This window comes from Thermobia domestica, chromosome 4 (genome assembly GCF_964235325.1).
Source record: "Thermobia domestica chromosome 4, izTheDome1.hap1.1, whole genome shotgun sequence".
Classification (NCBI taxonomy): Eukaryota; Metazoa; Arthropoda; class Insecta; order Zygentoma; family Lepismatidae; genus Thermobia; species Thermobia domestica.
This window is the reverse complement of record NC_137457.1, coordinates 322,751,976-322,896,154: the sequence shown is the minus strand read 5'-3', so window position 1 is coordinate 322,896,154 and position 144,179 is coordinate 322,751,976. Positions and strand designations below refer to the sequence as shown.

Below are 144,179 nucleotides of genomic sequence, written 5' to 3'. Positions count from 1 at the left end.
AAATCGATCGATACCAAATTTAACTATTTCCGGTTAACCACTTCCGGTTACTGAGCCTAATTTAGTTTCCGGGGGTGGGGTATAATCCGCAACGAAACATATACAATCTATATATCAATCGATTCAGCTTGACGAAACAAATCGATCGATATCAAATTTAACTACTTCCGGTTAACCACTTCCGGTTTACTGAGCCTAATTTAGTTTCCGGGGGTGGGGTATAAACAGCAACGAAAGATATACAATCTATATATCAATCGATTCAGCTTGACAAAACAAATCGATCGATACCAAACCTAACTACTTCCGGTTTACTGAGCCTAATTTAGTTTCCGGGGGTGGGGTATAATCAGCAAAGAAACATATACAATCTATATATCAATCGATTCAGCTTGACAAAACAAATCGATCGATACCAAATTTAACTACTTCCGGTTAACCACTTCCGTTTTACTGAGCCTATTATACTTTCCGGGGTCGGGTTATGGAAATGTCACAATTCAAAAAAAATCTTTTAATAAAGTGGATACTTTCAAATATCTACCATAACACTACAAGATGTGCTAGGCATGTGACATTTAGGTGTCTCAGCTACTTTTTAGGTACGCGACAATTGGTAGATATGGTATTCATGTGTTAAATATGTACTTCAGCTAGCTAAAGTTTTAGGTGCTTGTTACACCTAACTGATATTTGCGAGTATGTACCACAAATGTAGCATTTATATACCTGGCTCAGTTTAGCACTGTGATAATAATTTGTTTTTATATCATCATTTGGGACATATATCTTTCATGTTCGAGGTACTTACTTTAGGTGCATACTTTTTCAGATACTTATGACATAATTGATATCTGCAGCGACACACGAATGACAGTCAGCTCTTTGCATTTACTCATGCTCAGAAAAAAGTAGCAACAAATGCATGAAATTTGGGAGATAAATGTAGAAGAAAGAAATGACATAACTGATGAATAAAAATTAAGATGAATATTTCATACCTATGTGAACAGTTAATTATTTGCGTAGTTAGGGATAAAGAATTGTATTTTTTAGATGCCAACTGTCGCCGATCATTTGAAAGTGAAAATGGAAGAACCATGAAATAAAGTAAACAGAAGCGCGTCTTTTTGTTATAAAATTACATGGCGAGCGGATTTTATCTGATCCCAAATTGTTATCGTCGAATATACAGGGTTACAACAGCACTCTGATTAGCCAAATTAAGAAGACCTCAACACGCAACATTTTCCCCATCGACTTTGTGGCCATGTCGGAAGAGAACGCGCCTAGTAATCAAATGGTTGTTGGTTCACGCCCACTCTGAGACACATTTTTTTACTTGGTTAAAGTGTTTTTTAGACTCACCTTAATGTAAACATATTACGCATATAGGCGATTTAACATGTTTTGGGTGAATAATTATGTGGTTCATTGATGCTTGGGGCATGAGGAACCTTCTTGGAACATACTAGGTAAGTTTCCCAGGCATGTGCTTAGGGGCGGACATAGACTGTGACTATCGCTTACCATCCATGTGGTTTCTCTCTCACAGGTACATAAGGCACATACTGGACACATTTCCATGTACCTGAGGGAACATGATAGGCAATGCTTGCTATATAATTGTGCTGTTAGTTTAGGATCAATATTAACAGACCAAAACGATATCTACGAAGAAATAAGATCTCAACTGAAAGCAGGGAATCTGTGTTATTATTCAGATCAGAATCTTTTATCTTCAAGAATTCTGTCGTAGATTTTGAAGCTTAACATCTACAAAACGATAATCATCCCTGTTGTACTGTATGGTTTTGAAACTGGTAGCTTACTCTGAGAGAAGAACACAGACAGAGTATTAGAGAATAAAATCCCTAGGTGAATATTCGCTCCCAAGAACGACAGGAATGGGAAATGGCGGAAATTTCATAACGAGGAACTGCATAACTTATATTGTTTACCAAACATTATTAAGGTTATGAAATCTAGGTAGCTCAAGTGGGCAGGTCATGTAGCCTGAATGGAAGAAAGTAGGAGTGGTTTGAAAGTTTTAACTGGAAATCCAATTGGAGAAAGACCAATAAGAAGATCCTAGGTGAAGATAGGAGGACAATATTAAGACGGATCTCGCAAAATTGGAGTATAAAGTAGAAACTGGATCCTGTTGCCTAAGGAGAGAATTGAATGGAGAGCTTTTGTGAATGCAGCATTCAACCTTCAGCCTCTATAGTCCATAGAGTTAGTTGGCAGGCCTTTTTGCTTAAGAACAAAACAAAAACATGAAAAACCATTTCATGAACAGAGAACATTAAGAATTTCGATGTTTTTATCTCGGTTATGTAGTTGCTTCTACGTGAAGTTAGCCCTTGCTTTCAAATTTCGCTTCGATACCAAAATCTTTTGTTATTGATTGTTTTAAAGAAAAAATAAAAATAAATTGTTTCGAAAAAATAAAGAGATATTAACAAAATAAAGTTGATTTGGAAGGATAACTTTACACTGGCCCTGTACTTTCAAATATCGATTCGCAATCGAAGCCAATCATTTGTGTTTCGTTTAATATTGATTGTTTTGAAGAAAAAAGTTTCAAAAAAAAAAAAAAAAAAAAAAACGTAAGGGTTACAAAATACAGTTGGGGGAGCAACTTCACACTGGCCCCTCTTACTTTCAAATTTTGATTCGAAAATGAAGTCAAGAGTTTGTTTTTCGTTTGTTATTGATTGTTTTGAAGTAAAAATCGTTTGTTTTGAAAAACGTACTGAGATATTTATCCAATAATCGAGGGAGTTCCGAGCCAACTTCACACTGGCCTCTCCAATACTTTCAAATTTTGCTTTAAAAGTAAAGCCAATCTTTTGTTTTCTGTTTCGTATTAATTAATTTCAAGAAAAAAATATAGCTTGTTTCGAAAATATATAGATTGTATATGTTTGGTTGCTCATTATACCCCACCCTCGGAAACTAAATTAGACTCAGTAAACCGGAAGTGGTTAACCGCAAGTAGTTAAGTTTGGTATCGATCGATTTGTTTTGTCAAGCTGAATCGATTGATATATAGATTGTATATGTTTCGTTGCTGATTATACCCCACCCCCGGAAACTAAATTAGGCTCAGTAAACCGGAAGTGGTTAACCGGAAGTAGTTAAGTTTGGTATCGATCGATTTGTTTTGTCAAGCTGAATCGATTGATATATAGATTGTATATGTTTCGTTGCTGATTATACCCCACCCCCGGAAACTAAATTAGGCTCAGTAAACCGGAAGTGGTTAACCGGAAGTAGTTAAGTTTGGTATCGATCGATTTGTTTTGTCAAGCTGAATCGATTGATATATAGATTGTATATCTTTCGTTGCTGTTTATACCCCACCCCCGGAAACTAAATTAGGCTCAGTAAACCGGAAGTGGTTAACCGGAAGTAGTTAAATTTGGTATCGATCGATTTGTTTTGTAAAGCTGAATCGATTGATATATAGATTATATATGTTTCGTTGCTGATTATACCCCACCCACGGAAACTAAATTAGGCTCAGTAAACCGGAAGTGGTTAACCGGAAGTAGTTAAGTTTGGTATCGATCGATTTGTTTTGTCAAGCTGAATCGATCGATATATAGATTGTATATCTTTCGTTGCTGTTTATACCCCACCCCCGGAAACTAAATTAGGCTCAGTAAACCGGAAGTAGTTAAATTTGATATCGATCGATTTGCTTCGTCAAGCTGAATCGATTGATATATAGATTGTATATGTTTCGTTGCTGATTATACCCCACCCCCGGAAACTAAATTAGGCTCAGTAAACCGGAAGTGGTTAACCGGAAGTAGTTAAATTTGGTATCGATCGATTTGTTTTGTCAAGCTGAATCGATTAATATATAGATTGTATATGTTTCGTTGCTGATTATACCCCACCCCCGGAAACTAAATTAGGCTCAGTAAACCGGAAGTAGTCAAATTTGATATCGATCGATTTGTTTCGTCAAGCTGAATCGATTGATTTATAGATTGTATATGTTTCGTTGCTGATTATACCCCACCCACGGAAACTAAATTAGGCTCAGTAAACCGGAAGTGGTTAACCGGAAGTAGTTAAGTTTGGTATCGATCGATTTGTTTTGTCAAGCTGAATCGATTGATATATAGATTGTATATCTTTCGTTGCTGTTTATACCCCACCCCCGGAAACTAAATTAGGCTCAGTAAACCGGAAGTAGTTAAATTTGATATCGATCGATTTGTTTCGTCAAGCTGAATCCATTGATATATAGATTGTATATGTTTCGTTGCTGATTATACCCCACCCCCGGAAACTAAATTAGGCTCAGTAAACCGGAAGTGCTTAACCGGAAGTAGTTAAGTTTGGTATCGATTGATTTGTTTTGTCAAGCTGAATCGATTGATATATATATTGTATATGTTTCGTTGCTGATTATACCCCACCGCCGGAAACTAAATTAGGCTCAGTAAACCGGATGTGGTTAACCGGAAATAGTTAAGTTTGGTATCGATCGATTTGTTTCGTCAAGCTGAATCGATTGATATATAGATTGTATATCTTTCGTTGCTGTTTATACCCCACCCCCAGAAACTAAATTAGGCTCAGTAAACCGGAAGTGGTTAACCGGAAGTAGTTAAGTTTGGTATCGATCGATTTGTTTTGTCAAGCTGAATCGATTGATATATAGATTGTATATGTTTCGTTGCTGATTATACCCCACCCCCGGAAACTAAATTAGGCTCAGTAAACCGGAAGTGGTTAACCGGAAGTAGTTAAGTTTGGTATCGATCGATTTGTTTCGTCAAGCTGAATCGATTGATATATAGATTGTATATCTTTCGTTGCTGTTTATACCCCACCCCCGGAAACTAAATTAGGCTCAGTAAACCGGAAGTGGTTAACCGGAAGTAATTAAATTTGATATCGATCGATTTGTTTCGTCAAGCTGAATCGATTGATATATAGATTGTATGTTCCGTTGCTGATTATACCCCACCCCCGGAAACTAAATTAGGCTCAGTAAACCGGAAGTGGTTAACCGGAAGTAGTTAAGTTTGGTATCGATCGATTTGTTTTGTCAAGCTAAATCGATTGATATATAGATTGTATATCTTTCGTTGCTGTTTATACCCCACCCCCGGAAACTAAATTAGGCTCAGTAAACCGGAAGTGGTTAACCGGAAGTAATTAAATTTGATATCGATCGATTTGTTTCGTCAAGCTGAATCGATTGATATGTAGATTGTATATGTTTCGTTGCTGATTATACCCCACCCCCGGAAACTAAATTAGTCTCAGTAAACCGGAAGTGGTTAACCGGAAGTAGTTAAATTTGGTATCGATCGATTTGTTTTGTCAAGCTGAATCGATTGATATATAGATTATATATGTTTCGTTGCTGATTATACCCCACCCCCGGAAACTAAATTAGGCTCAGTAAACCGGAAGTGGTTAACCGGAAGTAGTTAAATTTGGTATCGATCGATTTGTTTTGTCAAGCTGAATCGATTGATATATAGATTGTATATGTTTCGTTGCTGATTATACCCCACCCCCGGAAACTAAATTATTCCCCTTGCGTTTTCTTTGATCACCTGCAAGCACGAGAATGAAGCGTTTTAAGTAAACTAGTAACTATATGTTTTGTATATAAGTGTATTTAAATACTTAGTATTAACGTTGTAAGTACAGCTTAATATAGTGCCCTTACGCTGGGTTACACGAGTACATTTTAGTTTCCGAATTCTGGGAAAGTGGGTTAGAAGTGATGGTTACAGGTTAACTTTGTGGGTGCCACTAGGTGTATCTGTGAGCGGGTCCGGTATGCAATAAAGACGGTACTATTGCATGGTGGATCCGGGCGGGGTGTAGCTGGGGGACCTGCAAGGTGAACAATAGTGCAAGGCTATTAAGACGGTAATGTTCCTAACCACTGAAAGAAAAGCACTGTATTATCACTCGCCCACCCACTTATATTTTAACAATAAAGTAGCGGAATGCATCAGTGTGTTATAAACGAAATACCGCCACAAAATGGCTCCCGTTAACGGAACTAATGTAAACTTTAGTTACATATATTGTGTTTATGTGTGACTTCGTGTGGGTTAAATATTGAGTTGGTTTAGTATGCACTAACGGTATTTTTAGTATTAGTATTATTTTTCATAATTGTGTGTATTTAAATTGTCCACATGTCTGAGAGTGAAAACCTCAATTTACAAACATTGATTCAGGCCATAGGTGTCTCTGGCGGGGGGGATGAGGGGGTCGCGTCTCCCCCAATATTTTGAAGTACAAAATATTCAATATTTCATTCTAATTTAATTTATTTACTAACGACAGAATAAGAAATAAACTTTCTTCGATGTCCCCCCCCCCCCAAATTTTACATGCCAGAGATGCCAGTGCTTCAGGCAATTAAAGAATTGTCAGTGAATGTAGATCAAAAATTTGAAAAATCAAACGCAGAATTACATGATAGGTTAGATAGAATTGCAGAAGAAAATAAAGTCGGTTTCATTTCTATTAATAAGAAAGTTACGGAAGAGATAGAGAATTTACGTTCCGACTTTGAGGAAAAGTTGCAAATTGAGGTAGGTAAAGTAAAACGTTCTTGCGAAGAAAATTTTGCGAAATACACAGAACAAATGCAATCCGAAATCAATAAATGTAACGTAGAATTAGTCTGTTGTCGAAAAGTTAAACGTTACGGAACAACGAAACGAGGAATTTTCAAAATGTATAAACGCTTTTGATGTCTCTTTAATTGCGCTTAGTCAAAGACAAAATAAGTGTGAAATCAGAATAGGAACACTGAATGGTCAATTAGATTCTCTAGAAAGTCAGGTAGATCGTGTGCATAGTGAACTAGTTGAAAAGACGGATAAATGTGAAAATTGGATGTCAAAACTTCAGGAGATAGTTGAATCTAGTATTACTGCATGAGAAACTACGGTAATATCGCAGAAATCAGTGGAAGAAACGCAGGTTGACATTAGTAGCAGAGTTGATGCTATTGTTAACGATGTAGAACAAATAAAACAATCTCTTGTTGAAAGTCAGGTAAAAAACTTCCCACATTCTAATCACGTTTTTCCGAACGTTCGAGTTAAAAAAGAAAAAATAGACGATCACACCGACAAAGGTACGCGTAGAGGTACTTCAATGTATTCTGATTCTGGTAGTAGTACTCTTGAATCTAGTAGTTCTAATGCGAAGGTAAATCACGTTCTTTTCAAAACCGGCGGAAAAAAAAACAGAATTAGATAGGAAAGTTTCTGTGAATCGTAGATATTTAGAAGGATTTGAAAAGTTTTCAGGCCATGAGAACGAACTTAATGCGACTGCAGTTTTGAAAAAGTTCCAAGATTAGGCCTCAATTATGAATATTCCAATTCAAGCAAATACTTAGATATTATAAAGTTTTTACTTACGGGATCCGCGTACAATTGGTATATTAACAATTGTTCCTCTTTCGATACGTTCAAAAAGTTCAAGAAGAAATTTAAGGCTGAATTTGAGAACGAACAAGTGCAAGCAAGTAAGTTAATGGTGCTTCAAAATAAACCGTATGATCCGAAAACAGATGGAAGCGCATACAACTTTGTCTCTTATAGATGCAATAAAATACAGGAAATCAACCCTGATATTAGAGAACCACTTGCTATCAGTATGGTGCTGAATTTAATTCCTCCTTATTTCAGACGTCAACTCACTACTCTTACCACACTAAGACCGTGTTACAAGTTATTCAGAAATTGGAAGCCATTCCTAGATCTGATACTAGAAGGGGATCTAACTATAAGTTTGCCAAAATTAATCACGTGACATCCACTAATAGTAATTTCAATGAGAATCAAAAGAAACGTAAGAATAATGGAAACGGTAATAAATTTTCACGCGAAAATACTCAGCGAAATAAAAATAATAAGCGTAAACGCGGATTTAAGAAAAACAAACGCTATAATAATAATGATGATGAAGTGCATTCTGATGCGCATTCTTGCAGTTGCAGTCAGGAAATCCTACCTAGAGTGAATTCCCCAGTGGGGAATCAGTTTTATCAGCCCTCAAATGGGAACAATCAATACGAATGGTAATGTTAGAATGCATTCTCCTAATGGCCAAATGCCTGGAAATTCACCTGGTTTTCCAAATTTTGTAAATCAAGGAAATTTTAGGTCTCCAAGCCCTCCTTTCGTAAATTCTACTCCTTTTAATTCAAACGGACAAGTTCGCTTTCCGCACCCAAACTAAATTCTCCCTGTGTGGAGGGTGCTCATCACAGGAAATCATTATAAGTTCTGGTAATAACGTAAATGCACTCACTGATGGTTGTCATACTGTGTATGTTATATTAAAAGGAAACTTTTAAATGTACAATGGGACAGTGATGAAAGTTTATGCGAGGATGAAGGGGAAAGTAATAGAAATTGTAAACAAATTGTTTCGTCACAGGCTACTGCAGAAATAAAGGTAAAAATATTTAATGAAGAATTTTACGCTTTGTACGACTCTGGAGCATCTTCTATCCTGCTCAGCTTTAAATCGTGGAAATCTATTTCTGCCATTGTTTCTAATGCTCAATTAAAAACCTCTTCCCGTATTGTACTTGTTGATTATTCCGGTAAAAGAATGAAATCAGTAAAAGGTGAAATTATCCTCTGTTTAGAAATAGGGCCTTTGATGTATGAAGTAAGGTTTCTGGTTGTAAATGATTTAAATTGTTCTTGTTTGTTAGGCCGAGATTTTCTTACTTTAGCAAATGCAAAGATAGATTTTGCTGAGAAAATAGTTTTGTTAGGCCACGGCCAGAATGTCGTTAGGGTACCTATGAAAAACGGAATTGACAGAGTAAATTGTAATTCGTCTCCTTCTGGGAATAGTAGCCAAGTTAAAATTTTGACAAGGCAAAAGGGAGAAGATCAGGAGTTTGAGTCAGTAAACAATGTAAAGGTCACTAATTTTGATGATTCAGAAATTTCTTGTGAAAGTGAGTCTGAAGATGTTAGCCACCCTTTAGGAAGTAAATATCCCGTAATAAAGAATTTGCTTAAGCAAAAACAACATTGTATGACTTAATGGTTAAATGAAATTATTGCAAGAAATAAAATATATGAGCATTTACGTGAAAGATACCAAAATCCAGTTGTAAATAGTGAATCTTTGAAAGAATTAAATTTCGATTTAGTACAGGAATCAAAATTTTTGTATGAGTTGTATGGAAAACAGATTAGCGATATTGAAAATGAAATAAAAGAATTTCATGGTATGTACAAAATCAATTTTCTAAATCAAACCAATCCAAGAACTGTAGTAGAAAATAATAGTCCATAAACTGAACATTTTCCTTCTGTATGTGAAATTAAAGAAAAAGTAAATGAAATTGGTGATCTTGATAACCAACAAAAACAACAACTTTATAATTTGTTGATTAAACATAGATGTGTGTTCAGTGATGCGCCAGGTAAATGTAATCGTTTCGAATACAGTATCGAAGTTGACACTGACAAACCTATAGTTAAGAGACAATATCTCTTACCATTTAAATTTAAAGATAACAGAAAAACAAATAAAAGAATGGCTTGAAAACGGAGTTGTAGAAGAGTGTGTGTCTATTCACGCTCATCCGTTGTTATGTGTAGCAAAAAAGAATACATCAAAACTGCGTACTGTAGTCGATTTGACTTCCTTGAATAAGCATGTAAAACTTAAACAGTTAAAAGTAAACAAGATTGATGACCTATTATTAAAATCTCAAGGGTTCAATTTGTTAGTTGTCTTGATTTTGTTGGATCCTACTTGCAAGTCAGTTTGTCTGATGAATGTAGACCTTACACAGCCTTCTACTGGAACGGCAAAATGTATCAATTTACACGTGTTCCTTTTGGATACTTAAATGGGTCTGTAGCTTTTATGAGTTGTTTACAAACAGTGTTAGGTTCCGGATTGTATGATCAACTGGTCTGTTATGTCGATGACGTCTCAGTACCGACAATGTCTTTCGAAGAACAAATTTGTTTGTTAGATTAAATATTTACTAAAGTACATGAAGCAGGAATGACGTTGAATCTTAAAAATTGTTCATTTTGTAACACAAAATTTAATTTTTTGGGTTTTAATGTAAATTCTCAAGGCATAACAAAAGATCCATCATACGTACAATGTATAAATAATTTCTAACGACCTAGAAATTTGAAAGAATTACAACGAGTACTTGATTTGTTTCAATGGTGTTCCAAATTTGTTAGTAACTTTGCACATAAAGCTGAACCTTTGTTTGCTCTTTGAGAAAGAAAAAATGTGGAAATGGGATGATGAGTGTGAAATTAGTTTTCAACAATTGAAACATGATTTAGCTCAAGAAGTATTGTTAGTTCATCCACGTTTAGATCATGATTTTTGTATCATTACAGATTGTAGTTCAGTGGCTTTAGGGAATATTTTGTTTCAGGAAATTAATGGCGAACGTCATATTCTTGGGTTTCATAGTAGAACTTTAAAACAAGCTGAAAAAAATTACACAACGACTGGAAAAGAGGCTTTATCGATTGTTGTTGCTTTAAGAAAATGGGGTCAATTGTTGTATGGTAGAAGCATAAAAATTTACACTGATCACCATTCTTGTATACCTCCATAACATAAGAAATTGGAATTCAGGTTTAGCGAGATGGAGTATTGAAATTCAAGGATTCGAGGTAGAAATAATTTATATCAAGGCTAAAGATAATCAGGCGAGTGATGCTCTCTCACGGGTAATATTACAAACAAAAGTTGAACAACATGAAATTAATAAATTTGAGGTTTTGCCGTCATGTTTTGGAAATCTTACTGTCGAAGAATTGAGATTCAAACAACAAGAACATTCAGAGTATAAAAAAATAATCCAGTTTTCGCGTAATCCTAATGACCCGTATGTAAAAGTGAAAAATAGAAACATTGAATGTTTTTATAAGTTAAGTAATGATGTTTTGTTGATTAGAAATTATCATTTTCCAGACTCTTGGAAAATTTGTATACCTCCTTCCATGGTTTTCGAAATTGTTAAGTACTTTCATGAACAAGGTCATTTTTGTGCTGAAAAAACAATTGCATTTATTAAAGAAGTGTGTTATTGGAAGTCATTGAGAAGAGACGTTATTGATTTTATAAGCGACTGTATGGATTGTAAATTGACAAAAGCTGAAACGTCACCTCCGGCTAAACCTTTGCAGACTGTAGCAGTAAAAAACATACGAGATATGCTTTCTATTGATATTCTAGGGCCGTGTCCAGCTTCTCAGAATGGAAATAAGTTTGCTTTGTCAGTGTTAGATGTTTTTAGTAGATATTATGTAATGTTTCTTATGAGAAGTGCAACCGCAAGATGTGTTTTAAAATGTCTAGAACAATATTATTTTCCACTTTCGGGTGTTCCGTTGTCAGTCCTAGTAGATAATGAGAGTTGTTTTGTTTCTAGTAAATTCAAGGAAAAAATGAAAGAGTATGGGATTAAAATCCATTATGTTAGTCCGTATCATCCAAAGTGTTCTGTTGTGGAGAGAATCCATAGGGAAACTAATCGTTTGTTTAAATTGTTGTGCAATGGTAACCATGTAACATGGGAGAAGTATATTGCCCAAATTGTTATTTTACTAAACTATTCTGTGTGTAGCAGTTTAGGAGTAAGTCCAGCAAGTCTTCATCTCAATGTAAAACCGCAATATTCTGTATTTCGGCATTTTGGAATAGTTATAAATGATGAATATGATGAAAATGAACCTTTAAATTGGGTAAATAGACTTATAATGGCCGATTTTTGTAGAAAAGAAAACATTACAACAAGAAATGAAAAATATAATAAAACACAAGAAGGTAAATATGTTATAAAAAAAACGATTTGGTTTTTCTACTTCAAAGTCATCTTAGTTCAGCTGTGGATAAGAAAATAAGCAAGTTTTTTCATCTGTACAAGGGGCCTTTACTTCGTAAACAAAAGATTACAGATAAGGTGTTGGAACTGATGGAACTATTTACTGGTGAATCCTTAGGAACTCTTTCAATAGATCGTATGAAAGTTTGGAAACCCACTTCAAAAACTAAACAACTTTGGTTAGAACTTGCCAAAAAACATGTACATGAAAAAGAATTAGAGTCCATAACTCCAAATTGTTTAAATGTAGATTCGTGTGAACCTGAAACAACAATTCAAGTAAATTTTGATGATGTTGTGAAAGTAGATTTATCTGTATTTAACCGTAGCAAGAGTCGGAACGAAAACATCGAAAAGTTAGTGAAAAGATTGATAGAATGTGATAAATATTTGAAATATTTAACAGATGAGCCTAATTGTTCCAGTTATGCTTTGTCGTTTACACTAAACCATCTTGTAAATCCTAAACTTAGTAAGTTAGAATAAAAAAAAGTATATACACTTCGATATGTTTTTATATTGTTTTGGCGTAAGTAGGCGTCCGTGACCTACTGTGACTTCCGGACGGCCGAAGCCCTTTATTAAACAAGGAATAATATGCCAAGTGGCTTGCAAAGGCATGAGATGAGGTTCCCTCCCATTTTGGGTAATTTTATATTTGTTTAAAGCCCGGAGTAGGCTATTTTCGTATTGTACCCTTCTATATTCTTTTTAATATTAATTTTTTATTCTATCTTTTAAACCTCATCTCGGGGAGGGCAAACAGATAACAATAAGAATAATGTGGGTGGTATCTTCCAAATTTAGGAGGGCAGGCACGGTAAAAGTATAATGGTCTGACAAACCATCCACTGCTCGGTCCATTCCTGGTTAACGTCTAACCGGAATGCAATAAATGTAGAGCATTATAATTATTAGTGTTGTTGTAGTTGTAAGTATGATGATGCATTTAATATTTTGAAAATGTTTACTTGTCTTTTTATTGCAATTTGATTTATATGTGATATTTTTGTGTTGTATTAGTACCATGCTATCGATTTTTACGTTAATTAAATTTAATTATGAATATTTTGAAATATGATATTGTTTCATTGATAAAAGTTTCATTCAGTTACGAATTAGTGAAATATATACATGTAGTTATGCAAATTTTATTGTTTCAAATGGTGTATTGAAATAATTTCGTTTTATGAATATCATAGTAAAACATAATTCATTATGTAAAAAAAACCTAATTACAATCGAGTTAGATTTTATATAAGTAATTGTGTTATGAAATAGTGTTAAGTATCTTGTGATGCATTAATAATTATTTTAAGTGTTTGAGTTAGTGCATACTAAATAATAATACATAATGTTAAATAATATTAAATATTATTAAATAGAATTAAACAAAAGTAATAGTATATTAAATTTGTGATATCATGCTGTGTAGGAAATAATGTGAATGAAAGTTATTAGGGAACATAGATGTGTTTACCATTATACTCGTATGAAGAAAAAAAGACATTGACACTTTTTATGGCCCTCGTATGTTCCGAAATCCGTTCTAAAATGGCCCTTGCGTTTTTAATCGTATTTCCAAGTGAACTTTAAAAACTTGTATACGTCACCCGAAGTAAAAGACTCGGGATTAACCCTTTTAAAACCAATGAATAAATGATTTTTAAGAATTGTTTAACTATCTCGTACACTAGTGTTGTGAAGTGATAAGTGTTGCAGGGTTCTGTTTATTTCCCAGTTCCTTCAAAATAAACGTCTTGTCGAGCGTCTATATAACATTAAAGGATAACTCATTTATTCTTAGTTAAAAAAAGAAACTTTCTATAGTAAACCTCGTATAAAGGTAGTTCTGAGAAATTTCTCTTCGCAAAAGAGACAAAAGTGTATATGCATGTGTGCGTCTTTGCGACGCAGAAACTCCTTTCGCTTCTACAAATATGGTTATAAAATTTACTCCCTCTGCATTCCTAACCACAGTGCTTCATGGTTATTTTCAACTATTACGTTATCCATTGTGTGGTGTTGGTGATTGAAGCACCTTGTGAGGAGGGACTGGCAACAGTGCATTCATTCGAAAACTACAACAGGATGCAGAACGAAAACTTAGGAAACTAATCCGTGCCTTGAATTACGAAATTTATAAGTTTATTACCACTAATAACTTTAAATAATAAGACATCCGAAGTGAAAAGTTAAAGAAGAGAAAGTGTTTGGAACGATGTGATTTGGTGATAAGAAGATAGAAGGAACTTTCATACACAGATAAGTTTAAACACAAAGGGTTTTCCCTCTAAGAACATGTTTAATTAATCGCGAAACTCGGAAATTGAAAACTGGGTCTACAGCAAAGATATAATCGTACGATTAGAACATTAATAATCACACATGTGTTAACCATGTTCAGTTGAATTATATATACATAAATTTCCAGATATGCATGAAACCTTGCGTTTTCTTTGATCACCTGCAAGCACGAGAATGAAGCGTTTTAAGTAAACTAGTAACTATATGTTTTGTATATAAGTGTATTCAAATACTTATATTAACGTTGTAAGTACAGATTAATATAGTGCCCTTACGCTGGGTTACACGAGTACATTTTAGTTTCCGAATTCTGGGAAAGTGGGTTGGAAGTGATGGTTGTGACAGGTAAACTTTGTGGGTGCCACTAGGTGTATCTGTGCGCGGGTCCGGTATGCAATAAAGACGGTACTATTGCATGGTGGATCCGGGCGGGGTGTAGCTGGGGGACCCGCAAGGTGAACAATAGTGCAAGGCTATTAAGACGGCAATGTTCCTAACCACTGAAAGAAAAGCACTGTTTTATCACTCGCCCACCCACTTATATTTTAACAATAAAGTAGCGGAATGCATCAGTGTGTTATAAAGGAAATACCGCCACAGTACTTCCCGAACAATGTACGACACAAGTGTGACTGGTGAATTACCAGAAGCAGGATCCGTAAACGAAAATATGTTGGAGTGTAATTTAGTGAACTTCAGTTCTTCTGGAATGTGCTTCTTATTGCACTGCATCTTTCCAACTAGACTAAGATGATAGTCTGTGTACAAGTCTTTGGCAAGCTCTACAAATGTATAATACCTACCAGTTGTCACATTGCGTCCTGTATTTTAATAGAAGCAACAAGTCGTTTCACTATTTCTTTAGGGCCCCTTGACTGGGAGGTCGATTCTTCTAGTTTGGCGGCATAAATTTTCATATTGAGGACATAACGTTGTTCACAGTCTGCTAACATTCTTATCAATATCCCGTGCTTTTTGGGCTAATCTTTCATACACACCATGAACGGGCACCTTCCCCTGAAAGACGAAAGAATTTCGTCGACAACAGTGTTTTGGCCAGCTTTGTAGTGCTTGGTAAACGTTTCATTTGCAAGCTAGTATATTTCACGTAAAACAGCAAATTTGTTTCTAATCCTCCTTTCAACCCTTGTACTTTTATCGTCAAATATGAGAACCCTAAGAAGTGAAGTGAATCGATTTCGGCTGATGCTTGCTATATATGATGACCTACCATCTTCTTTTGACCATAAATCATGATAGTTCAACATGTTGTCTTATTTACACTCATCAAAATCAAAACTCTTATCAATGCTATCATTTCAGTTTCATTTGTTTCAGCAACATTTCTTTTTTGCGGCTCTTCATTAGTGATTTTACAACTAGTGACAAAATGTCTTTCTTGAAATAATTAGAAAATAACTGTGGTATACTGGTTACCTTTCCTGATGGTTGCAAGCCTGATGTTTCACGAATAATATTTTGTTGCGTTCTGCATGTAGGATGGGGAGCTTCTTTAGTATACACTTTAGTATACACATAGGGGAACTTTCCTCTTCATCGTCACTACAGCCATCACTATTATTCATTTCTTCGAAAGTGTTAGTAATAAATTTTCTTATTATCTGTTTATGTGTGTATTCGTGTCTACTGTTGTTCTCAGATGTTCGCTTTCTCGGGACCAAGGTGCGTTTGAGTATATCACCAGTTTAACCAGCTACAAATCTATGTGGCCACCACAGAAGAATAGCTCGCAACCGGGGATGCACTCACTCGCTCCATAGTCATGGGAGAAAGAATCGAGCTCAGAAGACCTGCCCTACAAATGTATTATCCTAATGAAGTTTGCGCAACGGAAAAAAAATAAATAAACTCGAAAATTTTGGAAAAGTAAATAAAAAAATCTCAGGATTCGTGACATTCACTGATGGGTTCCCCGTAACGTTTCACTCATATCATTCTCCCTTCGATGATTCATTTATCAAATTGATAGGAAGACGCACTATTTTGATCTCGACTAAATCATGTTTTACTATAAAACATTTCTACTCTACTGTATCTTTGTTATATGGAATAAAACATAATTGTCAACCAGAAGCTTTACTAGTTTCACCGAAGCTCTATACAAACTGTTTACATTTAGTTTAGAGGCACAACAATACATCGCATTACACTTTAAAGAACTATTCTTCCGTGCATGTCACAATTCGTGACCAGACATTTTTAAAATATTAGATGCGCACATACTCTCATAACTTTCAATTTATTTACATATTCCCAATATTTAATACTTTTATTAATAGTCACTTATTCTCGACTATATCAAGGAAAGTGCCTCTCATTGGCATTCATATCTTTCATTTTTTAAAAAAATCATAAATCTTATGTTTTAGCTGTTCAGAGCAGCTACTATTACTAGGCACTCTTTTCCCATATTTATTCATTCCCTGCCTACACATTCTATTACAAAAATACACATGAAATCACTGAATCCTTAACCTACACTAACCTAAGACACATTCACACAACACACTCACACCAACAAATTTGTTTATATAACGTAAAAACGCTTTGGTTGGCAGTCCAGGCCACATTTCTTTTAATGGGAATTTGTTACTTAGAAAAAAAATGTATATGAATGTTCGCACGGTGTAGAAAACCAATTGCCCCTATCGAAAACTTGTGACAAAACGACCCATCGTGCTTCTTTTATCAAAGTACTGCTTCGGTTTATTTTCTAATACTTTACGGATACGTTAAGGTTAAAAAAAACTTTAAAAGAAATATATTGAATATATGTTCTATACCGGAGAACGTCGTTCCTATCCTATTTGTCTAGCTTGGTTATAATGGACAGCCAAATGATGCATAGCCAAATAAAAAAAAATCACAATAATAAAGAATACTGCATATAACCTTACACAAAATTTAGGCTTTCTTTGAATAACAGGAATTTAGACGGTCACTCTAAATGAAAATTTTACACTCGCATGTCTATATTCCGTCAGTAGTTGCTCTACCTTTTATTCCCCCCCTTTATAGATAAGCCTAAGCCGTCACATATTGTCTCAGTAATTGTATAGATCCTACGGGAAAGGAATTTACGACGACATAGTTATATTATTATACTTCACTGAACACCATATTCCAACTGTATAACTTGGTGAATTTCGAGGTTAAAAAGAAAATATTTATAAATCCAGGCTACCAAGTTACTTCGATTGAAACCACTTCAGAAATAAAGTAAACATTACTTACAGTTCGGATGAGTTTATATGCAAGAAGAATCCAATGGTTGTCCTTACGAGTACCAGTTCCTGTTAACCATTCTTATTAGTTTTGTGATGAATTTCATGGTTCCAGAAGAAAAACAACTATCACTCACATCCTTTATAATATGCAGTTCAACCTGAACCAGTTAATATCTATTAACTATCACGGTTCTCAAAAAATCAGGATCCAATTATGTAGAAATCAGATTTCGTCCATAGTTCATACAGACAATTTACAACCTTGGGCTGCTTCGCTTCACTAATTCCCCTCGCTACTCGCTCCGTTCCGTTCAAACAAATAACACAAAAATATCGCAAATTTTGCAACTGAACTTTTTAGATCTTTTAGTAGGAAAATTCCGTTCTGGAGCGGCTTCCTTTACCACTTTATGCCGATAATATCTGACGGGCAGTAACTGAGGACTGCTCTCTTAAGGCTGACGCCATTACAGTACAACAACAATGTGTCGTAACAGTCTGAAGATTGAAGATGAGCTAATTATCAGAGAGTTCAAAGGAAAGCGACCAATTACAAATAATTCTGTAAATCTGTGCTACTGACGTCACACAAGACAAGATTGAAGATGATGCACCAAAACCGAGTGAATCTTGACGATTTTCTATCAAGATGGCTGAAAATCTAAAGAATTTTATGAAGAATAATTTTAGAATAAAATTTTTAAAGAAAATTGTGGGAGAGTTTTCAGAATGTTTGGAGATAGGAAAAGCGTTCTACAGATGAAAATAAAAGAAATAAGCAGAATATTATTAAAGAAATATAGGAAATTAAGATAGAAATAAACAAAACATAGACGTTAAATACGAAATAAAATCCTAAACCTATTTTAGTGCACTTCCTAACTTAATCCTACCTTCTAATATTACAAGAAAATTAAATGACAACATTACATCCTTACATATCCTATAATAATATATATTATTCTACATTATTATACAGGGCGTTCGAAAATTTTCAACATGATAACTCCATGTTGGGAGGTATCAAAATCTTGATCATAATTCGCATTGTCTACATAGCTGAAGTGATCTTCACTTTCACTTGGAATTTCAACGCCAGATACAGAGTCACTGTCATCTTTGTTAATTGGCAGTTCGCGCTCAATGTCACTATCGGAAACAAAATATGCCATATTTGCTTTCAGAAGAAAGCAAAAACGTGTGCTGTTGACTTCACTCACAGTTTCCATCGGAGGATCAGGATTCTCAACTGTTTGTCACCAATACGTGGTACTAGATCTAGTGCGGAGGCGTGGTTTCGAATCTGCGATTGGCACAACATCATTGGTGAATGATACTTTGTATCAGCTCTGCCAGCACCAACGCCTAGCGACAGAATTTTAATCTTAGCTTGATATAACTTCTTGTACATTATGGTGACACGCTGCACCAAGGGTGGGTACTTTATGTCCACCACGAAAACTTAATATATATATATATATATATATATATATATATATATATATATATATATATATATATATATATATATATATAGGTTAATTTTCAGAAATTGAAAACACTGAAAACAGAAAGTACAGTTTACATTATTGTTTTACAGAAACCTGAGTTATGGTGTGATACTAACGAAATATCCATAAAAATTGTCATTTTTGGAAAGAGTGGACATTTTTAACCCTCCTTGGTGCACGTAGGGTTAAGAAAATGTGCAATAGAGTTATCTGTTGTATCATATAATGTATTATTTATAGTATGTATAAGTAATTGTGTTATGTAATAGTGTTAAATATTTTGTAATGCATCAATAATTATTTTAAACGTTTTAGTTAGTGCATACTAAATAACGCTGCAAAATACTAAATAATATTAAATACTATTGAATAACATTAAATAGTAGTAAACAATACATTAATTTTATGATAATATCCCAGGTAGCACAGTCACGTCATTAACACGTCTTTTTCTGAGGTTCGAATTCAAAATGACGTCTTTTGAAAATTTGGAACGTCTTTATCTCGTACCAAAATGGCAACAAAAATGACGTGTCAAACATGACCTAAATTGTACGTGTTTATCACTTGCCAGAATGGCACAAAGAATCACGTGTCGAACATAACCAAAAATAGACGTCTTTTTTAGGTGCTGAAAGCGCGGACGTTCCCCGTACTGTAACTGCAGTTTGAGCAGTGCATGGTAGGAATCGTGAGCCGTAATTGCGTGGTGTTATGATGATTTTGTTTGAATATAAATAATGTGATGAAGAACTATTGCTGATAGTAATCCAATTATAATACCCCACCACATGTGGGTCACGGAAATGTGTCCAGTCGTTTCGAACGGGCACTTATGACAAGACAACAACCTCAAAATACGTGGATTTTTGTGAAGCTAGAGGCACCTGTGATGAAGGTCAGCTTTAAGACAAGTAATTGTAATTCCTATCTAGGTGTAATCTGTGTAAAATTCAGCAGATTGAGTATTGTAATTGTGAAGATTAGCTCCTCTCATACAGCGTTACCTATGGTTTCTTATTACAGTGTATTAAAATACCGTAGAAAGAACGAGGATGCCTCCATTAGGTTAACTTTAGCAGACGCCTCTACCAAATTAAATATTTTTTAGGTAGAATACTATAGAAAATATTAATAGTGAAGGTAGTAAAATGATAATGTATGTGTTTAAACTCAATAAACCGTATATGGGAGTGAGTATGCATGGGAAAGTATGTCATTCTTGGGTGCAGTTTTACTATACGAACAAACAGATTGTAAAATGAGCGAAAAAAATGGACAAGTCTTTAATTTGCCCATTTCATGTCGAGAACACAACCAAATAACCTCCGCGGGGCTTCTAACCCGTTCCTACTACTACTACTTATACAATTGATCCGCATAATAAAGCTGCAGCATTGTGGAATATTTGACAAGGCGAAAGACTGCTGGATACAAGCAAAGAACGAGATGACAGTAAGTTGAGATGAGTTGATTTTGAGTTTAACGTCCCTTCAGCAGCGAGGCTATATAAGACGTGAGCCTACTGATTAACGTGGAATCCGAACCACATCCGCTCCCGCCTAGTGATGGGTAAATTCCCAGGAAGATATTTTTCGGGAATGCTCCCTGGGAATATTCCTGGGAAGATTCCCAAAATGTGAATTTATAAGGGAATTTATGTTCAATCAGAAAGAAAATTCCATTCTATTACTATATTATGATTTCAAAGTTGAATTAATTTTTATATCACAGCATATGATTACTGTTGTCTACAGAGGATTCTTTAAAATGTAGGGCCTATATTCGGAACGGTACTATGTTACTTTAACACTTTATTATATTTAGAGAGTACGCATACATGGATATTTATTTACAGTATGTTCTATCAATTAAATATGTGTGAAAAAATTATATAGTAACAGTTTAAATTTATATGTAAGTGGATTTGCTCAACTTGACTCTATTACTGATATTATAAACACGTTATATTTGTAAATGTTATAAACCAATTAGATTGGGTAAATCCTAGAAGATACATGTCTTACCAATTTATCAACATTTGCGCATACATATTTATGTTCACAAAATTTGCAAGATACTTACTTATATTTTTGCACGTAACATTTCCATACACGACGTTTTATTCTATCTATTTCTCGAAATTCCATACGTTAATAGGGGCGCGGACAAAATCCAAGAGCACAAAATAGAAGCGGACAAAATCCAAGCTAAATTTTGGCAAGGCGGACAAAAATCCAAGCGGACAAAAGAAATCATACAACACTACAAAAAATCTTCTATATGCTATCTCATGAGAATGAAAATCCAATAAGACATGTAAGATTTTCCCAGTAAGAATGCAGATGGACATAAGCATCCATCCATGTGGAGTGCAATCCAAGGTATCAGGAAGGATCAAGTTTTGGCAGCCATAGTGATAGAGCAGGCAAAATTTGGCGAACCACCAAAGAAAAGGGTAAAAAAAGTAAACAGTTCATTTTAAAAGAAGAATTCAGAATTTGTGCACTAGACTAATTGGCAAACAACTAAGTGTAAGTGATTTTCTGAAAAGTGCATCACGTTGTATACATTTAGATTGAAGCGTACTTGGTATGTGATTGGCGTACATTAAGTTGTGAAACTATGTATTTTCATTTTATTTATATTATACCTGTAATAAGCATATAAAAGTCTTTTTTGCAGTGTTGTATGACTTTTCTTTAAATAATGTACTTTTTTGACTTGTGAGTGTATGACTTGTGTGCTTTTTTAAATAATGTAATAACGTATGTGAATTTAACAATGCAATATCTAGAAAATCGAAATATGAAAATATATATGTTATTAATTATTTCAACAAGTGTAACTGATGTAAATACTTTGAAGGTAATGAAGTAAATTTGTTTTTATCTAAATTATATTGGATTATCATTCTCAGGAGATAGCATATAGAAGCCTTTTTTGTAGTGTTGTATGATTTCTTTTTTAAAAATTTAATTCAAATGCACCTATCAGGATCAAAATATGAATATGGTAATGTTAGAATTCTGAGGGGTTTTTTGCCCGTTGCCTCTCACCGGAATAAATTGAGGAATTACAAATAAAACTTTAGAAAGCATGAATTTTGAAGAAAGAAACAAACGTACAATTTAATCAGGGTGTTCACAGGCACTACTCACATGTTACTGTTCCTTGGATTTTGTCCGCCTTGCCAGAATTTAGCTTGGATTTTGTCCTACACTTACGTTAATTCACATGTAAAAGAAGTCCGAGTACTTCCTCAGAAATTCGAGTCAGAGAGAGGAAACAGACCGACGTCTATTACTAATGGTGGTTCAGGGTTTATTAATAGTACTTCATCACTACTTCTACATAATTCTAAATTACTTTACAAAGTGGTTCCTTTTCATAATTTGGAAATTAGTACTTTGCTAATTTTGGCTGTTCTTCAGCATTGGGTGCCAGCATTTGCACCTACTTTTTTGCGATTTTCTATTCCGATGTGGTTGTTTTATGGTTTCATACGTTAAATTACGTTACCAACATTAAATTCAGACAGCGTTGCAGAGCGAGCGTTAGCGAATAAAGGCGAATTAGAGCCCCGCATGGCACCTTCTTTTCTATTTTCGTTACCAAAAATTCACTATCTTTTCTCACGTAAATCACTTCCTCTTACCTTTTCGTTTTGTATAAATCCTCTACTGCCCTAAAAAATGTGTTCAATACTTTCTTGACTACTTGAACATCACTATCAACTCATTTCTTCCGTAAATCATCCTAGTTTTTGCTAGTTTTGGCCCCACAATACTAAACAATTACCACTTTTTAATGCAAATGGAAATGGAACTTAAAAATCATATTATTAGTTATATAAAGTACCGTCAAATAATTTTAAATTTTTTAACCTCCAAATTCTTTAAAACCTAGAAGTAAATCATAATATATTAAAATAAAGTAATTAGTCATATGGTTCTTATAATTTGGAAGAGAAAGTAAAGAAATGGAAATAAATTCCTTCCCGGGAATTTATAGGCCAGGGAAAAAACCCGGGAATATTCCCATTTTTTTAAATGCCTTCCCACCGGGAATATTCCCACTGCCCATCACTACTCCCGCCTAGAATCGAACCCGGGCCTCCTAAGCCGAGATGACAGTAAGTGTATGCTTTTGGAGACATTGTTGGAACAAACAGTTCTACCAAATTCTGACACATTTAATACATTTTCAGGTTAGGTTAGACCTTTGTATTTCCTTTAGCAGAGCATGCAGTAAGTGAGGAGTTCTATTACTACTTGCATATTTACTTCACGGGGTTAGTATAAATACAGAATAGACGTATGGCATATTGAGCATAGTGCATAAAACAAGAAGCTTTAACTTTTGCTAGGTGCCCACTAAAAAGCACAAATGCATTCTATTTGAGTCAGGGCAGGAGCACAACAAGAAGGCCCGAGCGGCAACGAGGGTGTGCGTCCGTAAGGAGCAGGCACGTAAACAACGGGGACTATACTTGTAAACAAGGATAGTTGAAAAGCACACTTACGCTTACAATGCCTTCACTATCACTCAAAATTCGGCTTCACTCGAGCAGACGGTTCTACCAAATAGAAAATTTGTAGGTAAAATATTATGAGAAACATTTTTCGTGAAGGAATGAGAGTGTGAAAAAAGGAATTGCTGTCAGTGTACAGCAGATTGAAATGAATTTTAAGTGATCAGTGAAAGTATTGTATATATAAGTGTGCTCTTCCACTATCCTCGTTTATATGTGTACTCCCCGTCGCTGACGCGCCTGCTCCCTACGAACGGGACCCGTCGCTGCTGCTCGGGCCCTCTTCCTGTGCTCCTATCGTGACTCCGTTATATAGCATTTCTGCTTTTTAGTGGCCATCTGGTATAAATGGGTTCGTGTTTTATTCACTGACATTATTATTCTTTACGTCCACGCTGTATTTGTAGTGAGGCCTCCTGACGTAAAACTGCAAGCACGAATGGAGCTTCTGATTTAGTTATGCTCTGCTAAAAGAAATACATTTTTCTAACCTGATATAAAACTAAGAAAGATGTCAAAATTTGGTAGAACCGTCTGCTCGAATAAAGCCCAAAATTCATTTCAATTTGGTGTGTACTGACAGTAGTTACTTACATTCACACTTTCATTCCTTGACAAAAATATATTTCACATCGTATGTTACCTACGAATTTTCTGTTAGGTAGGACAGTCTGCTCGAGTGCTTTGAGAAATGACCCTCGGCAATGGTTGCAATGCCAATTGTGTATGACTTCAAAGTTAGAAACGACGAGCTCTATGGAAGTTCTAACCCCTTTGCTCACCCAGTTATGTTTTGTTTAGCCTTTTGTAAAATCTAGTGCCTTAAATCTAGTGAAAAAATGCACAAAATCGATGTATATTTGATAGACTCGTTTCTTAAAGTAGTGCCCCCGTTATATATGTGCATAATCAGTGGGAGGATATTACCCCAATTGAGAGCACTCTCAAACTGCGATCATCGTCCTGTTGCACCTACACACCCTCACAAGACACTTGGCTACCGTAGCTGTGCCACAGAATTGGGTGTGGGAATCATAATAATGTAACGGGGTTTTGACAGTGCTCGAATATTTTGTTTATTAATTGAGTGGAGAGCTCCCTCGTATTCTAAGCTCCTGTGTCAGCATGTGATGATGGATTAACGTTGCCAACGAATTTCAAGAAAATATATTCCAACTCAATTAAGTTTCCTCTACATGACTGCATTATTATGAGTTCATCTGCTAATCGTGACCGATTCAAAGGAAACCAAATGTCTTATTAAGGGTCCGTGGTTGGGGGTGGTCCGAGTCAGATGTATTTAAGCGAGCTCTTGACATAGGGAATATCCTTTTAATATTTATGCGTGCATTAATAATGAAACTCTCTTTGGGTCAAAAACCTGCTTTCAGGTAGAACACCACATTCTCATCATTAAAAGCAAATGAAATTAAATAGTTAGATTCACGCCCCAGGATAAGGTACCGAGGCTAAGGAAGATGGTGATAATGAAAAGTGAAAAATGGTGGTATGAAGAAAGTGGGCGAAAACGGGAGAATCGTGAAAATCCAGGCACATGGTGTTTGTCCACCATAAAGCCCACTTGGCACGAGCTGGGATCGAACCAGGGACCCCACGCACTAAAAGTGAACGCTCTACCACTGAGGCACTGCAGCCCCATCAGTAAAAAGAAACATGCCTCATTGCTTCGGGGCTTACATATCTGCTGCCGCCAGAAGCAAGCTGAGTACAACAGGGGCGGATCCAGAGGTGACGACTGCCACTCCCGGAGTAGGATATTTAAAAAAAATAAAGAGAAAGCCCAGAGTTGGAGCTCTTGATTTTTTTAAACTTGTATTATAAATGTAAGTTCTTTTTTTACGTAGCAGAATTTAAATGAAGCAGTACATAGCAAGAAATTACTTGCCTTGGTGTTTTAGCTCAGAAAGTATCCACCTTCGAAAACGCAGGTAGTCATTTGTGTTCATTGTTTTCAAGATGCGATATTTTGCGTTCTCACTCCGTTCTCAAATCCGATCCCTGCGTCGTTAACAATGGGCAGACAATAATCCATAAAATCTATCTGTCCACAAGTTTGTCAATATTTATTTTACTTATCTTTCCATTTAAGAAGTAACCATTACCGCACAGAGGTTAGGACGATTTCGGACTCTGGGTTGATATATAAATTTAATTTCGAACGAAATTGCACCAGTATTGGTAATGCATGTCCAAAACAAGAAATTGTTTCATTAGAACAGTTTGGGTAATCTTTTCTGTTCATTACGACCTGTAATTTATTTAAATTTAACTTTTAAAGATAATTATGAAAACGTATATTCAGAATGAATGGGATGTAATTGTTTTTCTTGTAGCATGGTATTCTTGTAAAATATTTCTTCCTCACACCGTCCTTTACGCTGAAAATATCCAGAACAGAAAGCATGTGAAATTTATGGCTGATATTTTCTTGCCAACTCATTTTCCTTTCTATATGCTCTTAGTTTTTTTTTTTAAATACAAAATATGATAAAAAGCTCACTTTACTGTTTACATGAAATTAAACTGCTACATTTCATGTTAAATGTATTTAAAAATGAAATGAAATGAAATCTTTGAGTTTTACGTCCCACGGTTATGCCGGTTAGGCTAAAGGAGACGGTGATAATGAGAGATGAGTGAAATGGTGGAATGAAGAAAGTGGGAGGAAACGGGAGTACCCCGAGAAAACCCACGAGCACAGTGTTTTTCCACCACAAAGTTCACTTGGCGTGGGCTGGGATCGAACCCGGGACCCCAAGCACCAGAGGTGAAGGCTCTACCACTGAGCCACCGCGCCCCCCTTAAATGTATTTAGTCGTTGTAATAGGCCTAGATGTAAATACATGTTATTTGCAAAGATAAGACTTGCATGTACTCCCACTTTCCAGAGTGTGTGGCCAATGCTCCTACAAATGATGAATTGATCAGCAGACCACCTAGCACGGAATCTTTCTTAACTGAACTTGAAGCCGTGACTCTCACCCCTTTCTGCTTGTCGAGCTGCTCTAGAAATAATCACTGTGGAGGATGACCTACACACCGAAGGTGTGACAGGTGAGTTTTAGACATGTTATTTTATAATACACATGTAAGAAAATGCCGAGCAAGAAGAAAAGAAAATAGTAATATTTTATTACTACTTAACTAAAATAAAATAATTGCTGAACAAGGCAATACTTTTATGTAAATGAAGTATTCGATTTAACGTTCCACGATCAGGCACTAAGGCTAAGGGAGACGGTGATGATGAGAAATGAATTAAATGGTGGAATGAAGAATGTGGGAAAAAATTGGAGAACTCCAAGAAAACCCACGCACACCGTGTTTGTCCAACACAGAGCCGCTTGGCGTGAACTGGGATCGAACCAGGGGCTCCAGACACAAGAGGTGAACGCTCTTATCACCGAGCCACCACTGCCCCACTTTTATTTAAATGTAACTGTTTCAGCAACTACCCTTGTCTTCTTCAGACACACTCTATTTATTTATTTATTATTTTAGATTTTTAAAGATTTCCTTGTTTAATGATTTTTATTACTTCAGCAATTATTTTATTTGACTTAAGTACTTATATATAAGGAAAGCTGTAATATGGAATATATCACAAGTTATTGTGTTCGCTTTTTTTTTTTTGAATGGGTAAAAGTACTCCTCTCAAAAATATATTTCTCAACAGAGGGGTAAAATATATAATTTTCACCAAAGAGAAGTATATTTTATTATTATTATTATTATTATTATTATTATTATTATTATTATTATTATTATTATTATTATTATTATTTTTATTACCACAACTTCTAACAGTGTTCGAAACAAATAATGTGACTATTTTCACCCTACTGATTGTGATAGAATTCTGGTCCTGGAAGTCTTACTTTTTAAAATACTCCAGTAACAAGTGAGGGAGCCAGCGTTATGCTCTCAGTTTGGGATCTTTCGGAATATAAAAGTTATACACCATTTTGTTTGTAATTTTCACTTTATTTTTTGCCACATTTTGAAATGCTAATACATGTTTCGACTTGCATCATAAATTCAACTTACTAAATCGTATCCAATCAGGATGAAATTTCTTATGACAGTAGAAGAATACCTCTACTGCTTAGTTCCAACTGTATGCAGCTTGTCAGATTGCTGTATCCGATAGCGTAGTTCTGTCACAATATGTAAATGCTGAATTTTATATTCTTTTTGTAGGTTACATAGCAGTAGTGAAAGATAATAATTTCTATCGTTGTCTAGTTGTATTTGATAAATGAGTAGCTATATTATTTTATTATTAGAAAGTTCTTTCTTTCATACCATGCTGGTCTGCATCAGTTATGATCCTAGTCCCCGCCAAGTGAACTTTGTGGTGGACAAACACCGTGTGCGTGGGTTTCCTCGGGGTTCTCCCGTTTCCTCCTACTTTCTTCAACCCACCATTTCATTCATTCTTCATCATCACCGTCTCCTTTAGCCTAGACGACATAATCGTGGGACATAAAACTCAAAGATTTTTTTTTTTTTGCATCAGTTATGATATCGTATCGATATACTTGATCGTCACTTTTAGCTCACATCCTAAAGTTGGTCTTGGAGTGGCATTTTATATTATGAACACATACGTAATGTAGCCTTCTATGAGCGTTTCAGAATTATTTCTCATGTACGTGTATATATAAAGTCTTATATCCTTCCAACTTCTTTGATCCTCCTGAACAATCAGAGTTAACAGCTGCAATAAAATCAAAAGTTAAGGTATTACAGAATAACTTTAATTAATGGTAGTTTAATTTCGCTGTATGGAAGGTCGTTAAAAGTGGATTATTGAGAATAAGTGACTTCATGCAATCGAGTACAGTAACCAATCGTTTTATTGCGTATTGATTGTAGTTACACATGAGGTATTGTAATTATTTTTTTTCTTTTTCTCTCTACCTGAAACATTGCACTAAGATTGTTCATGATTTTTATTTTTATTTTTCTGTTTCAGTGTTCCTATCTGTCATCATTGGGAGGAAAAGTGACCTTTCTCCAATGCTTGGTTTCCAAAGAGCTGGAGATGAAATTCAACTACCGCAGAAAAAGGGCGAAATTCCCGTTGTGCAAACTAGTCTTAAAGACAGTCGTAAGTAAAAATAAAGCATCAATAAGATCTTCAAATGAACAATTGTGACAAATCTTCAAAACGTTATTAGAAAGATATTCACTTCCATCTGCCTTGTTGTTTGAGGATGAAAAGGATTTGGCATTCTCGAAACATATTGACCTGCTGCTCCTCGCTTTGTTGGAAATCAGTGTAAAGGCATCTCTTTCAAAAACTAAAAGATGGAAGAAACTGCTACTGAAATAATGGACGAAGTGGGATACTTATCGCAGTCCCCCTTTATAACCTACTTAAGCACGTGAGGGTTTTTTGATATGATGCTGCATTTCTGTACTTTTAATAACTATGAAATGTGGTTTCCTTCATACGAAATCAATAGGAAAATTTAATTCTTTTTATTTTATATTATTAAAAGATCTCTGTAAGTTTTAGATTATAACCAACAGATATGCATTGTCTACATATTTCTTGTTTGTATTACAAATAATATGGACAATTAGTGTTTCTTTCTGATTACAAATAGTATGAATAATATTTTATACGAAAAAATGTGCACATTGTACATATAACTAATAAATATAGAATTCAAATTAATGGTTATGTTTTTTCGCTTTCATCCCTCACAGAATAATTAATTTTAAGATGTACTTTCTTTTTCGACTTTTCACCTCCAAAGTAAAGATGTCTTAAATTGGAGTTATAAATGTTTAGTCCTAAATTTTGCACTGTCAATAAAACCCATTGTGCTTGTGTGTTTGTGAGTGTGAGTGTGTGGATGTGGGTGATTGTGTTTGTGTGTATGTTTGTGCATACTAGCGCAATAATGGATAGCTATAAAATTTATGGAAGCACGTGTTGTACGGTAATTTCATTAAGAAAAAGGTACCAGTAAATGCACATGAATAAATTCCAGTGCCGAAATGAGTGGATTCTTCTTAGTACTGTAAGTACAATGATTCTTTATTTTTCCATTTCATTCTTTGTTTCTGCCATGTTTCGTCTTTTCTCATTAAAAGTCATGTAGGTTTTTTTTTCTTTTGACAAGGGTGAGTTACAGTCGAGTTTTTTTTTTAATTTTTCCAACGCGTCTCGGTTTTCTTTTTAATGTATGCCTTTAAATTTATCCTTTCGTGGAGCAAGCGCTGCCGTTTCTTTCCTGTAGCACTACGTATATAATTATTCCTTGACAGCTATTGCATATTCGCTTCTTAATATTAGGTAAACATACCACACATTAAGAGGCGAATATATACTCTTCAATAGGCTACTATCCAAATACTAAAAAGAATAGAAATCAACAAGACTAGAGGTGGTCAATTGGATATGCAAATCCCCAATCCATAGACAATACGAACCTTCGGAGAAGCGAAATCTCCAAAATCTTGGTACAGACCAATCAAATAGACCACAATATTTTGACGTTCCCCAATGTGTGCTTTCGAGAGAGGGTGGTGATGCATTTCGCTGTGGCAAGATCTTAGGGTTCCTAGGGTCTGTCCTGATCAGTTATTTGTTACAATAACCCAGTGGTCTTACTTATCTGATATAGAATCTTGTAAATTATTATGCACATTACAACACAATTGTATGTCTAGTGATGGTGAAAAATCAAGCAGCAGTCACAAGGAAAAATTTATTTTCATTATTGTTTTTACTTATAATAATCGTTGTCCAGTTTTTATTCGTCGACTTTTTTTTTACCCAAGAAAACTGTTGCGGTTAGAGACCAGTTCAGCACTGTCAAAAAAAAAAAAAAAAAAAAAAAAAGCGGAGTTAAGAAGAAAGAAAAAGTATGATTTTTTCATATTGATCATGTTTTTAGAAATGTGTTGTAAGCTGTGTGTTTTAGAGTAGATATTATTATTATTATTATTCAGTTCCATATGTCCAAATCATCATAAATTAATGTGTATCCAGTGTTGACATTAGAAATCTCAATCCATGTATAGTAGGATCTCCATTATCCGTCACAGTTTAAGGGTTATTTGTTTCAACTACTATTCAACCGATCTGTTTTAAATTTACAGGGGCAAAACTAGGTAGCCCTAGTAGCCTAATCCTTAACTTTGGTGCAAATCGGTTGATTAGGGGGTGAGAAATAGCCTGAAAAGTGTGGCGAATAAACGAGGTAGTACATGGATTGAGATTCCTAATGTCAAAACTGCGGATGCACATCAATTTCTAATGGTTTTGACATTTGGAACTGAACAATCCTGTCAGACCTTCATCACATTTGAGACAGCGAGAAGCAAAGGGGTTGTAAGTGACATTTTCAATAGAGTATGTATGTGTCTAAAATGGATTCTGCACAGCAAAATATACAAACTGCATAATGAAGTTCGGCGTAGAGCATTCACGGGTAGACATTCTATTGGACTGCGACGGGCTTCACCATTCAGTTTGTATATTTAGCTGTGCAGAATCCATTTTTCAGTCATCCATACTTTATTGCAAATGTCACTTACACCCCTTTGCTTCTCGCTGCCTCATTTCGAGAACCCCCCAGACGTGTAAAACACGTCATAGATATCACGTCATATTCTATGACGTATAAAAGACGTCATAAAAATCACGTCATATTCTATGACGTGTAAAAGACGTCATAAAAATCACGTCATATTCTATGACGTGTAAAAGACGTCATATTCCCGGACATTTCCACGTGGGAAAAGACGTGTAAATCACGTCATGTTCGGTGTATTTTACGGTGTTTTACACCAGAAAAACCACGTCTTTTCGATGTCGGTGTGCTGCTTGGGAAGTAATGTGGGCGTGAAGAGTATGTGTGCCATCATTAAGAAAGGAGAAGCAACAGTCTGCTAGATAATAGTACGTATATCTTGCTATATACAAAGGACATAAATGAACAAAAAATCCAGCAAATTAAATGTGAACAATTATTAGCAATGAACCCTCAAACATGATATAGTATTCAACTCGACGTCATATATAGACTGATACGTGTCCTATATTTGGACATTTCAGTTAAAAAGAAATCTAAATTTACTCTCGTCTTATTATGGTCAGAATGAATGTCATGTCTATTGTAAATCTCAGAATTAGTATCTCTGAAGAAGCTTATTATTCCTGTTAAGTATACATTTTTAGATTTACATTTTCTTCGACTTTATTCGAGAATACGCATCAGCTTTGCACATAAGTATGTAAATTTATTCAGCTCAATTCTGCAATACAAAGTGTGAAACAAAAAGCTGGATGTAACAACTGAGGGTGCCGAGAATTTTGCGTGGGAAATTTGCGCTCTACTTTAAGAAGAAAGAAAATTGCGCCTGCGATGTACCTGCACCGGGAAGTTTGCGCACTGTGAAATAAAAGAACCTATTCGAGCTCACGCACCTGCTCGGAGGGGGGACATTACAGAGTAAACAATCCTCACCCACAAATGTGCCGACTGTTATTTATTTTCATTGGCTGATTTTAAGCATGGTGCTATATAAGGGGAGTATAAACTTCAATTATAAGCCAAACGGACAACGAATAAGGCCCGTAGCCAGTGAGGGGCTAGAGGGAGGCTAGAGGGCCAAGGGAGTCCTAAATTATTTTTATCCTGTGTAAAGAATAACGCTGAAGAAAATGTTCAAACTGATTCAAAATCAGTGAAATTTTTGCAATTATATTTAACAAATTAAATTCAATCTACTCATTTCTGTGTAAAATTATATGTTTCTTGCTAGGTGGACTAAACATTTTCCACTGTCTTTACCCATTTCAAGAATTTCAAACCGTACTCTATTATATCTTTCAAACCGTGCTAAAATGTTAATACTTCAATTATTAACATGAAACAAAGTACCTTGCAAAGAGTTTGTATTAACCCTTTCCACTGAAATGACGAGTCTACTTGTCGTTGCCTCCCAGTGCCAAATCGCACAATGACAAGCTACACTCGTCATAGAAGTTAAACTAGCATCACGTAGGGTTACTACAGTGGCGTATTTACGATTTTGCTTCGGGGGGCTTTGCTAACTTTCGGGGGGAGTTTGCCTGAAAATGTAAAAATTCTGCAAGATATTTCATATACTTTACTATATTAAGTAAGACTTCGGGGGGTTTAAGCCCGGAAGCCCCCCTAAATACGCCACTGGGTTACTATAATGATGTTTAAAAAGTTATATAATGACAAGCCATCTATAATTCACGTTCATAACTTATACTCCAAGAAATTTGATGCAATGGAAGGAGGGGCAGGAAACTCAGAAAATAAATCGTAGTGGAAGGGGTTAGACCCTAAGCACACTGAAATGAAACAAAAGTTTACGGTTTCGATAATTAAAAAAATAAATAGAAATTCTGTAAATAATAAATAAATGTACAACTTTATTTTTTCTTTGATGTATTTTTCATTGCCCTCTCAGTCTTCATTCATCCCCTCCCCCCCAATAAAACTGGCTGGTTACGGGCTTGCAACAGATAAACGCAATTGAGTGTTTTGAAGTGTAACTCTAGCAAGTAATCATATTGTGGATAGTTTTCTTGATAATATTACTGAAATAATTTTACATTCAATTTACATTTACTTTTCTATATATTGTGTTCTTAAAACCCAAAAAAACAGCTCGCAAGGATTGTGTACGGATATATCTGAGTAGAGCCAAACAGCCTTGTATAAATTAAATTATACTCACTGTAGTTTAATTAATTATATTAATATATATACATCAGTAACTTACACTTTTATTGTAAATATTCTAGTATAATAAAGAATTGTATTCGTATGGATTGTCCTTCAGTGAAATGAAATTGTATTTTTTTTACTTAGTTCAGGATATTACAATGGATGAAATAACAATAACTGAAACGACGAAAGGCAAGCCTGGTTCAAGTGTGAGGAGAAGCCACTTTATACGATATAAAAAGAAGTTGAATTGTAGGGCGCAAACATCCCAGTCCAAATATTTCCCCTTTTTTTCGGGTAGGGTGCAAATTTCCCGGGCTCAAAATTCTCGCATCCTAACTGAGAATACTTACACTATTGGTTTCTGACGTTGACGTCACCTTCAAAGTAGTCCCCCCGCTGCTAGAACACACTTCTTCATTCGCCGTTGTCATTGTTTGTAACATCCGTAGAAGTCATATTCTGTAAGAGAAAAGTTAAAATTTGTTCTCTTTAGTTGAGATCTGATTTTCGGGAACAAGAAAGGCCATAAGGTGCCGAATCAGGCAAATGTGTGAGTGCTCTAACATTAATACTGCACTGTTTTCTCTAGATAAAACTTACTGTACGGATAGTTCTGTGTGCATTGTCCTGATGCAATATCCACCCACTTTTCCAAAACTGGGGACTGTATTTAATCGTTTTCACGAAGTTTCGCCAACACCCTGAATGTAGTAATGTCTATTTATACTTTGTCCGTTAGAATCTCAATCAATCGTCAGTCAAAGAACAATAGGAACATAACTTTATTTGGACTTTGACATTCTAGTCTTTCGGAACAGAGAAACCCGAGGCTCTTCGAGTGTCGATTGTCGCTTTGTTTACGGGTCGTAGGTGAAATTTCAAATTTCGTAGACATTTACCACAAATTCAGCAAATTTGGGTCGTTGTCAATCCTTTTCAAGATGTCCGTAGACAATTCTCTTTCGCACTGTTTTGATAATGTGACAACACTTTGGGAATTACTTTTGCGCAAATATTTTTCTCATGTGCAATTATTCCATTATGACGTATCTTATTGACTTCCTGTCCAAGTTCACAGCCTCACCAATTGATCTAACACTCAATCTCTGGTCATTTTCACAATGCTAACAACATTTTTTATGCATGTTTCAATCACAGAAGAACGCGATCGGTGTCTTAGTTCATCACCACAACCCTCGCTACTGTGCAAAAACCTTTTGGGAAACTTGAACACTTGAATTCTTGACATATACAGTACACTTCATCATAAAGTTTCTTCATTATTCGAAATGTTTCACTAGCAGGTTTTTGAACGTTATCAATAGTAGGTTGGTAATGTGACTTGAATATGCTTGTGCAGAAGTTTAATGATCTTATGGGTATACGAACGTTGATTAAGAAATTTTGGTGATTTAACACCTTTTTAGGTATTTACTGTCAATAGTTATCAACAAAATATCAATAGTTATCAATACATGGCATTTGCGTTTATTATTACTAAATACTATACTCTAAGACTATTGTTTACACTACTTCGAAGACACAAATTCATAAATTTAATGAACGTGAATTTCTTTCCGTGAATCGAGGTGAGACAAAACGTCTTCAAATGTTGAAGTAATCAGAGTTGCCAAAATCAGAGAACAAAATTTTCGATTTTCGTCTTTAAAATTATCGTATATATATCGTATATTTATTATGCAAGTGATAAGTGTAGAAATAAGTATAATACTACTCATAACAGCAATAATGTGTAATAAACTTGTCAGTACTACATATATTCAGTTTCGTACGCCAAATCGACGTCAGTGTCCTCATCACCTTTTAAAAATCCCTATTAACACTTCTGTGAACAACAGAATATTTTCACCCCATGGTAAACGTAATTGAATTTAAAGAATACTTACAGGGTTGTCATTTGCCAATTTTCAAATCGTTGTTCATTCAATTTAGCGGAAATGATTGTTAAAATCCTAGGCGTGTGTTTTATAATCATTAAATGTACATCTACAATTTATTTGTATATTCAAAAACTGTAAAAAAGAGATGAGTATATTAAAATTATCGTATATTCATCCATTATCACAAGGACATTATCGTATGTAGCATTAAGACTTGAACAATCGTATATTACGGTAAATTATTGTGCAGCTGGCAAGCGTGGAATTAATGTCAGCGTCATTCTTAGGAATACGAATGTTACCGTTAGGATTGTGAGTAGCAAACGACAATACACGCATTCTGTTAGATAAAAGTCTGTGATTATTATATAAGTAGTAAATAAAGTAATCATAATCAATTTAGTAGAATAGAAACTGTCAATTATTATTGACATTGTAAGATATTGCCTTTTAAAGCCATCAAAATTCGTTTTATTGGGTTTTCTTGGAAACTACATATTATAACCTATCTTCGAGCATATCGTTTTGTTCACTGAAATGTAATGTATTTATTAATTATCTGTTTCACAATAGTACAGTTAAACAAAAAACATAGTTAAGGAATTAAGCACAATTTTGGGCTACATCTTATCAACCATGCGCAATACCGTGGTCTTGCTAGTTTCATAATACATACTTTCATGAACATATATACGAGTTAAGGCTGAAATTACCAAATATAAATTTACCTGGAAGAACCTTTTAATATACTATTTAACGTATTCCTCCCGAAGCTCAATACATTTTTCAGAACGATGTAGCAACATTTGTTAACCCTTGCAAATAGAAGGTCTTGTTATACTGTGGAAATCAGCCCTCCATCTCCGCAATGAGTGCGTCATCGGATGGAAAATGTTTGACTTTAAATTGTTTTTGAGATGTGGGAAGAGGTGATAGTCGGAGCGGCCCGATCAGGTGAGTAGGGTGGGTGAGATACACAGGTGAAGCCCAGATCCACCAGCAATGTCATGGTTTGATGAGCCTTATGAGAGGGTGCATTGTCCTGATGAAACTGAAGACCATGCTCAATTTTCCCCGAAGTTTTTTCTTCAGAGCCTCCTTCACCTCAATCAAATAGTTGGAATAAACCCCAGCATTGACAAGGGTAACACCGTCCTTATCTAAAAACACCGATGCAAGCAACTTCTAAGCTGATCTTTGGTTCGGAACTTCTTCGGTCGGGAGATCCACTGTGGCAAGAACTAACCAGATTTTTGAAACTTTAGAAAAATTTCCTGTGATATCTGCACCAGTGTTCTCTTCCGGAATGTTTCAGAAATATCGTCTTATTTTGTAAGTAGTGTGTGAGAAGAAGCTTTCAGTAATTCTATTCTGAGTGATACTAGATTGATTTAAAGGTTTCCCATTATTATTACCAATTTGTATTATTAATGCTCAGCATACAACTATGAAATGTGTATACTATATACGATTGACATACAGAAAGTCAATACCATAGTCCATGCAAGAATTCAACATAACTAAACCTTGTGACAGGTAGAAGATAATTTAAGGTTAATTTTTGGAAAACTTATTTTGGAAGATATCAAACTTAAGTAACAAGCTTAACGAAAGAGGAAAATTCTCCAATTTTGGATGTATGACAGTCAATAAACAAACAATAGCGTTGTCCGTCGGCGTTGTGTGAAGTCAGTGTTTTTGCAAAAGCTCATTCATATGTAATTGTTTGCCCTACATATTTTTATTTTTATTTTCCCTTAAGTTTTAAGCGTGAGTTACAAGAATGTTACCAGCAGGTTCTTTAAAAACATTAAACGTAAGTAGCCTTACGTACGGTATTGTAATTACTGTATAACCCCTGTATACATAAAAGAACATACCGTACAGTATAGTATATTTAAGCCTAAATGGCATTTTATTGGTCATTTTCGGAAATCCGAACAATTCGAAAATCATAACTACCTGTGGTCCCAATTAGTTCGGATTTTCGACTTCCTACTGTAGTTGGAAATATTAAATATTGTCAAGACCATAGATAATTTATTAATTTTGTTTGGTTTAATTTGTAATATTGTCTTGAGTTTTAGGAAAGCTAATTTAATCTTGTTTGTTTTTAAAAAGATATGTGCAGAGAAAACACTATGTGTATATTTCAGATTGTATGCATTCTAGTCTAACAACAAGAGCTTATAGTAGTAAGGGCCTGACTATAGGAAACTTTTTGGCCCCTGGGTCCCTGCCTCAGGACCCATGGTCCCTGGCCGGGGTCAATGACCTAGGGGTACCTAGGACCACCCCCCAGGACCCATGGTCCCTGGCCCGTGTCAATGACCTAGGGGTACTTAGGACCACCCCTCTAGATTTTGGCAGGGGTACATAGGACCACCCCTTAAATTTTGGAAATTGCCAAATCTAAAAATTGGGTGTGGTAGCCTAGGACCACAGTATGTACCTCTATCAGTATTGGGTGTCTATGTCGTTCCCTTTTATGGGTAAAAAATTGCCAAAAATTCAAATTTCGGGGTTTTTTGACCTAATTTATCCCCTTTGATGAGGTATTATTATCCTATATGGTTATATGTGCATATACAGGGATTCATTACCTTTCATAAGACATGGGTATATTAATGCACCCCTTTAAATTTTTGGGAGGTGTACCTTGGCCCACCCCTTCAATTTTGGAAATTGCCTAATTTCAACATTGGGTATTATAGTATAGGACCCTAATATGTATTATGATAAATTTGGGTGGTCCACCTCGTTCCCTTTTAGGGGTACAAAATTGCCAAAATTTTAGTACAACCACATGTTTGGTTTTTTGGCTCATTTTTATTCCCTTGGATGAGGTCCTATTACCTTATATGGGTGTATACAGGTGTTTATTTCCTATTGTAAGACATAGATACATTTGTGCACCCCGGCAGGAGTGCCTTGGCCCACCCCTTCAATTTTTGGAAATTGCCCAATTTAAACATTTTGGTACAATAGTATAGAACCCTAGTATGTATTAGGTCTACTATAAATTTGGGTGGACCACTTCGTTTCCTTTTAGGGGTACAAAATTGCCAAAATTTTAGTACAACCACATGTTTGGTTTTTGGCTCATTTTATTCCCTTGGATGAGGTCCCTTATATGGGTGTATACAGGTGTTTATTTCCTATTGTAAGACATAGGTACATTTGTGCACCCCGGCAGGAGTGCCTTGGCCCACCCCTTAAATTTTGGAAATTGCCCAATTTAAACATTTGGTATAATAGTATAGAACCCTAATATAGATCACTATAAATTTCGGTGGTCTATCTCGTTCCTTTTAGGGGTATAAAATTGCCAAAATATAAACGTAAGCAATACGTTGTACCACGTGTTTTGTTTTGACCTAATTTACTTCCTTGGATGAGATCCTATTACCTTATATGGTTATATGGCCATGTATAGGAGTCCATTCCCTATTATGAAACATAAGTACATATGTGCACCCCGGGAATGGTACCTTGGCCCGCCCCTTAAGTTTTAGAAATTGCCAAATTTAAACATTTGGTATCATAGTACTGGACCCTAATATATATTACTACAAAATTTGGGTGGTCCACCTCGTTCCCTTTTAGGGTGCATTTTGTTCCGCTTTAGGAGTGAACCTTGCAATCGTCCCGAGTTTGATTCTTGGAAATGTTGAATTTAACGTCCCCGCGAAAACGGTGATAGACCGAAACATGAACTTACTTGACTGAGGATTGAAGCAGTGACCTCATACAGTAGAGACAATCGCTGAGCCATCGTACACGTGTGTTGATTACTATGCAATGGTCCCGAGTTTGATTCTTGGTGCTAGTTTCAGGAAATGTTAACGTCCCACTTGAAACGATGATGAGAAATGAGAAAACATCATAAACTTACTTGCTTGCGGATTGAAGCAGAGATCTCACATATTTGAGCCACTATGGCCCATTGAGAAGTTCAGTTTTTTGATTACTATGTCATGGTCCCGAGTTCGATTTTTTTTGTGTGTGTGTGTGTTAGTTTAAGAAATGTTGAGTTTAACGTCCCCTTGAAACGATGATGAAAAATGATAGGAGGAAACATGAACTTACTTCGTTGTGGATTGAAGCGCTGAGCCGTCGTACTCCATTCAGTGCGAACAGTTTCGCGTATGAAAAGAAGACGAGCAAATTATGTTACATTACACATTTCAGTGCGAGCAGTTTACACTAGGTTTATGTTTCATATAGAAAGATAGAAGATCTGCGTTGTCATCTTTTTACTTCGTGTGCAACTTTGACCTTGAAGAAAACCTTGTTGACTCAGTGCTAGCATTGACGTATACACACAATCTTATTGTTTAGTTGGCTGTATTTAGAGATGAATCAGACATGTAAGGTTGCTGGTTCGAATCTAGTTGTGTTCGCTGTAACTCAGGGTCTGAGCGATACTTACCGAAATTTTTCCAGTGTTGCCAACACTATCAGAATGAATCGATTCATTTAGTCGGAGCAGTTTCGTGACGAAAACAGAATTTTGTTTTGCACACAAAAAATTTTTCTGAAACAGAATTTTGTTTGTACATAAAAATTTTTTTCTGAAACAGAATTTTGTTTGTACATAAAAATTTTCTGAAACAGTTTTTGTTTTGTACACACAAAAAAATTTTCTGAAACAGAATTTTGTTTTCGTACACAAAAAAAAGTTTTCTGAAAACATTTTTTTTTCGTACACAAAAATTTTCTGAATCAGTTTTTTTTTTCGTACACAAAAAATTTTCTGAAACAAAAATTTAGTTTGATTTTTTTTTCGCAAACATTGATTTATTTTATCGGTAAACTGATTCAGAAAAAAGAAATTGAAATCGCAGTACAGGAAAAAGAATTTGATTTTAGGATGTGAAATAAAAACACAGAATCATGTTTTTGTACATTTATTTTTAGCATGTGAAATAGAATACAGAATTTCTTTTTTCTTCAAAGGAAGACGTGTCCGTGACGGGTACAAATTCTGTAAAGAGAAAATAAAACATATGAATATACATGGTAATATTTATTTTGTTTCCTGTGAAAGAAGAAAAACAGATTATTAACATCGAACTAACTGATCAAGAGAGAGTGAGGTGAGAAAAGAAACGCAAATGTGACGTACCTGAATTCCTTTTTTTTCTCCACGGGTTTCTGCAAGGTGATGTCATCTGAGTTTTTGTCTTCGCTGTGGCCTTGTTGAAGCATGTCCCGTGTTGCGTTGATTCTTTGCCCCGTCTTTGGGAGGTGATGTTGGTGGGATTAGGGGAAAATATGGCTGTTATTCTGTTCTGGCTTTTTTATACCCATAGGGCAATGTCTCGTATGTGTCTGGTATTAATCGGCGTTTTTTATAGTTGAAACTGTACTTCTTTTCTTCAGGTTTTGTGACAAGATGATGATCGTGGGTTCTGTAAATTTTGTGCGGCGTGCTAATGGAGATTTTTTCATTCGATTGATTTATGATTATTTGCTCCAGACTGTTAAAATTTAGCTTTTGACTTGCAGTATAATTGAGTGTGAATCCACGAATTTTGCATACATAACTGGTTGATTTCGTGTCGGGGTTGTAGATTTCCAAGGCGTACTGTTTTGGGCCACCAGACACGAATTTTTTAATGTATGCTTTTGGTCCAATTGATTCCAGTTCATTTGACATTGAACCAAGAAATACTTCTGGTTCTATTGTGGGCTGTGATGGTCGCTGCGTGAATATTACGGAATCTGTATCGAAATATAGTACTCTTTCTTGCAGCAGTTCTAAATATTTGTAGAGTTCCAGACGAGCTTGACACGTTGTAAATGCTCCAAGGACAACATTAGCATTGTGATTTTGTACTGGAACATCATCTTCATACTGCCAATAAAGGTATAACATCGAATCGTTAACAGGTAAAATTTGGTTGACTTTTATATCTGGAGCAGTTAATTTCTGATACAGTTCTTTGGGGTCGTTAATGATGGTCGTTTGGCTGAAATTGTCTCTTATAGCGAGTCGTCCCCAGAAGGCATTCAAACAGAGTTTTGCAAGACTACGACGTGCTGAATTTGTCATTATATTTGCTGCATCTAAAGTTATGCCTTCCCGTTGTTGTACCATTTGGATATACTGCTGCTTTTCTTCTTCGGTGACGCAATTGGCAGGCCATCCAGAAGCTTCCAGCTTCGATTTCAAAAATGTGTTAATGTATTCGCTGAATAATCCGCCAGTCTTGGTTTCTGGATCATATACGGTGATGTCGTAATCCCAAATTTCGTAAATTTCAATGACTTGATACCCAAGTTCAATGGCTTTTTGAATTTCATAGGACACCCATGTTCCTGTTAGGCTTCGTTCACTGTCCGAATGTGTACATTCAGAATCTTGATTTAATGCTGTGGCACAGGCAGCACAAAGTGGAAACAACAACTTCTTATTTGAACGAAATGGAAGTACTGGATGAAACACATTTCTGCTAGGCAAAATCTTCAACTTGACTAATCCGTTGACAGTTTGAATGTCGGGCATTTCTGGATCTCCCTGTAGATATATTCGTGGATGCCCTATTGGATACCGTCCACATTTATTCACATAAGGATACAGGGAGACGATATCCAAGAATTTTATTTCTTCGCCTTCATTTTCATTTGCGACGTGATACAATTTAATGGCATTAACGCGGCCACCATAGAAACTGTCTCTTGGATTTAATGGTGTCTTATTAGTATAAGGATGTGTGCTTAAAGAAGAGGCCAATGCTGGATTGGATTTTAACACTTGACGAAATTCACATTCCCACATTTCATGTACTTTATATCCCATGGATCGTAATAACTTCATTTTACGCTGTGTTCTCTCGTAGCGATAGTTCATCGTTTCTTCGGAGTTCTCATAAATGGGCTGATCACGGCCTGTAGGGACACATAGAGGACATCCATGATAAAAACAGCCAGCATGCTCATACCCGTGTTCCTCTTTAGTGTCGGGATCTTGGTAGTAGCCGTCCAGATGAAAACCAGCAACATAAACTTCTTTTCCTCTCGCAGCATGTTGAATTGAATGACCCTCTTTTTCTTCCATGTAGGCAAGCCACTGCAAAGCAATCCGTGACTGATTGTTTCTGTGACGGTATCCTCGTGCAGGAAGAATGCTAATAGTATTAGGTTTTAAGAAATTTCGTCGAAATACTAAATTGCACGCACTCGCCAAAGTGATAGTCTCCAGGAAAGGATTGACGTGAGTTTCTTGTTCAAAAGTGGTCATGAAAGATATACAAGCCAATCGAAGTACGTTGACGTCCTGGACACAATAGTTTACCAATTCTTCTTGGAAAATAAACGTATCGTTCTGGTGTTCGTTGTACAATCCGCGGCAAAAAACCTGCAACATGAGGATGTAAGTTTATTGTGAAACTACGCCTAACAGCACAGGGAATGAACATAACGACTAAGTGGAACAAATCACTCCAGGATAAACTTCTACCTCCTCCCGTGCACACTTATTTTGGAGCAAAAGACTTCGTCATTTCACAATAAACTTATATGCTCATGTTGCAGGTTTTTTGCCGCGGATTGTACCATGTCATGAATTTTTCTCGTTCATCCACTTTCATTTCATCTGCACCATAATAATGGATGTCCGATAATTTTCCCACATACGCTTGATTTGCAGCAGTATTAAAAAACTGTGGAAAATATCCTTTGGTCGCTGGTAAATGAAATGCCTTGGATAATTTACTTAAAGCCATTGTCATGAAATTTAAGGAGTCAATAAACGATAAGTGATTCACTTTCATGCTTAAAATTTTTGCTCCGTTCAAGATCAAAGTAGGTTTCAATTCATGTTCTTCCACTAAAGATTTAAGAATAAAATGACCATCATATCCCTTACAGTTATGTGCCAAAGATACAATAAGTTTGATGTTGGGTCGTGGTTGACGTAAATACGCAAGAAAGGCATTGATCGGATCATCTTGAAAAATATGTTCCCGCTGTCCACAAACTTCACACGGATGATGTATATCCTCATCTTGAACACAGTTGTAACATACTTGTTGGGCCACCAGTAAATTGGGCTTATGAATGAACGTGTCTTCATCGAAGAAAGTATCCTGTGTGGCTTCGATATCATAGAAGACAATCATAGCTTTCTTGGCATGTAACACTGATGGAACTCCAGGTTTTAATTGAGTCGTATCAGGCTTCATGTAGCATTGATGGGTAGACGTAACGTGTTTATGGCACACATTACAAAAATAATCAGTACAATGATGTTGTCTTTCCCCTGTATGGACAAACGAATAAATGCGTAGACATTTGGCACACTGTTTCACCATCTTGCATATTGGTTGGCCCTTATGGTATGGTACAGTCAGATGATTTGTATAGCATGTTTCACCATAAAATTCACGATTGCATTCTGGGCACTGCTTCTCCGTATTGGTCTTACTGCATGGCGGTTTCTGCAAACATTTCTCACACATGGCCGAACAGTTCTTGACGTGTGCAATACGATGATCATATTTTTTATGGCATGCAGCACAATAGTACTTAGTAGAAAAAACCGACGTTAATGACGTGATGATGTCATAATGAGAATTGATGCACATTAAATTGATTGGAATTTTGTCTTCGCCACCAGGCCCTTCATACAGAATATCTTCTCCGGAAAAACTGGTGTATACGGTAAGTTTATAATTTGTCAAGTAGCGTTGCAATTGTCGTAATTCTTCCACAGATCCCCCATGGTCTAAATTCACTGAGGATCTGGACAAAAGTTCATGTACGGCTGGGAGAACAACACACTTTCTCTGGTTGTGATATTGTCTGTACAGTTTCTTATTTGTATTCTTATATTTCTTTAGTCCAATAGCAATCACAATTGCATAAGCCAAGCATTTCTTGTCGGTATTTTTTACAGGTAAAATGCCTTTCTTGCGTTTTAATAATTCGTCGTTTGATAAAAGACCTCGACGCACCAATCCAAATCCACGGGGCACATCCACATGATGAAAATGGACAATGAACGGTTCGTTCATGAGAAAACTATCGTTACTTTGAAGGATGCGATCAAAGGAAGCCCATAAAGTCTCCAGTGTCAAATTACTTGCATGCCGGAAAGATAGATAAAACGGTTTGTTCTTCTCATCGTGGGATAAAATCGACAATCCAACCATCGATGATTCGTCGACGTTTTCCAATAAGTAATCCAACATCTGTTGAAAGGAGGTCTGAACCCACTCCACAATATCGGTGCCACTGGTCGGAGCATTAATTTGAATTTCCAGCATTCGTCCTTCAAGATTAAAACGCCGATAATGTCTATTGAATTCTCGCAAGACAGTAAAGCCAGAAGTAGCCATATTCAAATAGGGAAAAAGGTAAGGTAAGCAAAAAAGGAATAGGCAAAGAAAAACAAATATCTAAAACGAAAAGAGAAAAAAAAAGCACGAATTAAAATTGAATTCAGAGATCACTACATTATCAAAATGACTACACGATCAATCCTAAAAGAATGATCATATCTCAAATAGTTCTACTACTGAAACGTTTTATTGTCGTCATACTGGAAATCAAACCCGGACCAACATCAACATGTAAATGACCTAAGTTTCTGTAGTGATAAAAAGAATGAATGAAATTGTTTTTCTAACTGTGCTGAAAGAATCATTGTAGTAAGCATTTTTCCTCTGACACTGAACTTTAAAACGTATGACGAACATGAAACGAAAACAAAATCTCATGCGCTTGCTTTTTTTTTTTTCGAGCTAAGACAAGAAAGACTCGAATTCGTTTCTCGGCGGGAGATCAGATCCCACATTAAACTGCAAGTCCACGTCTCACGTTGTAGGGGAACAAATTCGTGCGTAGTTTCTTTGTTTACTTTCAGAAACTGAGCTAAGTGGTTAGCGTTACGCAACTCTGGCCCGGGTTCAACACCCAGTATGCGCTCAAATTCAACATTAAGCTGTATTCCTAGCACCCCACTACTGAAGGGACGCTAAACCAAAATCAACAATTTTCTCGTGCTTACTTCTAATGTGTGGGATCCCCGGTCAAGTAAGTGAGGGTTATTCTTCCATTTGCTAAAATAATTCATGTTAAATAAAAAACAGTGATAACAATGTTATCCTTATGCAAAAACACTCCATTGATATTAAGAAACGCGGTTGATACTTACCTCAAGTTCAGGGAACGGAGTAAAGTCACGCTGTCACTAGAGGTACACCTACGTTCATTCAAGATCTTCGTGGAAGTAGGACTTGAAAATGAAATTAAGAATTTTATTTAGGTCTGAAACGTGTTCAACTATAAAGTGACAACACTATCAGCCAATCAGAAACGAGGAAATGAATCAATGACATCACGGAGAACCAATGAAAACACAGCTTTCATCATGTATCATGAGCCGAAACGTGATGTAAGAAGCAATCTGATTGGTTGTGACATTATTCACGTTTTTTCTCCTTACACATCAATCGTTACGACATCTAGTATCGCAATTTTGATAATGACATCATACCGTTGACTCGTTAGTTTCTTACGACATTCAAATTACCACATCTAAAATGTGATTCATTTTTCTTAAACTTGATTGAAAAAATGTAACACTCATCGATATGTTACGAAACTGTCTTTGACATAAATGTAAAGTTGAGCTTTAAAAGTCCGTCAGCTGAGAAAAATGCTGATGTAGTATAAGCAGATTCTGCAATTTCACAATAACAAACTTCTATGCGTAACAACGAGCAGAAATGTGTAGTAATGTAACATAATCTGTTCATGTTCTTTTCATACGCAAAACTGCTCGCACTGAAGTTGGCATGATGGCTCAGCGTTTTTTTTTCTGATGTGTGAGGTCTCTGCTTCAATCCGCAAGCAAGTAAGTTTATGATGTTTTCTCATTTCTCATCATCGTTTCAAGGGGACATTAAATTCAACATTTCCAAGAATCGAACTCGGGACGATTCCAAGGTATCCATGTTCACTCCTAAAGCGGAACAAAATAGATCACAAAGTGCTTATCAAATTTAAGGAAATCATTTTAAATATGCATCCATATAACGTAATAAGGCTCCAAAGGGAACGACAACTCCCAAAATAAATCATTGTACTCTATTATACATCGAAAATGCCTCGTGAAAGATAATAGGATAAGTTAAAAAACGTCCAAATTTTAATATTTTATACTCATCAAAGAGTACGAGGTGCGATACTCCCCTCCCTTCCTCCCCAACTCCTGATGTAAATCAATGTGATCTTATGTGTCCTGAGTGATCCCTGCCCCCTGAGTAAACCTAAGCAAAACTTTCAATAGGTAATGCAATCCCGGGGCAAAACATCTCTAATTCATTCGCTATGGTCCATGTGTGGGGGTCCCAAAAGTGAAATAGGGTCTGCCCGACGTCAAACAAACACATTAGCTCAAACCAAATACCTCTACTTCATTCGCACCAGTAAGGAAGGTGATGGCTCAGTGGTAGAGCGTTCACCTCTGCAGTATGGGGTCCCTGGTTCAAAGTAATTTTGTGGTAAGCAACATTATGCTCCAGTTTTCCTCCCACACTTTCATTCCTTTCTCATCGTCACCTTTAGCCTAATCGTGGGACGTAAACTAAAGATTTCATTTGCACCAGTGTTAGTCCATCTCATCAAAGGGATAACAATCCGAACCGCATGAGCTCCTGCCGGGAATCGAACCCTGGTCTCCCACGTTAAAGACGCATACGCTAACCGGTTAGCCACAAAGGAACTCCAAAGTTTTCGAGTTTCATATTAATACTAATACTAATTTATACTATTACTGAGGTCTACTAATTCATAATGTAATAGGTCATCAAGAAAGAAATCAAACCTTGTTTTGGAAATTTTATACTCATAAAAGGAAACGAAACAAGCCATCATAAGTTACAAGCTAAAAATCCCTGTTCAGTGACGTCAAACGAACATATTAGATCGAACCAACTACCTCTAATTCATTCATACCAGTAGAGGTGCGGTGGCTCAGTGGTAGAGCGTTCACCTCTGCTGTATGTGGTCCCTGATTTAAACACCTCGAAAATAGTTTTGTGGTGGGCAACATTATGCTCCAATTTTCTCCCACACTTTCATTCCTTTCTTATCGTCACCATCTCCTTTAGCCTAAATGGCATAAGCGTGGGACGTAAAAACTAAAAGATTTCATTTGCATCCGTGTTAGTCCATGCATAACAATCTCCAAATTTTATGCCATAAAAGGGAACGAAAACATTCGTAAACCTGTACTATTTCATAACGTAATGAATCATCAAGACCATATTTTTAGTAATTTTAAAGAATCATCATGACCTCTGATCCAATACTCCCAATTCAATGACGTCATAGCAGGACCAAGGTACCTCTGATTCATTCGTACCAGCGTTCATGGCCCCTGAATAAGCATAAGCAAAATTTCAATAGGTGACGTAATCCCGGCCAAAGCATCCCTAATTCATTCATTATGGTCCATGGAGACCCAAATTGAATAATCGAGAGTGAGGCCAAGTGGGGCGATTACTACTCTTATAATGTTATGCAATAAATTTGTTAACACTCACACTTTTCTTCGGACAATGAGGACATCAAGAAATGTGACATTGTTTCATGTCATCATGATTGAATTGAGGTTATGAGAAGTGGTTGAATAAGATCTTTTCAGATCTGGGACGCACGTGGATGAAAATCGGCCCGAGTGCTGAAACCGTATTACCGGAACGTCAGCAGTTTGAGTTGTATAGAAACCTTTTATTTTATTCAATGGGATCATTCATTCAAAGATCATAATAAGAAGAGTAGCATTCAAAGATCAGTCATTCAGTTATTCGTCGAGATTAAGTATCATTAGCGTTATTGTTAAGAGAATCGTCAAAGAAATATGAACGTTAAATACAACCGTCTGCTGTTTCTGGGATACGATCATTCAGTGCTTGGCTCGAACATCATCACCAAAACAGGTATGTGTCACAACCAAATTCTGTGCTAATCCGATTCGTTATTCATGATTCACATACTGGACCACACTATCTTAACTCCCCATTACACAAACAACACTTCACACATAAATGATTATTAAGTCTGTTAAATACACATGTTTTAAGTAAACATTTCTGTTATCATTTAAATAGGGCTCTGGTTGGCCCTCAATCAATGCAACCAGTGGTGGAGAATCCCCAAATTACCTCTCACATAATGCGAGTAAATACAGAGTTGCTTAATGCTAATTAGATCAATCTGGGGAGCTCAGAGTGCTCTACCTAGTCAAATTCTATCCAATTTTCATCAAGAGCAACCTAGGTTGGCAATATATTATATTACAACTTCTACTGAATATTTACTTATAATAAAATATGAAACTATTTAATACAATTTATTTACTATTTCTAATACAAACATATATATTTTCAATTTCTTTACAGTTTAATGAGCCATAAATGTAGTAGTTGTTTAATTATTTGTTTCATGGAAAGAAGAATTTATACCAGACTGAGAAGTTCCCGATGAACTTTGAGGTACCGAACCTAAAAACTGGATTAAGATTACGACGTATGTCATCACAGAAGCTGCCATCTATAAAGATAAAAAAGGATAAATTAAATGACAAATGATAATAAAGGAATATCTATAATATATACACGTAAAGTACGCTCCTACACTTTTCCTAATCATCTAGGAATGAATGCATCAATTTGAGTAGAATTTCTGGTAACCAATACAAAGTATTAATCTATTTATCTGCTTCAAATAAAACTGTAAAATTTTGTTTCGCAGTACTGTATTTATTTTCAAAAGAACATGGATGGAGCAGATACACACTTTTCACTCGAGTCAGCATGTTGTTCCATTACGGTTCATTACACCAACATTACATCATTGTGTTGCTTTGAAACTGATTCGAGGTGTTCTATGTTCTCATAGAATATTGTACAACCGATGTTATCTACGTCATTGTTCTGTGCCCTTATATCCCATTTTATATATATATATATATATATATATATATATATATATATATATATATATATATATATATATATATATATATATATATATATATATACAGGGTCAGTTAAGTCGAAGTGGCAACATAGTTGTGAAATGGAATGTAGTGAATCACTCACTTCAAGAAGCTTACAGTCCTTCGATGCAGTCTCCATTAGCTTGTTCAACCCTTCGACAGATGTCTGGTAACCGTTAAATACCTGTCAAAGCCCCACGTTGTGAGAGAGTGTTGACAGTGCGCCTTAAGGCACGAACAATGCTGGGAATGTCTCTGAAACGTTTGCTCCTGAGAGGTTTTTTTCATTTTCGGGAAGAGATCAAAATCGCAGGGACTCATATCCGGGGAATATGGCGGGTGTTCCAGTACCTTCCAACCCCATCGTCGTAATAGAGTCTGAACTGGATGTGCTGTATGGCATCTGGCATTGCCGTGTAGGAGAATTGGTCCAGACTCCAAGAAGTGTGGACGTTTACGTCGCAATGTTGGTCGCAAATGATCACTGAAGTATGAGGCATAGTAGGTAGCATTGACGGTAACGCCCGGTGGAAGTTGATGTGACAGGATAATGCCTTCGTGGTCATATGACATTATCATAATCACCTTCACGTTTGCTGGCTCTTCCCTAATCTTTTTCGGTCGTAGAGATTCTGGGCGGCGGCATCCACTCGACTGACGTTTCAATTCAAGCTCGTAGGATCTTCCCCACCTTACGTCACTTTCAAAAATGCGGTGCAAGAAGTCATCACATTCCTCACCGTAACGTTGAAGGTGTAGGCACGCACCTTCCCACCTATGCCACTTTTGAACCTCGGTCAGAGCATAGAGTATCCATCTGGCTGCAATTGTGAGTATGCCAAGATCTTGTGTTAGCATGCGAAACACTGATATGGAAGAAATGTTCAGCTCCTGCGCCAATTCACTACAAGTTCAGAGCCGATCACCGTCAAGCAGTGTCCGTAGTCTTGCAAGATGAATCTCGTCCCTAGCTGTTCGCATATGCCCTCCACCGTGCATTTTGTCTGTTGACTGTCATCCCACCCAAAATGCTGCAACCAATCTCGCCACTGTCCGATACGGTAAGTAGCTTCACCATGGGCCTCTACAAATCGTCTGTGAATCGTCCTAGCATTTCGCCCTCGTGTCACCTTGAAAAAGTCTGCTCTTCCGCACGCGTGAAAATTGCGTTAGGGCGGTATTTGCACAACAATCACTTTAACAATGTCTACTCGCCACACACATCGTAATAATGGACCGCAGCAGCGTTGAACTGACTCGTACACAACCACAGAACACACTACGTTCGTCATTTGTCTCCTGCCCACACGACACTTCAATCGTAGCAGTGTTGTCAGTTCGAGTTAAATGACCCTCATATATATACAGTGTTCGAAGGAAGATAATATGCGATATTTCAATGGTTTCGAGATAAATTAGAAATAAAGTTTCAAAAATTAAATAATTAACAGTATTATTTTTTCTTGGAAATTTTGAATTATAAAGGGAATTCCTATAATTCTTCTACCAAAAAGAAATTGAAATTTGAGTGAATTTAAACATGCGAGGTGTGTTCAAAAGCATTGAATGTTTGCTATAAAATCGTATAAGTGTAACGCTCATTATATGTTAAGCATTCTTCCCCTTAAAGGAATCCCCTTTACTGGTAATGCACCATTCTCAACGTGTTTTCCATTTTCAGAAAGCCTCCTCGAACGCTCTTTCTGCGATGGAGCGCAGGTCTTTTTTCGCATTGTCCTGAATCTCGTCTTAGTTCGAAAACGTTTTTAATAATGGTTTTAAGTTTGGGAAACAGAAAAAAATCTGCTGAGGCTAGGTCCGAAGAGAAGGATATATGGGGCACAACAGAAGTCTGATTTTTTTAGATAACTGTGGAAGAAGAGAGACGTGTGAGCTGATAAAATATCATGGTGCACCATCCAAGTCCACGTCTCGTATAGCCTCGCTGCTGAACGGAACACTAAACTCCATTCCAATCGAATCCAACACAAGCTTCCATTCTGAAACCTTCCTTATAAAACTTGAGTTAACTAAACCTATTATTTTTACTGAAATGATCTTAGGTTTTATAATTTACGAAACACTAATAAAACGAATATTCAATTTTAAAATCACCAATTTAAAAAAAATAATTGTTGATTGATTTAAATTTTCTACATCACTTCCACTCTAGGAAATAAGAATTCACATCCACGCTATTATGTGTAACACTTTAAATACGGCGATATGCATACTAGAGGCAGTTGATAGAATTGCAATTTTCGATCAATACGGAATTCTTATTATAGAAAAATTAATAGATACACTTAGTTCCAGTAAACATTTCAGTAAATATTCTAAATGTTTTGTTTCATTCTCAATGAAGGAGGCGATCGATACATCGCTGTAACTTTTAGTTGGAAAGCAGAAGTACGCTCGTTTCTCAACATAACAATTTACACTAGCTCATAACAGTAAAACTATTTCCAGTTTAAAGTAAAAACAAGGCTAACTTGTTTTAAATATCATTTGAATTGCTGAAGCAACAAATTTACCACAAACAAACGAGGGATAACAATCTTTAATATAAATAATTTTAAGAACAACAACGAAAATAATATTTATTTAATCCTTTGCCCTTGAAGTGTGCATATATCTATATAACCCTAAATTCAAATTAACCCAAATAATATTATTACATTTATATTTTGCTTTCTTTGAAAGAAATAACTAACAGTGAATAATATTGAATTAAGTAAAACAATGCGCACATTACTCGTTAAGTCATGAAAGAATTTATTATCCTTGCCTTTATCCGGAGATTTTAATTTGGCAAGCAAAATATTAAGCAAACCTCAAGGGAGACATTTTAAACTAACTAGTATTTTGACTAGACGCTTCTCCTAAGTACTAAATATTTCAATAACACGAAAACCTGGATATTATGAATCCATATGTAGAAAGCTGCTTACCGAGTGTAAGAGAGTCATATCTAAAGGGAACATCCCGCAGAGTTGTAGCTGGAGTTTTTTGTATGATAATTCATTTGCAAACAGCTGTAACTGAAAAAAAAGTACATATATTGATTACTGTTATATAAAACCTTTCGGCTATATAATATAATATTTATTAAACTAATTATAATCATCCTAGAACCCTTTCAGTGTTCATTGTGTCAGGAACAACTAGCCATTGCTGACGCCCCCATTAACTCACCAAAAATTAATCAAATAATAATAATATTCAGTGATGCCACTACAAGGGGATTGAACATCTCTTTAATAATCCTTCATAGTGACAAATCTCACTGAAGAACCTGAACGAATCACACTGACTGCTTTTGAAGTTAAATTTATAACACTTGGACATTTAAAGAACATACTGTACATTAGACAAAACAGCATGTCTAGCAAATATACTAGTGTTTATTCTTCTTTTTCTTTACTACACAATGATAGAGTTCACACTTCATAATCAGTGGCGAGCCATGACATTTTTACCCAATAATTGCAAGATTTTGTTAATGTCACGATCAATTTTTCAGTCAGGCCGGTAGGGGGCTTCCTAATAATTCTTGTGGGAAATGAGAAAAATATTATTTTTCAAACATAGAAAATCTATGCAAAACTGGTGACGGTAAAGATATGTTACAGTATTGTGTCCGTGTAATAACACTACATCTTTTCCTTCTATTTGCAAAGAACAAGGCCAGCAAAATAACTTTAACAATTTGTAGGATTTATGTAATTACCCACGTGAAATAACTAAACCTTACCTCTTCTTTAATGGCAGGATCCATGTTTCTTCTTATAAGACGATGGACAATTGCACTGGTTGCGTTGGCCTACAACAAACATAACTTCTATTTAATATCATTTTAGAAATCAATTGCTATATACATGAAAACAATTATGGACAAACAGAAACAAGGCATAATACATTTTATATGCTCTGCATTTACAAAAATGATACGAATCTAGGTTTGTGGCTTTCTCGTCAGCAATAAGAATGGAATGTGAATATATGGTTCCTCTGAAATATATGAAATTTGTAATACACTAACTAGTCCTTAGTGTCAAGTATATCTAGTCGAATATTTAAATGAAAGTTTATCGCATCTCTAGCACGATCACATACTTAATAAAGAAACATTTAGATGATAAGAAGTTTTTCTTTATATGATTTGACTATTTGCGTAAATCTGACATTTCTGTGCAGCCAATGGAAGTCAACTTAAATTCAGACGTCAATTATTCCGATGTCCTGTAAACAATTATTTGATTATACATACTGCAGCGTTATTATATCTGACTTCTTGTTTATTTGAATACATATTTCCAAGATGACTTACTGCTTTTATCATCAGAGTTACGAAAAAATGTTTGAGGCATATTGGAATATTGTAGGAACCACTTTATTTACCTTTAAACTGTAACATTTATATATTATTACAATGTGAAGTTTATTCCAAGTTTAGAATATAAGTTGTTTTCTCAATTTTATTTCTCATTTAACGCATCTGAAGGTTCCGAATATCATTCATTTTGAAACTTCCTCTCCATTCGTGATATTGTCGCCTAACTTTATTACTGTTACATTTAAATAATGTATAAAAGTTGCTTTCCAAGATGATTTGGCTAGTGTCTGTAGGTTTAAATTGTATTTATCTTGAACTATTCGTAAACTTATTGCACTCTAAATCAATCTCACATAATCAATCTTATATAAATTTAGAACTTTTATTCCTGCTTTAAATCATACCTGTCATCTTCAATCTTTCGGCAATACTCTCCTTGAATCTTTCCCAATTCATATACTTATATAAACTTTCAAATTGTTGTTATTAAGACATATAATCTATATCTCCATTACTACTTATTTATCCTAACAACCTCTTGTTAATCTTAGCAATCCACAGACTAACTACCGTTAACTTAACCCTATAATGCACAAACCTACTTCTGAAATGCAGAAAATTCTTATACTTTGTGTACTTATTATTTAGGACTATTAGAACACATATTAAGAGAATTTTCGAAAACTTGTTCACTCGTCTTGTATTGGAGAGTTGTGACCATATGGTTACATTGCAACATAACAGTAAGTGTCTTTAATACAAAGAGGAAAGTGTCTGAACATCCTACTTGACTTGACATTCCCACTCCTCTACCACCCCAATTTTTGGAAGAAACTGAAAGTCATCAGCAATGAATTCTGGAAATGAATGAATACAGAATACGAAACAGAAGAATGGTGGCCAAAGATACCTCAGGGACAACCAGTGATAGCATACAAGAGACCCTAAAACCTTTTAAAACATATCACCAAAGCCACATAGATAGAAAATTGAAAGGACAGCGGCCCCACAACCTCAAACTCACACCAAGGGAATACTAGAAGACAAAGGTCCACTCAAAGAAGAGGCGAAACAAAGTAACGGGAGAGCGGAAACAAGAAATGAAACGAAAAATGGACAAAAGAAAAAGAGGAATAGTAAAAAGAATAAAGAAAGGAAGGAAAAAGTAAATAGAGAAAAGAAAAAATACCAAAAGAGGAGAGACTGAAACCTATGCTCCAAAAAAAAAAAAAATGAACACACAGAATGAATAAGAAGAGAAACTAGAACCCATATGAAAATAATAATAATAGTAATAAAACACAACCAAAACAGACACACATCTCAACCATACTTCCCGGACATTGCACCGTCCGATTATCACCTCTTCCATTCCTTCGACAGTCACCTTAGAGGACGCGAGTTCAAATTTCTGGAAACGGAGAAATCGAGCTGCAGTGAGCAAAGGAAAGGGGTTCTTGGTGGACACAGAGAAACCGGGCTCTATGCCTCATCTGCACACTTGTATATAAAGATAAATGCAATAATAATGTTTGAAAACTTCAAGTAATCGACTATATATAAATAAAAATATATATCTCTCAGAATTACTAACAATTAGGTAAGTACGTAAGTTCCATGACAATACGCAGTGAGCTCTCAACAATTAGTAAAATAAATACGTTTTATATCTTTCAGTTCTGTGAATCATGTTTACAGTTTCTCCGTCTTTCACACTGTAACCATATGGTTACAATGGATTTAAAAATACTTTTATGAGTTCACATCGAACCAAAACTTTAATAATTTTATTTTAACATTACATTTGATATTTTCTAAACAAGAATAACAAGAAATATCACAACTTTCAATTAAAATGAAGGAAAATTACATCTTAATTTTCCTACATGATACACCACTCAGAACAAATAAGAGTCAATGGTAAAGTGTCTCTAAACATGAAACTGACTAACAGATAATCCTGTTAAATCGCATTTCCATTAAGAAGTAAAATCAATCTATAGAAGAATTAATACAGAGACTTTTACGATAAGAGATCTTATACATGCTTTGTGGCACATATAACACAGGAAAGTTGTAACTAGATGTTAAGACAATAAAGACATTAACTTGTCTGGTAATTCTGCAAGAAAGTTGTAATATTGGAAAAATATTCACTTTGTGGCAAAGAGGAAACATTATTAGTTTTGTGGAAATCAGAACATTTTTCTTTACAGCGCAATCAAAATATTGTTTAGGCTTACAGTAATGTGTTTTATCATTTTTCATAGTAGTAAATAGTAACTCAATCATTGAAACAGACAATTGAAGTGCAAATAGTACTGTAAAAGAAACATGGATAAGGAAATCTCAAAACTAAGAAACATGTGTGAAAAGCAAAGCAGTGCATTCAAAGGAGAAATGACAGGCCGTGAACGTAAACTAGCAGCAGGTGAGACACAGACTTTCAACACTACATTGAATAAAGATGCGAATGGTGTTGTCATAATTACTAATATATTAAAAAATAATAATCCTACCTGATTGGAGGTCAAATTAGGTATATATGCTAAAACCACAACGACGGTAATGTAGAAAAGAATAAATAAGATAGTAATGACTATTTGGAAATAATGAATGGGATATTTAGAAACAATCTGTAACGCTGCAAACACTAAAAATAAAAAGGAAAACAGAACTTCGGTTAAAAGGGCCGAAAGAACTACTCCATATGTTGTTCATATACTTCACACATCTCAATATGCAGTTTTCTCACACACTTGATCTACTTACAACGAACTGATATCAAAGACTTAGGTTGTCGTACATTTGAGGTTATTTGGGATTCAAATTCAACACAAGCATTTTTCTCAACATAACTCACAATAGAAACAATTTCAGAGTTTAATGAGAAGAAAAAGCATTTGAGAATATAGCATAGATAAAGAAAGGTGCAATAAACAACAATTTTGTCCAAACAAACCAATTTGGTACAGACAAATCGTAAATTTCTTAGACTAAAAAGAGTATTAAATTCTGTATATTCCACGTACATATTGAATGTCACTTGTAGGACCAACATTAAGAGAGAAATGTATGCACATACTATAATAAACCTAGGTGTTCTCGAATAAGTTTCACTGCTCTTTATAAAGCGGTTGTGAAAGCAAGCCATTTTTCTAAAACAACTAGACAAACCACGCGAACAAAATGCGGAAAAGTATACCGAACTGAGAGCAGGCAACAGTAAAGTAGCCAAAAACATGAAAGTGACAAACACAGAATCCTGTTGAATCCCTCCGTCACTAAGATGTAACATTGATGTGTATGAAAGGAAAGCCAATACTAAGCTTTTAATAGTAACATTTGCAAACAAAGAGAGGTAGTATTTCTCTGATCCATATTTTGTTGAACCTTGATGCAGCACAGGTATTAAACCAGAGAATAAAAGAAAATTATAAATTATTTTCAAGTCATGGGTTAGTGAGAGTTCTACCATGCTTAATTCTATTTTTGTACTGGAAAAATACATTCTTGATGGTCAATTCAGAGAAATATTATTAGTATATTTATTTCTCTAGGCGTGTCTTTCTTAGTGTCTGCAAATAGAATTAATGGTTGTCATAGGAAAGATCGAAATTAAAAGCAGCTTAACTGATAATGAAACAAACCTAACGTTTGCTCATGAAACTGGGAATTATAAAAATTAAAAGTGTTAGTTCTATGTAAAGTTAAATCTTCGTCATTCACAAATATTAGATGCTGCCCTTGAAAATTTACATTGTTAGTTCATTTCCATGATTTACTTTATTGAACAATTATTCTAGTTTTATTGACATTTTGAAGATTTTCTTATTGAATAAATATTGAAGGGAGTTAATGTACTGTTTTAATTTAAGGAACATATGTCCTCAGCAACGTGAGATACTCTTAAACCTTTAAAATTATAAATTTAAAATAATTTGTTTAAGTGGAAGAAAGGGAATGACAAATCACATTAAATTTATAGTCTTACCCGCATAGACATAGTGCCTGCAGTATTGAACTTCGTTCCTGTTTAGAACCTATCCCAACAAAATTTTCTGGGTGCACGCCTGGTATGCATGTCAAATGTATTATCTCAACTAGTTTGCATTATTATTTTTATTAAGGTTCAATAATCTTGCAGAAAAAGTCACATTTGCTAGCTTTTGTTAGATTGCATCTAATTTTGGGTGTGTTTGAACACAATGTATTTCTTCATTATAAGTCCCAAGAGTCAGGTAACTCATTTGTTTTCCGTGGTGTAATTGACTTCATGAAATGTCTTACCCTTCTGGTTAGTATATTGAGTAGTATATGCCTTAGACGCACATGTCCCAGGTTCCAATTCCCAGTGAGACTGCATTAAATACAATACATTAATATCAGTTTTAAACTGCAAATCTCGATTCTATACTCTAACATCTGACAAAGAACATAAATACAAAATAGTCATGAAGTTTCTTAAGACAGCAATTCATGAATACATGGACAAAGCGTTCGTAACTAAAGGTACCTCTGCGGCTATCACAATAATTTGGTGCATTACATGTTACATGTATGCTGTTAACAGTTAGGAAACAGCATACCAGGCAATCAAGTCTACGAGACAGCACATATTTAGAGTGTAATGCACATGCTATTAGTATATGGTCGTGAAATTGATAGTGAATCCGTAGAAAGACATTGGAGTTTACTACTCTTCCAGCACATAACAAAACTAGTGAAAATCACAGAGAATATTGTAATGTCCATTTTAGGAACTTACAATGGTTTTACCATATTAAAGAATATAAAATTATTTACAGAAATGCCATAATTCAGAATCTTCTCAGTGCATTGGTTATAATATCAATAGACAGAAAGGGTAAAAAACTGGATTTCAAAAGAATTATCGGCTGTCCCGAAGAACAGGTGAATTGATTTCATATACAAATGAAATGGAGCATTTGTTATGAATGAGAACTTTTTATTATGTGTTATATATTTTTATTTATTTTATCGTCTTTTTTATTTAGAATACTAAAAGAGTTCTAGAATTAAAATTTTCTAAGCGTTGTGAACTATAGAAAATTATGTCAGAAGACGCCACTGGTCCCGTGGGCAACAGAGATACATCATTAGTAGGTACGGGACACTTGCGGGTGTTTTTTCCTACTGCGCATGCGTAAACTCTTCACGCTGATTGGCCGGCGCCGGCCACGCCCCTTGACGCTGATTGGCTGACCATGCCCCCTCACGCTGATTGGCTGGCCACGCCCCCCGGCTCCGCCCACCTTGAACCGTTAAACCACGCTCTTTTACGACCTCCATTTCAGGAGTATCTACTGCGCTGATTGGGTGGCGCCGGATTCTGGTCATTGGACTCACGTACTGCGCACCTCGGGTCATGCCACGCTGATTGGCTGGCGCCGGACCCCGCCCACTAGACTCACGTGGGGGTTTTCGAATATGCCACATAAGATTCGTTCCCTTTTAACATAGCAGAAATTACACAGAGACTACGAACACATAGCAGATCGATAACACATAAGACTATATAACATAGCAGGGTGTACTCATTCCCTTTTACGAGCACTTTGAACATAGCAGATCGATAACACAGCAGAGCTAAAAAAAAGAGCATGGCTTATTATCAAGTGGAGACTACGAACACATAGCAGAGCAGATAATCTTTAAGGGGTGTGCTCATTCCCTTTTATGATCGTATTTTCTAATCCTTATTTTAACATAGCAGAAATTACACTGAGACTACGAACACGTAGCAGATCGATAACACATTCTCCATCCACCTATTTAACATAGCACATATTACATAATACTATATAACATAGCAGGGGTGCACTCGTTCTCTTTTATGAGTACATTTTAAGGGGTGGGCTCGTGCCCTTTTATGAGCACTTTTCACATAGCAGAAATTACACAGAGACTACGAACACATAGCAGATAGATAACACATTCTCCAACCGCCTATTTAACATAGCACATATTACATAAGACTATATAACATAGCAGGGGTGCACTCGTTCTCTTTTATGAGTACATTTTAAGGGGTGGGCTCGTGCCTTTTTATGAGCACTTTTAACAGCAGAAATTACACAGAGACTACGAACACATAGCAGATCGATAACACATTCTCTATCCACCTATCTAACATAGCACATATTACATAAGACTATATAACATAGCAGGGGTGTATTCGTTCCCTTTTATGAGCACTTTTAACCTAGCAGAAATTACACAGAGACTACGAACACATAGCAGATCGATAACACATTCTCTAACCGCCTATTTAACATAGCACATATTACATAAGACTATATTTATTTATTTAGAAAACAACACAACAGGCTTAATGCCTAATTAAAGTGTCGTATAATACATACATATACATATATAATTTTACCCGTACAATTAATCAATGCACTTCGAGTGTCAGGTACTCGGTAATAATCCTGTTTCTGAATACATATTCTGACATACTGAATATATCTAATACATCAGTTTTATGACTTAATTCATTGTAGGAGTCACACATTCTCCACAGCGAGATTTACTGAGAATATTCGTTCGTGCCCTTTCACAGAAAAATATACCAGTATTCCCTGGTCTTGTTCTGCCTGTCGGAACGCTCAGATATATTTTCGTGAGTAGCTCTGGACAGTCAATTTTATTATTTAATACTTTATATAAAAATAGTAAATCAAACATCTTTCGTCGATTCGTCAACGTTAGGAAATTCAAACTCCTTACTAAGTCCACGTAGGGACTCTGTCCAGATAACATAGCAGGGGTGTATTCGTTCCCTTTTCTGAGCACTTTTAACATTGCAGAAATTACACCGAGATTACGAACACATAGCAGATCAATAACACATTCTCCATCCACCTATATAACATAGCACATATTACATAAGACTATATAACATAGCAGGGGTGTATTCGTTCCCTTTTATGAGCACTTTTAACATAGCAGAAATTACACTGAGACTACGAACACATAGCAGATCGATAACACATTCTCCATCCACCTATTTAACATAGCACATATTACATAAGACTATATAACATAGCAGGGGTGCACTCGTTCTCTTTTATGAGTACATTTTAAGGGGTGGGCTCGTGCCCTTTTATGAGCACTTTTAACATAGCAGAAATAACACAGAGTCTAGGAACACATAGCAGATCGATAACACATTCTCCAACCGCCTATTTAACATAGCACATATTACATAAGACTATATAACATAGCAGGGGTGTATTCGTTCCCTTTTATGAGCACTTTTAACATAGCAGAAATTACACAGAGACTACGAACACATAGCAGATCGATAACACATTCTCCATCCACCTATTTAACATAGCACATATTACATAAGACTATATAACATAGCAGGGGTGCACTCGTTCTCTTTTATGAGTACATTTTAAGGGGTGGGCTCGTGCCCTTTTATGAGCACTTTTAACATAGCAGAAATTACACAGAGTCTACGAACACATAGCAGATCGATAACTCATTGTCCTACCGCCTATTTAACATAGCACATATTACATAAGACTATATAACATAGCAGGGGTGTATTCGTTCCCTTTTATGAACACTTTTAACATAGCAGAAATTACACAGAGACTACGAACACATAGCAGTTCGATAACACATTCTCCATCCACCTATTTAACATAGTACATATTACATAAGATTATATAATATAGCAGGGGTGTATTCGTTTCCTTTTATTTGCACTTTTAACATAGCAGAAATTACACTGAGACTACGAACACATAGTAGATCGATAACACATTCTCCATCCACCTATTTAACATAGCACAAATTACATAAGACTATATAACATAGCAGGGGTGCACTCGTTCTCTTTTATGAGTACATTTTGAAAGGTGGGCTCGTGCCCTTTTATGAGCACTTTTAACATAGCAGAAATTACACTGAGACTACGAACACAGCAGATCGATAACACATTCTCCAACCGCCTATTTAGCATAGCACATATTACATAAGACTATATAACATAGCAGGGGTGCACTCGTTCTCTTTTATGAGTACATTTTAAGGGGTTGGCTCGTGCCCTTTTATGAGCACTTTTAACATAGCAGAAATTACACTGACACAACGAGCACATAGCAGATCGATAACACATTCTCCAACCGCCTATTTAACATAGCACATGTTACATAAGACTATGTAACATAGCAGGGGTGCACTCGTTCTCTTTTATGAGTACATTTTAAGGGGTGGGCTCGTGCCCTTTTATGAGCACTTTTAACATACCAGAACTTACACAGAGACTACGAACACATAGCAGATCGATAACAGATTCTCCATCCACCTATTTAACATAGCACATATTACATAAGACTATATAACATGGCAGGGGTGTGTTTGTTCCCTTTTATGAGCACTTTTAACATAGCGGAAATTACACAGAGACTACGAACACATAGCAGATCGATAACACATTTTCCATCCACCTATTTAACATAGCGCATATAACATAGCAGAACTAATAAAGGATCATGGTTCATTTTTCAACCCCTGTTTGCGCATAGCAAAAATATAAGGTCGTGTACACGTAACATAGCATTCGTCAAATACTGAATGTCCCAAAAGTACTGACCATCCTGGTAAACGAAGCCACATATTGAGTTGCCGTTTCCACATTTAGTAATTGGTCATCAACAGCTACATGACCTAAAGTACTGACCATCGAGATCAATAAGCCACGTACTGAGGTACTGTTTCCACCCTCGGAGCAGACTACGTGCAACGAGTAGGTCGTAAAAGACTATGACCTATTTTTTATTACCTAAATAACATAGTATACACACTTGTTACCCCGACTTCCGGTTCTGATTAAACACACACACACACACACACACACTTGGTTGCGTATGCCCAATTCGATTTAGTAGAAATAACACGCATGCGCAGAAACATTTACATTTCCGATTCGATACGCCCTTTGAACCAATTTGGATAAAACTAGGTATATGGGAGTTTTCGACCATGTTGATTACGAATACCACACTTATTTTTACCTGGGTCCTATAGTTTATGTGGGATACGCCCTTCCTATGACAATTTTATCCAATTTGAATGGAACTCGGTATATTGGGGTTTTAGACGATACTGATTACGAGTATCATATTTTTTTTTAACTGGGTCTTATAGTTTATGTGGGATACGCCCTTCCTATGACAATTTTAACCAATTTGGATGAAACTCGGCATATGGGGGTTTTCGACCATGCTGATTACGAATACCATATTTATTTTTACCTGGGTCTTATAGTTTATGTGGGATACGCCGTTTGTATGACACTTAAAACCTAATAACTCAAAAACGGAGCCACATATTGAGGGCGTGTTTCCACATTTAGTGATTGGTCATCAACAACTACAAGTTCCAAAATACTGACCATCGAGGTCAAAGGTCAAAATACTTAAAACCTAATAACTCGAAAACGGAGCCACATATTGAGATGGCGTTTCCACATTTAGTAATTGGTTATCAGGTACTACAAGTTCCAAAATAATGACTATCGAGGTCAAAGGTCAAAATACTTAAAACCTAATAATTCGAAAATGGAGCCAAATATTAAGATGGTGTTTCCACATTTAGCAATTGGTCATCAACTACTACAAGTTCCAAAAATAATGACCATAGAGGTCAAAGCTCAAAATACTTAAAACCTAATAACTAGAAAACGGATCCACATATTGAAGTGGTGTTTCCAAATCTAGTAATTGGTCATGAACCACTACAAGTTCCAAAAATAATGACCATCGAGGTCAAAACTCAAAATACTTAAAACCTAATGACTCGAAAATGGATCCACATATTGAGGTGCGGTTTCCAAATCTAGTAATAGGTCATCAAATACTGACTATCGAGGTCAAAGGTCAAATATTTAAGCCTTGACAACTTGTAAACACCGCGTCGGATAAATTTGTGTGGCCTATTCAGTTTTGTACCAAGCAGAAAAAAAGTGAAGAATGAATAAATTTTAGTGACTTATTTGCTATTGTACTAACGAGAAAAATAAAAAAAACGCCATTTTTAACTAGCTCAGAATTTCTGTACACTTTTGGGTTTTTCAAAATAAACGAAAAAATTAATTTGGATGGACTAACGATAAAAGAAAGCAAAGATATGCCATTTTAAGTAGCTGAGAATTTAAAGAAACAAAGGGAACCTACTCAATTTTCTACCAACAAGAAATGTCATTTCAACTAGCTCAGAATTTATGTGCCTTTTTGTGCTAAGGTCTGTTTTAATTCTTCTTGTACTAATTAAATGAAGGAATATTGTACCAATGAGAAATGCCATTTTTCTAGACCATGTTCTAATATTTAAACAAACGAAGGGGTGAATTTGAGTGACCTATTCAATTTACCACCAACGTGAAATATCATTATAACTAACTGCGTATTTTAATCCATTTTGTACTATTTAAATAAACAAACAATCGGATAAATTTAACCGGCTCAGCAGTTCAATACTATTTTGTAATCTTGAGTGAGCTTTCCAATTTTGTAGCAAGAAGGACTATTTTCTAACTAACTCAGAATTTCATTTCATTTAGTAATACTCAAATTTGGATGGAGTGTTTAGTTTTGTACGAACCAGAAAAATTTGATTGGATTATTTCCTTATGTACCAACTGGAAAAAGTGAAGGGCCATTAATCAAATAAATGAAGGGATAAATTTGGGTAGAATATTTAGTTTTGTACCTAGCAAAATAAGAAAAAGAAGTGAAGAACGAATAAAATTTGGGTGGACTATTTTCTTATGTACCAACAAGAATGGAGCAAATTTGAGTGGCATACACACTTTTGTACCAACGACAAAAAAGAAACCGAAGGAGGAATAAATTTGGGTGACCCATTCAGTTTTGTACTAAGCAGAAAAAATTGAAGAAGGATCAGCATTCTATACTTTTTGTGCCAATTAGTGGGGTGTCCTATTTCCTTTTGTGCCAACGACACCATTTTTAACTGACTTAGAATTTGTACCATACAGAAAAAAGCTACCCAAATAAACAAAGGAATCAATTTTTTACCTAGCTCAGAATTTCTAGACCATGTTGTACTATTTAAACAAACGAAGAGATAAATTTGTGTGACCTATTCAGTTTTGTACCAAGCAAAATAAGAAAAAGAAGTGAAGAACGAATAAAATTTGGATGGACTATTTTCTTATGTACAGTCCGCGGCATAAAATTTGTTACAAAAATTCTAAGGCCAAATGAATAACAAACTCTTGCCCAGTTTTCTTATGCATTCCCGCAATACATGTATCAATCGATTAGGTGCTTCTAGTATTTATTCCAACTCCTCCCCGTCCTCCACCTCTCCTTGTCTAAAGCAGTGTGAGTGACGTAGTACACTCTTTCCATTCAGCTGAAAAAGAAACAGGAATCAAGTTTACAACGATATAGCTTTAAAACATTCTTTTCCATTCGTTTGTTCTGAAATATATTTAAGAGCCTAAATTAAAGGAAAGTCACACACTCTTCCCACAGCTTCATAAATATCTTTAGTTTCATTCTTTTCTTTCTTTAAGGAGTGCAAGCTAGTAAGATAATCCCTAAGAAATCTATGGAAATTGCCAAGAGCTCTAAAATATCTACGGACAGAAACGAGTTTTATTCAATGATTCATTGAATTTCTTTTCAGTAACTGCAAGCATGTTTCAGGGGCGTCATTTGGGCAGGACAGGAGGGTGTAATTCCCCTTCTCTTGAGCTTCATAAATACGTATTTTTTGATCAAATGTATAGTAATACACTAATAAAAAGTGAAAATCTTATGTCGCCGGAGAATCTCTTTCTCCCCCCCCCCGAAGAAAGTCTAAAAGACACTGGTTTTAACAACAAACCTATAGAGTTACGATAGCACATTGCTAAGAGCTTACATTTGGTTTCAAGAGTCGAAGGTTTGATCTCAAGCCATATGACTTCCTGGGTGACATTGAGAGAGAGAGAGAGAGAGAGAGAGAGAGAGAGAGAGAGAGAGGGATTCAAGTATGGAGACAGAGAGGGATAATTTGTATACACAGATTTAGAATTGGGGAAAAATGATCGGACAGCATTCGTATTATGACGAAAATTCTGATTTTGTGAAAGATAAGAAGGGAAGTTCTCGAACTGCGAGGATCATATTAGGCAGTTGTCGAATTAATGTGGAGAACTATTTTTAGAGCATCAAATGATTACGAAAGGAGAGAAAGATCTTCAGAACTGAGGAATTAAGATTTTAAAAAATCTGGTTTCGGCGACGGGTTTCGAACCACGAACCTTCCCAGACAGCAATTTAAACTTGCTGCAAGTTGCCACAAACTTGCTGTTGCAAGGTAAATTAGCTTGCCGCAAGCTATACTATGCAAGCCAATTAGCTTGCTTTAAGCTTGTGGCAAGCTAGTTAGTTACATCTGGGCAAAGCTTGGGGCAAGCTTGTCTTCACAAGTTAAACACAAGTCAAATTATCTCAAACGCAAGCCAAGTATAAGCGTATTCTCATCTATGGCAAGCTTTATTAAGCTTATTGCAAGCGAAACACACGCCAAAAAAGTTATATGGAAGCTTGCAGTAAGCGAATTTAGATAAAACAGTATGAAATCAGTATAATTTAACCGTCTGACTAAATTTATGCTACAATATATTGTCCCCTCACCTCCCCAATTATTGAAGCATATACACAACCATGAAAACACCCAAGTCTCCCATCCGCTTCTGCAAAACATCAAAATAAGCATAATTGTTACGGTTTAGTTGGGACACGCAACACGCCGTTGCTTCTTACAAATATCTAACATGTTTTTATATTAGCGGCGAGTACTTGAAATTTCTACCTTTTTATATAAAAATGCAGAAATTTTTTTATACTTTAAACACAGCGTTCAGATAAAGTTTATAGTAAACTGTAAGTTAAACTTGAAGTTTATATTAAAATATCTGCAACAGTTCTGTATACTTTCGCGAAATAAGTAGGCTCAAATCTGCTGCCATCTATGTTCACATTTATGCTTTATACGTAAATACTACAATTCGTTATGCCTCATAGTTACCGAAATATGAGGAAATAAAGAGCGATATTATAGGTACGTGGGACTAGAGTACTAGACGGAACAATTAAAAAATTAATTAAGTTTGTCCTTTATTCAAGCTGAATGCTAACAAGACACTAACAACGCGAACACTACCTTATCGCCGAAAGTAAGGAGGCCAGCGTCACGTGGATTTTGAGAACAACTGAAAATCGAACACGCGCTGCCTTTTTACTTCAATCTAAAGAAAAGCGTCTCGCAAGCGAAGCGTGGGTTGCCCGCACTACGGCTTGCGCTAAGCAGAAATAAGCTTTTGTGTATAAGCCAAAGCGAAATAAAATCAAATAAAAGCGATAGGCAAGCTTGCGGCAAGCAAACATGCTGTCTGGGTTGTGGTCATCGAACCATGACTTTATCCATTCTGCTACGGAGGATTCTATTACTCGTTCACATACGTTCCCTTAGCTGCGTTGAAAGCTACCTTAAGGGGATATTCCAAAAGTTGACTCGGTGGATGCGTCGTTCAGTTAGGACGTAAACATCTTGTAACTTAGTTACAATGTGCAAAATGAACTTCCTCTTCTTCAGGACACTTTTTAAAGCTTTAAAATTTGTTACTATTGTTTTAATTAAGTTACATTTGATAGAACCATCTGATAAAGTAGTGCCAAGCGCTGTGCGTCATTGCCTGTTAGGTGAATGGTTAATGTAAGTTACTTTTACGTGGATGGTCCGAGCTTCCAATCAAGACCATTCTTATTGATTATTTTATTTGAGCTACGCTCATACTGTATATTCCACAAGTTCAAGTTTAAAGTAATGTAGTCACTGCTAGTTTAATTCGAAATAATTTTCCAATATTATATTTGTTACTAAATTTACATGGCACTCCTCACTTGTTTGTAGCCATGCATAAATGCAAAATTGTTTTAAAAGTATATTTTACTTTCAAGTATTATTGATTTTTTAAAATTGTCCTTCAAATTTATTTTATAATTATCTTCTATTTCTTAATTATAACATATTTTCTATTTATATTGTATTCTATGTTACACGTTTATTATTTACGTTTTATGTCTTACCTTTGAGGAGGAGCTTTTGACAATTCAGAGCAGCAGGGACATACACAGGATGCAGGCCTTGGCAATCCAGAGCTTTTGCCCTCACGAAATCACTACTTTTTTTTGTATATATATATCTAATTTTATAGATTTTGATAGCAGGGGCGGATCCAGGGGAGTGTGTTTGGGGTGATCGCATCCCCCAGAATAGGGAACTTTTTATACTTTTTTATTTTAAAAATAAAACATATCCTAAGTATTTTTCATCTTTGTATTATAAACGTAAATTAAAACCTAAAGTAGATAGGCCTTACTTTCTTAATAAAGTTAATTCTACAGAAGAGCTCTTTCTCATGTTCTATTGTTTTCTTTCTTTTCTTTTCTTTCTTTCTTTCTTTTTTCTTTTCTTTTTTTTGCAATCCGCTCTTACCTTGATTTGACTTCGAGCGACCGCCCCTCCCAAACAATCATCCTGGATCCGCCCCTGGATGATAGACATTTAAGTAAAATATGCCCTCAATCGCTCCGATAATTCAGAATGTGATTTGTGCATTATCACTTTTCACTCTCAGTGTCTTGAAACGCACCAAAAAGGAACTGTTCTGAAGTATTTACTGGTTCTCCCTATGACCCCATTTCAATATGGCCAACCTTGGACATATACACATCTGAAATATCACCTTTGATGTCAGTAATCCCGAAAACTATCCATTCGACACAAATATAGGATATTTTCGATTCTTTATTCCTGTCACCCTCCCATTGTCAACTCGAAGTCAACCAAGGCTTATTTTGGACTTACGCAGCATCCACAGTGTTACTTTTCATCTTTGCATATGAATTCGACACTAATTTCGTCGTATTTGACTACTTTTACATGTCACCTTCACCTCTTGGTAGGGATTTTTCAGTATCTCGCCCCCACAACTATGGAGAAATTTCAACCAACTAAGCATAATTATAAATTATCATCTGAAACACAACAGTACGGGTGATCTTCTTCGCAGAGGAATTCGTTAACTACTGTTTCAATATTAATGTATTGTCTTTTTTTGCTGTCCATGCTGAAGATTGCCAAAGGGCTAAACTTCATCTGCACTATTGTGCAATGAATATAGGTTTTAGTGGTTTAATTTACTGAATACTCGCTTAGATGTTGCTCTCGTCACAGAAAAAGTGATATACAGTTATAAAAGAAAAATGAAATGAAATATCTAATTTTTACGTCCCACGATTATGCCGACTATGCTAATGGAGAGAGTAATGGTGAGAAATAAATGAAATTGTTTAATGAAAAAAGTGGGAGGAAACGGGAGAAACCCGAGGACACTCATGCACACGGTGTTTGTCCATAATAAAGTTCATTCGGCGTGAGCTGGGATCGAACCAAGGACCCCATGCACCATAGGTAAAGTTATAAAAGAATAGGCGTCTAAACAAATACGGAACACTACTATCAATGAGAGTTATATAAGATTAGATTTTTAGTTATTTTATTCTAAGTTAAAATTTCAATCAATCTTGTTCTTCATTACTGTTCGAAAACTTAAAGTTGTTGCTGCAAGGACGTGATAAATCTTTTCAGTAGACTTCGCAGTCCCCTCCACAGCTTCTTTTTCATGTAAGGCTAAAGTAGTCTCATTTAGACATCGAGGAAAAATAGTGGAATTACGAATTTTCAATGGGTCCCGTTTTCTCTGGGCTCCCTCAACGCACTGCCGTTAGTTACGTCACTGTTCAGGATGCATGATGCAGCTTCTGCTTTTAGGAATACTTTCTAAGGCAGTACGAGGTTTTTTTTAACTGCTGTGTGAATTAAGTTGTATTTGCTAGAAGTGTCGGTTAAAGGAAACTAAAGATCCTACACTCAAACACAAATAATCTCTTTCGAAACTCTAATGGAAAACGAAACGAATCGTCCTAAACATGTTACGCTTTTGAAGAGAAAAAGAGCAAAGCAGTCGTTGCACATACGCTTAATGGTGTTTCTTGGATACAAATTTATAACTTACAAAAGTCATGTTCACGTCATGGTTTGATAGATGAAGGATTAGTAAAAGGAATTCTTACGCTTGTAGTCGTGGGTTCGAATCTCTGCTCTTCTTGTTACGTTTTTCTCTTAGCTACACCTAGTTTGTGCATTCCAAACTTCGAAGTTTGGTTTGGATTATTTATGAAAGCAGGTAGAGAATTAATTGTAGTCGAAATTAGTTTCAAATATGAGATTATAATTACAAATTTTGTCTTTAACTTATTACGTATCAATTTTTATATCAAATTTTCCAGTCTTTATTTAATTCATCTTCCGGTGTAATACAATGAACATTTGCACAGCGACGTCAGTCGGACGAAAGTACTATATTCCATTGTTACTCTAATATACCTAGGTATTTGTTCATATATTTATAAATTGTTTACTAAGTAAAAACTTATGGCGGTCCACATTATGTGTTATATAATAGACCGTACGAAGGCGGATAGCAGAAGGCGTATTGCAAATATCCCTGGTGATAAAAAGTAGGGGTCTTCTTCACTAGATTCGAACCACTGTTACAGGCGGTTTTGGTTTACATAGCAAGCATAATATCACTCGGCCACCAAGTCTCGCACGTTAGCCTCTTTATTAATGCAGAACATACTGAGACACTTACATTCACCGGTGTCGCGTAATGTATTTCATAAAAATTTTGTTAATAAGTGGGTCGAATTAGGTAGCCCTCGAGAGGGCTGATGGTGTTGTGGGCGAGCATTTATTAATAGTGTGTATAGTCCCCTTGGGACTCGATTCCAGCTGCCACACGCCGTGGCATTGAATCCACCAGGCGAGAGACATAGCGTTGGGTGCAACAGATTGACCACGCATCTTCAACACGCTCCCAAAGATCATTAGATGTTCGTGGAGGATTGTTCGACCAGGTTTCCCGCAATGTTCTTGCAACAGAGGCCCACATATTTTCAATAGGGTTCAGATCTGCTCCATGAAAAACCCAGTCAACTATTTCGACATCAGGTTGCCTCTGCAACCATGTCTGAACCACATTTGAATTATGTATCGAGTTATTGTCCTGATGCAAATATAATATGCCGTCACCTACATGAGCTTTTATTTCCGGAAGCGTTTCATCCAGATGTTCCACATACTTGTGGGCATTTAGGCGACCAGGAATCCTGTAGATTCCTCCGAAATTTGCAGCCTTGCATATCCATGCCCAACAGTGGACAGTTACATGTCCCATTCGACCAGAACGGGAAACGTATTCAGAGGCATACCTTTTTCCAGGGGTGCGGTAAACACGCTTCGGCCCGAAGTTTGCACTTGAAAATATTTTTTCGTCTGTGAAAACGACCTCGTCCCACACACGTGCAATATTTAACTGTGCAAACGACAGACGGTCAACCATGTGGTCTTCTGTTAGTCGCTCCTTAACAGCTGCCCTGTATGATCTCAAACCAAAGGATTTGAGTCTACGACGGACAGTCGTAACATCGCCTGGGAAATTGGTTTCCTCTCGTAACTGTCGGGCAGACATGAAAGGGTGCTCACGGCATTGGGCAATTACACTCTGGTCTTCTTAGGCAGAGGAAACTCTTTGTCGCCCACTTCCTCTTTTACGTCTTACATCTCCTGTTTCCTCATATCTCCTCCACCACCTCCGTGCTGTAGCACGGTTAACGCCATATTTCGCGCCTGCCTCGCTATAGTTCATGCCCGCATGCTCAATTAAAGCAATCACGCTGCTTTTAACAGAAGCTTCGTAGTGAGCCATTTTCACACCAGAAGCAAAATGATAGCTTTGCTTAGGTGTTTGAACGGAACGTGCTTCATGTGACGTCACGTAACAAGGCGGAGATTCCTTTCATTGCTGTAGACGATATCGTACGCCCTCTTCTGGGTGTTTCGTGACGGAAAAAGTGCTTTTAAGCAGTTCATGGCGACCGCTTTGTAAGCAAATGTAAAGTATGAGAATTAAATTTGTCATATCTGTAGTTTGGTGTAGAGACAAAACAAAATTGGAAACCAAAGGTTTAAGAACAACTCAGATTATGAATATAAAACAAGTCAAAGATTATTAACTTGTATTATCATACAATAAATGCGAGAATTTTGAAACAAAGAAAAATAACTTAGAAATTTGCAACTGAAGACAAAAAAACTAACTTAATTACACTAAAGGGTATGAGTAGGGGGATTAATGGGGACGTCAGCAATGAGGCTATATGTCCCCGTCTCGATTAACGCGAGGGATGGATTTTACCATTTCACTTTGAGGAATAACGTAGAGGATGGAGAGGAGGGGGAAGATACATAACAGCTATAAATATAAAAATAAAAGTGACAATGTTCGATGGTGAATAACTCTTGAACTACCCGATGTTCTCAATTACATTTTGAACATAGATGAAATTCGAACCTGAGAAGCTTTTTGTTATTTCATTTTGATATTAGAGCTTGCGGAAGAGGAGGGGAGGGTAAATAAATGAAAATGAATAAAACTTAATAACTCTTGAACAATCCGACTGATCCCAATCAATCAAACATTCAATATAGATAAGGTTCGGACCTGGGATGTTTCCATTTTTTGCCTTGACGGCACAATGTAGGGGAGGGGAAGCGGGAACTATGTTAAAAAAATAAAAATAAAAATGCTGTCTTGGTGACTTCATCACGCTTAAACCACCGAACTGATCTTAATCAAATTATCAACATAGATGAGGTTCGGACCTGGGGTGGTTTTTATCATATCCTTTTGATGGTAGAACGTAGGGCAGGAGGAGGGGAGGGGAGATATCTATAAAAATGAATAAAAGTTAACAACTCTTGAACCACCTGACCGATCTCGATCTGATTTTCAACATAGACGACGTTCGGGCCTAGAAACTTTTGTTTTAATATTTTCACATTGGCGGTAGAACATAGGAGAGGAAAAGAGAAGGGGAGATTAATATATAAAAATAAATAGAACAACTCTTGAACCATCCAACAGATTTCGATCAAATTTTCAACGTACATGACATTCGGGTCTGGGATAATTTTTGTCATACCGTGCCCCTAACATGGAGAGGGGAGAGGGATACATAAAATCATCGAAAATGACCAATATCAAAGAGTGCTTTAGTAATAGTAAAACCATAACATATTACTATTTTTCTTTAATTTAGCCCAACGAAATCGGGGTGCGACTTAGATTCGAGGACGTCTTAAGTTCGAGTAGTTATCGAGAAATAATTAAAGATATTAACGTGTTATTGAATTACTTTGTTAATAATAATAATAATATTAATAATGATAATAATAATAATTATTATTATTATTGAAGATTTGATCATTTAAATATTGAAAGATCAAAATATTCAAATACCTTAAGAGAATTAAACGTGTGTCATCGCCGACTAATGATAACCAAAAATTCTAAATTTAAACAAAATATTCACACATGGTTCCGACTTGAGAACCTACAGATTATTAGCTAGCGCCTTGAGCACAAATCCACGCTCTATATGCGCTAAATGGTATGTTTTAGTATGTTTAAATTAGATTTCCTTGCCTCCAGTTACAAAATTCTAAGTTAGAATTTTTCGTTCTTTCAAAATTTCTTTCGATTTTTTTTAATCATATAAGTCAATAATCTTTGGCATAGTTTAATTAATAACGTGGTTGTTCTTAAACCTTTCGTTCGCTATTTGGTTTCTTCTCCACACCAAACTACAGATATGATACGTTTAATTCTCATACTTGTCATTTGGTTTCAAAGCAGTCACCATTATCTGGTAAAGCAATTTTGTTCGCCACGATTCATGAGTTTTGTAACAAAACACGTCAAGAAATGAGTTAAATGAAGGCTGCAAGAGTTTATATCAAAGTTGAGTATTGTGAGCTAGTGACAAGCATGTAATAACGTCTCGTATTTGGAAATAATGTTAGCTACTTTTAATTCACTAACTGGTATTAGATTTAATTCAAGCTTAAAGAATTGGAATGAACAAACTCAGTGTAGCTTAAAGAAACAAAACGTAAGAAGAACGGACGAGATTCGAACCCTGGACCACCAGGACAAAAATCCTGTTCACTAACCCCTCACCTAACAAGCCATCAACTTCTATAAGTTTTAAATTTGCAAGCAAATGATACCATTATACGTTTGTGCAATCAATGTTTTGCTGTTTTCCTCTTCAAGAACGTAACATGTTTACGACGATTCGTTTCGTTTTCCATTAGAGCTTCTAGAGAGATGATTTGTGTTTGAGTATAGGTTCTTTTGTTTCCTTTAACCGACAGTTCTAGCAAATACAACTCAATTGAAAAAGCTGTAAAAAAACCTCGTACTGCCTTCGAAAGTATTCCTAAAAGGGAGAAACTCCATCGTGCACCCTGAACAGTGACGGGAGTGCGTTGAGCGAGGCCAACAGCAAAATGGGGTCCATTGAAGATTCGTAACTCCACTTTGAAGGGTTTTAATTAATTTCACACTTTTTCCTCAATGTCTAAAATGTAACTACTTAGCCTTAGATGAAAAGGAAGTTGTGAAGGAGCTATAGACTGTGAAGTCTACCGGAAAGATTTATCACGTCCTTGCAGCAACTATTTCCAGCAAAAGGGAATAAGTACATCAGACCTAAGTTTTCAGAAACGCTAAAAAACCTTCCCGAGGCGTATTTATATTTGTTTCAACACGTGTATAACTGTTTAATTGTAGCAAAAGAACTGACAAACTCTAAGACAAAAAGAAGAATCTTGTATTGTAGCACTGCAATTGGTGAGAAAAGCTTAAAAGTGGAAAAACTATTTTTATGTACTTATTCCCTTTTTCCAATCAGTGGTTCAATTATGAGCCTATATTTTTGAGGTGTTAAAAATAATAATAATAATAAGAAAACGTATTAACTGGTAGGTTACGCTGGACTCTTAATTGTGTACATGGAATAATGGAACGTGGGGTTATACAGAGGATTTTGGATTTCTGTTGGCGATCAATTAATCTTTATTCTAGTAGGGAATACTAAGACTATTCATGGCTTTGGATTAATTGTTTTAACAAAAGAGACAGTTACAAATCATAATTTAAAATAAAGTAAAGTTTTAAGCTTTGGTCAGTGTCTCTTTTGTTAAAATAGGGAATACTGTATGGTCCGGATTTCGAACAGTAATGACGATCAAGGTTGATTGAAATTTCAACTTAGAATGAAATAAATAAAAATCTAATCTTATACAACTCTCATTGATAGTAGTGTTCCGTATTTGTTTAGACGCCTATTCTTTTATAACTTTACCTATGGTGCATGGAGTTGTTGGTTAGATCCCAGCTCGCGCTGAATGAACTTTATTATGGACAAACACCGTGTGCATGAGTTTTCTCGGGTTTCTCCAGTTTCCTCCCACTTTCTTCATTAAACGATTTCATTCGTTTCTCACCATCACTGTCTCCATTAGCGTAGTCGGCATAACGTGGGACGTAAAACTTAAATATTTCGTTTCGTTTTTCTTTAATAACTGTATCTCACTTTTCCTGTGACGAGAGCATCATCTAAGCGAGTATTCAATGAATTAAACCACTATATTCATAGCACAATAGTACAGAATGACTTTTAGCTCTTTGTCAATCTCCAGCATGCAGAGCGAAAAAAGCTAATACATTGATATTGAAACAGTAGTTAACGAATTCCTCTGCGAAAAAGATCACCCGCACTGTTGTGTTCCAGATGATAATTTATAATTATACTTAGTTGGTTGAAATTTCTCCATAGTTGTGGGGGCGAGATACTGAAAAAATCCCTACCAAGAGTTGAAGGTGATATGTAAAAGTAGTCTAATACGAACGAAATTAGTGTCGAATTCATGTGCAAAGATGATAAGTGACATTGTGGATGCTGCGTAAGTCCAAAATAAGTATTGGTTGGCTTCGAGTTGACAATGGGAGGGTGACAGGAATAAAGAATCGAAAATATTCTATATTTGTGTCGAATGGATAGTTTTCGGGATCACTGACATCAAAGGTGATATTTCAGATGTGTATATGTCCAAGGTTGGCCATATTGAAATGGGGTCATAGGGAGAACCAGTAAATACTTTAGAACAGTTCTTTTTTGGTGCGTTTCAAGACACTGAGAGTGAAAAGTGATAATGCACAAATCACATTCTGAATTATCGGAGATATGACTTCTGGGGAAGTGTCGTTGCTCCAGGGAGGCATTACTAACTGATAACTCCCTAAAATCGTCACTGTTTGCAGGGCCATAGACAGAAATTTATTTCAGTGATCGAAAGCTTGACAGGAATTTATTTCAGCGATTGAAGGCATATTTTACTGAAATGGCTATTATCCAGGGGCGGATCCAGGATGATTGTTTGGGAGGGGCGGTCGTTCGAAGTCAAATCAAGGGAAAAGCGGATTACAAAGAAAAAGAAAAAGAAAAGAAAAGAAAAAACAAATTTAGAAAAGGAGAAGTAGCTCATCTGCAGAATTAACTTTCTTAAGAAAGTAAGGCCTATCTACTTTAGGTTTTAATTTAAGTTTATAATACAAAGATGAAAAATACATAGGATATGTTTTATTTTTAAAATAAAAAAGTATAAAAAGTTCCCTATTCTGGGGGATGTGATCGCCCGAACGCACTCCCCTGAATCCGCCCCTGCTATCATCATTTCTAAAATTAGATATAATTTACAAAAAAAAAGTAGTGATTCCGTGGGGGCAAAAGCTCTTGATTGCAAAGGCCTGCATCCTGTGTATGTCCCTGCTGCTCTGAATTGTCAAAAGCTCCTCCTCAAAGGTAAGACATAAAATATAAATAATAAACGTGTAACATAGAATACAATATAAATAGAAAATATGTTATAATTAAGAAATAGAAAATAATTATAAAATAAAGTTGAAGGACAATTAAAAAAAAATAAAACTTGAAAGTAAAATATACTTTTAAAACAATTTTGCATTTATGCAGGGCTACAAACAGTGAGGAGTGCCATGTAAATTTAGTAACAAATATAATATTGGAAAATTATTTCGAATTAAACTAGCTGTGACTACATTACTTTAAACTTGAACTTGTGGAATATACAGTATGAGCGTAGCTCAAATAAAATAATCAATAAGAATGGTCTTGATTGGAAGCTCGGACCATCCACGTAAAAGTAACTTACATTAACCATTCACCTAACAGACAATGACGCACAGGGCTTGGCACTACTTTATCAGATGGTTCTATCAAATGTAACTTAATTAAAACAATAGTAACAAATTTTAAAGCTTTAAAAAGTGTCCTAGAGAAGAGGAAGTTCATTTTGCACATTGTAACTAAGTTACAAGAGGTTTACGTCCTATCTGAACGGCGCATCCACCGAGTCAACTTTTGGAATATCCCCTTAAGGTAGCTTTCAACGCAGCTAAAGGAAACGTATGTGAATCAGTAATAGAATTCTCCGTAGCAGAATGGATAAAGTCATGGTTCGATAACCACAAGGTTCGTGGTTCGAAACCCGTCGCCGAAACCAGGTTTTTTAAAATCTTAATTCCTCAGTTCTGAAGATCTTTCTCTCCTTTCGTAATCATCTGATGCTCTAAAAAGAGTTCTCCACATTAATTCGACAACTGCCTAATGTGATCCTCGCAGTTCGAGAACTTCCCTTCTTATCTTTCACAAAATCAGAATTTTCGTCATAATACGAATGCTGTCCGATCATTTTTCCCCAATTCTAAATCTGTGTAAACAAATCATCCCTCTCTGTCTCCATACTTGAATCCCCCCCCTCTCTCTCTCTCTCTCTCAATGTCACCCAGGAAGTCATATGGCTTGAGATCAAACCTTCGACTCTTGAAACCAAATGTAAGCTCTTTAGCAATGTGCTATCGTAGCTCTGTAGGTTTGTTGTTACAACCAGTGTCTTTTAGACTTTATTCGGGGGGGGGGGGAAGGAAGAGATTCTCCGGCGACATAAGATTTTCACTTTTTATTAGTGTATTACTATACATTTGATCAAAAAATACGTATTTATGAAGCTCAAGAGAGGGGGAATTACACCCTCCTGTCCTGCCCAAATGACGCCCCTGAAACATTTGCTTGCACTTACTGAAAAGAAATTCAATGAATCATTGAATAAAACTCGTTTCTGTCCGTAGATATTTTAGAGCTCTTGGCAATTTCCATAGATTTCTTAGCGAGCATCTTACTAGCTTGCACTCTTTAAAGAAAGAAAAGAATGAAACTAAAGATATTTATGAAGCTCTGGGAAGATTGTGTGACTTTCCTTTAATTTAGGCTCTTAAAAATATTTCAGAACAAACGAATGGAAAAGACTGTTTTAAAGCTATAACGTTGTAAACTTGATTCCTGTTTCTTTTTCAGCTGAATGGAAAGAGTGTACTACGTCACTCACACTGCTTTAGACAAGGAGAGGTGGAGGACTGGGAGGAGTTGGAATAAATACTAGAAGGAACTAATCGATTGATACATGTATTGCGGGAATGCATAAGAAAACTGGGCAAGAGTTTGTTATTCATTTGGACTTAGAATTTTTGTAACAAATTTTATGCCGCGGACTGTACCAACAAAAAATGGAGCACCAACGACAAAAAAGAAACCGAAGGAGGAATAAATTTGGGTGACCTATTCAGTTTTGTACTAAGCAGAAAAAATTTGCACTAAAAAGCGAAAAAGGTAAAATTTAAATAGCTCAGTATTTATGTACATTTTTGTACTACTAAAATAAACGAAGTAATAAATTTGGGAGTTCTACAGAAGAAAACGGAGAAGGGCCATTTTATTTAATTTTGTAGTACTCAAAATATACAAAGATATAAATTTGTGTCACCCATTCAGTTTTGTACTAAGCAGAAAATTTGGTGGCTTTTTTAGAAATACCATTTTATCTTTTGTATTCAGATTTTCCGGCTACTTTTTGTGCTCTACAAATAAACGAAGGAAAAGAAAAGAGGGACCATTTTTAACTAGTTTAGAATTTATGTGCCTTTTGTAACGACGGAATAAATTTGAAGTAGATTCATTTTAACTAATCCTGCTGCGAGTAGATCAATTAGTACATAGATTAAAAATAAAACAATATGGCATTATTGCGACTTTCATTTTCGAATACATACGGATTAAACCACTATGGCAAAAATACTACTCTCTCCTTATGGTTATTTGGAGCAGACTTAAGAGGACCAAGCATTAGAAACCCGCTAGTAGGGCGTCGATTCAGTAGACCCGTTATGCTTTAGAAAACAAAATCCATATTGGAGTATACCTTTTATACAACAAACAGGCTTCTTAGCACCACTAGAGAAATTAGAAAAGAAAATTCTTTCTTCTACGGTCTTCGGCATGCATTTTAGACCAAGAACAGCCAGATTAATATTTGTATTCCCCTGCTGGATAGAAATTCGATTCTCTCGATCTTCTGTTTTATCCGGCAACCCCAATAAGCATCTGTAAAATATTCTTTGATGTGTAAAATTAGTTCTAAACAGACTTGTATTGGATCCACTCATCAGTATAGTAGTTAAAGATAATTGGTTCCAATCTCGTAATACCCTGTAAACGCTTGTCTGAACAATGAAGGGAATCAATTAGATAGTTGTAAATTTTAATGGAAGAATTGCCTGTATTCTGTCTAAGACAATCAACACCCACGGAATCATCGTTGTTACAAATAGTGTTAATAGGCTTGTACTTCCATCCCAAAATTAAAATAGAAGTTCTGAAATTTTTCCTATTGGCACATCCTAGTACTTCTTAGTTATGTCTCCCAAATACTGTACTTCTCTTGCCCATTTAATTTAGCCTTAAATCTGAGAAATTGGATCATATAAATGTGTTCGCAGAATGGCGGTGTAATTGGTTCGCCACTAGCAAATTGTTATCTTTACCTAATAACTCTCTCAGAGATCATTATTGCTGGTAGACTACAATACACCTTTAAAACCTGCTCTCATTCGAAAAATAAATTGCACTATTACAGACTATTATAAGTACAGTGCAATACCGCTATTAACTGGAAATTCTTACACAATGTATCGTTCTTGTTATCAAAGTCTACTCCAACTAAGCATAAGCAGAAAGTAGTATTTTTTTTGCCATAATGGATTATTCTGTATGTACAGCTTTATTATGAGAAAAACCATTTGTTATTCTTTTTCACCAAGTTTCCAAATACTGCGAGGTCCAACAGGTAGGTATCAGGAGATACCGCAAAAAGGCCGGTTTCACCACATCGTGTAAAGCAACCAAGTAAATCTGCAATCTGGATACTTGGGCTGAACTCGCACCCATGATTCCAAAACTGTAGTAGCTCATCCAAAGTGTCCTGTGTTCCCCCATAGCAAAAGAAAGCTGTCACAGTATAACTATTACCCTTAGTTTTGATGGCAAAAAAGGTAGCTGATTGGAAAAGAGAACTGTGCACAGTTAAACGAGTAACCAACGACAATCTTAATATCTACCTGCGATAAATGATTAACAAATTCTACCGTATACCATTTGTTATAGCGACTATTAAACAAATATCTATCCATCAAATAATTGTCTACCACATCGTTATAGTGGGCATTGTGCTCAACAAAACATGGCTGTATACCATTATTCAACCGAAAATATCTAACTGTAGACCTAGAATAAGCGGGGCGACCATTACGTTGTACCACAGGAAAATGAAAAACTTCGGCCATTGTAATGCACACAACCAAGTATGTGTTAAAGTTTTTAGTCGTTAATACAAAAGTAAAGAAGCCAACAAATTTCTGCTTGGTGCAAAACTAAATATTCTATACCTTCTCGGTGGTAATAAATAGTACAAAATACTTAGTTTGATACAATGGTACAACGCTAAATTCCCAGCTGGTACAAAAGAAAATATTCCATTCAAATTTTATTAATTCTTCACTCCTTTTTTTGCCCGGTACAAAACTAAATTCCGTACATATGCCACTCAAATTCATTTATTCTTCCCTTTGACCTCTAAAATAATAATAATAATGATTTAAAATTTAATTTTCCATTTTTTCACACACTCTCTTTTTATCTCTACTTAATTAAAAACTATCGTTTCTACTAATACTGTATTTACCCATATGGAACTGTCTCAAAATTATCTATTCGTTTTCTTTTACTAGATGTAACTTGATAAATTCTAAGATTTGGATAATTTCCAAGTAAAGTTGCCAGATAAAACAGAAGATCGAGAGAATCGAATTTCTATCCAGCAGGGGAATACAAATATTAATCTTGCTGCTCTTGGTCTAAAATGCATGCCGAAGACCGTAGAAGAAAGAATTTTGTTTTCTAATTTCTGTAGTGGTGCTAAGAAGCCTGTTTGTTGTATAAAAGGTATACTCCAATATGGATTTTGTTTTCTAAAGCATAACGGGTTTACTGAATCGACGCCCTACTAGCGGGTTTCTAATGCTTGGTCCTCTTAAGTCTGCTCCAAATAACCATAAGGAGAGAGTAGTATTTTTTTGCCATAGTGGTTTGATCCGTATGTATTCGAAAATGAAAGTCGCAATAATGCCATATTGTTTTATTTTTAATCTATGTACTAATTGATCTACTCGCAGCAGGATTAGTTAAAATGAACCTCCTTCAAATTTGTTCCTTCGTTACAAACGGCACATAAATTCTAAGCTAGTTAAAAATGGTCCCTCTTTGCTTTTCCTCCGTTTATTTGTAGAGCACAAAAAGTAGCCGGAAAATCTGAATACAAAAGATAAAATGGTATTTCTAAAAAGCCACCAAATTTTCTGCTTAGTACAAAACTGAATGGGTGACACAAATTTATATCTTTGTATATTTTGAGTACTACAGAATTAAATAAAATGGCCCTTCTCCGTTTTCATCTGTAGAACTCCTAAATTTATTCCTTCGTTTATTTTAGTAGTACAAAATGTACATAAATACTGAGCTATTTAAATTTTACCTTCTTCGCTTTTTAGTGCAAATTTTTTCTGCTTAGTACAAAACTGAATAGTTCACCCAAATTTATTCCTCCTTCGGTTTCTTTTTTGTCGTTGGTGCTCCATTTTTTGTTGGTACATAAGAAAATAGTCCATCCAAATTTTATTCGTTCTTCACATCTTTTTCTTATTTTGCTTGGTACAAAACTGAATAGGTCACACAAATTTATCTCTTCGATTGTTTAAATAGTACAACATGGTCTAGAAATTCTGAGCTAGTTAAAAATTGATGGCTTTGTTTATTTGGGTAGTTTTTTTCTGTTTGGTACAAATTCTAAGTCAGTTAAAAATGGTGTCGTTGGCACAAAAGGAAATAGGACACCCCACTAAATGGCACAAAAAAGTATAGAATGCTGATCCTTCTTCAATTTTTTCTGCTTAGTACAAAACTGAATAGGTCACCCAAATTTATTCCTCCTTCAGTTTCTTTTTTGTCGTTGGTACAAAAGTGTGTATGCCACTCAAATTTGCTCCATTCTTGTTGGTACATAAGAAAATAGTCCACCCAAATTTTATTCGTTCTTCACTCCTTTTTCTTATTTTGCTAGGTACAAAACTAAATATTCCACCCAAATTTATTCCTTCATTTATTTGATTAATGGCCCTTCACTTTTTCCAGTTGGTACATAAGGAAATAATCCAATCAAATTTTTCTGGTTCGTACAAAACTAAACACTCCATCCAAATTTGAGTATTACTAAATGAAATGAAATTCTGAGTTAGTTAGAAAATAGTCCTTCTTGCTACAAAATTGGAAAGCTCACTCAAGTGTACAAAATAGTATTGAACTTCTGAGCCGGTTAAATTTATCCGATATTTTGTTTATTTAAATAGTACAAAATGGATTAAAATACGCAGTTAGTTATAATGACATTTCACGTTGGTGGAAAATTGAATAGGTCACTCAAATTCACCCCTTCGTTTGTTTAAATATTAGAACATGGTCTAGAAAAATGGCATTTCTCATTAGTACAATATTCCTTCGTTTATTTAATTAGTACAAGAAAAGTTAAAACAGATCTTAGCACAAAAAGGCACATAAATTCTGAGCTAGTTGAAATGACATTTCTCGTTGGTAGAAAATTGAGTAGGTTCCCTTTGTTTCTTTAAATTCTCAGCTACTTAAAATGGTGTATCTTTGCTTAATTTTTTCGTTAGTTCATCCAAATTAATTTTCTCGTTTATTTTGAAAAACCCAAAAATGTACGGAAATTCTGAGCTAGATAAAAATGGCGTTGTTTTGATTTTTCTCGTTAGTACAATAGCAAATAATTCACTAAAATTTATTCATTCTTCACTTTTTTTCTGCTTGGTACAAAACTGAATAGGTCACACAAATTTATCCGACGAGCTGTTTACAAGTTATTAAGGCTTAAATATTTGACCTTTGACCTCGATAGTCAGTAGTTGATGACCTATTACTAGATTTGGAAACCACACCTCAATATGTGGATCCATTTTCGAGTCATTAGGTTTTAAGTATTTTGACTTTTGACCTCGATGGTCATTATTTTTGGAACTTGTAGTGGTTGATGACCAATTACTAGATTTGGAAACACCACTTCAATATGTGGATCCGTTTTCGAGTTATTAGGTTTTAAGTATATTGACCTTTGACCTCTATGGTCATTATTTTTGGAACTTGTAGTAGTTGATGACCAATTACTAAATGTGGGTTTCATTGGAGTTCTTTTCTTTAACACCACTTTCTTCATTCGGGCATAATCGTGGGACATAAAACGCAAAGATTTCATTTCATTAGAGTGCAGGGTCAATAACTACTATCTGTTCTTTTATGCACTTCTTTTTCTTAGCTCTCACATTGCTCTATTTAATTTAGTGTTTCTTATTTGTATTTAAATACGAATATATTATTTTCATTCTATATTTTTCATCAAAGAGAAACGAGGTTTTCCGTAAGGTCAGTTATGTTTCAAGAGGTAATCTAATAAGTTCAAGAATGTAGCAACGGCAGTGGTTTCTAACCTTTTCTAACCGATGACACACTCTACTGATTGCCTACGGCATCGTGCTACACTTGATTTTTATTAATACTACTGTATACACTATGGTAGTGTAAGACTGTAAGTTTTGTTCAAGTATTGACTTCGTGTATTGTTAAGCAATATTCCTGGCGCCGGAGGCGTTGACTGATGCAGCCTGTCACAAAATTAATTTTAACAGGATGACTGCCATGAGCATCATATGTGGTGCTCACCTTATTTTTCTGTGGGTCCATGAGCACCATATATGATGCTGATGCTCGATATCACAAATTACTAACCTATTCAGGTTCTTGACCATCATATATAATGCTCATTGTCACACATTACTCTGAGACCATCAGCATGACATATGGTGCTCGGCTCTCATTGATACATTTTCAGGAGAAGCAAAATATCGCGACAAAAATGTGACATGACTATCCGTAATTGAGCGAAAGTAAGAAGAAATTTATGGCCTCCTGGGAGCAGTAACCTCAAATCACCTTGACAGTCAACCTGTTAAATTAATGCTTCCTTATGTTTAAATTCTACAATATCGCCTACCTACACACCTATATAATCGCCTAACACATTAGTCGCGACACACCGGTTGCGAGCCACTACCATATGGCATCATTCTGTAGAATTTATCTGTATGGTGGAATGTTTCAATTTTGGTCCAGAGACATTTCGATTTAAAAAGTGTTACAGAAAGAACTAAGTTCGAAATTTGTTTGTCTCCTCTACTGCAAGAAACAAGAACTGTTACCTAGGCATTATAGTATCACTATAAACTAGTAGCGTAACTACGTTTTATGCCCTCCCCTGCAAGAGAATAACCAGGTCCTTTACCTTAACAACATTTTTTTGTGGAATGATAGATAACATAATAAATAACCACACTTCCTTGTATCTGTGAATAATGAGTTAAATGTATTCAACTACTAGGCCTAAATATTCATAAATGGAAACCACTTTGTTATACATATAGCCTAATTTATTCAGTAAGCTTCAGAATGGAATATGGATTTACCTCTTTGCAGCCAGTTACGTCAGTCTTCACGAAGAGTAGCAGAAAGTAATCGAATGGTTTCCTTCTTTCTTTCCTGTCAGCAAAATCCTTTACTAACTCCTGCACCTCCATTTTTCAGCTTCGTAAGCATTTATTGAGAGCAGTGCTAGATTACTTAAGCTCTTTTGGCCCATTGTGCTTCTCACATAGTTTTTTTTTATTAATTTTAATTTTAACAACGATTTCTCCGCAGAACTGACAGACAGGAAAATTCAGAACAACACACACGCGGCAAAAAGTTTTGAAATGCTAGATGCCAATGATATATATTTTACAATTGAAAGCCTTGTTAGATCAAGCACAGGATTCTGAACATTTATTTCCGATTTCAGCTGTTTCACAAAGCAAGTTACTATAATCGGAAACAAAGAACCAATATCATAATTGTAAGTTGTTTGAAGTATCTGTGCTCTTCTTAGAATTTCATAATCAGTGAGACGAATTATATTGACATGAAACAAAAAATGACAATTTCTATACCGTATCACGCAAAGATGTAAAACGACAATGGTACTGTGTATTCAGTGTGTCAAATAGTCTAATATAAATGTTAATTCTAAAGTTTGATTCAATATTTCCCGCTAAAGTAAAATGTATAGTCTATAAAAGCCGACCAGACCGACTTACCTTCTTTCGTTCGCGGGGTGCCGCGGTGGCTCAGTGGTAGAGCGTTCACCTCTGGAGCGTGGGGTTCCTGGTTCGATCCAACTCGCGCCAAGTAAACTTTGTAGTGGACAAACACTATGTGCGTGGATTTCTCGGCGTTTTCCCGTTTCCTTCTACTTTCTTCATTCCACTATTTCATTCATTTCTCATCATCACCGTCTCCTTTAGCATAGCCGGCATAATCGTGGGATGTAAAACTCAAAGATTTGACTTTTTGTTCGCTGTACCTTACCTACATGTCAAGCCTCTCAAAGATAGCCGGAAAAAGGGGAAGATGGAATAACATTGCCGGCTAATACAAAACTGAAAAGCATTTGGATTCGACCTATTTGGAGGGTAGGGTTGGCCCCTTGGAATTGTCAGCCCCGCCCGCATTGCGAGGTTTTGCGCCATAGTAGTTACGCCACTGCTATAAACCCCCATAAAATTCGATTTATTCATACGTCCTTGCATGTGTTTATTACTATTCCGAAAAATGCCATTGTTTTATTTTCAATCTGTGTCCGTGTTCGCACCATTGTAATTGTAATCACGCACCATAACCCTAAAAGAGATTAACAATGCATCACAGTACACATATTTGTATAAGAGTAATTGACTTTACCAAACGTCAGTGAACAATATTATGTATAACGCTGGTTGTAAGTAACACGAAGGAAGAACTATATGTCCAAATTAATCGGGATTGTTCCGTTTTGAGAACACAAAACATTGATCCGATTAATGAGCTAATAACAGTATTTTGACACAGACTTTTGTCATAAAAAACACCATGATTAAATATTATTATAATGTAGATTTACGTTCATTACATAACAGTGGTGTGTGTGTGTGATTACCGGCGGGAGCTCATGTGGTTAGGATTCCACGTTAATCAGTAGGTCCACGTCTCATATAGTCTCGCTGCTGAACGGGACGTTAAACTCAAAAACAACTCAACTCAGTAACAGTGCTGTGCGAATAAGGGGCAAATGTGGCCCCGTCCTTCCAAACATGTTTCTGGTTCTCCAAATGAAGTTCGCTGTTAGGTTTTTATTTAAATATGTTTACTAAAGCAAATGACGAATTCTTGTAATGGAAGAAATAGAACTTCCCATTCCTCATAGGAATGGACAAGGATTAATGAATAATAATAATAATAATTAGAAACAGAAATTTGAACATCTTAAAAATTTTTCCTCTTTTTTTTTTTTTTTTTTTTTTTTTTTTTTTTTGTTTAGAAGAGGAAGAATTGTCGAAAATGCTGCACTACAGGTTTATCAATTTTTGATAGTGTGCTTTTACATCGAATTTTATGTCTTTAAATTAAGCAAATAAATCATTAAGCGTTCTCTAAATAAACAGCCGAACATTCTAATATTGGAAATTGCCTAAACTTTTGAAATGGTTCAAACTTTTTTTTCGATGAATTTCAATTTGGAGTTTATATATCAGACTTCTTATTTCCAACTTAAACGAATACTCACAAAGGTTTTTTTTTCCTGTATGAAAAATCGAAAATTTGTATATTATAGAAATCTTTTCCTTTCCCAATAGAGGTGGAATTTTTGAAACGTGTATTCTAATATTTTTATTGAAGAGGTAATATACCGAAGTCCACATTTCTAACTCGAATGAATCTTCACATTTTGCAGTTTCACAATAAAGAATCAATATTTGTAAGACGGGAATTGCTCTCATTTCTCTGTTTAAGGGCAAAATTTTCAGAAACTGCTCAAACACTTGTTCAGTTTTTTTTAGTGGAAAACCCATATGCCCAGTTTATCTTTCTAATGTGAGATATATCATTCTTGGAAAAGTTGAACTTCTTGTACCTCCCTTAGGATACGTATTTAGAAAATATATTGTTATTGTTCTCATGGCAAGGAAGATTTCTTTCGAAATTTTGCTTCTTGTTTGTAGTAGTATGTCTTTCATTTCGATGAATTGGCTACTTTTATACAATAGTGTAGATATGAAAAGTAAAAAAAAATCTATACCGCGTCAACATGTAATAATTACAAATTTCCCATGTGCTATAATTGTGAAATACAGATCAGTGGCATAGTCAAATTATATCATAGAAAGCATTCACAACTACTAAATTAATTTCTCTCACGCTACATCCATGAAAATCTATGGCCAGTGAAATAGTTGGCGTTCACTGGGTGATGTGTGGAGAGCACATTGATTCTCAGGGCTCATTATTTGTAGATTTTTGCATCGAAGTTCTCTACTTCTTAATTCAGATAGAGTTCCAATTACCTCATGATGTTAAGTAAATACGAGTAAATTTTAGTGCTCCTACCGGGAATAGAACCAGGAATCATGCATATCCATGTCACAAGACTAACAATGCTGCTAAAAGGAGCTAAATAATAAAATTTAAACATGCTCTTTGTTTTTATAGTGCTCTCTATCTGCACCCGCAGATGGTAAATTTTAATCCCTGTAGTAATGGAAAGTAGTTGAACTAATCTACTGAAATCTAAGGATAGAATTTATGGGAAGTAAGATTTTCTTTAAGCATATCTATGTAAAGCTCATTTTTCGTGACAAACTATTTATATAAAGGAGACGTAACATATCTGTATAAAAGAATATATCAGTTTTAGGTCCAACGATTATGCCAATTAGGCTAAAGGTGAAGATGATAATGAGAATGAATGAAATAGTGAGATGAAGAAATCGGAAGGAAAAGAGAGAAGTCCAAGAAAACCTACGCACATAGAGTTTGTCCACCACAAGGCTCAGTTGGCTTGCAAGTTGGGGTTGAAATGGAATATTTCAGTTTAACGTCCCACATTTATGCACTTTAAGCTAAGAGAGATGGATGATTAAGCCAAGTGAATGAAGACGGAAGAATTATTGCAATGGAATTGTGAAAGGAAACGGGAGAATTCAGATAAAAACCATGGAGACGATATTCTCCACCTCAAACTTACTTAGACGGAGATCAACCAGGCAGCCCGTGCGCCAGAAGTGAACGATCTACATACAACTGAATCGCTGCGTTTCCTGTCAATATATGCCCTCTACATGCCGTGAAACAGATTTCTGGATGTTTGTCCGTCTGTTCCTTCGTTGTAGTGTAAAAATGTTCTCTCGCCTAGAAGTCAAACCGTTAAATATATCGAGACCAATCTAAAATTAGTTTTCTTATAAGATTTCCTAGGAGCGCTTTTGGACTTCCAAACGATACTGTACATAAGTATCGGAGTCTTATAGAACCCCTTTGTCCTTCCGTTCATCGATCGGTAAGCACCAGAGCAGAAACAGGAAGATATATCAAGATGCAGTTTTTTTCCAATAGATTCAGTGCCCCAAGGAGAGGTTCAATGTTCGTTACTTTCTACTCAATCCGGAAATAGTTCAAATTAGTCATTTTCAGTTTCAAGCTTTGTCGCCTATAAAACGAAAACGATAACAGATAGAGAGAAGCGATTATCCACAAACGATTTGAGGTCTCAAAACAACGTATTATAATTATCCACAATACCCTTTCAAATCTGAGAGCGGTTGAAATTCAATATCACTTCCTGTTTCAACCTTTGTTACCATAGAATGAAAATAGTAACACGTAGAAACTGTTTGTCGCAAACGATTCAACATTTTAAGGCAACACAAGGCTATCATCTACCAAAACCAGAAATGGTTGAAGTTTACTATTATTTCCTATTTTAACACTGCTCTCCGTACAGCAAAATCGGTAAAAGATATCGAGAAAGCCTTTTGCAATCGATTCAATGTCCCAAGGATAGGTTCTACCTGCTTAGACCTCTATTCAAAAGGGAAGGGGTTCAAATAAATTATTCTTGTTTCAACCTATATCGCTGTAAAGACAAACAAGCAAGGAATAGCAAGCAATGGCTTTTTAATAGAAATTTAGCATCCGAGGAACAGAAACCTTTGATATTATTACTCTATCGCAATTAGTACTTTAGTAATAAGGGCAGTACTTCAACTTTGAGTATTGAATCACATTCTTCGAACCCTGTTTCAGTCTGTGAAATGATAATTAGTAGAATTATCTTTCTACTCCTAAAAATAAGAGTAGAAAGATAGTGTTTAAGAGTAAAACTTAAAATTTGCAAAAGAATTCTGAAAAACAGCTCTAACGACTTAGTTCACACTTCATAAATTACTGTTCCACTAAAAGCCCTACAATATGGCATAAGTCATTCTAGGAAAAATCTAGACAGGGTACTTTATTCTTGGGGGAGAGTTTTCCAGACTATTTTATCCAAAGATACAGTTAATATATCAAACGTACCTATTTCATTAATAACTTGATAATACAGCATAGCTCATCTATGTCGAGAAAGTGCGTAAGGGGTATCTTATTATCGGGAGTGACTTCTACCCGAATAATTTTCTCAAATACCTCTTACACGATTTTGTTAATAATTCATAATCTAACGTTTAATATATACTTCTAATACAGGATTTCTCACTAAAAAGTCGACAATTGGTAGCTGGACTTTGGAGCTGAGTTTCCTTTTTAAGAGGAATGGATCATCGAATGACAATTCTGATCTGGTCAACCAACCTAAAACTTAAATAGAAAACCCGACTGTTTTAAGGGGAAGAAGGTATCCTGCTATTTTTCATAGTATAAGAAAGAAAGATTGGAGGAAACAAGCTTTTGATCATAAATAGCACTGATACGTATATACGCCATGTCCTATGAAACATAATCTATGAAATGTAATAATTTTTGACAGCTAACCCCTTCTAAACCGTTGTACTGATTTTAAAGATTTTCAGCACAAGAGTGTATCACAACCTAGCTAAGGCTTTTACAAATTTGTTTTCCCGAAGAGAGATAGAGGAGTACAAAGACTGTCATTTTCCACGAGCTCGTCATTTTAGGAAGACGGACTTCGGTATAAAATATAAGATACGTAACAGCGTTTTTTTTAAAAATTTCTACTTTAAAGAAATAGTGTAACGATATCGTTACGAAGAACTAGAAGATTGATATAAAGAACGAAGAGAAAATTAGTTATAGCAAAATATTTTAATAATACTAAATTTTTTTAAAAAAAGTTATTGTATTAACTTGTTTTGAAGCGAATCCGTTTTTTCTTTAAAGAAGGGTTTTGTAAGGTAGCGAAATGAGAAGAATAACTTTGTACACAGGATTATAAGTTTAAAATCGCTCTTGTTCTGGGCTTCTTGTCTGTTTGTTGACGCGGCAACGCGCCTCGTCAAGCTGACTTATTAACGGTAGTTAATGATGGAAGAATTGAAATGTGGGAGAAAAGGGACTATCCCGAGAAAACTCACGAAGAGGATATTATAAGCTTATTTGGCCAGGGATTGAACTACAGACCCCACACACCAGAGTTAAGTGCTTTACCACTTAGCCACATTGGCACCCCATAAATCTATAATTAAATGTCAAAACTAGTAGGAAACCGAAAAAAAATGAATGTAGAGTTGAAAAATAGTAACTGGTCAGGTCATTGTTTGAGAGAAAACATCCTAAAATAACTGATAGATGATAAGATGCAATAATTAAGAACAAGGAAATAAACAGTATGAACATACATAACACCTGGGTCAAGAGAAGACTTTAGCTTAGCACTACTTTGGTTTATTGAAGCTTCATAAGTTCCAAGAAGTGACTTCCCAAAAATGTCGAGAATACTGGCCGGTTCGCCGGTATTTATTTCGGAAGGGGCACAATTTCAATATAAGGATAAATTATATTAAAATTTGTAAACTAAATTAGATTTAATTTAGAGAAAAGTTTCGATTTGAGGAGGGTTCAAATTCCAAGGACCCTTCCCTTGCGTACGTCTCTTCATACTATATATGATGATAATCAATGATAATGTGATAGCATGTGATATCATATGATGATAATGTGATACCATTTTTCATATTTTTTGTTATTAATTCTATTTTTGTATGATTACTTGTCACTAACTCTTGAAAATCCTGTAAAGTTTTAATTTTATTAAAAAATATTTTATATATTATGTAAAATCCATGTTCGTGGTATGATATTATATAATATTTTATGTTATCAATATCGCTGACTTGTAATGCAATCATATACACTTTTGAATACTTTCTTCATTGGGTAAACTTAAGCACTTTATGAAAATTTACTCTGTATTTCTTTGCAAGTGGTCAGAACACATTCGCTTACCCTGGATTCACCATTAAACTGAAATTGTCCACATATGAATAACCGTTTCAATCCATTTGATTTATAAATACATTTCCGAATCTGTTCTTGTAAACTGAAGTTAAACATGCTACATGCATGTTTTACTGCGCTATAAGAATGTCTGACACCTTGTAACCCATCTCTCTCAGGCTGGAAACACAGAAGTGCGACGTTGAGCTAAAATAAATCTTTTCGCATTGAACAGAAAATGACTTCGAGATACTGAGATGGAAAAATAGAGAAAACTGGTAGGCAGAAAGGGAACATAGTACAATGAAAAAGAAAATATTTGGAAACCTAGATAAGGAAACTAATGTAAGTGATGAGGGGAAATCAAAAAATGCTATTTATGGATTGATATACTAGAACACATGTGGAAGTGCAAGAATATAATGATTCAAGAGAAATTATCCTTTGCACACACATTTTTCTCGTGTACTTAATTCGTGGTTGTTTAGTATATTTAGAGAATATGAGAATATTTCATTTCAAAGCCAAGAAAACATAAACAGTCGCTAGATCCTTCCATATACACCGTAGATTTTCGTTTGTAAGGTCTAGGTGAAACGAAAAAAATAAAGTGTCCACGCTAACAAACTACTCTATGGAGTTGAACTGCCAAATTGGCAAGAAAATCAGTAACACAAAAATGCTTGATCGCGTAGTATATATATTTCTGCTTAGTAATTTGTTTACGTATCAATTCTTCGGGATCTATACATATTAGCACTGTGCCATATGGATAATAAATTACATTTGAGAGATTTACGTTATTTTCTACTGAAGTATATATAACATTCTTCTCTCTGTAAATTTCGTTGCATGTATGTCACGGTTACCCCAAGGGGACTTAAGAGATTCGCGATAAAAGCTTCGAAGATTTGTATCTTTTAACTATAACTTGCTTTACATTTTCTCTCTAAATATTGTAAATATCTGTTTTGTTCTGCACATTTCCAAGATGTACGAAATTTTCTTTCGTATGACATAATTATTTGTTTTTATGTAATTTTTAGACATACGCCAGAAATTTTAAACGTTAGTGTACAATGGTTGTTTGTCACGCAAGGGATCTCATAAACAAATTTTCCTATAAAATATGTGTAATTCTGATTAAAGCTTCATATTAGGTTTAGTCCTGCATGATACCTGTGCTTCATGAAGTTGCGAAACACAGATTTAGAAGGTCACAAAATTGTATTTTTATTCACGTAATGGTAACGGTTATTATACAATTGTGATATAAAATTCTATACTACCTACTTTTATGCGTGAAACTTAATTTATCTTACGATTAATGTTTGCCGAAGATGTTCTACATTTCATAGTATATCAGAAACGATGTATTACAACCTTCAGAAAAATAGAATAACGACTCTGGTTGTTACAGAAATCTAATCATTGCATCCAACTTGCAAAGCTCATACTAAATGTATGTTTTACTAAAGACTAGTTTCTTATTCATACTAATGGATTTTCCTAACCAAAACAGGAAAAAAATATAAGGAAGGTTCTCTGATAGCCTAAAAAAAAAAAAAAAAAAAAATCGAAATTATTTTCAAGTACATATGGCTATTGAGGTATCGCATATCATACAGGGAGGCCACAAAGCTCCGTTACCCCTGAAAATAAGTAACAAACCACTAATCATATGTAAATAACTATACAGAAAGAACTGAATAACATGGTCTGAATAACTGAATAACAATGCTTTCAAAAATCTTAAGATAGGAAACACGAAGTGACCAAAGGATCGGTCCGTCAACCGTCATTCTCATAACAAAGAACAATACGCTGTCAGGTTCTGTGTAATATTTTGCGATGCATATAACTCATAGGATATTATTTGAGAAAATGTTTAACTTTTTAAATGAACCTGGTATAAAACAATTCCAAGAATTTTGCTCTTCGCAGACAGACGAATATGTCTATGTGTGTTGCTTCTGCAACGGAGTCCCTTCTCGACCCTCTCGCTTATCAAAATATGGGTTGAAATGTAACACAGAGAGTGAATTTTCCCTCAGTGCATTTCTTTAAACCGTCTCATCGTTAATTTTAGCTCTTACGTCTGCTGTTGCGTTGCGTTTAATAACAGGGGCCTCCTGGTGGGAAGCAGACTGCCAGAAGGGGCAAGTCATTCGGATTTAAGATTCAGAAGAATCACCCACCATAGCGATGCTGGGTATAATATAGTTAACCGTTACATTGGTGCAACGAATTGTTAATAATAATTTATTGTGAATGAAAAATGCATTAAGTTACAACGAAGGACGTCCAAGAAGAAAGGGATGCAGAACTGTTCACCAATAATATCGGCTTTTCTGCAGGAGTAGCGGATGGACATGGATCGTTACTACCAGGATAAATAATAAAATGGAAAAGTGTTCGGAAGTCCATAAATAAACTGTGAATCGTTCGCGACAACCGCGTTTCGTTTTGGGTCTTTTAAAGTCATATACATAAAAAGGAAAAAGTGCTTGTTGTGTTGAGCATGTACTGAAATTTATTGAAACTGATATACATAAAACCGAATATATCTACATGTATGTTTTCTTTGAATTCATACGTATTTGCATGTTAACTGTTTTCATTCACCTGACAACAATATAATTTTAGTATGCATATCGAAACGGTACGTTGAAGTATTAAGTTTAATGTGTAACATAAAACTTCTTATCATAACTCAATACCGTATCGCTGCATGAAGGAGAGCGAATACGTAGAACTTCTCGTACTCTGGACCTAACAAGCTGGGAAGTGGTAATTGTGACAAGTAAAGTTTGTGGACGTCTCTGGATTTATTTTTGTGTGGGTCCGACATGCAATAAAGAAACGGTACTATTGTATGTCGGACACAGGCATGGTAGAGCTGGAGGGGCCTACGGAGTAAACTGAAGTGCAAGGTACATTTATGTCCTAAAGTTAGTGAGACACGGTATAGGAAAGTCTACAATATCTTCTCTAACCAGGTAAGAAGAAATTAGAATGTGATACCGAAGCACTTTACAATTATATATCCACCGTCTTTATGTTGTTCTTATGACATTCATTAAGCCGATAGGAATCGACCCTAAAACCGCTGTAAGCATTACATGTGAAACTTGAGTGAAAATTTGTTTCGCAGCTTCTGTCAGTTGGGCAGCGGTATCATAACGGTTTTTGCAACGATGTCCTGTATGAACTCTCATAGTGCATGTGGTTTCTTGGCTTTGCATAGGCTTTGTGGTTTCTCACACGACCAAATGTGTTGTAATAATACTTTCTTTAATACTGGAAGTATCAGCCATCTTTCACACACTCTGAAACCACGGAAAACCTTACATTATCATTTATATAGGCGTAACGGGAAAACTTACATTAGCACTTAACAAGGGGTAACGGAGAAACTTACATTAGCATTTATCAAGAAGTAACAAAACTCTGTGGTTACCCTGATATTAATTTATATTCTTCATAAAAATGCTAGTACAAAAATAAATTAATAATTACATACAATTACATTACAAAATTACGTAGAAAGAATAATTTAGATTTCCAAATTACTAAACTTATCTTAATTATATTATAATGTAAATTACCTACTGTAAATTTCAAAACAAATATATAAATCCTTTAGCACAAAATCTCGAAGCGAACCATTGAGAAACATGACTTATCACAATTATCTCCAACATATCACTTTTCACCTGTGTGAGCTAACATATGATGTTTAAGTGTTCCTAAATGCTTAAATGATTTAGAGCACTCACTGCAGATATATTCCCTCGTAACTCTATGAGTTGCAATATGGCGATTCAAACTTGATATTTGGCGAAACGATTTACTACAAATTTTACAAGAATGTGGTTTTAAATTCTCATGAATTAGTAAATGCCATTCCAACCTACGCTTGAAAAGAAATGCTTTTCCACATCTTTCACAAACAAATTGTTTTACACCTGTATGAGTTAACATGTGAGCTCTAAATGTTGATCTACTTTTTAACAATTTGCCACATTCTTTACAGGAATATTTCTTCTCATTGTTATGACTTAATACATGACACTTTAAAACTATCAATTGGCGGAATGATTTATTGCATATATCACAGACATACGGTTTTATGTTCACGTGCAGCAGTAAATGCGATTTGAGGTTTGAGCTACTAAGAAATGCTTTTCCACATTCTTTACATGAGTAACGGGGTACACCTGAGTGAATTGATAAGTGGTTTTTTAAGAGATAGTTTGAAATAAATGATGCTCCGCACTCTGTGCAGGGATAGGGTTTTACTTCCAAATGAGTCTTTAGATGAGTATTCAAGTATTTTTTTCGAGTGAATGATTTACTACATTTATCGCATGCATACGAACAATAATTACCATGGCTTTTCGTATGTAAAACATGTTGCCTCAGAGCCTCCTTCTCAGCAAATACTTTTCCACAAACATCACAATAATACTTGGTGACTTCTCTGCCTTCTAGTGTATCTTTGTGCCTAAAAATATGCTTCTTCAAAGTAAATGGATCCGTAAATTTCTTTTCACATTTTGTACAACAGTATGATTTAACATTCGAGTGAGATGTAAGATGTTTTCTTAAATTCCACTCGGAACTGCAACTTTTTCCACATTGCTCACAAGAATATGGATGTTTTTCTGCATGTGTTGCTATATGAGCTTTCAAGTAGTATTTGGACTTGTATGATTTTTCACACACCTCACAAGAATACATGTTCATATTTTCATGTGACAATATATGGAACGTTAACGACGATTTGGTTTTAAATGTTTTTGAACATCTTTCACAAGAATGCGGCCTGTCTCTTGAATGCACTCTTAAATGACCTCGTAACAAAGGCTTTGACTTAAATGATTTTCCACACTCCTGACAAGAATACAGCTCTATAATATTATGTGTCATTAAATGTGCTTTCAAGTAAAATTTAGCTGTAAATGTCTTTGAACATTTCTCACAAGAATACGGTCTATCCATTGAGTGTGACGTTAAATGTCTTTTCAGATAATACCTTAATTTAAATGATTTTCCGCATTTTTCACAAGGAAACGGTTTTTCATAAGAATGCGTTACCATATGGGATCTTAATTTACTTTTGGAATTTAACACCTTATTACATTTGTCACATACAAATGATCTAATATTGTTTCTAGCTAATTCCGTTTGTATGCCGGTGTCTTCAGTTGATCCCTCAAAACTTTGTTGGTGGTTAGAAACATTCACAACTGTACTCATAGTCCTTCGTTCTTCTTGTTCTGAGGTGCTCCTAAAATAAAGAAATAAGTACAAGATTACGTAAATAAAATAAAATTAAGAAATCTCTTAAATAGTAATATATATATATATATATATATGCGAAAAATGAAATCTGTTTTACGTCCCACGGATATGCCAGTTAGACTAAAGGAGACAGTGATGATGAAATGGTGGAATGAAGAAAGTGGGAGGAAACGGGAGAACCCAGAGAAAACCCACGCACACGGTGTTTTTCCACCACAAAATTCACTTGGCGGGGGCTGTGATCGAACCCGGGACACCAAGCACCAGAGGTGAACGCTCTACCACTGAGCCACCGCGGCCCCAGTGTGTGTGTGTGTGTGTGTATGTGTGTGTGTACATGTGTAAATGTTTGTATCATATAATGTTACTGACCTTTACACAGTTTAATACCTGAAACCATTCCAGAGTTTGAAAAACATACGTAGATACACTTATAGTGCTCGAAATGACGTAGTTGTGAAAATTGTTGACTTTCTCTGCGTCTATAACATTTAGAAAAATCTATTGTAATAGTTGTAACCAGTTTTCGAAAATACAGAAAAATAATAAGACGAGCCGCAAATTTAAAATACTCCTGACATCAGCGAAATGATTTGAGATACAAAATAACTATACATGACATTATGCTCCCCACATTCTTGGGTAACCATCTATGTGACAGGAATTAAAACCTTCAAGGCACATTTCGAAATTAAAAAGCTGGAGAAAGAGAAATTCTAAATTCTTTCAAACTGATTTTAAGCTCAAAGAGTGGAAATGATATGGAAACATCGGAAAAATATATGTTACAGGGTTGATATGTTTAAAACAAAATGTTTAAACATGTTTAAAACGAGGGCTGTTGTTTTATTCAGTTTGTTTTAAACAAAATGTTTTAAAGATGTTTTTTTTCGATGGTGGTTGAACATGTTTAAAACAACTAAAATATCAGATTGAGTAAGTGAATTTAATTTTCTAAGAAAAACACATTCTCAGCAGGATTTGTGCATGGAGTAAACTACAAGCAGAGTTATATTCTTATTATAACAGCAATTACTGAACGAAATTCTGCACATCAATGTGCGTATAACTAAAGAAACAGAAATTCAAATGAGGTATGTCAACATTTCTTAATTTCCAAGAATAACGAAGGTTAAACACACTATACACTGTTCTAAGATCCAAATTCAAAACTTGGGTATTTTTTGATCACTATGATTTCCATAATAATGAAGACTTCTCACATCATAAGCTAGAAGAAATGCTCTGACAAATACAATACAACTCATACAAAAGTGCAGTGACTAGCCTACAAGGAGCAAATTACACATTTTAACTAAACAGTTCTCAAGATACATCTCAATCTGCAACATGGGTAGCTAATAATGATTAATGTCTACGGCATAACAACACAAGTAACCCTAGACGCCCGCCAGAGATTTTAACAAAATGGTAGACTCTCACGTTCGGGGCTCTGGTGACCTTCCTAATTATCACAGAGCCATGAATTATACACCATTGGAAAGCTTTTAGACCACAAATTTCAATGAGGTAACATTTGTGAATTTCCCGCCGTATTCGTAGGAAAAGAACAGACAAAGTAATTAAAAATATGAAAATATTGACTTTGCGGGGCCCTGGCAACCCTTGCAGCTACCCTACGCTGACAAAATGATGAATGTGTAGGCTACATACTTGTGACAATAATGTAAGAAATGGTAGCCATTGCGTAATGAATTCTTTTTATGTAGGAAATATTAAAAGAAAATAATGCGCAGAAAACTTTCATTGAATTAGACATTCTCTCCCCTCCCCCACTAGTATCATGTCCATATGCAAATCATTTTTGCCGCACACATCATGTATACGAACAAAAATTATGCTTCTTGACCACTGCAGTGAAGTATATCTTGTGTTATATGGGACCGTCCTGAAAATAAATGTAAATTAACTAAATTTGACCCCCTCTTCCTTTATAAACAACAAGTACACATACAGATAGTGATGGGTAAATTTCCGGGAAGATATTTTTCGGGAAGATTCCCAAAATGGGAATTTATACGAGAATTTATGTACAATCAGAAAGAAAATTGCATTCTATTATTATATTATGATTTCAAAGTTGAATTAATTTTTATATCACAGCATATTATTACTGTTGTCCACAGAGGATTCTTTAAAATGTATATTCTAAACGATACTATATTACTTTATTAACACTTTATTATATTTAGAAAGTGGGCATAAATGTATATTTATTAAAAATATGTTCTATCAATTAAATATGTGTGAAAAAAATTATATAGTAAATTATATAGCAACAATTTAAATTTATATGTAAGTGGATTTGCTCAACTTGACTCTATTACTGATATTATAAACATATTAGTTTTATTTATTTATTTCATTTTCCGCCGTAAGAACTTAGGGTTCATGGCTCCGTCAAGAGATACAGTTACAATTACAATTAATAATAATTACAAGAGAAACGCTACAATTAATAATACAATTATTTAAAAAAATATATATATAATACTACATAATAATAATACTAAATACATACGTAACAATGAAACTTAAAGTAAAAGTGTATTTATAGAGAGAATATAAATTATACCTTATTTTATATATTTCAAAATTCAATAAATCTTAATATTTACATTACAAAGAAAGATCACACTGAAGATATTCATCTAAACGATAGAAAAGATTTTTAAGTAACAGTACATTGAGGTGCCTTTCAAACTGCAAGTTTGGCATTCGTTTGACACGATCTGGTAATTTATTATAAAGTTTTATTCCAATGTGGTGAGACGAATTTTGAGTTTTTGTTATAAGAAAATTTTGTATATGATATGATTGGTTGTTCTTGTGTTGTATTGGTGTAGCTCATAATTGAGTTGAAAGTTTCTTTTATTCATATGTCTGAATGATGTTTCCAGAATGTATATACATGGCAATGGTAATATAAATGTTATGAACCAATTAGATTGGGTAAATGCTAGAAGAGAAATGTCTCACCAATTTATATTCACAAAATTTGTAAGATACTTACTTATCTTTATATTTTACCACGTAACATTGCCATACACGACCTTTAATTCTATGTATTTCCCGAAATTCCATACGTTAATTCACATAAAAAAAAAAAAGTTCTGGAGGAGAACCTTTTCAGAAATTCAAGTGAGAGAGAGAAGACAGACCGACGTCTATTTTTAACTGTGATTCAGGGTTTATTAATAGCAGTTCATCTCTATTTCTATATAATTCTCAATTACTTTACAAAATGGTTCCTTTTCATCATTTGTAAGTTACTACTTTGCTAATTTTGGCTGTTCTTTAGAATTGGAAGCCAGCTTTTGCACCTACTTTTTGCGATATCCTATTCCGATGCGGTTGTCTTATGGATTCATACGTTAAATTACGTTACCTACATTAAATTCAGATAGCATTGCAGAGCGAGCTTTACCGAATGAAGGCGGGTTAGACCCCCGCATGGGACGTTGTTTTCTATCTTCGTTACCAACAATTCACTTTCTTTTCTCATATAAATCACTTCCACTTACCTTTCCGTTTTGTATAAATCCCCTACTGCCCTAACAAAATGTGTTCGATACTTTCTTCACTACTCTAACATCACTATCAGCTCATTTCTTCCCTAAATCATCCTACTTTTTGCTAGTTTTAGCCCCCAATATTAAACAATTATCCTACTTTTAGTGCAAATGGAAATGGAACTTTAAAAAACCACATTATTAGTTATATAAAGTACCGTCAAATAATTTATTTTTTAAACCTCCAAATACTTTAAAACCTAGAAGTAAATCAATATATTAAAATAAAGTAATTAATCATATGGTTCTTATAATTTGGAAGATAAAGTAGAGAAATGGAAATAAATTACTTCCCGGGAATTTATAGGCCAGGGAAAAAAACCGGGAATATTCCCATTTTTCAATTCCTTCCTACTGGGAATATTCCCACTGCCCATCACTACATACAGATTACTATCATGTAGGGGACTACCTCATTGCTTCACATACGTACTACAAAGGGGGGAGGAATACCCGCCAAAACTGATGAAAAATTAAAAAACGAACTTCATCCTCCCTCTGTCGGCCGTACATACGTATCCCCTATATACATAAAATGCACCTGACGGAAAACTTCATCCCTCAAAAATAATTTGGTACCAAATCATCTTTCTAGCTTAATCAGAGGCTGAGCTATTGATGATTGTTGTAAAAATAAATGTAATTTACGTCTAAAAACTTAAAACTCCCAAAAATGGTTAACTTTGCCCCCTCCCTTCTCCCCCATATAAGCAAGAAGTACAAATACACGATATTATCATGTAGTGGCCTACTTCATTGCTTCACGTACCAATTTTATGAATCTATCCCCCAAGAGGGGAATTTTCCCCAAAAAAACTGATGAAAAAAAACACGATATTTACCCTCCTCCCATATACATAAAATGCACACCAGCAAAGCTGCATCTTTCAGGAATAAATTGGTATCAAAACCATCTTCCAGTTATAATTTGAGGTTTAAGACTGAGCCATTGAGGTTTAAAGCCCTGACACAGCAGTTGGATATATTTGTTTAAGATTAAGAATGTAGACGACCAGTAGAACCAGTAGAACACAAAGAAACTAAACTACATAATCCGTGAACGGAGATCGGGAAAATCCCGACTTCTTTCTCCGGAATTGAACATTTGGGCGGATCGAGATTAAGGAAGATCCCGAAATTTCATCTAGCGGTTGAATATAGATGGCAAGCAATACCTAAGTGTGTAAAAATGTAATATATATGCGTATTTAGATTATTGTTTTAAACAAAATAAACATTTTAAACATGCTTTTTTTGTTTAAAATAAAGTACTTTGTTTAAAACGTTTTAAACATAAAAAACTTCTTTTTTTCAACCCTGATATGTTATATTCCACAAAGGGGAACGGAACATTTTCTATATTTCATCTTGACACTCAATAGACGCTGACTGTATCGTAATGGGAATGAGACTAAATCGTTTATAATGAATTTTTGAACTTGGTTACTACTGGGCAGGGTATGAAATTCCATCATGTCACTTTTATTAAAATGAGAATCCTAAATGGAGGGCAACAGAGTTCAATATGTATACCAAAAAAAGATTATGACGATGTTCAATTTAGCTGGATGAACTTGGCATATACGCAACTTATTGAAAGTAAGTGAATATTTCAAGCCTTTGAAATGATCTCCTTCCATGGCTGGAGGAGAATGAGTAAGTTCAATAATACTTCTTCGAATATAAATATGATATTGGCCTCCTCTGTATCATAATTACTGGAAAATACCTTAATTTTTTGAAATGTGTATCGGGGCCTAGGTAACATTTGGATCGGACTGCCTTGCAGTTTCGATATAAATATGCAACGAAAGAGCATCAAATATACGTTTGAAATATTTTCTATAAATCTATTCTTTTGTTGCGAACAACGAGCATTTTAAAATTGATTTTTGTTCAACACTATACATTATATTGAAAGGGAGACAAAATTATGTTTATGCAATACAGTTTACAGGAAAAACAATACATAACCATTATATGTCTTGTAATTTTTTTTACATTAATGGGTGCATATTCTTCGTTAATATAATGTTAGTTGGAAACTGACATATGTATGCAGTGTGAAACTTTTCTGAAATGGAACTTTGTTGGAGGTATCATAGAATGTATAAGTAGAAGTTTTATTTTAAAACAGCGTAATTAAAAATAGACTGTTTTTATCAGTTGGACTAAGAAGTTGTTAACAAAATATTGTACCAGATAACTGGCACATATGTCAACGGAGAAATAAATATATAGTTATTCCTTCTAGTTACAGTAGACACATCTTTTGTCACAGAATTTTATGTTTATCAGTTAAATCAGTTTTTTTGTTTATGTCTATTTCATATATGAATGTTTTAGAATTAAACCACTGTATTTCTTACCATACTTTCTTTCTTTTCTTTATACTTCTCTCTTGTTTGTATTTACTTCTCTCGTTCTCGTTGATAGTAGCCAATTAAATGTATTTTATAAAGATTATTGACAGGTGATCTTCGTTAGATTGTGGTAATGCAAATAGACCATAAACATTCCTAAAATAAGTGAATTATATTAAAACAGATCCGAATCAGTTTCAAGTTGTTTGAAAGAGGTGTTACACGATTTAGAAAGGCGTGGCTATAAAATAAGCAATTTTTTTTTTCCCTAGGCGCTCATGGCGAATCCTTTGATAGTTAACTTTCCTCAACACATATATGGATTGTAGCTCTACATTATTCTTAACGACAGGAGAATCAAGTTAAACCTTTTGTCTTTTATATGTGAAAACCTTCATGTAGCAAAATTATTCCACTTTCCATCTACATTAATATTAAATTCTCTCACAAAGTAACGTCTGAAGTTTTGTCAGTAGAATGGCCATGATTAAATTTCTAAGATTACTTCGTTTTCGTATTGCTCTCTTCAGGATAATAGTTACGATTTTTTTTCTTTTTCTGAAAAATTTCAATTTAAGCAACCTTTTTACTCTTTGCATCCGACAAATTTTGGCGTATGGCAGTCGAACGTTTGAATCCACCGCTAGACTAAAGTCTCTCCAACTTTATCCATAATAATATATATCTTGGTAATGCTATTGCTGATAGCTCGGCAGTTCTATATGATTTCGTCATAACATCTACATGAAGACATTTCTTAAGTCGTTATTTGTTAGTATAAATCTTTCCAGTAATGTTTATGATACATATATTTCTTTTCCTATCGTTTAGGGTAATTTATAACATATATCTCTCCATGTTTCATTGGATGCTTTTGAAATAATAAAGGTCTTATTTTGTTAGTATCCGCATGTACGAGTTAAAACGGGTAAATCCCACTTAGTAACATTTTGCACTTTGTGCACATCATAATGTTAATTCTCAATATAAAGCTGCTCCTTTCAGATTGCATTCTCGCCTTATTTAGTACCACTATTAATTTCTTCTTTAATGTTGCCATTTATGAGTTTTATCTTTCTCAGACAGATCTAGGTATTCACTTCAACTAATTCCATCTTTTCCAAGACCGCTTTGAACATCAATCCTAGATCACCTTGCGAAAGTTCTTGAAGATCCCTTAGATTTTTCATATTCATTTTAAACCGAATTTAAACCGAAGAACAGGACTTCACATATTACGTCGTACATGCATTAGTCAATGTTTCTCTCACTCTTGTCTCTCTAGATATTGCTTCCTATGTATAATCTACAGGGCTGCACAATTTCTCACACACTATGATAATTTTTGACGTTTTATTTTCTTATTCCTCATGACTGTTCACTATATGGTAATTTCAAATTATCGCGGTGCAAAAGTCCACTGCCTTAATTAGACAGTGTGATCTTTTTCCAGATATCGCGCCAAGTGGACTTTGCGGTGGACAAACATCGTGTGCGTGGTTTTCTCCTGGTTCTTCCGTTTCCTCCCACTTTCTTTAAACTATCATTTCTTTTAGTTCTTAGCACCACCATCTCCTTCAGTCAACGCGACACAAGAATGGGACGTAAAACAATTTCATTACATTTATTTCTTATGCATGGTAAAATTATTGTATAAACAGCGGCTCATGGAAAGAGTTCAAATAGATGTATGAATACTTGTTCTGGCTCACCATCTCATATAATATTTTTTGAGAAAATACTTTTATAAAAAAATGTTAAATTTTGTGATTTCGGACGATTTTTATCTATATAAATCTTTATGTTTGTGTTTGGTACTAAGTTTCCATTTAACAAATAGCTCTGAGAATTATTTTTAACAGGCAGCATACTACTCGAGAGGTACTTCAAACAAGATTTGTTATGACGTAAACCTGCAAAAGTTAATTTAAATATTATTAATTTTCACACAAGCGCTATAAGAATGACAATTTACATTGTAGTCATAGTCGAAAGAGAGATCTGACTGAGACAAATTCAATAAACTATATGTTTTCCTTTTCGCACCCAAGAACTGTCTATGATCATACTAGATTACAATCTTCGCTCTTACCAAACAGTTACGACGAAAGCATTTCAAGTGTGTCTACAAGACTACGAGTGACTTGTCAAACTTTAGGATATGAAAGAGAAAATGCAAGCAAAGCGAATATATATTTTAATACTTCAAAAGAAATTGCAACAAATTTTCAGTCCTCAGATTATGCTTTCGTATACGAGAGGACTAAGGCTTCTGTGTTGTCCCTGTTAATCTTTCTCAGTAGTTTTGCGAAGAATTCTGTAGAACATCATCAGCTTCGAAACTATTGCTCGTGACACTGACCACGTAAGATTAATTCGTGCCAACCATCAATGCTCACAAAATCCGTCACCTTTAAAAGTCAAGATGTCTCCCACTTTCATCATGACCATCAGCCTCTTCAATATGTTCTTTTATGCTAACCTACTTGACATACTACAAACAATAATCTAACATACCGCTCACAATGTACTTTGATCCACATGCATCCTTAATCCCACCACTCACGTACCTTACGTGTTGTAAACTGCATATATTTAAATTGTTTTAATATCCGTATATCTATATTGGGTATATCTACATGCAGCATGACTCAATATTTACATGGATTTCTCTCAGTGCAAAGACTCAAAACATTCGAAGGAGGTCTGTGGTATGGTTATTGACGGTAAGACTCTACCTAACATTAGAAGGACGGAGAGGTAATTTATTACCCATTTAGGTTTCATACTTTCCCTTTTGACATATACTCTAACGTTTGATATACTCTTAACTTTTATTCACTGTTGTAGATGTATTTGCCCTGCAAGTTTCATTACGATATCCCAAACAGCTTTTCTCACACGTGTTGTGCACCCTAGAAAGATTGACTTATAAATTACCAGTTCGTTTCTTACCCTGTTTTCGCTGTTGTATTCTTTGGCCAAAGAACTCTATTTCGGCAGAATATCAATTATCATAATTACCATCTTAGCTTCCTTTTTCTTATTATAATTTACTAAATCTAGTTACAGATATGAGTCATTTGGTCAATTGATATATGTGACTAATTAAGGTTATTTTCTTTATTATGAAATATTAATGTAAATAATTTCTCTGCATTGGCAGCAATGGGAACAACTGTAATCTAACGAACATACTGCCTAACAAGTTAATAATATTACCTAGCTTGTCAATTAGTGATGTGGGCTTCTCTTGCTACTGCCATTGAATAGTGATCAAGACGAATATTATGTGACCAGAAGATACACTTCATATACTTTAGAAACTCGAATAAAGTAACTCTAATGCTTTTGAGAATGAAAATGAATCAAAAAATTAATAAAAATATTTAATTTGATTTCAGTGTTCCTTGCTATATGAGCCGTTATCCTACAACAAATGTGGAATCCAAGCCATGAGCTTAAGCCCGGGTTTCTCACATAAAAAGCGCATCCACTAACCATTTTGCCACAAGGGAGTTCATATCAATAATAGTGTCTATTATCCTGTTGAATTTGAAAACAGTTTTTGTTCTAAATTATTGCAAATATTAGTGATATTAATGGTGCAGTAAATTATGTATCATTTAGAAATGTCACTGATATGTAATCGAGTGCATAATTATAGAAACAAAAAATGCGGATGTTGTTGGCAAAAACATCCTAAGTGCTGTATGTTGTGAATGCAGGTCGGTGAAATCAGATTCCTTTCTCAAGGCCATCTTCAGAGTTATCTATTTGAATTACATTATTACTGTAGCAAATGGCACGGAATGGGTATTTCCAAATATGGGAATTACCATAAAGTTAGCAAAAACCGAATCTTACTTTAGTGTTGTAAGTGTATTTTACATCTAAATGTGGAAGACCTACACCTACTGAGTGATCGATATAGTAACTATCTCTTTCAAGCCATACCGAAAGCCATTTTCTTAAATTCTAGTGCACACTACTGAGCACATCAGGATACAAGCTATATATATCCCCACAGGAAGAATACAAGAGGTATAGGGATCACTCTAAACAATCCATTCGTAAACACTTGTCGATCTAGTGGTTTGATCAACAGCTCCTTTGCCACAATTGGAAGTTAACCTCAAAGAGCAGAAGGGCACAAATATACAGAGAGCAATGAACATTCTGTGTTGAGAAGTGAACGAAACGCGCTCTCCCATAACACGTCCCCATATCAGTTACCTTTCGATGTGACTGAAATGAGTAAGAGTCCCATATGGCCTCTCAGAACTCCATCTTAAATGTCTTATACAGGAAGTGTTATCACACGTCCCGGGCATTTTTCTCCACTCATAGTACACGAGGACACTTCAAACAAAAAGTTGAATGATTAAATCGTGTGTGGGCAATCTAATGGTTATGCTTTCATATCCAGTGGCGTAGCAAGAATATCTCCACGTGGGGTCAACTCGCAAACTTTCAAATGGAAAAGCGGTATTTATTTCGATTTCTTTAGAAGGATTATTGAAAAAGAAATCTTTTATAGGGAAAAGCTTTTCGTTAAATTCTACGGTTTGCCATCTAATCCGTTATTTGTTGTTGAGTTGCTACTATCAGACCACAGGTCCTACGCAATTTTCTCGGCTTGAGTTCCGGTCCAGTGAAGTTACTTTTTTACTCTTTATAAGTTGTTGAATACGCACCTACATACGATTGTGGTTTGTAAATATTACTTTAAATTGGTTGTTCCTTCCTATCATTACTATATAAAAGTCCACAATTTATCTCATCGTGAGAACAAAAATATAATTTTCGTTTTTGACCCTTTTGTCCTTTAGGTAGTTACATGGGTTATGTCTGTCCATTACTAATTGAGCTTATGATTATCGTAGTTGAAAATTTATATATTGTTATTTGAAAATTTTAACATAGAGTTCAGAAAGTTACCAAGAACCCGAATGCAATTTTACCTAACTTTAGTGCTGTTAGTGTATTTCGCATCTAATAAATGTGGGAGATCGGCACTTATAGAGTGATCGGTATGGTGATTGGGTGACTATCTATCTTGATTAATATCAAAAGCCATTTTCTTAAATTCTCGTCCATACTTCTAAGCACATCAGGATACACGCTATATATATCCCCAAAGGAAGAACACAAGAGGTATGAGGATCACTCTAACCAATCCACTGGTCAACATTTTCGATCTAGTGGTTTGATGAACAGCTCCTTCGCCTGTATTGGAACTTCATAGAGCAGGAGGGCACAAATATACAGAAAATAAATTGAGAGCAATAAATATTCTATATTGAGAACTCAACGAAACGGGTTCCCATAGAGGTTACCCGCCAATGTCACTGAAATGAGTAAGAGACTCTCCAATATGGCCTCTTTGATAGAACCCCATCGTAAATAGGTCATATATATTAAAAGTGTTTGTCCATGCAATTTCAGCTTTACAAGTGATACGTAGACGGATACAAAAATGTCCAGGATCCATGCCTGATAGTTTCGAAGATTTGGTAATGAGTGAATCACTCACGCAGTCTATAAAATTATCATATATGCAAGGCGAACCTTTTAACCAGAAACAACCATGTGACTTGTGCATACTGATAGATGAACAATGTTGCCAATTCAACATAAATTTAGATTTTTCAGATATCCTTCGTTAGATTATTACATTTTTAAAATATACGAGTTAAACAAGAACACATATATTCTTTAGTGTTTCGAAGTAAGAACACCACAAAGTCAGAATATTAAAAAAAATTGTAGTCCCTACCTCAGTTCTAACACAACTTAGATGGACGGGAGAAGTACGCCCGTAGTACATCGAAGTTACATAGTATTAACTTATATAATAGCATTTTATGATTAAATTTACTAAATCTGATGCTGTAATATCATGAAAGGAAAGAAAATAATAGTTACTTGAACATTTTCTAAAAATATATGAACGCATATTTATCTATTGCTTATAAAAAATAAAATAAAATAAACTTTACCTTTCATTATCAGATTTATCAGTATCCTGTGAATCAGCTCCTTCTGTGTCACTTGAGAATGACCCACGTTGATCATCTTCGCATTCTTCTGTGTTAGTATTATTTACAAAATTAGATTTTCTGTTTCCTCCAGTACTCGAGTTTTGTTCATCTATATCTTTTGGATTGCTTTGTTCTCTGCAATTTGAAGCCAACTCACTAGTTAACTCTTTACGTGCTGTGTCAATTTGATTATTTCTATTTGTATGAGCCGCATTTAACTTTGTTTCTGGTGCTAATCCCACTTTACCAACTTTTGAATTGAAAATCAACTGGTTTTCTATCCGATGTCCTTCCAGTGTAGGTAATGTTAATTCCTGTTTCTGTTGTAATAAGGGTTGTACTATTGTGTTCAAGTGTAGTGGTTGTAATTTAACATAGCATTCTCTACACTTCACTTTCCTCTTCAAATTTAACGACTCTGATTTATCTATGTACCTCGGATAATTTTTTCCTCTGGAATTTGAGGAAATCAATTCGTACGTTACCGTTTTACATTCTCCACCATTTTGATTATTTCTGTGTGCATTTGATTTTGTTTCGGATTCTGCTGTCACATAATCAATTTCTAATTTGGAACTCATCTGGTATTTGTTCCCATGTTCTTCTCTGGATGATGATAATATTAATTTCTGTTTATGTTTCAGCAGAGGTTTTACTTCTGCGTTCAAATTTAATTGCTCTAATTGAACATAACAGTTTCTATATTCCAGTTTAGATTTCAATTCAATGTTTGCTAAACATATTTTATTATTCCATTTGTATTTACATTCCATCATGAAGTTCAGCTTCTAGTAGAGGTAGGTGTTGAAAACATCTATTACGACTCGTTTCAAACGGTGTTACTTTAATCTCACCATTAGACCATTGCAAACTTCTATATATACAATATTCATTTGTAAGTACCTGTTGAAGATATGAGAAGGCATGTTCAACCGATTACCAATATGCTAAATACCAAGTGAATTATTTATAAAATAAATACACTGAAATAAATCGCTAAAATTAGTTTCAGAATACAGATAAAAAAAAATTAAATTTCTATGTCTGTGTCAGAAAATCATACATGAAATTCAGGATATTTGAGAGAATCACTTCTATCTACATATTTATCTACACAATTGTATCTTTATATTTACACTAATACACTAATCTATTTACTGTACATGTGCTACATAGATGGGGAAATGACAGTCGTAATAAGGAAGACAAACGAAGAGAATATCTTAAGTTAGTTTTCTCCTTTTACATTTTCAGCTACGTTCAGCATTTGCAAACATCGCCACGTCTATTCAGAAAGTTGTTATTTCTTACAAACGGAAAGGAATAACACAGCATAATATGCTTTATTTTTTTAAGAATATAGAGAATGGAGACATGATATTTCGCTCCAAAGGTGTACTCCGACAATATTCACGAGGGAAGTAAGTATCGGTTATCATCACAGAGTAGAGAGAGTGAAAAATGAAAGAATTCTTATCTTTGAAGGACTAATTGAACAAAATGAACCATTCGCCACAGAAGGCCTTAACCAGCCAATATTCGAAACAGTGTGTCCAGATGCTTAGTTTGAACCTAACGCTACAATAAGTTTCACAAAAGAACAATCATTTGCTATTTAAGAAATAAATATGATCAGGTCGTTCGCAGTAATTTTCGTCTATAATGTTTCTTTCTATCCTGTAATATCGAACTTCATTTACGTAATCTAATGCTTTTTGTTTTCAAACAATTAATAGAGTATTGGTAGCTACACCGGCCATCAATTATTTGCAAAGTGTGTTTTCCCATTTATTGACGACTAAGAATATTACGTCACAAACAGGAAATTTTACGAGTAAATTATAATACCGAAAAGGAATGTTAGCTTGAATATTAAAGCTTAACAGCAGATTAACTAGGGGTCTAAACATAAAATTGACAGAAAACACAATATAACTCAGGAAAATACTATAATCCATTGTAACAAAAACCTAAACACGATACATTATTGAGACACTAAAGGTAGCATTACTGAAAGTGTGACGCTGAGTTCAAAAATATGGTTACATTGCTCTTTATTGAAGGAATTGAAAAATATAATTTTGATTCATATGCATTTTAAAAGACATTTTTCTCTCTTGACTTGCTACAGGCTAGCAACAGAAAAAGGAAATACGTAAACCCTTCTGAAGGTGACTAATGTTGCTTTTGCTGCGCAATTTTGTAGGAAGTTTACATGTCAAAGGTTACTCATAGTCATCCTACAGGATACATAATCATGATTTTGGCAACGTGACACCGCATTAATATGTTGAAATTGGTTATATAGATATGAATCTATAGATAAGTCTAGAGATCACGCTATTGAATTCTTCCGGCTGTGACAGTACACGTATGTACATGTGTGTCACGCCACGTATTTTGGGTGCGGCAGTCTCTAAGAGCCAATCAAAATGCAAAAGAGCAATAAGTTTCCATATTTGTGGAGATGATAAAACGGATGTACTGACGGATGTGAGGCTTGGGTGTGACCCTCGAGAATAATATAAAAGAACCTCAAGGTCTCAAACGGTTGATCACTTGTTCCGGTGCAAGGGTGCAGAAGTTCGAGACGTCGGTTGTGACCAGACAGAATCATCGTCAAAGTTTCTAAGAGTTACAAGAATACTACCATAAGGTATGTATAATCTCTTGTTGCATCAAAAAATTCAAGTTTAGAGATGTCATGCGGTACTTCAAAATGAATTGTGTACCTACCATAAAACTTTCAAGATTACGAACTGTTGTCACATACTTGTATTTCATCTTCCGTTTCTTCTAACTTAAATATTTCAATCTCTAGCCTGTCAATCAATATATATATACAAGTTAAGGTATCAATCTATCAAATGAACTATCAGATATTCCATTACTTTTGTTGAATCACTAAATCAAATGTTGTTATATATTACCATTTTAGTTATTTAATAAACTTACTTTTTATAAATAATGTTGTCATTCCCCTAGATTATAACCACCTTTTCCCATGAAAATAATGGTGTAATTTAAGTATATTTCTTTGTGACATCCGCTACAGAATTAGCGTGAGCAGATCTCTATATTATGGTGGAATAAAACGAGCTAAATAATTAAAAAGAGTCTGCACATCGTCACAAAATGGGGGCTCGTCCCAAGCTTTTCTTCTTTCTTTTTCATTTTTCGGGACGAAAAATTTTGTGGTGCTGCTATGACATCTTTCCTTTTCTATTTTGTATCTTATGTTTATGTTTTGGTATTTTGTTCATAGTGCATGATAATTTAAGTGAATTCTGTAAGTTGTCGCATTACTGCAATTGTGTTATTGTGGATTCTAATGTCAAAAATTGTGATCTGATTATATTGCTTATAGTGAAATACCCCCCCTTAAATTTTTCTGATTAGAGAGAAAAAAAATATATATATATAGTGAAAACAGTGATTCAAAATGTCCTTCCATTGGTTCCCCCTTTTCAAACCTAAGAAATCCCCACCAAAAATTTCATATTGCAAAAACGGGGGAAGCAAGTTGCAAATATTGCAGAAAAATTCTTGCTGAGAAAGCCGCGCTTACGCAGGCTTTGCGCTCCGAAGTATGTCCCATGGCAAAAGAAGCAACCGATTTGCCAGTGCAGCAGGCTAGTTTGCCAGTAGGTAGTTCGCCTACTTCTCTTGAACCGCGGATAAATCATCCACAGCAGTATAGTTTACCAGATCCTATGGATAGGCAACCGATAACGAAATCGCAGCGTTATAAGGAAAATTTAGCTAAGTTTGAAGGAAACTTGTAATAAAATGCCATCCTTGACTCCTTTGGACAGTACACAGTATAAACCAGTGGTCGCGAAACGCACGATTTTCCTTAAGCCAGAACAACTGACTAACCCTTCTAATGAAGGTGCAGTTAGTTCCTCTGAAGAATCTCCTGGCAATATGACGAGTGATTTTGAGTTCGATCCCAAGTTGGCGTCAACACCTTTAAAGAAAGAAAAACAGCAGCTTATAATTGCTCCGAAAGCGGTCAGGGATTATTTTCCATTTGATATACCACCTCATGTGGGCGAACCCTTGAAAAGTAAACTTCCAGAAAGTTCACCACCTGAATCAAGTAAATATGATTCAGAAGACGAAATTAAACAATTGGCAAAGAAGGATCTCTACCAGGAAAAGACTGCACGTGACGTACTAACACCGAGTCCTTTTTTATATGACTCAGGCGAAGAATTTAAAGAGTTCATAAATAAAGAACCTTGTATTGAAAATCTAAGTTTTCTTAAATATCCGCAAATTGCTTCTCACCCTCCTCAAGTGAAATATTCCCCCACTGTCGATAACGCACTTGAATTTTTGTTATATAATAATATTAGGCAAGAAATTTTAAATAATCATGAAGTGAAACTCCCTCGGAGGATTCATTACCTTTAGACGAGAATAAGGCAATAGAAGTTAATTCACCCCCTCCGAAAGAACCCCAAGTAGAAAATAGACAAAACCTTGATGAATCAAGTGCAAGAGAAGAAAATGGAGATCGAGTAGCCAGTGTACCGGTATTGAAATTGCCGAAATTTAAAGGAAGTCCTAAAGAATCTATTACTAGATTCCTTGATGAATAGCAGACCATAGTCGAGAAATATGATCATAATTTGGCAAACTAATTGAAGAAATATGTGTCTACTTCTCCCGAAGGTTGGCCTCTATTTGTTAGAACTGCTTGTTACGCTTATAATACTGCGAGACACGAACACCATCCTTATTCTCCTTTTGAATTGGTGTTTGGTAGAAAGGCTGTATTAGGTATCGAAGTCGAGACACCATGTCGAACCCTGTATGGGAAACTCGTGAAAAAGAATCTTAGTCGTATAAGAAAACTAGCTCAAAAGACCTTAATTAGTCAGCAGTAAAAACAAAAAGCCAAAATTGATAAGCATAGGAAAGCCCATACGTAAAAGGAAAATGATTTAGTCTTCATTAGAAATTTGGCAACTAAGCCGAGGTTATTTCTTAAATGTAAACGAGGAAGATCAGCCAAAGAAAGTTAATGTTGAACGAATGAAATTATATTATCTAAGTTCTCTAGTTCCAAACCTGATCGATTTTGTTAGATCATCCCACACTGCATAGTCAAATTAAAAATGTTATTTTAATAAGTTATCGCGATAGGCGTAGGAACTTCTAACGTGAAATTCAATGTTGATGCAGGCTTTCTGAAAGAAATGTTATGTTAATACATAAATAAACCAATCAATAAATAAATAAGTAAATAGGTACCTAACCAATTAAGTAAATATATCTATGTGTATAGGAAGAAATAAATAGAGAAAAGAGTAGTATAGAGAAGTACAAGATAGTTTAAATCCATATATGGTCGGAAACCCTGCCACAAAAGAATAAAAGGAAAAGAGAATAAGAAGAATATATGTATATATATATATACAACTAAGGAAACAGTTTGATTCCTTGCGTAGGTATTATATTCCTGGTGTTGACAGACAGACCGATGGCCAGACAGACAGACAGACAAAACAAAAAACACCAAGTGAAAAGAAAAAAGAGAAGTGGTTAGAAAAACAAAAGTTATTTTTATTTGCTAAAGGTAAAACTTCCGTTAGAAGGATTGAAAATCGCATTGATGAGAATATAATTTAAAAAAAAAAGGATATTTTAATACAAGGAGAGAATAATCATTAAAAACAGGATACGCCTTTGTACTTTGTAGGTCCAGATAGGCTTTTGCCCACGCAACCTCATCTGAGCTTAGTAAACCATTGCCTTATTGGCAAGACGGAATGAACGTTTTCGAATTAAGTATGCAGTTCTAAGAGCATGTAACAAACTAGAGTTAATTATGAGTACACATTACATATTAAAAATGGTTTGAACCCCCGTGCTTTGGAAATTATCTTTACTCGTGAGCCAGGTCGTGTGTAAATGAAGTTAAGAGACTACTTAAATTGTATGAATCTGCTAAGGTTCAAGCAGGTTTACGTGCCCTCTCTGATGCTCCCTTGGAGCTCCATAATGTGGAATGTAGTCAACCAAAGTTAAAATCAATCGACAGAGTGTATTGATAAATCGTGGAGAACAATGATACTATAATAATAATAAGGGTCGTGGTAAAAGAGGTTATTATAATAATAGAGGTCAGCCGCATAATAGAGGGACGACATTCTAGAAGACGCCTTAATAGGGAGAGACAGAACAATAATGTAGGTAGAACTTAAAATGTAGAAATTCCTAATAATGCTCAAATCTCAAGTGCGTATTGGTACCCCCTCCCCTCACTTTCAAGAATTCGACAAATTTGAATTTTGTAAATAAAATTCACGCAGGACATATGTTTAGAAGGAATTCGATCCAACAGATAACCTCCATAATCTGAAAAACAAGGCACACGAAAACAAAACAACACAAAACATATATTATATTCATTTAGAATATATGAAGAAGCATGAATAAGTTCATAAGTTAGGTTAAGTTGCCTTCGATTACGGGATATTACTCCCCGCCACCAATCTATAACAGAATCTGGAATGTATGATTCGAGAGTACTATTCAAAAGACATCCGTGCACAAAAGCTAGTGCAGTGCGAATGTTTAATTCAATTATGATTAATTCAAGTGGCAACAGTATAGTCTTCACTATGTATATAGTAGGCTTGCTGTAAATAAATGTATGTATATGTCAATATACATTTACTATACGTAAATCATTGTAATCATTTAGCCTGTGCACCTACTGTGCAGACTCAACTCGACAATGTGTTATTTGTAGACACCCGTTGTTAGAGTATAGAACTATATATTGGAATTAATATGTTAATGTTATCTGTTACAACGGTAAATATTAATTGCTTGTAAATTAGAAACGCACTTCCTTATTATACCATATGTCTCTATCTCAACTATGCGAGATTAGCTTAGTTGTTCTCTCTCTTTTCTATTTTATGCGACAGGAAATAAGATTTTTTTTTTGCGTACTTATTCGCTTTAAGTGTTCTTATGTTCTTCAAAAGTAAATGAAGTCAGTATAAATTCAATAAAGGAATAGAATATTATGTATATAATATTATTGCATGGCATTCTATGTACCCTTATTAGTTTTCGTTAGCTTAGTATAAGTTGTTCCTTAGTTATATTAGGAACTCTCATTTTTATGATATGTGCAAATATAGGTTATAAATTTCATATACACTGACTACCTATCTTATTCAAGTAGTAGCCTACTACCTTTATAAGCAGATGCAATTCATTATTAGTATTCTATTAGTAATCAATTCCATAATACTATTAGTATTATTTTACTCTAGAACATTATATAATGAAGCAGTGAGAACGTAGTTGTCATTTGAAAACAAAAACAAAGACAAGAAAAGAACACGAGCGACAACAATCTTAATTTTGTATAATCATGTTTTGCTTCCTTTTACAGATAAAAGTCTCTATTAATTGCCATTGGTCGTAAGTAATTACGTCTTGTTTTGTTTGTATTATTGCAATGCAACATTATAGTATATTCTATATAAAGTATTATAGTTACATACATTATTGTATTACAAATATTGCAGATGGATGACGATTCACAATTCACCGTTTGCGTAAGCACTATAGGTAGCCCCGAAATACCTGTGTACCCCCTCTTTATTTTTTTCATTGGCATGAATGTAGGTATAGTACTCTGTTACGAAGCTAGGACGACTTCTTTCCCTCTTTACTTGTTTTTCCGGTCTATTTCCGGCCTGATCCTGCAACGTTCTGTACCCTTTTTAAAGGTCTCCCTCTCCAATCAAGTATATGTTTTGTTATGTATTTCATATTTATTAAATAAAATTTTGTTATATACTTCATATTTGTTAAATCAAATATTGTTTCTTTTCTCAACGATCTTACTTCATAACAGTATTTGCTATTATGTAATAATGTTCTCTTGCATAGTTTCTGCATTCCGGAAGTAAGTTATCTACTTCCTTACTCAACTGTTATCAGCACACACTCTTAGTTCTATTATTGGAATTAGGTCAAGTTGAATAGCAGCAACCTTACCCATAAGTTTTCATGCAATACTAATAATGCTAATACCAATAATAATAATAATAACAGTGATAAAATACATATGATCTGTACTGTCATCTAAGTTAAATAGTAATACTAATGAGTATATATAAGCTATTCACTTTTCGATTCCCCGTCTAAATTACCATCGATCTCCACTTACTTAAATTCGTTACATTCAATTGAAGAATGTACATGTTACATAACAATTGCCCTCATTACTCTTCCTATAACAATTATTGTATAAAACAAGTATTACTTCCTATAACAAATATTATTTGAATACCTTCTTCTAATACCACTACTTCCATTGTGACTACTTGCATAGTTTCCTGTGCGTATTTCTTGTGCGCCCAATATTGGATACGCTCCCTCCTTATATTAGTGAGACTTTCTAATCATTGTAACTACCATTTACTATTGCAAAGAATTTTATTTTTGTTTGCTCCAAATACTTTTTTCTTTTAATTTTGTTTCCTTACTATAAGTTCATTTTTTTTTACTACTTGCTATATCTATATAAATTTTTATCAACATTGCGTTAGGAAATTCTGCTTATACTATGGTGTATCATATCAGTCTTTTAGTTAAATGAAGAATTACCTTATTATTTATTTATTAGTTAGTTAAATCTTTTAATTGAAAATGGTAAATTATAAATTAATCGTGTTCTATTCTATTTTCATGGATCTAATTGACTTCTGAGTGTGACTTCTGTTCCTTGAAAAATGGAGGAATGCCTAAGAAGAGTAAAATTTGTAATTTGTAAAATTGGAAATAATTTGGAAATCCTTACTCTACTTCGGACATCAGACTACAACTTCAGGAAGTAATTGTCTTTAATGGTGTATAGTGGTGTATTTAATTCAAAACGTGGCATTACATTCAAGTGTTAGAGTATTATACTATGTCAGAATATAGTTTCTAAGTTTCTACTTACCACTGGACACTTTTCCCATGGTAATCCATAGGTAGGATGCTGAAGTAAATCACGCCGACGCGATTATAATATTTCCAAAATGATTTAAATCCCTAACTACCCGTAGTATTAAACGCACTTTTATATTTTAGTAAGAATTGTTGTACTTGCATTCAATATGCATTTCTTACTTAAACAACACTCACAAAAACACCTACATTACAATCACTTCGCGACTCTCAAGAATAAGAGTAACTACGATGTGCATGTCAATCCGCGAATTACCAACGTTTGACTACGTGGTCACAAGCTTTGTATAATACAAAATATCCGGCATCCACCCATCCGCTATTAGAAATAATTAATAGACCAAAAAGAATTGAGACACCTATTACTTTCCTTATATGATGTATGGTGTCATCCTTAGAACATTAACTCGAATAAGGAGTATCCAACCCGACACTTTATTTGTGAATTATGAACACTCAATAACACTCACAATTAAGCCCCTGATTCTTGTGGGTTCCAACAGTAAAAACAAAAAGGAATATAGCATTACTTCTTATGCAGTTGGAAATTTTGTAAACGTTTTCCTAGCTGAATTGGCACACGCTTCCTGTCTATGCAAATTGTAGACAGTAAACAGGAAATGCCTGCGGTTTTACCTAATCTAAGATTGCGAATAATCGCCTGTGGCAATATACTTTAATGCCAGCGAGAAGTTAATAAAATGTGAATGATTAAAATTCTCTAATTGGCTCAATTCGGTATACCTAATAAAACTCGCCCATGACCAGGCGGAAGTAAAAACCACTAAGTGTGAAGGTCCCAAATCTAAGTATTGGTTCGATTCTCCGAAGTTCCCGAATAATAAACAACAAGGGATCCTTTTCCTTCCTCGCTCCTTTGAATACACCTGTAAACTTTTAAAACGCACAAAAAAAAGGAGAAAGGAAAGAGAGGATTATTCATTATTTTGGAAGATTACTTAAAACGAAACAGGGTTCCAATAAATTTTAAATTCATGACATGTAGACTCAAGGCAATTTCTACGAGTAAACTCAATATTGTACTATTATTTGTTTGAATTGTCACGCTTAAAATAATATAATATATAGTAAAGAGATAAATTAAAATTCAAGATCACAATATCAACAGTTTGACGGTAGTTCCTCCTTGAATCTACATGAACTTAAATATTGGAAATTCATTATAATAAATTAACAAATCAATGGTAGTCAATAATAGTAATTCAACCCTTGTTGATATCTCGAATCCTTATGTAACCAAATCTCTACGAGCTATGTAACTGTAGAGATCTCTATTTAAACTCCATTAATAGTTTACGTTACTAATTACTCATTACCAATTATTTGAGGTGACTAAATTGTAATCATTCATTTATCCTTGTAAACAACGAAACACGGCTGTCTTGCTATGTAATTACCCCAAATTATGTATTGGCATATCTTCCTTTCCATTCATCTTAGGTGCCAATCTTTTAATCAATGGTTTATGTTCTCTTATTTCATTCAATCACTTCATAAGCACAATATTGAAATTAAAATATGTGTGCAATGTAATGAAATAATGCAAACTATTGTGCTCCTGAGTATATTACATTGTTACTAATTATAACAATACTACTTCTTACTTACTTGTGTAGTGTTACATTTCTAATGGGACCCTATTTCGTTGAATATGAGATAGTACACATCTCACTAGATTGTAGTATTTAACGTACGTAACCGCATATTAATACTTACTTTTATTAAAGCTCAGAATTTGCCATTACTGAATCTACTGTACTAAAGAAACTGAATTGAATTTAAGATAGTGTGCTGAACATTAGATACAAAATCACCGTTAGAATGATAAACCGAACGGTTCTCTGTTATTGTCCAGTAGTCTAAATCATTCTCTGTCATTACTTTATTCTCTGTCCTTTTTGTATATATTACAATTCCAATAAAATGTGGATACTTGTCGTTAAGGTTCACATGCAAGATTTTTTTAAATAATGAGTCTTTAGAACTGAGAACTGTTAGTTGTTAATGAACATTATGTAGGTTGTTCTCCTGTTGCATTCTTGCAATCGTAGCATTTATGATAATTGAGAAAATTCACTTTTTCTCTTAATGTAGCATGTTCAATATGTCATTGAATTTTCAACTTTAGTGTAATATTTCATTCAAGTGACTTCTTGCAAATTTTAGCACATTGAAATGTTGTTCATCCTTACTTTGATATAGTACATCAGTAATGTTATATGATGTGTCAAACTAAAATATTTTTGTTAGTTGATGTTACTCATTCCTAATCACTAAAATATTCTTGTTAGTTGATGTAACTCATTCATAATCACCTGTATTTCCATTTTCGTTGTGTTATGTGAAGGAACAGAGACACCATTTTGTTATAAACATTCTCTGTATTATTGTTAAGAAAAGATGAAATGCGACTATGCTGACAACAGACTCATAAGTATACATAACCTATGCTTTCTTCACTTCGCGGAAACTTTTTTTTTTCAATATATTTTTTTTTTTACGAGGGTCACTCGAAAAGTAAGGATATCTGTATTCCAGCTTCACCGCTCGCTTCTTGATGATTTTCGAGGTCGAAAATTATGAAGCAGTGGGAATGTGACGCTGAGTTCAAAAATATGGTTACATTGCTCTTTATTGAAGGAATTGAAAAATATAATTTTGATTCATATGCATTTTAAAAGACATTTTTCTCTCTTGACTTGCTACAGGCTAGCAACAGAAAAAGGAAATACGTAAACCCTTCTGAAGGTGACTAATGTTGCTTTTGCTGCGCAATTTTGTAGGAAGTTTACATGTCAAAGGTTACTCATAGTCATCCTACAGGATACATAATCATGATTTTGGCAACGTGACACCGCATTAATATGTTGAAATTGGTTATATAGATATGAATCTATAGATAAGTCTAGAGATCACGCTATTGAATTCTTCCGGCTGTGACAGTACACGTATGTACATGTGTGTCACGCCACGTATTTTGGGTGCGGCAGTCTCTAAGAGCCAATCAAAATGCAAAAGAGCAATAAGTTTCCATATTTGTGGAGATGATAAAACGGATGTACTGACGGATGTGAGGCTTGGGTGTGACCCTCGAGAATAATATAAAAGAACCTCAAGGTCTCAAACGGTTGATCACTTGTTCCGGTGCAAGGGTGCAGAAGTTCGAGACGTCGGTTGTGACCAGACAGAATCATCGTCAAAGTTTCTAAGAGTTACAAGAATACTACCATAAGGTATGTATAATCTCTTGTTGCATCAAAAAATTCAAGTTTAGAGATGTCATGCGGTACTTCAAAATGAATTGTGTACCTACCATAAAACTTTCAAGATTACGAACTGTTGTCACATACTTGTATTTCATCTTCCGTTTCTTCTAACTTAAATATTTCAATCTCTAGCCTGTCAATCAATATATATATACAAGTTAAGGTATCAATCTATCAAATGAACTATCAGATATTCCATTACTTTTGTTGAATCACTAAATCAAATGTTGTTATATATTACCATTTTAGTTATTTAATAAACTTACTTTTTATAAATAATGTTGTCATTCCCCTAGATTATAACCACCTTTTCCCATGAAAATAATGGTGTAATTTAAGTATATTTCTTTGTGACATCCGCTACAGAATTAGCGTGAGCAGATCTCTATATTATGGTGGAATAAAACGAGCTAAATAATTAAAAAGAGTCTGCACATCGTCACAAAAGTAACAAGGAATTGAAAAAAAAAAAAACTAACACAATCCTAAATACTAGGTGTGCGGTTACCTGTCGAAAGTGTATATAAGTTAACAAGTGTGTTAGCTGAGCAATGAGAAATTATCCTGAATAGTGATGGCCTACTATTTTCACGGCAAAACATTGCGCAAGAGAAATATTAGATTGAATAAATAGTTCAGTGACTGGAATTTAAGGGAAAAAATCTGAATCTGATCAAACACTTGGAACACCCAAGTCGATATTCCCAATCGACGCAAGCTCCATCATTTGAACTTCCGACATCGGATTTGAATTTCTAAGTTCTTGATCATCGAAAACAAGACAGTCCGGTGAAAGTGGTGTCGAAAGTATCAAATTAGACCACCGATAATTGGAAAGGAGCAATATGCTCAGATGAGTCTTTTTTCACCATAATTCCAGCAACAGTCTGTGTTTATCTATAACATATACCTGAAAATGCTTCTTATCCAAACTGTCTTACTGATATTCTGAAACATGAGTGTGGCTCATTATTGTTATTGATCGGAAATTTCTGATATTCTATTGGTCTTACACTAACACGAAGCATTAATGCGAGTGGTTACGTGGACGTTTCAGCTGACCATCTGAGTTGTATGACCCTGACGTTTTCTGCCCGATCAATAACATAATTTTCAAAGACGACAATATGTATCGAAATTGAAGTGTATATATATATATATATATATATATATATATATATATATATATATAGAGAGAGAGAGAGAGAGAGAGAGAGAGAGAAAGAGAGAGATAAACTTGGCAATTATACTTGAGTTGTGATGATTATTTCACTATATTGAACAACATAAGCCTAATGACTACTATAGCAGAACGAGAAAATCCACTGCTAATTTTACAACAATACGTGTCTTCTTAACTACTATAAATAATTTATGAATTTCTCTCTAATACTATGTGTACTTGTACATCAGGTTAGTTCACAAATTTCAGTATTTGTAATTTCAGTTTCACATATTTTTTGTATGAATATTTTATTTACCGAAATACGAAAGACTGTACAAGTATGAGTGAAACCCCTTACCGGGTTATATAATGAACTGTAGTGTACGCATACGGCTAGCAATTGATGTATTACATCATTTCCCTCCATACGAAAAAAAAAATCTAGTACAGATTTGAAATCTGGATGTGTATGTTTGTAGATATGAGGTTTAAATTGTACTCCTTATCCATGTGATTAAAGAAATAAAATAGAAATATAAATAACGTACGCATGATTGAGGTAATTTATCGTAAACGAAGCAGTTGAGCGCTATATAAACCCTATGAAGCAGGGGACCCAATGGATTTTCGAAAATAATTTGATTATTTGAAATAAATGTAAAACCTTGAGATTCGCTTACTGACTCACTACAGATATAATGTATTTACTATTGCCCTCAGGTTAAGTTGAGCCAACAACTCAAAATAGAGGTTAAAAAATTATAATTACTTCATTAATTTCCTTCTTATTCTGCTCTAAAAGATTTGTGCTGGCCGACATGACAACACCACTATTTAGCATTGATGAAATATAAGAGGACCACTAGATATAAATGTTGAAAATACATTTCTGTTACGACTTTCGTACAGAAGTAGCGTCCGCACACCTGCCATCAAAACATTACAATGTAAGACAATTCAACCTATCCTAGGTGGTCTTAGAAGCCACGAATGCTATCTCATCAAATGAGGATACTGCAAATTCAGTGGACCTGTGCATTACCATGGGGTGACTCAGAGGAAACAGACGCGTCAGCGGTATTGGGTATACGCGTAAGCAAAAGTTAAGAAAACACGTGGGCTTTCGTAGTAGTAACAGTTTGTAAAGAACTTGTAATTGTTTTAAGCAAGTGACGCTAGACTCGTAAATAAAAAATATAGCTTTAGTGCACTGTCCCGAAATATTCCGCAGCGGAAATTAAATATCTAATATACTCATCTTTTATACGTACTCACTTGTTAATCTTAATCTTAAAGATTTCGTAATGCTCTTACACTAGTAACAGCATGAAAACATAAAATACGGGTATTAGTATTCAATTCTGCCGCCTGTATTCCTTCTAAATGTGACTTCCTTGCAGAGTACTGAATTTTACCTGTGTATTTTGCATAAGGTAGTGTACCTATATTTTACCAGCACCTATTACAATTAGTAACTTACAATGAGCGTAAATAATTCTTTAACATAAAGAGTGCGGATTGACTATACAGTTCCAAATATTCGTAAAATTTACGGTAGTGTCTAAGAATTTAATAGTAGAGTATTATTTATTACTATTTAATAGTAGTAATAATATTTATACAGTAGTGTGTAAGTAATTAAAATATGGTGTTCTCATACCTATGAGATGCGTACTTACGTCAAAACGTATAATGAAAATCGAACCTCGTATGCACGTGTTCGCCAATAAGGTAAGTAGTGGTTGTTTAATAAAGAACAATATGACGTGCGACAAATGTAACGACCAAATGACTTTAACAAAAGCCATCTCTCTCTCGTCAAAGCAGTCGCTTTCCACAATCCTCGTTTAAGTGCTTACACATAATCGCTGAAACGCCTGTTTCCTATGGACGCACCTCACGCGGACACCCTTGCTGCGCTCCAGGCTGACTTTTTTAGATAGCATTTGGGTTTTTCAGTGGAAACAGCACAGGCTGGTTTGTGTTTTTGCAAAAGACCTCTTAAACTGAATATGCACGGAGGAATGCGAGGGTACACCTCAATGTAACGAGGAAATGACTTTATCGAAAAGTTATTCGTGTATCGTGAGAGCAGTGGATTTCCACAATCCTCGTTTTTAACATGTATACTCTAGATTGCTGATGCACCTCCTCCTTCGGACGCACCATCGCGCTGGCTCCCTGCTGCTCTCCTGCCTGACTTGGTTACTTAGCATTCGTTCTTTTATTGGCCACCTAGCACAGGTTGATTGTTTTGCACAAGCCTTCTTATACAGGATTTGAACCGGAAAATGCACGCGTCAAAAATGATTGCTGAAGTTTGAGAAAGGGAATGCAGAGAGAAAGAGGATATTTCATGAATTTCTTTCTGCATCCGTATAACCAATCTGTACGACAAAATATGAGGGTGTTAGTAGTTTGTCGCACTTGGGAATAATCCTTCGAGCTGTTTTGGTCACACACAAAAAAATTTAGTTTCGTTTATGAGTGAACTTATACAAAATACTTAAAAATAACGATTGAAAATACTTTATTTATCTTTAGAACAATTTTATCATTAAAGTATCGCCCTATCCCTTCTCCTGGATTTCGTGTGAAAATCTAAGGATCAAGGCGGGGGAGATTATATTAATCATTTGCATTTTACAAATAATATATATATATATATATATATATATATATATATATATATATAAAAGATAGAAATAAATTAGCATTACCATTAAACAATGCGACAAAAATATCAATCGATATCCTGAATCAATTTAATGCCCGAGTCAAGAAATACCGCTGGGCAGTTATTAAATGTATTAAGCGCAAAATAAAGTAATAAGATGGAATTTAATAATCAAAATATTAAAACTATGTAATGGGAAAGTATACGATGGGAGGTATTCCCACCTTCCAACTATGGTACGAATGCGAAGAGTCAATATTAAGCTCACCAGTTTTCATTGTTTTCATGACGCCGTCAAATCATACCACTGCTGCCAGTTATGTTGTCTGAAGTTTACTTCAAGGAAGCATAGAATATTCCCTCTGTAAGAAAATTTTTATAGCGCAATAATATTATTGGATGACTAACACTGAAATCTAGTTATTACAAAACTATATAAAACAATCGGGCTGACTTTAGCAACAAGCTCATTGGGAGAGGGTCTCCTCGACGCAGAGTGCCAGAACCATCTAAATTATTTGAATGTGCAATGAAGTGGGCACTTTCAGAAATGGTTTGCGTACAGACAACGCTAATGATAATAATAATTTGCTACGCCGTTGGATGTCGCTACCATCCACATATAACGCGACTCAGATTTACCTACTTCTCATGACATGTCGCCATGGTCTCTATTCCATAATCTTTGCCTTCAGTGTTTAAAACACGTTCAGTTATTTAGTTCATCAGCATACGCGTATGTGCAATTGAACTAGATAGATATGTGAGGTGATTGTTTTTCCAAAGGTCGACCTGAACTCCTTCGTTTAAGAAAAACCACTACTTCACTACTACATTCAAGAAAATATGGTTCTGTCATTAAATAACATACCGGTAATAATAAATTCACCTAGATAAAAACAAAAAAAATCTACTACTAAGCGGAACTTCGAATTTTATTTGCTTACCATGAAATTCAACCGACTCATACTCAAACGTCTCATCAGTTTCTTTCGTGCGCTAATTTACATTTCAACACATAGCAGACGGTCACTACTTAATCTCCTTACGCAATAAGAAAGCATGTTACAACATGTTTATGACGTTGTCCGTTTTGACGTCACTAAAACTGATGTACGAGTAGTGATGGGCAGTGGGAATATTCCCGGTGGGAAGGAATTTAAAAAATGGGAATATTCCCGGGTTTTTTCCCTTGCCTATAAATTCCGGGGAAGGAATTTATTTCCATTTCTTTACTTTATCTTCGAAATTATAAGAACAATTTGTCTAATCACTTTATTTTAATATATTATGACTTAATTCTAGGTTTTAAAGATTTTGGAGGTTAAAAAAAATTAAAATTCTTTGACTGTACTTTATATAACTAATAATATAATTTTTTGTTCCGTTTTCATTTGCACTAAAATTAAGGTAATTGTTTAGAATTGGAGTGCCAAAACTAGCAAAAAATGATGATTTACGGAAGAAATGACTTGATAGTGATGTTCAAGTAGTCAAGAATGTATCGAACACAATTCTTTAGGGCAATAGGGGATTTATACAAAACGGAAAGGTAAGTGGAAGTGATTTATGTGAGAAAAGAAAGTGAATTCTTGGTAACGAAGATAGAAAACAACGTGCCATGCTGGGCTCTAACCCACTTTCATTCGCTAACGCTCGCTCTGCAACGCTGTCTGAATTTAATGTTGGTAACGTAATTTAACGTATGAAACCATAAAACAAACGCATCGGAATAGAATATCGCAAAAAAGTAGGTGCAAAAGCTGGCCCCCAATGCTAAACAACAAGCAAAATTAGCAAAGTACTAATTTACAAATGATGAAAAGGAACCATTTTGTAAAGTAATTTAGAATTATGTAGAAATAGAGATGAAGGACTATTAATAAACCCTGAACCACTATTAGTAATAGACGTCGGTCTATCTCCTCTCTCTGACTCGAATTTCTGAAGAGGTACTCGGACTTCTTTTACATGTGAATTAACCTATGGAATTTCGAGAAATAAGTAGAATGAAAGGTCGTGAGTAGTAGTCCCCGACGTATGCGCGAATGACTCATCCTCACTCTCTTTCATGACCAGGGTGAAAGGTCAATGACCTGGCCCAGGGTCAATGACCTAGGGGTACCTAGGACCACCCCCTCTAAATTTTGGCAGGGGTACCTTGGCCCACCCCCTAAATTTTGGCAGGGGTACATAGGACCACCCCCCTTAAATTTTGGAAATTGCCAAATCTAAAAATTGGGTGTGGTAGCCTAGGACCATAGTATGTACCTCTATCAGTATTGGGGGTCTATGTCGTTCCCTTTCATGGGTAAAAAATTGCCAAAAATTTAAATTTCGGGGGTTTTTGACCTAATTTATCCCCTTTGATGAGGTATTATTACCCTATATAGTTATATGGGCGTATACAGGGGTCCATTCCCTTTCATAAGACATGGGTATATTGGTGCACCCCTTGAAAAATTTGGGAGGGGTACCTTAGCCCACCCCTTAAATTTTGGAAATTGCCCAATTTCAACATTTGGTATTATAGTACAGGACCCTAATATGTATCATGATAAATTTCGGTGGTCCACCTCGTTCCCTTTTAGGGGTACAAAATTGCCAAAAAATATAAACGTAAGCAATACGTTATACCACGTGTTTGGTTTTTGGTCGATTTTATCCCCTTTGATGAGGTGTTATTACCCTATATGGTTATATGGGCGTATACAGGGGTCCATTACCTTTCATAAGACATGGGTATATTGGTGCACCCCTTGAAAAATTTGGGAGGGGTACCTTGGCCCACCACTTAAATTTTGGAAATTGACCAATTTAAACATTGGGTATTATAGTACAGGACCCTAATATGTATCGTGATAAATTTGGGTGGTCCACCTCATTCCCTTCTAGGGGTACAAAATTGCCAAAAATTCAAATTTCGGGGGGGTTTTGACCTAATTTATCCCCTTGGATGAGGTGTTATTACCCTATATAGTTATATGGGCGTATAGAGGGGTCCATTACCTTTCATAAGACATGGGTATATTTGTGCACCCCTTGAAAAATTTGGGAGGGGTACCATGGCCCCCCCCTTAAATTTTGGAAATTGACCAATTTAAACATTTGGTATTATAGTACAGGACCCTAATATGTATCGTGATAAATTTGGGCGGTCCACCTCGTTTCCTTCTAGGGGTACAAAATTGCCAAAATATAAACGTAATCAATACGTTATACCACGTGTTTGGTTTTTGATCGATTTTATCTCCTTTGATGAGGTGTTATTATCCTATATAGTTATATGGTCATGTATAGGGGTCCATTACCTTTCGTAAGATATGGGTATATTTGTGCACTCCTTTAAAAATTTGGGAGGGGTACTTTGGCCCACCCCTTAAATTTTGGAAATTGCTCATTTTATATATTTGGTATTATAGTACTGGACCCTAACATGTATTATGATAAATTTGGATGGTCCACCTCGTTTCCTTCTAGGGGTACAAATTGTCAAAATATAAACGTAAGCAATACGTTGTACCACGTGGTTGGTCTTTTGGCCCAATTTAACCTCTTGGATGAGGTTCTATTACCTTATATGGTTATATGGTTATGTATAGGGGTCTATTCCCTATCATAAGACATAGGTACATTTGTGCACTCCTTTAAAAATTTGGGAGGGGTACTTTGGCCCACCCCTTAAATTTTAGAAATTGCTCATTTTATATATTTGGTATTATAGTACTGGACCCTAACATGTATTATGATAAATTTGGATGGTCCACCTCGTTCCCTTTTAGGGGTACAAATTGTCAAAATATAAACGTAAGCAATACGTTGTACCACGTGTTTGGTCTTTTGGCCCAATTTAACCTCTTGGATGAGGTTCTATTACCTTATATGGTTATATGGTTATGTATAGGGGTCTATTCCCTATCATAAGACATAGGTACATTTGTGCACTCCTTTAAAAATTTGGGAGGGGTACTTTGGCCCACCCCTTAAATTTTAGAAATTGCTCATTTTATATATTTGGTATTATAGTACTGGACCCTAACATGTATTATGATAAATTTGGGTGGTCCACCTCGTTCCCTTTTAGGGGTACAAATTGCCAAAATATAAACGTAAGCAATACGTTGTACCACGTGTTTGGTTTGACCTAAGTTATCCCCTTGGATGAGGTTCTATTACCTTATATGGTTATATGGTTATGTATAGGGGTCTATTCCCTATCATAAGACATAGGTACATTTGTGCACTCCTTTAAAAATTTGGGAGGGGTACTTTGGCCCACCCCTTTCAAAATTCGGTAAACGTTTTCTAGGACCCATTGGTGTTCCTCTTATGGCCAAATATTCAAAATTTAAATGTTATTGACCGGTTTTATTATTGAATAAGTACAGGATTTATTACTTTTTTTCATAAGACACAGGTGTATTTGTGTACCAATCTTAAATTTTGGGAGGGGTACATTTCTTATTGTCGTATCAATAATTGGTAATTGTTCTTTGGGTAAATCATTGTCAAATATGAGTATGATCACGTGATCAGTTATTAACCTATGATGGGATTAGGAGTCCAGGACATTGGTACATTAAAACTTTGTAGTATAATTTAAGAATTGTCAAATGAAATTACGTCATTGGTTTTGATTATTCACGCCAAATATAAACGTAAGCAAGACGTTGTACCACGTGATTGTCCTTGATGAGGTAGTGTACAGGGATTCATTTCCTTTGTTGTGGTACTTCTTAAGTTTGAGTACACACACTTCTAGAAAACAGTTGGTTCTACTCAGGTAAACAATTGACGGACATTATTGACCTTATTGAACATATAATAATATGATTAACTCTAAGACTTAGGTATATCAGGAGAAGTATTCTTTAAATTTGGGAATGGTGATAAGCAGAATTTTAACATAAGGCGCGAAATTAGAAACAATACATTGAACTATAGTCACAGCTCATAGTCTAAGATCATTGGTGGTGATTGATTTGAAATCTGATAGCTATCCTTATTGAATCTTATGACTCATAGACGAAAGGCAATACATGCTACAACACTGGCAAAGTTATTGTTAATGCAATTTGATTGGTTGATCACTATCTTTCCTGCAATCTGATTGGTTGATCACTATCTTTCATGCAATCTGATTGGCTGATGATTTTCAAATCTTTGCTGTATTCAGTTTTAAGTTTTGTTTAACATTTAAAAATCTTGGTTTCGTTCAACATTTTGCACTCACTGATAAATATGATCAAAACCGTTTATTTGTTAATCGAATAGTTAAAAACCGGATAAAGTTTGACGGTTAACCGTGAAACGTAAATTTTTTAGTTTGAAATTTTTTTGCTTGAAATTTTTTTGTTTGAAAATTTTTTCGTTTCCAAATTTTTTTTGTTTCAAAATTTTGTTTGAGATTTTTTCGTTTGAAATTTTTTGTTTGAAAATTTTTTCGTTTGAAATTTTTTGTTTGAAAATTTTTGTTCGAAAATTTTGTTTAAAATTTTTTGTTTAAAATTTTTCGTTTCCAAATTTTTTGTTTGAAATTTTTTGTTTCAAAATTTTGTTTGAATTTTTTGGTTTGAAATTTTTTGTTTGAATTTTTTTTCGTTTCAAAATTTTGTTTCAAAGATTTTTGTTTGAAATTTTTGTTTCAAAGTTTGAGTTGACATTTTTAAAAGTTTGTGCACTTATTAGTAAAGAACCGGAACTGTTTAGAACAAAAACCTTTGACAACATTATGGTGCACGTCAGAACCTGGGGTTGTACTTGAAATGAAAAAACACAATTCATTGAAATGGATCATTTTATTACACTCCACATACATCCATACCAGATAGTGGTTCTGGATATTGTCGATACAATGTATTTTGAACTTCTTGCACTAGTTTGTCTTTAGCATATAATTTTAATTCCAATTGAAGTCTTTTAAGGTCTAATGCAATATCAATTGGTGGAAACTCAATGTCCATTTGATCACAAATAAACTGTTTATCAATACAGGTATGCACTAGCCGGAACTGTTTAGAACAAAAACATCTGGCAACGTTGTTTATCATGGTGCAATTGTACACGTCAGAACATGATAATGCAACGTCATCAGTTTTGCATCATCGTTCGAGTTAGTATTCATGATAACGTCATCATGGCTACTTGTCTGCAGTTTCTAAACACACGTGATGTGATGAAATCATTTACCAAGATTACTGATTTACAACAAAATGTACCTTATAGAATCTTAGCTAGCCAAATGATCCCTACAAAGTTTGGAGTAAGAATCGTAGTGAAGCTTGAAAATGATAAGAATATAATTTTACCAGCAAGATATTTACCCATGGAGGCATCAAAACAAGAAGAACTGCTGCGTTTCTTAAATACTGGATCTGTATCTTTATGTTACAAAGGATTCTTGGGTCGAAGTCATCAACTTGAATTTAGTACACAGCCATTGTGATGAAATCATGAATGAGCACATTTCTTTCCAATGACGTCAGCCGTAGTTGTATGAATGTGGTTGGTCGGCATGACGTCAGCAACTGTGATGAAATCATGAATCAGCACATTCGACATCAGCAATAACTATAAACCAGCAAATACAGTGTCATCCCACGAAATCATTTGAGCAAGTGCTTTTCAGGAGGAAAGATGTGTACTTCTAACGATAAAGAGTTCATCTTCGCAAGCTATTATCCAATAAACAAAACATGTGATGATTGGTATCAGTGCTAGAACATTTGACCCAGTGATTCGATTGGGCAAAGCAGAACAATTTGGTGTACAACTGACCTGTGAAGAATGGCACGAATCGACCAAATGAACGATGAGCTAAATGTGACCATAGTCAAATCATTAGGCTCAAATCATGAAGTGGTGCTCGAAGAGAAGATGGTGCTGTTACGTAAAAAGAGTACATTCCATGTCCCTCGCAATATGGTGTATCTAACGGAAACTGAATGGAACAAATTCATCAGCGTATTCCAGTGTGTGAAACATGCAGTGGAAATGTGCAACAAAACAAGTATATTCCTTCAAAAATGTGTTATGCATATTGTACAACATGTATCTAGATATTGTCAACATTGTTCGTGGGTGCATAACTGTATTGATAAACAGTTTATTTGTGATCAAATGGACATTGAGTTTCCACCAATTGATATCGCAATAGACCTTAAAAGACTTCAATTGGAATTAAAATTATATGCTAAAGACAAACTAGTGCACGAAGTTCAAAATACATTGTATCGACAATATCCAGAACCACTATCTGGTATGGATGTATGTGGAGTGTAATAAAATGATCCATTTCAATGAAGTGTTTTTTTTCATTTCAAGTACAACCCCATGTTCTGACGTGCACCACAATGTTGCCAGAGGTTTTAGTTCTAAACAGTTCCGGTTCTTTACTAATGAGTGCACAAACTTAAAAGATGTCAAACCAAAATTTTGCAACAAAAAAATTTCAAACAAAAAAATTTTCAAACAAAAACTTTCAAACAAAAATCTTTGAAACAAAATTTTGAAAAAAAATTTTTGAAACGGAAAAACTTGGAAACGAAAAAATTCAAACAAAAAATTTCAACAAAAAATTTTAAACAAAAAAAATTCAAACAAAATTTTGAAACAAAAAATTTCAAACAAAAAATTTGGAAACGAAAAATTTCAAACAAAAATTTTAAACAAAATTTTGATACAAAAATTTTTTTAAATTTCAAACGAAAAATTTTTAAACAAAAAATTTTCAAACAAAATTTTGCAACAAAAAAATTTCAAACAAAAAAATTTTCAAACAAAAACTTTCAAACAAAAAATTTGAAACAAAATTTGGAAACGAAAAATTTTTTCAAACAAAAATCTTGAAACAGAAAAAAAAATTGGAAACGAAAAATTTTAAACAAAAAAATTGAAACAAAAATTTACAGACAAAAAATTTTAAACAAAAAAATTCAAACAAAATTTTGAAACAAAAAATTTCGAAACAAAAATTTTTAAACGAAAAATTTCAAACGAAAAAATGTCAAACCAAAGTTTCAAACTTTTTAAATGTTAAAATAAAACTGAATGCAGCAAAGATTTGAACATCAGCAACCAATCAGATTGCACGAAAGATAGTGATCAGCCAATCAGATTGCACGAAAGATAGTGATCCACCAATCAAATTGCATCAACAATAACTTTGCCAGTGTTGTAGCATGTATTTCCTTAAGACTATGAGTCATAAGATTCAATAAGGTTAGCTATGTATCCCTGTACACTACCTCATCAAGGTCAATCACGTGGTACATCGTATTGCTTACGTTTATATTTGGCTGTAATAATCAATACCAATGACGCATTCTCAAATTATCCTATAAAGTTTCAATGTACCAATGTCCTGGGCTCCTAATCCCATCATAGGTCAATAACTGATCACGTGATCATACTCATATTTGACAATAATTTACCCAAAGAAAGAGATACCACCCAATTCTAAGAACAATTACCAATTATTGATATGACAATAAGAAATGTACCCCCTCCCAAAATTTAAGATTGGTACACAAACACACCTGTGTCTTATGAAAAAAATCATGAAGTGGTGCTACGTACAGTCCTCGAAGAGAAGATGGTGCTGTTACGTAAAAAGAGTACATCTCATGTCCCTCGCAACATGGTGTATCTAACGGGAAACGAAAAATTTCAAACAAAAAATTTTAAACAAAATTTTCGAACAAAAATTTTCAAACAAAAAATTTCAAACGAAAAATTTTTAAACAAAAAATTTTGAAACAAAAAATTTGGAAACGAAAAAATGTCAAACCAAATTTTGAAACAAAAAAAATCAAACAAAAATTTGAAAGCAAGAATTTTTAAACAAAAAGTTTCAAGCAAAAAATTTTACGTTTCACGGTTAACCGTCAAACTTTAACCGGTTTTTAACTATTCGATTAACAAATAAACGGTTTTGATCATATTTATCAGTGAGTGCAAAATGTTGAACGAAACCAAGATTTTTAAATGTTAAACTTAAAACTGAATACAGCAAAGATTTGAAAATCATCAACCAATCAGATTGCACGAAAGATAGTGATCAACCAATCAGATTGCAGGAAAGATAGTGATCATCCAATCAAATTGCATACACAATAACTTTGCTAGTGTCAGATTACATCACCTTATGATTAAATTTTAAACTGTTGTAGCATGTATTGCCTTTCGTCTATGAGTCATAAGATTCAATAAGGTTAGCTATCAGATTTCAAATCAATCACCACCAATGATCTTAGACTATGAGCTGTGACTAAAGTTCAATGTATTGTTTCAAATTTCGCACCTCATGTTAAAATTCTGTTTATCACCATTCCCAAATTTAAAGAATACTTCTCTTGATATACCTAAGTCTTAGAGTTAATCATATCATTATATGTTCAATAAGGTCAATAATGTCCGTCAATTGTTTACCTGACTAGAACCAACTGTTTTCTAGAAGTGTGTGTGTACTCAAACTTAAGAAGTACCACAACAAAGGAAATGAATCCCTGTACACTACCTCATCAAGGACAATCACGTGGTACAACGTCTTGCTTACGTTTATATTTGGCGGGAATAATCAAAACCAATGACGCATTCTCAAATTATCCTACAAAGTTTCAATGTACCAATGTCCTGGACTCCTAATCCCATCATAGGTCAATAACCGATCACGTGATCGTAATGATTTACCCAATGAACAATTACCAATTATTGATACGACAATAAGAAATGTACCCCTTCCAAAATTTAAGATTGGTACACAAATACACCTGTGTCTTATGAAAAAAAGTAATAAATCCTGTACTTATTCAATAATAAAGCCGGTCAATAACATTTACATTTTGAATATTTGGCCATAAGAGGAACATCAACATCTACAATGGGGTCTTAGAAAACGTTTACCGAATTTTGTTATTTGATAATTCCCAAATTTAAAAGGGAACATAAACATATAAAGGTAATAAACCATATAACATGCTAAATAGGGGTCAATAACCTCCGAAATTCGATTTTTGGTAGTTCTTTACCTATGAAAAGGGAACGATGTGGACCATCCAAATTTATAGTGGTACATATTGGAGACCTGTACTATGATACCAAATGCTTATATTAAACAATTTCTAAAACCGAGTGGATGAGCCAAGATACCCCTCCCAAATTTTTAAAGGATGCATCAATGTACCCATATCTTATGATAGGAAATGAACCTATATACATGACCATATAACCATATAAGGTAATAAAACCTCATCAAAGGGAAGAAATTGGGCCAAAAACCAAACACATGGTACAACATATTGCTTATGTTTATATTTTAGCAATTTTTACCCATGAAAGGGAACAAGATGGACCACCCAAATTTATCATGATACATATTGAGGTCATGTACTATGATAGCGAGGACCCATATACATGACCATATAACCATATAAGGTAATAGGACCTCATCCAAAGGAATAAATTAGGTCAAAAACCAAACACGTGGTACAACGTAATGCTTACGTTTATATTTTGTCAATTTTGTACCCCTAAAAGGGAACGAGGTGGACCACCCAAATTTATAGTGATCCATATTAGGGTCTTATACTGTAATACCAAATGTTTAATTGAGCAATTTCCAAATTAAAGGGGTGGGCCATTGTACCCCTCCCGGGGGTGCATCAATGTACCTATGTCTTATGATAGGGAATGGACCCCTATATGACCATATAACTATATGATGTAATAGGCCCTCATCAAGGAGATAAATTAGGTCAAAAATCAAACACGTGGTATAACGTATTGCTTACGTTTATATTTTGGCAATTTGGTACCCCTAAAAGGAACGAGGTGGACCACCCAAATTTATCATAATACATATTAGGGTCTTGTACTATAATACCAAATGTTTAAATTGGTCAATTTCCAAAATTTAAGGGGTGGACCATTGTACCCCTCCCGGGGGTGCACAAATGTACCTATGTCTTATGATAGGTAATAAACCCCTATACATGATCATATAACTATATAAGGTAATAGGACCTCATCCAAGCACATAAATTAGGCCGAAAACCAAACACGTGATATAACGTATTGCTTACGTTTATATTTTGGCAATTTTGTACCCCTAGAAGGGAATGAGGTGGACCACCCAAATTTATCATAATGCATATTAGGGTCCTATACTATAATACCCAATGTTGAAATTGGTCAATTTCCAAAATTTAAGGGGTGGGCCAAAGTACCCCTCCCGGGGTGCATTAATATACCCATGTCTTATGATAGGTAATGGACCCCTATACATGACCATATAACCATATAAGGTAATAGGACCTCATCCAAGAGGACAAATTGGGCCAAAAGACCAAACACGTGGTACAACGTATTGCTTACGTTTATATTTTGGCAATTTTGTACCCCTAGAAGGGAATGAGTTGGACCACCCAAATTTATCATGATACATATTAGGGTCCTGTACTATAATACCCAATGTTTAAATTGGGCAATTTCCAAAATTTAAGGGGTGGGCCAACGTACCCCTCCCAAATTTTTCAAGGGGTGCATTAATATACCCATATGTTATGAAAGGTAATGGACCCCTGTATACGCCCATATAACTATATAGGATAATAATACCTCATCCAAGGGGATAAATTAGGTCAAAAACCCCGAAATTTGAATTTTTGGCAATTTTTTACCCATGAAAGGGAACGACATAGACCCCCAATACTGATAGAGGTACATACTATGGTCCTAGGCTACCATACCAAATTTTTAGATTTGGCAATTTCCAAAATTTAAGGGGGGTGGTCCTATGTACCCCTGCCAAAATTTAGGGGGTGGGCCAAGGTACCCCTGCCAAAATTTAGAGGGGGTGGTCCTAGGTACCCCTAGGTCATTGACCCTGGGCCAGGTCATTGACCTTTCACCCTGGTCATGAAAGAGAGTGAGGATGAGTCATTCGCGCATACGTCGGGGACTACTACTTCGTGTATGGCAATGTTGCGTGCTAAAATATAAAGATAAGTATGTATTTTGAAAATTTTGTGAACATAAATGTGTATGCGCAAATGTTGATAAATTGGCGAGACATGTATCTTGTAGCATTTATCCCAATCTAATTAGTTTATAACATTTATTAATTTAATGTTTTTATAATATCAGTAATAGAGTCAAGTTGAGTAAATCCACTTACATATAAATTTAAACTGTTACTATATAATTTTTTCACACATATTTAATTGATAGAACATATTGTAAATAAATATACATTTATGCGTACTTTCTAAATATAATAAAGAGTTAATAAAGTAACATGATACCGTTCAGAATATACATTATAAAGAATTCTCTGTGGACAACAGTAATAATATGCTGTGATATAAAACTTAATTAAACTTTGAAATCATAAAATAGTAATAGAATGCAATTTTCTTTCTGATTGAACATAAATTCCCGGATAAATTCCCATTTTGGGAATCTTGCCGGGAATATTCCCAGGGAATATTCCCGAAAAATATCTTCCCGGGAATTTACCCATCACTATGTACGAGTAGCTATTGGCTAGAAAAGCAACAACCTCGTCCTAGTTATCACACTAATAATTTACATGGGTGTGGATGCAGCCGCTACCATTTTTTATATCGGCCAACAAGCACACTGAAAGGGTCAAATAGAGTCATAAAAATGGGGTCAAAATGAGATTATATGAAATATAGCGAGAACGAAAAGAGATATCGGAAAAGTTTAAATGTACGAAATACTACCCATAGTCGACGCAATTCAATGAGGTAGAATACACCCATGAGAAGGGAGCAGAACATCCGGAAATGGGCCAATCACGTGTACAACATTACCATAATGTGTTACGGAAATGAGCGAAAAGGGTGATAAAAAGCAGGAGGAAAGAAGAAACGAAAACAGAAAATACGTGTTTTTGTTTTGGGTGCATACATCACCCATAAGCGGGAAAAAAAACGCAGATTTATCTCAATGCACGAAGATAGGATAACACTCATGAAGGATGCAAACGCCTTTTGTATAGGCAGCCAGCGATACAGTACTGTGCAGTGGGTTGCATATATCGGGTAATGGGAACAAAAATTCATAGCACAGTAGAATGTAATAGCAGGTAGTCCACATACGTAAGTTAAACAGCAACATTAATATCAGTACCACACACGAGTATTAACATTATATCACTACGAAAATACGCGTACAGCGTAACAGTAATAGTAAAAATTTTGTTTTTGTGTTACTACTGCCTGCACACATTTTCGTTTCCAACATCCATCTGATCGTTGTTCTCATTACTCGATATATGCAACCCACTGCACAGTGCTGTCTCGCTGGCTGTCTATATGAACGGCATTGCATCCTTCCTGCGTGTTTTCCCATCTTCGGGCATTGAGATAAATCTGCGTCTCTTTCGCATACGGGCAAGATATGCACCCAAAGCAGAAACACGTATTTTCTGTTTCGTTTCTTTTTTTTCCCTGCTCCTTATCACCCTTTTCGCTCATTTCCTTAACACATTGTCACAATGCTGTACACGTGATTGGTCCATTTTCTGATGTTCTGCTCTAATCTCATGGGTGCGTTCTAACTCATTGAATTGCGTCGACTATGGGTAGTATTTCGTACATTTAAGCTTTTCCGATATCTCTTCTCTTTCTCGCTATATTACACATAATCTCACCTTGACCCAATTTTATTCCAATATTTGACCCTTTCAGTGTGCTTTTTGGCCGATACAAAAAATGCGTGACGCTTCTTTTTCGATGTTCTTTATGTCTGTGCAATCTTATCACAATCGGCGTTGTTTAATGACAATAAAGCTTATCTTATCTTATCTTATCTTATCTTATGTTACCCTGCCTTGTAAGTTTCCCATTAATTTCAACTAACTTGTTTTCCAAAGAACCTCTAAAATTTCAGTGACTCACTACGCGCTATAAGCCATTAAGTTCTGTGGCCACCCGTGCTACAAACTAGAGATTAAATATTCGATATATCATTTCAGTAGTAATTGCCAGAATACTATTATGAATGTATTTAATTCCAACGGTAACAGCTATGCTAATAATGCTAAAATTATTATTAATAATGATAACGAGTAAGAAGTAGTTAATTATGGGAATGATAACTATTTGCTACAAAAAGACATGAATACCTACAATAAATATATGTATAAAAATAATTTACTTTAAAACAACACAAGGGAAGCACAATTTATGACGTACATAACTAAAACGCAATATTATATTACTAATATGAGGTCAATGATGTGGAAATAGAGAACAACAGACATTATGAGAGATCTGGGAATCACATTTGGTAGGAAGTTAAAATTTTGTCACCATAGAAATATATCATGGAAAGAGCAAGAAAAGACAATAGGCTTCATTTATTTATTTATTTATTATTTCGCAACGAGAAAATGTTTATTTATACAAATTACTTGTAAGAACTAAGGTTCTGTAGTATGAAACAATATATCTAAAACTTTGAATAACAGATTGACAGTATTCTTGGCACGGACGCGATGGTAGCGCCACAAGAGATTTTTAGTTCCAGTGCCGTTTAGGACTTGTGCCGTTTAGGACTTCTGCCGTTTAGGATTTGTACCTTTTAGGACTTGTGCCGTGTCCCCCGCTTACAATATAAAAAAACAACTTTCTTCACTTTTATACTATTCCACTTATCTCACTCTCACTCCTTCATCCTCACAAACTTAAATAAATTCTCCAATTGACCTCGTAAATTTCCTAAAATTGATCCGGCGATACGGCACTTAACCCTGAGCTTCTTTCGGGTTAGAGTTTACCTAAGAGATTTGATATATTAGTTGGGACGAAAGTTATATTTCAAATATTAAAGGGACACCTCCCCGCTGGGACTAACATACATGTTATAAGTAAAATATTTGAATTTCGTTCATGAATCAAATAGAACAAAAATATATACAAAAAGCTTAAAACTAATTATTGAAAATACGTTACAGTTACAGTTAGATATATTACCGTTATATATGTTAGTTATATATTTACAGTTAGAACGATGTTAAAATTAATTGTTTATGCAGTCTCCTCGATTTCGTGTGACAACCTACAGATCAAGGCGGGTGAGATTATATTTATCATCTGGATGTTACAACTTAAAAAATAACAATAATAATAAAAAGACAATTATACAAGTTTGGGATAAATCTTCACCTTTAACATGTGTGGATGAAACACTGCACGAAAGTAAGAATCATTCCTGTTCATCATTTTAATGCCCCAGGCAAAAAAATAACGTTGGGTAGTTATCAAATGTATTAAGCACATAACAATTTAATACAGATGAATTTAATACTAAAGTATTAAAACTATGTCATGTGAAAGTATACGATGGGAGGTTTTACCACCTCCCATGCTATGACACGAATGCAAACAATCAATATTAATCCCAGCAGTTTGCACTGGTTTCAACGACGCTACTAAGTCTTACCACTAGAGACGCGCGATTGCTGGATGTTATAATTGAAACGTTTCGATTGTTTGAACCTCTCGAGACTTTTCGATTGTGGTTTCCTTAACGAGAGGTTCTTAGTAGTGATGGGCAGTGGGAATATTCCCGGTGGGAAGGAAAATTTAAAAATTGGAATAGTCCCTACATTTTTCCCTGGCATATAAATTCCTTCCCGGGAAGGAATTTATTTAAATTCCTTTATCTTCCAAATTATAAGAACCATGTGTCTAATTACTTTGTTTTCATTTATTATTATTATTTACTTCTAGGTCTTAAATAATTTGGAGGTTAAAAAAGTAAAATTCGTTGACAGTACTTGATATAACTAATAATATATTTTAAGTTCCATTTCCATTTGCACTAAAAAGTAGCAAAGTACTAATTTACCAATGATAAAAAGGAACCGGTTTGTAAATTAATGTAGAAATTATGTAGAAAAAGAGATGAACTACTATTAATACACCACAAACCACTGTTAGTAATATACGCCGGTCTGTCTCCTGTCTCTAACTCGAATTTCTGAAAAGGTACTCGGATTTCTCTTACATGTGAATTAACGCATGAAATTTCGAAAAATAGGAAAGAAGAAAGGTCGTGTGTCGCAATGTTACGTGCTAAATTATAAAACAAGGTCACTATCTTGCAAATATTGTGAACATAAATATGTATGCGCAAATGTGTCTTCTGGACATTTAAAAATTTAATATGTTTATAATATCAATAGTAGAGTCAAGTTTAGAAAATCTATTACAAATAATTTTAAACTGTTTAGTGGTGTAAAAGTATGTGGTGTGCCTGTCTGTCTTTTATGGACTCCTATACCATTCATCCGATCGCCATGAAACTTTGGGAAGTTGTTTAGTACGCTTCCGGAAAGGTTTTTGATACATTGAATGTATCCTCAGTGGTGTAGACAGGATTTTTGGGGGGGGGACCTCACTTATAACCACTCGATCGGTATGAAACTGTAGCAAATTGTTCAGTACACTCCACCGAAGGTTACTGGTAGGGCATAGTGTTTCTCCTCAGTGTCGTAGCTTGGATTTTTTTTGGGGACCTTATCTATCTGTCTGTTTGTCTTTTATGGACTCCTAAACCATTCATTCGATCGCCATTAAACCTTGGGAAGTGGTTCAGTACACTCCCGTGAAGGTTTTTAGCATATTAAATCTGTCTTCAGTGGCGTAACCACAATTTTTTTGGGGGGGGGCTAATTTATAACCATCCGATTACCATGAAACTTCTGTAGGTTGTTGAGTACACTCCTGCAAAGGTTCTTGATAGTGCATAGTACCTCTATCCTCAGTGGTGTAGCCAGGATTTTCGTTTGGGGAGACCTTATATTCTTATAAACCTATTCTCCCCACAAAACTCTGGGTACTTCAGCTAGTATTATATGATAATGAAAGTATGTATATATGTTTGTCTGTCGTTTATGCATTACTACCCCATTCATTTGATCGCCATAAAATTTTGGAAAATGTTGAGTACAATCCCGCGAAGGTTTCTGGCATAAAAAATCTATCCTCAGTGGCGAAGCCAGAATTTTTGGGGACTTATCTATAATCACCGAATCGCCACGAAACATTGTTGTCTGCAATAAATCTGTGACTTTCCAACACTTTACACTGTGTACATTTTTAAAACAAATTTTAACTGCAAGATTTTTGTATTGTCTAGAAATTAAACTTAAAGTTCTGATAATTGTAACAGTATATTGGAGTAAAGAATGAAATTAAAATTAAATACACACACGATTGGTAAAAGGAATACTGTCTCTTCTGTTGTAAAGCCTTAGTGAAAAGTCAATAGGATTTTTCTTTAATTTATTGCACGGCCTGTTTTTCTATTCAAAAAAAAATATTTGATGGAGTTTCTCTGAACTGTCTATTTCTCCTGTCATTAGCAACTAGACCTACCATTGAAAATATTCGTTCAGAGGGGACGGAAGTGGCTGGAATACATAAGTATTTAGTCACGAGCCTCTACAAGTCTTTGAATGTGAGATGGTGAAGCTTCCAAAACTATAATGGGTCTTTCTTCCGTTCAACGTAAGTGATTTCAATATATTGTTTAATAATCACTGTTGCAGTTGAAGATGGAGTGATTGCAGATGTTCTAGATGCAACCTTAGAGTCAAAATCAGCCGAAATGTCATAGTCATCATAATTAACCTCCTTTTATCTTCTTGACTGCTCGGTTCAACATATTTCTCTGAATGCTTCGGGTTGCCTTATTTACAGATAAGTGCAGAAATCTCATCAAATAGTTGCAGTTGAATATCTTTTGCAGACTCTTCAGTGCTAAATGCAGATTTCTTAAATCGCGGGCGTTGTCCATTAACGACAGCTTCAGCTGTGTAGAAACTTTCATAATAGTGATTTTTTTCTCAAGTGACTTCTGCAAACCTCTAATAAGCAGTGCAACGAAAGACATTGTTGGGTACTGTTCTGCCGACAAATTTTCGGTCATTGACAGAGCGGGCTTGAGCACAGGTATTACCTCTTCAATAATAATCCACTCCTCAACATCCAAATTCCTCTCCTCGGCATCAGTCAGGGAAGCCAGAGCAATAGTCAATGGTAACTTACGCTTAAGTAACCTCTCCAACATCATGAGTGAGCTGTTCCATCGGGTGGCTACATCTTGTACTACACTCAAAACTGGTAAATACATTTATTCTTGAATTTCGTTAAGTTTATATGCTACATTGTTACTCCTTTTAAAGTAACTTACTAATTTTTTGCATTTAACTAAATTTACTGAAAACATTTCATTACTGTTTATTGCATCTACCACACAGGGATTAAGAGTGTGTGCTACACAGAGATGGTTGTGTTTATTCAAATACTTGATGGCTTTTCGGATGTTTTCGGCGTTATCTGTAAGCACCGTTACGACTTTATTAGTTACTTTAAATTGTTCAAGAACATTTAAAATTGCTTCTGATGTGTTTCCCCGGTGTGTGATTTTTTTTTAATTTCCTCTGTTGCTAATACAACTGAATAAGTCTTAAAATCTTGAATAAAATGACCGGTAACTGTGTGACGATGGTGCAGGTCTCTATTTTCATCCTGCTCGTTTATTTCCCACATAATTAGAGAACTGCTCACGCTAATTCTTAGCGGTTGTCACAAAAGGAGATTAAACTAAAATTTACACACACTCACACAAAAAAAATACTTGGAAATAATGGGATCTTACTCTAGGAGAAGAATAAAGGCTCTTGTTAATATTAATTCAAATTTATTACATGATTAATAATGCAACATTCAACGTACATTCTGCTTTATAATGAATACGTAACATCAAATTTATTATCTCTTTTTCCTTGAGAATAGAAGAGGAAATGCATTTATTCGACTGCTGTCCTTAATCGTGAAAGCTTTACTGTAGGTAGACAAATCATTGTGAAATGTGATATGATATCCTTATAAATGAAAATGGTTTTATAGTAATCTCTGTTGCATACCTTGATTGGAGTCTTGTACAACTGTGTAACAAGTTGCTTTCTGATGAACTTCTCATTGTGAATTAGACAGCTTCGAGCTCCCGATGACGGATTTCTCAATCGAAGCAGCTAACAGAATCCCACAACAAGAGGACCTGAGGCCCTTTTTTAGTATTCTCGAGAGACACACTCAAATCTTGTGATAATCAGACCATACTTTGCGTCAGTTCCCTAAATATGGAAACCTATTGCCCTTTTGCCTTCTCATCGGTTCTTAGCAAGTGCCGCACCCAGGATACGAAGCATGATACATATACACGTGCACGGACGATTCAGTGTCATGTATCATAGAATTTTCCAAACATCAGTAAATACT

The 144,179-nt window shown here is 35.0% G+C and overlaps 1 protein-coding gene across 6 annotated transcripts; it reads right to left on the bottom strand.

The window, feature by feature from the left end:
- Positions 1 to 48,592: 48,592 nt before the first annotated feature.
- LOC145684400 (putative gustatory receptor 28b) lies at positions 48,593 to 125,829 on the bottom strand. Of its 6 annotated transcripts, XR_014131296.1 has the most exons (5): positions 125,129 to 125,372; positions 108,699 to 109,643; positions 52,930 to 52,998; positions 52,127 to 52,216; positions 48,593 to 48,727 (listed from the first exon to the last, which is right to left on the bottom strand). XR_014131296.1 is itself a non-coding variant. In XM_081756689.1 (4 exons), the coding sequence occupies exons 2-4, from the start codon at positions 52,951 to 52,953 to the stop codon at positions 48,605 to 48,607; spliced, it is 237 nt and encodes a 78-aa protein (XP_081612815.1). In that variant the 5' UTR covers positions 52,954 to 52,998; positions 125,129 to 125,407; the 3' UTR covers positions 48,593 to 48,604. The 6 variants fall into 6 exon arrangements, 5 of the variants coding, with proteins under 5 accessions (XP_081612815.1, XP_081612816.1, XP_081612811.1 ...); XM_081756689.1 differs by lacking the exon at positions 108,699 to 109,643 and having other exon boundaries at positions 125,129 to 125,407; XM_081756690.1 differs by lacking the exon at positions 125,129 to 125,372 and having other exon boundaries at positions 108,699 to 108,826.
- Positions 125,830 to 144,179: the final 18,350 nt, after the last annotated feature.

Coding starts and splice junctions, on each gene's coding strand:
- LOC145684400 (XM_081756685.1), bottom strand. CDS start 109,516: ATGATGGAATGTAAATACAAATGGAATAATAAAATATGTTTAGCAAAC. Junction 96,727..108,698: donor GATAAATCTGATAATGAAAG/GTAAAGTTTATT, acceptor TCTTTATTTTAG/GAGCACCTCAGAACAAGAAG.